This window comes from Brassica napus, chromosome C3, assembly GCF_020379485.1.
Source record: "Brassica napus cultivar Da-Ae chromosome C3, Da-Ae, whole genome shotgun sequence".
In the NCBI taxonomy this organism is placed as follows: Eukaryota; Viridiplantae; Streptophyta; class Magnoliopsida; order Brassicales; family Brassicaceae; genus Brassica; species Brassica napus.
Window position 1 is genome coordinate 15,593,348 of NC_063446.1, and position 141,046 is coordinate 15,734,393.

The 141,046-nt window shown below is 36.1% G+C and overlaps 15 protein-coding genes, 3 long non-coding RNA genes, 1 other non-coding gene and 1 pseudogene across 25 annotated transcripts; 11 read left to right on the forward strand and 9 right to left on the reverse strand.

The window, feature by feature from the left end:
• Positions 1-10,948: 10,948 nt before the first annotated feature.
• On the forward strand, positions 10,949-13,649 carry LOC106429605. Its single transcript, XR_001285829.3, has 4 exons — positions 10,949-11,943; positions 12,054-12,195; positions 12,636-12,716; positions 12,802-13,649. It is a non-coding gene; the product is annotated as an uncharacterized LOC106429605 (long non-coding RNA).
• Positions 13,650-25,410: 11,761 nt separating this feature from the next.
• LOC106429615 (pentatricopeptide repeat-containing protein At1g10270) lies at positions 25,411-26,616 on the forward strand. The gene has a single exon (XM_013870365.2). It carries the CDS (start codon positions 25,411-25,413, stop codon positions 26,614-26,616), a length of 1,206 nt encoding a protein of 401 aa, XP_013725819.2.
• An 11,048-nt stretch (positions 26,617-37,664) lies between these two features.
• Positions 37,665-39,686, forward strand: LOC106429647 (cytochrome P450 704C1-like). The gene is made up of 5 exons (XM_013870396.3): positions 37,665-38,248; positions 38,323-38,607; positions 38,677-39,015; positions 39,095-39,295; positions 39,393-39,686. Exons 1-5 carry the CDS (start codon positions 37,724-37,726, stop codon positions 39,579-39,581), a joined length of 1,539 nt encoding a protein of 512 aa, XP_013725850.1. The 5' UTR covers positions 37,665-37,723; the 3' UTR covers positions 39,582-39,686.
• Positions 39,564-40,988, reverse strand: LOC106429639 (histone deacetylase complex subunit SAP18). Its single transcript, XM_013870386.3, has 4 exons — positions 40,598-40,988; positions 40,413-40,508; positions 39,959-40,033; positions 39,564-39,856 (listed from the first exon to the last, which is right to left on the reverse strand). Exons 1-4 carry the CDS (start codon positions 40,634-40,636, stop codon positions 39,824-39,826), a joined length of 243 nt encoding a protein of 80 aa, XP_013725840.1. The 5' UTR covers positions 40,637-40,988; the 3' UTR covers positions 39,564-39,823.
• Positions 40,989-51,701: 10,713 nt separating this feature from the next.
• LOC106429612 lies at positions 51,702-56,149 on the reverse strand. Its single transcript, XR_001285833.3, has 5 exons — positions 55,930-56,149; positions 55,719-55,794; positions 55,384-55,541; positions 55,197-55,270; positions 51,702-53,723 (listed from the first exon to the last, which is right to left on the reverse strand). It is a non-coding gene; the product is annotated as an uncharacterized LOC106429612 (long non-coding RNA).
• Positions 56,150-57,790: 1,641 nt separating this feature from the next.
• LOC125584342 lies at positions 57,791-58,804 on the forward strand. The gene is made up of 2 exons (XR_007321300.1): positions 57,791-58,144; positions 58,273-58,804. It is a non-coding gene; the product is annotated as an uncharacterized LOC125584342 (long non-coding RNA).
• An 8,577-nt stretch (positions 58,805-67,381) lies between these two features.
• Positions 67,382-74,266, reverse strand: LOC106429598 (MADS-box protein SOC1-like). Of its 3 annotated transcripts, XM_013870346.3 has the most exons (9): positions 73,917-74,266; positions 70,204-70,849; positions 69,892-70,096; positions 68,750-68,831; positions 68,501-68,562; positions 68,296-68,395; positions 68,161-68,202; positions 68,047-68,088; positions 67,382-67,778 (listed from the first exon to the last, which is right to left on the reverse strand). In XM_013870346.3, the coding sequence occupies exons 2-9, from the start codon at positions 70,205-70,207 to the stop codon at positions 67,647-67,649; spliced, it is 669 nt and encodes a 222-aa protein (XP_013725800.1). In that variant the 5' UTR covers positions 70,208-70,849; positions 73,917-74,266; the 3' UTR covers positions 67,382-67,646.
• Positions 74,267-88,183: 13,917 nt separating this feature from the next.
• Positions 88,184-90,975, forward strand: LOC106429625. The gene is made up of 2 exons (XR_007321301.1): positions 88,184-90,460; positions 90,574-90,975. It is a non-coding gene; the product is annotated as an uncharacterized LOC106429625 (transcript).
• Positions 90,976-92,773: 1,798 nt separating this feature from the next.
• On the reverse strand, positions 92,774-96,475 carry LOC106429651 (lysophospholipid acyltransferase LPEAT2). 3 transcript variants are annotated; one of them, XM_048752699.1, is made up of 14 exons: positions 95,958-96,475; positions 95,476-95,656; positions 95,333-95,392; positions 94,990-95,153; positions 94,852-94,915; positions 94,694-94,762; positions 94,503-94,598; positions 94,294-94,338; positions 93,994-94,064; positions 93,818-93,884; positions 93,673-93,723; positions 93,440-93,550; positions 93,308-93,355; positions 92,774-93,237 (listed from the first exon to the last, which is right to left on the reverse strand). In XM_048752699.1, exons 1-14 carry the CDS (start codon positions 96,359-96,361, stop codon positions 93,109-93,111), a joined length of 1,560 nt encoding a protein of 519 aa, XP_048608656.1. In that variant the 5' UTR covers positions 96,362-96,475; the 3' UTR covers positions 92,774-93,108. The 3 variants fall into 3 exon arrangements, with proteins under 3 accessions (XP_048608656.1, XP_013725855.1, XP_013725857.1); XM_013870401.3 differs by having other exon boundaries at positions 95,913-96,469; XM_013870403.3 differs by lacking the exon at positions 94,503-94,598 and having other exon boundaries at positions 95,913-96,471.
• A 3,085-nt stretch (positions 96,476-99,560) lies between these two features.
• Positions 99,561-101,007, reverse strand: LOC106429609 (transcription factor TCP9). Its single transcript, XM_013870360.3, has one exon. The coding sequence runs from the start codon at positions 100,821-100,823 to the stop codon at positions 99,942-99,944; it is 882 nt and encodes a 293-aa protein (XP_013725814.1). The 5' UTR covers positions 100,824-101,007; the 3' UTR covers positions 99,561-99,941.
• Positions 101,008-102,024: 1,017 nt separating this feature from the next.
• LOC106429603 (peroxisome biogenesis protein 16) lies at positions 102,025-104,105 on the reverse strand. Its single transcript, XM_013870355.3, has 7 exons — positions 103,895-104,105; positions 103,679-103,736; positions 103,312-103,534; positions 102,659-103,226; positions 102,514-102,581; positions 102,383-102,444; positions 102,025-102,282 (listed from the first exon to the last, which is right to left on the reverse strand). The coding sequence occupies exons 1-7, from the start codon at positions 103,961-103,963 to the stop codon at positions 102,221-102,223; spliced, it is 1,110 nt and encodes a 369-aa protein (XP_013725809.2). The 5' UTR covers positions 103,964-104,105; the 3' UTR covers positions 102,025-102,220.
• A 112-nt stretch (positions 104,106-104,217) lies between these two features.
• Positions 104,218-105,109, forward strand: LOC106429640 (ubiquitin-related modifier 1 homolog 1). The gene is made up of 4 exons (XM_013870387.3): positions 104,218-104,364; positions 104,490-104,565; positions 104,662-104,744; positions 104,821-105,109. The coding sequence occupies exons 1-4, from the start codon at positions 104,342-104,344 to the stop codon at positions 104,936-104,938; spliced, it is 300 nt and encodes a 99-aa protein (XP_013725841.1). The 5' UTR covers positions 104,218-104,341; the 3' UTR covers positions 104,939-105,109.
• A 225-nt stretch (positions 105,110-105,334) lies between these two features.
• LOC106429643 (40S ribosomal protein S27-2) lies at positions 105,335-106,746 on the forward strand. Its single transcript, XM_013870393.3, has 4 exons — positions 105,335-105,835; positions 106,029-106,130; positions 106,327-106,355; positions 106,442-106,746. Exons 1-4 carry the CDS (start codon positions 105,833-105,835, stop codon positions 106,560-106,562), a joined length of 255 nt encoding a protein of 84 aa, XP_013725847.1. The 5' UTR covers positions 105,335-105,832; the 3' UTR covers positions 106,563-106,746.
• A 155-nt stretch (positions 106,747-106,901) lies between these two features.
• On the forward strand, positions 106,902-108,779 carry LOC106429617 (annotated as a pseudogene).
• Positions 108,751-111,252, reverse strand: LOC106429641 (tRNA (adenine(58)-N(1))-methyltransferase non-catalytic subunit trm6-like). Of its 2 annotated transcripts, none has more exons than XM_013870389.3 (11): positions 111,010-111,252; positions 110,783-110,910; positions 110,560-110,668; positions 110,400-110,481; positions 110,213-110,283; positions 110,090-110,131; positions 109,769-109,987; positions 109,617-109,686; positions 109,348-109,508; positions 109,157-109,262; positions 108,751-109,072 (listed from the first exon to the last, which is right to left on the reverse strand). In XM_013870389.3, the coding sequence occupies exons 1-11, from the start codon at positions 111,144-111,146 to the stop codon at positions 108,899-108,901; spliced, it is 1,299 nt and encodes a 432-aa protein (XP_013725843.1). In that variant the 5' UTR covers positions 111,147-111,252; the 3' UTR covers positions 108,751-108,898. The 2 variants fall into 2 exon arrangements, with proteins under 2 accessions (XP_013725843.1, XP_013725842.1); XM_013870388.3 differs by having other exon boundaries at positions 109,348-109,511.
• Positions 111,253-111,443: 191 nt separating this feature from the next.
• LOC106429642 (peroxisomal membrane protein 11D) lies at positions 111,444-113,182 on the forward strand. 2 transcript variants are annotated; one of them, XM_013870391.3, is made up of 8 exons: positions 111,444-111,601; positions 111,721-111,928; positions 112,020-112,094; positions 112,217-112,291; positions 112,359-112,439; positions 112,520-112,594; positions 112,670-112,843; positions 112,934-113,182. In XM_013870391.3, exons 2-8 carry the CDS (start codon positions 111,728-111,730, stop codon positions 112,967-112,969), a joined length of 717 nt encoding a protein of 238 aa, XP_013725845.1. In that variant the 5' UTR covers positions 111,444-111,601; positions 111,721-111,727; the 3' UTR covers positions 112,970-113,182. The 2 variants fall into 2 exon arrangements, with proteins under 2 accessions (XP_013725845.1, XP_048608657.1); XM_048752700.1 differs by lacking the exon at positions 111,444-111,601 and having other exon boundaries at positions 111,625-111,928.
• A 322-nt stretch (positions 113,183-113,504) lies between these two features.
• LOC106429632 (BON1-associated protein 2) lies at positions 113,505-114,437 on the reverse strand. The gene has a single exon (XM_013870380.3). The coding sequence runs from the start codon at positions 114,271-114,273 to the stop codon at positions 113,662-113,664; it is 612 nt and encodes a 203-aa protein (XP_013725834.1). The 5' UTR covers positions 114,274-114,437; the 3' UTR covers positions 113,505-113,661.
• A 15,036-nt stretch (positions 114,438-129,473) lies between these two features.
• LOC111203619 lies at positions 129,474-130,304 on the forward strand. The gene has a single exon (XM_022697531.2). It carries the CDS (start codon positions 129,474-129,476, stop codon positions 130,302-130,304), a length of 831 nt encoding a protein of 276 aa, XP_022553252.2.
• A 6,410-nt stretch (positions 130,305-136,714) lies between these two features.
• Positions 136,715-139,175, forward strand: LOC106429590 (phosphomannomutase-like). The gene is made up of 10 exons (XM_013870336.2): positions 136,715-137,089; positions 137,168-137,234; positions 137,671-137,747; positions 137,838-137,873; positions 138,022-138,077; positions 138,179-138,278; positions 138,379-138,474; positions 138,562-138,651; positions 138,749-138,800; positions 138,889-139,175. Exons 1-10 carry the CDS (start codon positions 136,730-136,732, stop codon positions 138,939-138,941), a joined length of 987 nt encoding a protein of 328 aa, XP_013725790.1. The 5' UTR covers positions 136,715-136,729; the 3' UTR covers positions 138,942-139,175.
• Positions 139,149-140,342, reverse strand: LOC106429591 (LIM domain-containing protein PLIM2a-like). The gene is made up of 4 exons (XM_013870337.2): positions 140,109-140,342; positions 139,934-140,024; positions 139,820-139,851; positions 139,149-139,742 (listed from the first exon to the last, which is right to left on the reverse strand). The coding sequence occupies exons 1-4, from the start codon at positions 140,325-140,327 to the stop codon at positions 139,314-139,316; spliced, it is 771 nt and encodes a 256-aa protein (XP_013725791.1). The 5' UTR covers positions 140,328-140,342; the 3' UTR covers positions 139,149-139,313.
• Positions 140,343-141,046: the final 704 nt, after the last annotated feature.

The following is a 141,046-nucleotide window of genomic DNA, read 5'->3' on the forward strand; positions in this document are numbered from 1 at the left end:
ACCGGCGATCTTTGTTTTTTCAAGTTTTGTCTGAATTGTGTGATCAATAATACACATGCTTGGATTTTGGTCATTGAAATTATCAAAACCATCGTTGTAATTTAACCAACATAAAACGCTAATGCAAACAGAGTAATTAAGTCCACTGATACGCAAATAGAAACAATAGTCTTTGTTGAAGACTTTCAAGTCACTCGCCAGAAGAGTGCACAGAATGCTGGCAGTTGTAAACTCGATGCAAAAAAAAAAACTCAAAATCATAAACATATTAAAAGACTAAGAAATAACATCAACTTTGTGTATAAAATGAACGTGTTTCTCGTGAGAAGACTCAAATATTCCAGTTTTGAGGTCGAGTGTACTACTACCAACACTCTTTTAGCTTAGAGCATGGAGTGAAGTGAAAGGCTTCAAGAACACTACATTTTCTATATATATAGTGCATATCTCGTGGACCTATTTTCTTTGTTTCAAGTTTGTTTTTGTTGGTTAAGTTATAATGATGGTTTTGATCATTTCAAGAAACAAACTTTATAAATATATTGTCAGAATTGCTCATATTTATTCTTTCTCCATTATTAAAAAGGTTTTTCATCAGTTTCTTCATATATGTAACATAACACAATCTTTGAAATTCAAATTGTCATGTGCCACAACTGATATATAAGTCATTATCAAATCAGAAAAGTATTGGTTGCCGACTAAGCCAAGACTCAATCTTCTGTAAGTAATTAATATCAATCAAAATCACTTTGCTTCTGAGATGTAGAATTCAATTTCATATACAGAAATATCAAAGTGAAACTAAAGTATTAGAACCTATGGAGGACATAGAAATATTGTTGATACAAAGAATTTTGAGTTATAGTACTAACCTTCCAGATATTTCTTGATGTCAGGATCAAGACATTAACATCCCTTCTCATGCTTTAGCCAAAATCATGTCAAATTGGAATCAAGTAAATGTTCATATGCAACTATACAAGAACGACAATAAGATCAATGTTTTACCACCTATCACTTCACTATCCGTTGGCAAGCCACAAGAAAAGGGAATACGTAGTCTATTTACACGCTTTAAGCCATATGCTAAAACAGATACCAAACTCTTCCTATAAGTTCCATGTACACACTGCCATTACAACAAATCAAATGAACATGAGAGATTATTAGATAGAAGTCATAAGAATGTAGAGATTCTTCAGGTGACAATATTGGTTTAAGTAACCTTTGCGATTTCAAATCGCTCTAAATCGTACATATCTAGGCTATCAGACATCTTATATCCTGGAAGCAAGCACTTGCAGGCATTAATGGAGTTACACTGAAGTGCCTTCAAGCTTGATGTTTTCTTTCTAAGCTTGAGTATTGTAAGCTATCAGACATCTTCGATCCTTGGAAGCGACTAGCGAGCTCCTTTTTTAATTTCTTATTTTGTCTCATGCACACTTTAATTTCAAGAGAAAATCAAACGTATTTTGTTGCATACTATCAGTTTGTTACATGTTTAGAATAATAAACTTGCATTTCTTACATGTCGAATTCCCCTTCTGTCAAATATTTTTATCTATTTGTGATCAAATTTATAACTATAAATTGTATCCAAGGAGGAAGAGGAGGACACCGGTGACCCCCCATGTACTTGTCGTAGCTTCAACCCCTCTTGGTACACCAAACCTCGACATGCCAAATTGATGCCTTTTGGGTTAATCATGGTCTTGTTGGTGGACTAGGGTGGATACATAGGGACCACATGGGTGTTGAACGTTTTGGACTCCAAAACTGTCGTAGAAGCCCCCAGCCCTTCATGCTGAAATGGAATGTCTCCTTCGAGCATTGTCATGCCTGAAAGATCTACATATTCCTTTGATTCATATCGCTACGGACTGCTCTTATTTGTTAGACATGATTGAAAATCCTATGGACTGGCCAGCCTTTAGTCCAGACCTAGTCTCTCACCGCCTTTTACAAGACGATTTTGCGGGCTTTACCATCTCTCATATTCCTAGATCAGGAAGTGTGCGCGCAGATTCTCTTGCCAATAAGGCAAGAAGAAGAGGAATCATTTTTACCTATGTAGCTAGATTAGACCGGGTCGGAGCGAGTAGTTTCTCGAAACTACTTAACTCTGGCTATAAATTGATTTGCATTTTATGGGCTGTCAACAAAAAGAAAAACACTATAAATTGTACTTTTACCTCCATATTTTCATCGGTAGGCTTATATATATTCAACTCTCTCTCTCTCTCTCTCTCTCTCTCTCTCTCTCTCTCTCTCTCTCTCTCTCTCTCTCTCTCTCTCTCTCTCTCTCTCTCTCTATACTAAAATAACAAATTCTTTTGTTTTTGTCCCAAAAATAACAAATTCTTATAATTATTGTGACTATGATATGTTTTTCACCGTTGTTGTGATAGTAGTTGATAACCACTGGTTCTATCAACTCTTATTAAAATTTCTAATATATAATTATGACAATTGTAGTCATAGAAATAAAATTTTATGTCAACAATAGATAAGTATTTGAAGACAGTCGGATTTGCTCCACCAGTGTTCAATATGAGTAGGAAATCTCTGTCTTTTTCCCATGTCCAGATCCTCTTTAGTTGTAACAAGGACCGGCTTAACATTGTTATGGGTCCTAGGGCAAAAAGAAAATTTTTATCCTCTAAAATTTATATTCAGATAATGTTTAAAATATTTCTAAAATTTAATCAGTAATATTTTGTATATTTAGTGATGAAAATAAAACTATATGCATATCAAATATTTTTGGGTCGTTTTCAGTTTTATTTATTATTTCTATAACTTTTTTAATATAAAAATATAGGCTTTTAAAAAAAATTGGGCCTCTTAACTATTAATATACGGGGGACACAGGCTTGGGCCCGGGGCGATCGCACCGCTCATCCCCCCTCCTCAGCCGGCCATGTTTGTAACCTACTTAAATTTTTGCTCTGTTTAAACCATGTAACCTAGCTATGTCGTCGTTTTCTGGCACGCCGGCGGCGAATGGTTTCCGATCCCCTTCGGAATTGGTTTAATTTATTAATGAAAAAAATATTTGAAGACATTTACATATTTTCTATAGCTAATACAATAGAAAGTCTATAAATTAATACTCGATAATTAATAAACAAAATAAATTAATAAATTTTAACAATTTTCAATTGGGTTAGCTCAAAATATGACACAAATCGATAAAATAATAAGATAATAACTTTCTTAGAAGATCACACATAATATTTTATTAAACATTTTTTATCGTAGTTTCACATTTGTGTAGCTAACTATATAAGAAGAAAAAACAGATACTTTCACAAAAAATTGAACATTAAAGACCGAAATTGAAAATGAAAATGAAAATGATGTTGATAACGATCATTAATGCCAAATTATGATATCACTAAAATAATAATCACACTGCAAGATATTTATTTATAACTCCATGAACAAAAACTAAAATTTCAAATGAAAATTAAGAAAAAAATAAAATAACATTATATCACATATAGGAAGTCGAAATCTGATCAACTATTCGGGGGGGGGGGGGGAACTTATGTGGAATTTTGATAATTCTTAAGGTTGAGGAAATTTTAAAAGTCAAATAGATTGAACAAATTTGATCATGTATTTTTATATAGATTTCCATCGGTTATTATTCATTTGTATAGAATTCTATTGATTGTTATTATTTTAAAAATATAAGAAAGTAATGTAATAATTTCAATTTTGCTCCTACAAATTTGGCAAAAGATCCAATATAGTGCAATGTTTCAAGATTTTTATGTATTTTTTTTTTATTTTTTGAATACTAATAAACACATGTTGATGATATGTTTTTTTGTTAACATTTCTCATATAGTTTTGTAGCTTTTGTTAATATCACCAAAAATATATTATGCTAATAGTGTTAGACTAGCAAAAATATATTACGCTGATATTTTATGTTATATAAGTTTACATACAGATTTTCAATAAAAAAATAGCTTAGGAGACGTACTAGTAAGATAACTGAAAAGAAATGTGTGATTTGTGTTATTTCATTATTCAATTATGTGTGTTTGTATTTGTGTGTTTTTATTACACAGATTTTAAAAATCGTATGCTTACACATGACATTCTCAAAGTTGAGTCCTAGAAAATACAACCACCAAATATCAAACAAACACATCTTTTATTAGAAGAGTATTACGATAATGTCATCATCACATCTTGTTATCATGTGCCTCATCATGATTTCTCTTGTTCCTCTACATCAATGTATGTATAAATGCAAAATGTAAATATGAAAATATATGGAGAAATTTTATGTTTACCATTTTCAAGGTACCACTTTTCATCTTTACCATCACTAAAGTGACATTATCAAAAGTACATTCTTCATTAAGTGGCAAAAGACTCTTATACCATTGTTATCTATATATATAATAAATTATTATTTAAATAAAATAATAAAAAAATAAAGTAATAAAAAAATAATAATAAAATATTTTTTTGTGTTTTCGAATTATACTTTTTCAAATTTGAACTTTTTATAATTTTTTTTTGAATTTTGTTTTTTCAAAAAAAAAATTTTGTATTTGTTTTCAAATTTCATTTTTAAAATCGAAAATTATGTTTGAAACTATTTTTAAAAATTTTTTAAGTATTTATTTATATATTTATTAGAATCCTAAATTTCACATTCCAAAAACCGTACCCCACCCCTCAACTCTAAATCCTAAGTCTCGATTAGTTAACCCTAGGGGTATAAGTGTCTTTTACCCTTCATTAAAAGTGAGGGTAAAAATGATTAGTGTAAACATGAAAAGTGGTGGTACTATGAATGTGCTATTTGTGGCTATTTCCCAAAATATATTCCATTTTCCATCATGTTTTCATGATAGGCATTACAACTATGCACATACTATTATATAATCATTTAATGTTTTTTTCTTATATAGTGGGAAACGCAGATGATTTAGAATTCGACAAAAAGTGTGTCCGTCCCTTTCATTGTACCGGAAGACGTTGTTATTGCTGTAACAATGCACCAGAAATATTAAAATATTATGATACGCAAGCAGCATGCATGGCTCATTGCACGAACTCATCTACTTTAGTGGCTTAAGAAACTATTAAGAAAGTAGAATATAAGTATGTGGAATATCTCAATAAAGATAATATATATTATAAAATAGAGATATTTATAAACGATTGGTTTAGCTATCACTATATATATATCTAGCATCTAATTTATAATATACATATTATTAAGAATAATACAAATTTATGTAAGAGAAAAGTTAAAATGATTTTGTCATTGTGTTTAATAGCATTGACAAGATTCGACGTTCACCCTTTCTCTTTTTATCTTTGAAATTTATCTTCTTGATATGTTTTTTTATGGATATTTATCTTGCTTTCTTTTGATAGATCGAAAAGTAAATACCAAACCATAGCATATCAATGGGATAGTTATGGTTTTCACCTTCTCAATCAAAAACAAATTATTTTTAGATTTTTTCTTTCTTTCTAAAGCTTCCCCCACTATATACTATCATGTTCCTCGTCACTCATCATCGTAATTCCAAACATACACGTAGAATTAAAGATCAAAGTGGTTAATCATTACTGATGATGGAAACTAAATAATAAGCTTTATCCATCAAATTTATATGCCAACACGTTCTCACAAGTTTTGCTTTTCTATGTATACTAAAATTTCAATTTTCACCCTTAAATTCATGATTTTTGAAAGGGAGAAATCATTACTAAAATCCTGAATGATTTAGAAAAAACGATTATCAAAGCACATAGCTGAATCAGAAATAATTGAAAAATTTGTTCAAGCGCAGCCTTATTGGTCCGCTCATTGTGGAGTTATCTCAACATTCGGCCTGTTTACCACTAGGTCGTCTCCTGCGACTCCACCTTATCCTCCGTTGCATCTCGATTCCGCAGAGCCCCACAATGTCTGATCAAACTATTTGCTTGGAAAATTATTCATTGTGGTCATACCAGGCCTGATATATGTTGGCCCTAAAGCATAAGTTTTTTTTGGGCTCATTTCTCTTTAAAAGAACGTAAATATTATATACAAAAAATAGTTGTGGTACGTTGACCCGGATCATCATAGTCTAAAGCTAATGATATAACCAGTAAAACTACATACATATCTGTAGTTATTTGCACTTAAAATGTTTTATCTTCTCTGGCTCTGAAGCACATTTTTCTCAGTCTTAATGAATATCTCATAATATCTTAAGTAAAAAAAAATGTCTCTCTTTTCATTTTGTCTCTTTTTATTTAGATATCCTTTTAATTTTATGGATGAAATTTATCTTATTAGTTATGCATTCAGTTAATGGTTTACTTATTTGAGTTTTTTCATATTCCTAACTAATAAGTAAAATAAAAATAATATTTTAATAGAAAAAAATTATCTTTTTTTTGGAATATTTTAAAGGATTATGTATCTTATGAAGGCAAAGAATGATCAATATTTTCTCTGTAGCAGTGGTTTCACTATCATTTCTTTAGCTAAATTATTTTTGGGCAAGATGTTAAGATTTTCAAGCTAATCTTTTGTTGAAGGTTTTTTCGTCTGTTAATAAGATTTTTGGTTTAAAATAAGTGATTAACGATAACAGATACGTACTTGCATAGAATATTTTTATAACGGTTTTTAGTAATTAAACCCCTTAACTAAAGATGAATCATAAAAAAAACCCTCAACTAAAATTTCTGTGAAATAAACCCTTAACTTTAATTCTGTTAACAGATGTTACCCTCCGTCTAAAAAATCGTGACGGAGGGTGACATATGTTAACGGTTTTAAGTTGAGGGTTTATAATGTTGAAAACTTAGTTGAGAGTTTTTTTACAATTCAAAAATAGTTAAGGGGTTTTATCGCTAAAAGTCATTAAATGTTTTATAAAAAGATATTATTTTTATAAGAAATTATTATTTTTATTAATTATTACTTAGGAATAGAAAAAACAAACTAAACTAAAGAAACCATACATTGAATGAATAACCAATTGAGCAATATCATCAATGAAATTTAATGAATATCTGAGTATTGAAAGAAAAAATAGATGGGAGACAAAACAAATATTTTATTTAAGATATTATGAGATATTCATTAAGAATTTTAATTATTTTGTTAATGTATAGATGACTTACTCTATTTTAAATATTTAATTTTAATTAATTAATTATTTTTTCTAAAAAAATAATTTTATTAGATTTAGAACCCATTTTAGATACTAAAGTAATAAAATTGGTGTAAAATATTTTTTTTTTATATATAGTCTCTATTGTACATTCCTAGAAAATACAACCATCAAATATCAAACCAACGCATCTTTTATTAGAAGAGTATAATGATAATGTCGTCATCATCACATCTTGCTATCATGTGCCTCATCATGATTTTTTTTGTTCCTCTACATCAATGTATGTATAAATGCAATATGCAAATATGAAAATATATTCCATTTTCAATCATGTTTTCATGATAGGCATTACAACTATGCATATACTATTATATACTCATTTAATCATTTTTTTTATATAGTGGGAAACGCAGATGGTTTAGAATTCGATAAAAAGTGCGTCTGTCCCCTTCATTGTACTGGAAGACGTTGTTATTGCTGTAACAATGCACCAGAAATATTAAAATGTTATGATACGCAAGCAGCGTGCATGGCTCATTGCACGAACCCAACTATCTAAGTGGTTTAAGAAACTTTAAGAAAGTATAATATAATTATGTGGAATATCTCAATAAAGATAATATATATTATAAAATAAATATATTAATAAGCTATTGCTTTAGCTATCACTATATATATTTATATATCTAGCATCTAATTTATAATATACATATTATTAAGAATAGTACAAATTTATGTAAGATAAAAGTTGAAATGATTTTGTCATTGTGTTCAATACCATTGACAAGATTCGACATTCACCTTTTCTCTTTTTATCTTTGAAATTTAACTTCTTGATATGTTCTTTTTATGGATACTTATCTTGCTTTCTTTTGATAGATCGAAGAGAAAATACCAAACCATAACATATCAATGGGATAGTTATGATTTTAACCTTCTCAATCAAAAAACAAATTATTTTAAGATTTTTTCTTTCTTTCTAAAGCTTCCCCTACTATATAATATCATGTTCCTCATCACTCATCCTTGTACTTCTACACATACATGTAGAATTAAAAGATCAAAATAGTTAATCAATTGTGAAGATGGCAACTAAATAAGAAGCTTTATCCATCAAATGTATATCTCAACACCTTCTCCAAGTTTTTCTTTTCTATGCATACTAAAATTTCAATTTTTACCCTTAAATTCACGATTCTTGAAAGGGAGAAATCATTACTAAAATCATGAATAATTTATAAAAAAACGATAATCAAAGCACATAGCTGAATCACAAATAATTGGAAATTTTGTTCAAGCGCAGCCTTATCGGTCCGCTCTTTGGGGAGTTTGCTCAACATCCGGTATGTTTACCACCAGGTCGTCTCCTACAACTCCACTTTATCCTTCGTCGCATCTCGATTCCGCAGAGCCCCACAGTGTCAGATAAAACCATATGCTTGGAAAATTATTCATTGTGGTCATACCAGACCTGCTATATGTTGGCCCTGAAGCAGAAGTTTTTTAGACTCATTTCTCTTTAGAAAACCATAAATATTTTATACAAAAACTGGTTGTGGTGTGTCGACCCGGATCAGCATAGTCTAAAGCTAATGATACAACCAGTAAAACTACATACATATATGTAGTTATTTGCACTTTAAAATTTTTATCCTCTTCGGCTATGAAGCACATTTTTTCTCAGGCTTAATGAATAATTCATAATATCTTAAGTAAAAAAAAATTGTCTCTCTTTTCATTTTGTCTCGTATTAATTAGATATCTGTTTAATTTTTTGGATGAAATTTCTCTTATTAGTTATGCATTCATTTAATGGTTTACTTATTTGAGTTTTTTTCATATTCCTAAGTAATTAGTAAAATAAAAATAATATTTTAATAGAAATAATTTATCTTTTTTTGGAATATTTAAAAGAAGTATGTATCTCATAAAGGCAAAGAATGATCAATATTTTCTTCAGTGTCATTAAGATTATTATTTAATTTATATAGTGTCGAACCATTTAACGGTAGCAGTGATTTAGCTATCGTTTCTTTAGCTAAATTGTTTTTGGGCAAGATGTTAAGATATTCTAGCTAATTTTTGTTGAAGGTTTTTTTCTTCTGTTAATAAGATTTTTGGTTTAAAATCTGTGATTAATGATAACAGATACGTACTTGCATAGAATATTTTTATAAAAAGATATTATTTTTATAAGAAATTATTTATTTTTTTTATTAATTATTACTTAGGAATAGAAAAAAAAAACTAAAATAAAGAAACCATACAATGAATAAATAACCAATTGAACAATATCATCCATAAAATACAATGAATATTTAAGTAATGAAAGAAAAAATGAGATGAGAGAGAAAACAAATATTTTATTTAAGATAAAAAATTTAATTTTATTTGTTAATGTATAGATGACTTAATTTATTTTAAATATTTAATTTTAGTTAATTAATTATTTTTTCTATACTAATAATCTTGTTAGATTTAGAACCCATTTTAGATACTAAAGTAATAAAGTTGGTCTAACATATTTTTTTATATATATTATTTATTGTACATTCCTAGAAAATACAACCATCAAATCTCAAACAAACGCATCTTTTATTAGAAGAGTATTACGATAATGTCATCATCACATCTTGCTATCATGTGCCTCATCATGATTTCTCTTGTTCCTCTACATCAATGTATGTATAAATGCAATATGCAAATATGAAAATATTCCATTTTCAATCATGTTTTGCATTACAACTATGCATATACTATTATATACTCATTTAATGATTTTTTTCTTATATAGTGGGAAACAGAGATGGTTTAGAATACGATAGAAAGTGCGTCTGTCCCCTTCATTGTCCCGGAAAACGTTGGTATTGCTCTAACAATGCACCAAAAATATTAAAATGTTATGATACGTAAGCAACATGCATGGCTCATTGCACGAACCCAACTATCTAAGTGGCTTAAGAAACTTTAAGAAAGTACTAGATCTCGACCTGCGCAACCGCGCGGGTTTTTGTTTTCATTTTTTATATAAATATTTTGTTTTCAATTCTAAATTTGTATATATTATAATATATATGTGTCTATCAATTTTTAAAACATAATAAGTTTGCTGTATATTTTTTCATTGAATAGATTGTTTCAAAGTTTCACATGTATTTGTATCTTCTTCTATATATATATTTTCGGATTATTATTTCATTAATAAAATCGTATCTATATATATAAAGATTAGTAAGATATTTTTTTATTGTCATATTCAAAGATATTGTAACATTTCACAAATTTATAAAGTTTTTAAAAAATTAAACTTTTCGATTCATAGATGTATATTATCGAGTAAATAATTAAACATTTATTTTTTGTTTAATTTTTTATATAAACTATATAGTTTAAAATTTGATTTCATTGGTTTAAGGTAATAAAGATTAATCATTGTTAGATAATATGATTTTTGTTATTAAAAAAATCTTTATAATTTTAAATGGTAACATAGACAAATATTTAAATATTTAGCATATAGAGGTATAATATTACAACATTAAATTATATCTATTTAATTTATACTATCTATAAATCCAATGTATGATCTATTGTTTAAATCTAATTATTGATAGCCCAATAAAAATTTATAGTAGATCCAAAATTTAAATGATAATATTAGATATTAAATGTAACATGAGTTTGTAGGAATATGTCCATAAGGTCTATTTTAAAAAAAAAAAACCACACATGAATCAAGGTTGTGACTTCTGTTTTAATATATAAAATAATATAATAACATGGAATATCTCAATAAAGATAATATCTTATTATATAAAAGAGTGTTTTGCTCTCTAAAGCCACGCAGGATTCCACCTCTGGGAAAATCGAATCCTAGCATCGCGACACATGTACCACAAGGATGCAACTCATCGTTTCATTTATTCGCGAGAGCTATGGACTTTGATCGTTGTTTGGGCTCTAGAGATTGATGGTTTCTGCAGCCCGAGGACATGGAATCGTCTCTACGCGAAGAAATGGCGATGGAGTTCGTCGGATGTCCGAGTTCGTCTCTCCTCTTCGTTCTTCAATATCAAAACTCAAATCTGTTTCTCCGACCTTTCATCCTCATTAATAGTTTCTCCGTTGAAGTCTCATGGGCTCCTCGATCTCGAGTGCTGCTTCTCACACCGTCTAGGACCTGTCTTGATGCTGCTGCTTCTCTGTCTCCGCCACTGCGCCTCCGACTACTCCGCCTGTGTCTCCTCCTTTGTGAGCGGCTCCATATCTCCTCCTCTGCCTCATTATACTGATTATAGATGTTTTGAGAAGCCTGTTATGAGAGAAAGGTGGTGACATCATGGGCGTCGACATTCTCCTCCTCGACCAGAAGGTATTTCCGGCGACCAATAGCCCTTCTGAGTACTTTATATGGTTGATTACATATTCCGGCATCCCAGCTCCTTTTTGTCTGAGTTGAAGCAGAAGACCGACAAGATTTAATTAGGTCTCTACCGTTGACGGTAGCTGAAATCAATCCAGACTCTGTCTTGATCCTTTAAGCTCAAAAAGGTCTCCTTGATTCAGCCAGCCATTAACCCATATTGTCAAAGAGAGAGAAACAAAGAAAGTTTGATACTTTCACAAGAGAAGACGAACCTAATGAAGTGGAAGGTGACGTTTAGTAAGAAGAGGAAGAGATACGAAACTGTGGATTGCAAAGTAGTTGAATAAGGCACTAAGGCTAATGAATACAACGAGAAGACAATGTTAAAGCATAAGATGTTCAAGCTGATACATACATGTAAGTTTGTTTAAGCTATGATATTGTGTGTTTATGTTTCAATCATGTAAATTAATTATGTCCTTAAAAATGTTTGGTTTCGGTAACACAAAAGTTGGGATTGTTCCTAGGAAGTTATATGTTGGGGAGATTCCTTATCAGAGCACAAAAGATGAAATTCATAGCTACTCCAGAAGCTCAGGGTCATTACAAAAGTTGACTATAAAATGCGTAAGATGGGTCATTCAGTGGAATTGCTTTATCACATTCTAAGTGAGTTTAGCATGGAACATTGTTGTTTCTTTTGAGTTATGTTTATTTGGAGAGTCCTGTTGAGATGTGTAGGACATTGAAATGTTGCAGTATTTGTATTCAAGAACACAGGTCTCTCTTTGTTTGAGGTGTAGGATAATTTCAATTTCATAGAAATCATCATGACATTAGTTAAGTTCATGTATATATGATTTGAGTTACAAAACGTTAATAGTGTTTATACATAGTACTGTTAGACAATAAATGTTTTGAAATCTTTCCCTTCTCTTTTACGTACTAAAGATGAAGCTTAATAGTGTTCTACCTTTTGATAAAGCTTATATGTAAGTGATATATAGTCGTAATTAAAATATATAGAACTTTTAGTTCACAAGTGATATTGTATTAATCGTTCTGATTCTGAAACCCAAAAGACTAATTTCAGGATTCTGAATAAGCAGGTGTGACACAAGAGAGCATTGATTTCTCTGACAAGGTTGGGATTGAATGTGAGTCAAAACCAGAAAAGAGAATTCAATTGGGTAAGGAGTTATTGAATCTCTGAACCGAAGTTGTAGGTGCTTTCCGTAGAGATATAATCATCTGACGAATACAAACTGACGACAGGAGGCGCATCAGAATTGAGTTATTTTTGACCATCAGGGGCTCTAAAAGACACGAGAGCAGAGTCTCGACGGAGTCGCTGAGATTGACATCACAACAAAATCAGATAAAGGATAATAAGCTTAATACATTCCTCTTATTCACTTTCATTGAAAATCTTACAGTGATTATATAATGGCAAACTCATGTTTACAACTAGGCGATTTGAAGACCGACCGTTGTAGCTCTACTATCAAAGTGGGTCTCTTGAAAACAGTAAAACGTAAAATAACATACAGCTACTTCTACCACTACGCACTTATGGACATTGAAGATGGTGTAAGAAGTTTCAGTTGTTGAATTGCCATTGCAAAGAGTAAAAGTTTCTATGGGAGCAATTGCAATTGCAAGAGGTAAGGAGGCCTTTTGTTGTTGGGTTTTCAGCAGAAAATGACGGGCATGGTAAGATCCGCTGTTGCGTGCAAGTTTATGTGGAAGTGTTGACTGTTGAGATGGCCAAAACGTCAGCATGAAGAAGACTGATGTTGTGAAGATTGTTTACGTTAGAACATCGTTGACGACCGGATGTGTTGGAGTTGAGTGCACGATTTAGAAACTATTTTGGTGAGAAGATTATTTCCCCGTCTAACAGTCTCCAGTCTCCCTCTTGCTCACTGTCTCACTGCAATTCAAATTCGTTAGCAAATTTTAAATCCCGTGTCTAGAAATCGTTATCAAAGTAAAAGGATATTAAAATGGTTTTTTGAAAAAGTAGAACCTAAACCAAAAGAAGTAAACCGGAAATTGGTCCTACAAAGTGCTCTGTTCCACTCTTGCGTAAATATATATTAATCTATCTAAGTGATTATGTTTTTGTTGATCTCCACTATGAATTTTGTGTAACAGAACAGATCCTTAAACACTTTCGACGGATAATAGTGTAACTATATATCTATTTATATATTATATCTTTATAATAAATTATACTATTATACTAGATTAAGATGGAATAAATATTATATATATAAATTATTTTATTTATTATATGTTCTTACATATTATGAAATAATAAATATATGTTGAATAATTAAAAGTCAGTAACTATTACATATATAATTAAATTGATGCGAACGTATAAATCAATTTTATTAATCCAAATATTTTTTTTTAAAAAAATTGATAGGATATGTAATTAAATTTAAATGATATTAACATACATAGTATATTTTTAATATTAATGTCTATTTTTTTTAAAAATGATGTTTTCTACTCATATTTTTTTTTATCATGTGTATTTTTAATAGCAAAAACTTTAAATTACTGATAACAAAATTTTCATTGTGGGTTTAATAATTTTAGTAATTAATAATTTTAAAAAATTTATCAATGTTAGTTCAAAACTTTTATCAAAAAAAATTATTCAAAGTAAATTTTGAAACTAAAATATTTATTTATTCAATATGGTTTATAGTTTAATTTAGAATGATATATATACATATATATTTTAAATCTTAATGATTAATTAAATTAGACTTTTATTTATATGATTTTGTAATCATTTGTATTTTTTCATAACAAAAATTTTAAACCATGGATTGCAAAATTTGAATGTGAGACTTTTAACAGTTTTAGTAATTTATAGTCATTTTTTTAAATTCAAAATATAAAATATATAGAAAAATCTAAATTTTTATAATATGGTTATTGTGTTTTTTAAAAAATTATTTTAATTGTTTTAATAAACAAATTTGATAGAAGATACATTTTTTTATCAGATCTTTATTATTCAAAATCATTAATTGTCATATATACTTTACCCACATTAGGAAATTCCGTAATCTTTATTTAAGGAAATAATAAATGACATTAATAATGAATTTATGGTTAGTTTAATAAAAAGCTTATTATATAATTAGATGGACCAACTTATTTCTCTAATAATTCTAAGAATCATCCTAGTGATGACATGTGACTACAAAAAGAAGTTGTAATGTTTCACAAATAATATATAGGGGATATTAAATAAACATACAAAATATATAATCAAAACTAAAATTTAAACAAAAACCGGGCGTAGCCCGGACCGACCCTAATATTTTATAAAATAAAGATATTAATAAGCTATTGGTTTAGCTATCACTATATATATATCTAGCATCTACTTTATAATATACATATTATTAAGAATAATACAAATTTATGTAAGAGAAAAGTTAAAATGATTTTGTCATTGTGTTCAATACCATTGAGAAGATTCAACATTCACCCTTTCTCTTTTTATCTTTGCAATTTAACTTCTTGATATGTTCTCTTTATGGATATTTATCTTACTTTCTTTTGATAGATCGAAGAAAAAATACCAAACCATAATATATCAATGGGATAGTTATGGTTTTAACCTTCTCAATCAAAAAACAAATTATTTTAAAAAAATTTCTTTCTTTCTAAAGCTTCCCCTACTATATACTATCATCTTCCTCGTCACTCATCCTCGTACTTCTACACATACACGTAGAATTGAAAGATCAAAATGGTTAATCAAGAGTGAAGATGGCAACTAAATAAGAAGCTTTATCCATCAAATTTATATGTCAACACCTTCTCACAAGTTTTGCTTTTCTATGCATACTAAAATTTCAATTTTCACCCTTAAATTCACGATTCTTGAAAGAGAGAAATCATTACTAAAATCCTGAATGATTAGGAAAAAGAAGATAATCAAAGCACATAGCAGAATCAGAAATAATTGGAAAATTTGTTCAAGCGCAGCCTTATCAGTCCGCTCGTTGGGGAGTTTTCTCAACATCCGGTTTGTTTACCATCAGGTTGTCTCCTACGACTCCACCTTATCCTCCGTCGCATATCGATTCCGCAGAGCACCACAGTATCAGATCGAACCATTTGCTTGGAAAATTATTCATTGTGGTCATACAAGGCCTGCTATATGTTGGCCCTGAAGCAGAAGTTTTTTGGATTCATTTCTCTTTTGAAAACCGTAAATATTATATACAAAAAATGTTTGTGGTGCGTCGACCCGGATCAGCATAGTCTAAAGCTAATGATACAACCAGTAAAACTACATACATATATGTAGTTATTTGCACTTTAATTTTTTATCTCATCCGGCCCTGAAGAACATTTTTTCTCAGTCTTAATGAATAATTCATAATATCTTAAGTAAAAAATTTTTGTCTCTCTTTTCATTTTGTCTTGTATTATTTAGATATCAATTTAATTTTATGGATGAAATTTCTCTTATTAGTTATGCATTCATATAATGGTTTACTTATTTGAGTTTTTTCATATTCCTAAGTCATAAGTAAAATAAAAATAATATTTTAATAGAAAAAATTTATCTTTTTTTTTAGGAATATTTTAAAGTATTATGTTTCTCATGAAGGCAAAGAATGATCAATATTTTCTTCAGTGTCATTAAGATTATTATTTATTTTATACAGTGTCGAACCATTTAACTGTAGCTGTGGTTTAGCTATCGTTTCTTTAGCTAAATTATTTTTGGGCAAGATGTTAAGATATTCTAGCTAATTATTTGTTGAAGGTTTTTTCTTCAGTTAATAAGATTTTTGGTTTAAAATCAGTGATTAATGTAAAAGATACGTACTTGCATAGAATATTTTTATAAATAGATATTATTTTTGTAAGAAATTATTATTTTATATAAATTATTACTTAGGAATAGGAAAAAAACCTAAAATAAAGAAACCATACAATGAATGAATAACCAATTGAGCAAATATCATCCATAAAATTCAATGAATATCAAAGTAATGAAAGAAAAAAAAATGAGATGAGAGACAAAACAAATATTATATTTAAGATATTATGAGATATTCATTAATAATTTTAATTTTATTTGTTAATGTATAGATGACTTACTCTATGTTAAATATTTAATTCTAATTAATTAATTATTTTTTCTAAACTAATAATTTTATTTGATTTAGAACCCATTTTAAATACTAAAGTAATAAAGTTGGTCTAACATATATATATATATATTCTCTATTGTACGTCCCTAGGAAATACAACAATCAAATATCAAAAAATGCATCTTTTATTAGAAGAATATTACGATAATGTCATCATCACATCTTGCTATCATGTGCCTCATCATGATTTCTCTCGTTCCTCTACATCAATGTATGTATAAATTCAAAATGCATATATAAAAAAGATATTCCATTTTCCATCCTTTTTTCATGACATGCATTTTCTCATTTAATGTTATTTTTCTTATATAGTGGGAAATGCATATGGTCTAGAATTCGATCGAAAGTGTGTATGTCCCCTTCATTGCACCGGAAGACGTTGTTATTGCTGTAACAATGCACCGGAAACATTAAAATGTTATGGTATGCAAGCAGAATGCATGACTCATTGCACGAACTCAGCTATCAGAGTGGCTTAGGAAACTTTAAGAAAGTATAATATAATCATGTGGAATATCTCAATAAAGATAATATATACTATAAAATAAAAATATTAATAAACTATTGGTTTAGCTATCACTACATATATCTAGCATCTACTTTATAATATACATATTATTAAGAAATATTTTTATGTAAGAGAAAGGTTAAAATATTTTTTTCATTGTGTTGAATACCATTGACAAGATTCAATGTGTGATTTTTGTAATTTCATTATTCAATTATGTTTGTTTGTATTTATGAGTCTTATGCGTAAAAACAATGAAAATTTATATCCCAATAACAATAGATTTTAATAGAATTGGTAAATCAATGATAAGTAAACTTTTCCAATAACAAAAGACTTGAATGGAATTTAAAAGTCTTCACTCCAATAACAAAAGATTTTACAGAGATTTTAAGAATTCATAAACCAATAAAAATAGAATTTTCAAATTTTTAATTCCTCAAAAATTCTTCTACCAATAACCCTCCCCCTTTTAGAAAGAAGAAAAATTATAACTAAGACGAGATACTATTTATTACTCTTTTTTTTTTGAACAACTGATACTATTTATTACTAATTAAAAGTAAATTCCACTCAAACTAGTTGCAATGAGGTTGTTGAATGAAAACTTCAACTGCTTAATCCTCGCTATGAATGTTGAATTCTAATAAAATCCAACATGAATTAATACATGTTGAAAAGTTTCAACTGGTTGAATACAAGTGAGTGAGTCCAGCAGAGACATATGTTGAAATGTGACGGGAGAAGCTGATGAGAGAGTTAGTTCACACGCTAAATACAAAGTGAGTGGCCCCCAAGACACAATTTGATTGGTAGATAGTCTTATTGAGAACTTGGTCAAAGTTTGTTTCTATAAGAGCCAAGAAACCAATGAATTATATATATATATATATATATATATATGTCAAAGTTTGTTTCTATAGGAGCCAAGAAACCAATATATTGTATATATATATATACAGAACTCGGTCAAAGTTTGTTTCTATAGGAGCCAAGAAACCAATGAATTATATATATACTACAGTATAAAATCTCAAGTATAAACAGGTTTAAGAATCATTGATTATTCAAAGTAATGAATCTCCCGTTTAGTATTTCATTTCTTATATTTGCTTTATGTTTTGCGTCTAAATGAAATTGACCATCTCCAATGTATTCTCCTATTTTGACCTCTAAAATATAAGAACTCTATAATAGAGATGTGTTTTGCTTCAATGTATTTCTCTAAAATAGAGATCTCAAAATATAGAACAAAATATAGAGAAATGTTATTTCTTCCTCTATAAATAAAAGAGAAAATAACAATCTCTATTTTAGAGGTAGAAATAGAGGTGGATTGGAGTGACTTTGTCTTTAAATGCTATTATAGAGATAAAAATAGGGGAGTGTTGGAGATGCTCTAGCCATAAAAACACTTTGGTTTTCCAAAATAGCCTAACTCTCACTCAAAATACTCTCAAAGTCCATTGCAAATCCAAAGACGATGATCTAGGCGATCACTTTGTGAAATTTAAAGATCCTCCATATAATTTTAGTTTTCATGATAATGTTCTTTTAACTACAAAATTCGACTGTTACTTGTCCTGGATGAGAGCAAATATGGCATATCATCAAAAGTTTGCAGCATATATAGGTGCTGACTTTTTCAGATGTGGTGCGCTATATACGCATGGAACGCACGAGAAGATGCTATCTACTTATCAAAAAATCGTACGCTTGAAAAATTCATGTATCATTGGATTATAGAATAATGTTGATGACGCTATAAGTTCTTATTTCATCTTATGAATAAAAGAATAAGCTGTGTTGTCTATTTTTCTTTGGTGTTAGGGATATGCATATTTTGGTGTTACACGGAAAAAATATCACCTCGTCTTCGTTTCTTAACTTGGTCTAAACACAGCACTCAAAATCTGTAATCAAATTGTACAAATAAATACGAATGTAATCCTAACTAATAAAGTAGAATAAAACGTCACTTTGCTACAATATTAGAGTGCTAGCTCATATTTTGTTCTAAGCTATTTGGTTATAATATTTATTTGTTGTCAGTTGTGTAATTCGTGGGTTTTTTTGTTTTAGCTCCCCACGTTCATAGATAACAAAGTTGAACCATTAAGCCCAGAACATAACCTAGACACTTTGTCGGCCAACCTTTGACGTCTTATCTTTTTACACAAAAAAAAACAGTCTTCAATGTCGCTTCCCTTCCTCAAAGTTTCTACTGAGAAATGGTGGCCGTTATGGCTTTCAATCAATACCATGAACTTCAATGCTTCTTTACTCCCCTCTCAAAGACGAATGTAGATTATATTTTATATATGTGTACGGTCTGAGACCCCTCGCATGAATTCGCTTCATTCTTCGTTCACATTGAAATTAAAACCTAAATCAGTTTCAGCAATCTCCGACGATATAGAATTACGAGCTCCACTTCTCTGAGCTCAAGGCTGGCCGCTGCAGGCAGAGTGTTGTGAGAAGGCTAACCCAGTGGTTGGGGAAGACCGATGAATTCCGAGGAAATATTATAGCCGTTGGAGAGCCGTTGGGGGATTTTACAAAATTCCGAGGAAATTCCGACGAACTAGCCGTTGGCGTCGGAATTCCGTCGGAATTTCCTCGGTCTGTCGGCAGGATTTAAACTATAAATACAAGCAATCCTCTTCCTCTTCATTCACTCCATATCTTCATCCTCCCTCTTACTTTATTTACACACGAATTTGATTCATAAAAAATATGTCTTCTTCAAATTATTTTCGTTCTTGGATCGATTGACCTCATTTGGATCCGAACACGAGATTGCTTACGGAAGAATACCAACGAGGGGATGAGAGTTCTGAGGTTTTGATCCAAAAAGTTCGGGTTTTGCCTTATAATTCTGTTTCACGCACACGCATCGATCGATGCGTTTTTGTACAAACACGGATCGATCGATGCGTTTAAAAAAAGGCTCCCGAGATTTTGTTCGATCCATCGATGGGATATTCTAATCGATCGATCACATTGTTACGCTTTGGTCCATCTTAGTGATCGATCGATGCGTTTTCGGACATATATCCATCGATCGATCCGTTTATAAAAAAACTTACAAGATTTTCCGATGACATTCCGAGGAATGCTTGAGATTCTCGATCGATCGATGGGATAATCTAATCGATCGATCACATTGTTATGCTTTGGTCCATCTTAGTGATCGATCGATGCGTTTTTGGATATATATACATCGATCGATCCGTTTATAAAAAAACGTACGAGATTTTGTTTTCGATCGATCACATTGTTACCCCAAATCCTGTTTCCTCGGAAAAGCCTCGGAATATTCCGAGGAAATTCCGAGGAACACCTGATATACTCCATCGATCGATGCGTTTTGGTACATATATCCATCGATCGATCCGTTTAAAAAAAAAATTGACGTATTGAAACCCCAAACACTAGTTCCTCGGAATATTCCGACGGAATTCCGAGGAAGAAAAGAGTTTCCTCGGAATTCCCTCGGAATAATCCGAGGAAATTCCGAGGAAATATGGTTTTTAAACCGAAAACAACGTTTTGCGGTTTGAATAACACCTATATAACCCTTATTAAGTATCTTACGTTCATTATGAAGTCAAAAATTTGTTCCTTACCGTATAATTAACACTTTTCCGATTGTATGAACGAAATCCCACAACATAGAGAAACACTTATACCTTTTAATGAACGGTAAAGGGAATACTTTCAATTAGTTTTGAAATTTGTTATTTCATGGTTTATGCTCATCTATACAAAGAATCCTCAATGGTATGCATTACAATTGTATAAGAAATGAAATACGGCAAAAAAATTTGATGTTTTGAAACCCCAAACACTAGTTCCTCGGTATTTCCACGGAATATTCCGAGGAAATTTCGACGGATATTTTACTATCCGTCGGAATTTCCTCGGAATATTTTCATTTTACCGGGCAAATATTTTGCGAAAATTGAAATTAGAATTCCGACGGAATTCCGACGGATAATGTCCGTCGGACCCTAGGTTTTATAACCACGAGCCCCTTCTTCTTCTCCATTTCTCTCTTCTTCCTCTGCGCGGCTCCTCACTTCTCTCCGGCGATTTCCCCCTGAAATCCGACGATATCTCCGGCGACCTCCCCCTTCTCTTACACAAATCATGTAAGGACCCTATCCCACTCTCTTAGGTTCTATTTGTTAGGTTTTTGTTTAGTTTTGATAGATTTTTGTTAGGGTGATTGGTTAGGATTGTGATTTGGTTGTATAATAGGTTTAGAATTGTGATTTGGTTGAATAATTTGTTTTGTTGAATTGATTTAGAATTTTTTTATAATTTTTTTATTTTTCTTGTATTTATAAAATCGATTTTGGTATATAAAATCGATTTTTGTATTTTACAAAAACGATTTTTCTATATAAATTCGATTTTTTGGATTTTACAAAATCTTTTTTGTATATAAATTCGATTTTTTGGATTTTACAAAACATTTTTAATATCTATAAAACTTTTTTTGTGATTAAAAACTATTATTTGGGATTTAAAAATATTTTTAATATATATATATTATTAAAACTATTTTTTGTAATTATTAAACAATTTTTTGTTTATTAGAACTATTTTTATATGTTTATTAAATATTTTTAATAGCTATAAATCTTTTTTGTGATTAAATTATTTGAGATTTAAAAAAAAAAATTAATTTATATATTTCTATATTTATTAAATATTTTTTTTTAATTTACAGGTCTCATGATGATCAGACCCGGCCTCGACAGCATTCTTGAAGGACAAAGATGATCGCATATCTTTGTTGGAGACCCAGATGGCGGCTCAACAGGCGGGCTATGAGGCACAGAGGAGGCTGAACCAGCAAATGATGGAGATGATGCAGAGGATGTATCCGAACGAGGTGTTCCCGGACGTGCCAGACCCGTAGTTTTTTTTTTTCCAAAACCTCGGAATGTTTTATTTTTATTTGTGAAACTTTGAATATTAATTAATATGATTTCAATTTTAATTTTAATTTTATATTTTCGAATTTAAATTTCAAAAATTTTATTTTTTAAAAAAAGTTAATATTTTTTACATTCCGAGGAAATTAATTATAATTTTTACTCGATCGATCGATGCGTTTTTGGACATATATCCATCGATCGATCTGTTTATAAAAAACGTTCGGAATATACCGAGGGACATCTTCCTCGGAATATACCGAGGGACACCTTTCCTCGGAATATACCGAGGGAAATGTTCCTCGGAATATACCGAGGGACATGTTCCTCGGAATATTCCGAGGAAGATGTCCCTCGGTATATTCCGAACGTTTTTTATAAACGGATCGATCGATGGATATATGTCTAAAAACGCATCGATCGATGAACTTCCGAGGAAATATCCCGACGAAGTTCTCCCTCGGTATATTCCGAGGAGATTTCCGACAAACTAGTGATCTTCGGAATTTCCTCGGAAATTTGTTACCTCGGAATTCCGTCGGAAAATTCCGAGGGATTTCCGAGGAAAGAAGAAATTCCGAGGAATTATTTCCGAGGACTTGTTTCGTCGGTATGTCGTCGGAATAACGTTATTCCGATGAAATTCAGACGATTTTTTCCCTCAGTATCCTTGATGTTTTCTTGTAGTGTGCCACATGTTTGATATTTATTGGTTTAAAAAATATGTTGTTTTTTTATTTTATTTTCCTTTGACGTAAAAAAATGGATTTTTTCTCTCTCAAGATCGACGCTCTAGACAGTATTCTCTGTAAATTTGGGTTTGATTTTCGCAGTTGCAGACTTTTGTGGTGTTTTCAATCTGAACGAGAGTTGTTCTTCAAGTGTTTTCTTTCATCTCTGTTTCAGATTGATTGAATAAAGCTTATGGTCGTTTTGATCAGATTTTGTTTTCTGATTTGTTAAAATCAGAGTTTAAAGGAGTTCGCGGTGAAGATTGAAGTTTGTGAAAGGATGGTGATCGAGGAAGGAGTGCTCGAATTGGTACAAGATGTTTGAAGCTCAAAGTCACGATGAAGATGAAGGAGATGTGGTTAAGAGACCCCTATAGGATTGTACCAATATAGGATAGAAAATTAAAGGTTTCCAATTACGTCAATTAAGTTAAGTTAATTGATAATATTGGTTAAGAGACCCCAATGGGGTTGTACCAGTAAACATGCCCTAACATTACCAGTTTAAGCCTTTTCACCTTTTTGCAATTTTAGATAGACTGAAAATTATTTTATTCATGTAAGCTCGAATTGTGGTTATTTCCTAATACTCTCGCCACCTTGATGAGAATATCCCAACGTAATGAGAGAATTTATACGTATTTCAATCTAGGGGACAAAACTTGGCAATACACTTGAGATTCGCATCAACGGTAAGGTTCGCGATCCGTTCAGCATCATCGAATCTTGATCCATTAGCATAGGCATCGAGCAATATCCTATAAGTGGGGATGTCTGGGATGATGAACTGCTTGGAACACATGTCTTCAAAGAAAGCACCTGCTTCAGACAACATCCCTTGCTCACAGAATCTACTAATGATGTTTCCAACTCGCTTAAAAGTATTGACTGCCTCCTTAAACCTCGAGTTCGCGAAACATTCCTTGACCATGATGTTACATGTCTCTGCATTAAACTGATTGTCCAGCATCCGTTCAAACAATGCCCAAGCTTCTGTTTTCTTGTCGTAGTCAAGAAGAATCCGCAGAAGAATGTTCCCAGTAACTGGGTTCATTACGAATCTCTTGCCTAACAAAGACGTGTACCACTTGATAGCTTCTTCATCGTTACGTTGTTTGAACCAATACTCAATGAAAGTATCAGTCACCATCGCGATTCCATTGTAATCCTCGTCGATGATAAGATGAACCAAGTCGGCAATTTCATCGTCAGCAGACGAGACAACCCTTTGTTTCAGATGTCTGAAAACGTCCATGGCGGTTTCGAGTTTGCCCTGATCCAAAAGCCCGAGGATCAATGACTCACAGCTTTGTTACAGGAACATCATTAGTAGATTTTGTGAGCAAGGAATAATGTCTGAAGCAGTTGCTTTGTTTGAAGTCATCATTGGATTTGTAGTATTATTGTTTCTTTTATTTTTTTTCGTCAGATAATTATAGTGCCTCAAGCTATTTATCAAAAAAAAAAAAAAAATAAACAAAAGGGTAAACTTTTAAATTCAAATGCCACATAAATTAATAATAAAATATGTTATTTTTAAAAAATAATCTAAAATAATTGAAAAAATAACGTCACTAACTAAACTCTAAATCTTAAATTATAAACCCTAAACCTTAAATCTAAACCCTAAACCCTAAATTCTAAACCCAAACTCTAAATCCTAAACCCAAACCTTATATCTTAAACCCAAATCCTAAAACTTATACACAAACCGTAAACTCTAAACCCAAACCCTAGATCTTAAACTCAAACCCTAGATCATAAACTCAAACCTACACTTTAAACCCAAATCTTAAACCGTAAAGAAACAACATCAACATTAATCCAAACCTTTAGGATATAGGATTTGGGTTCAGGGTTTACGATTTGGGTTTAGGGCGTAGGGATTAGGTTTGCATATATGGTTTGAGTTTAGAGTCTATGATTTGTGTTTACGATATAGGATTTGAGTTTAAGGTTTACGATTTGGGTTTATGGTTTAGGATTTGGGTTTAGGTTTACGGTTTGAGTTAAGGGTTTACGATTTGGGTTAGGATTTAGGGTATAAATTTAAAGTTTAGGGTTTAGTTAGTGGCGTTAGCATCATTAAAATTGATGTTATTTTTTTTTAATTATTTCAGATTTTTTAAAATAAAATTAATCTATTTTATTATTAATCTATATAGTATTTTGATTAAGAGGGGGAGGTGAGAACCTAAGGCCACCATTAATTGGGATGTTTATCCCGATGCTTAACTTTAAAAAAAAAAAAAATGGAAGCAGCACCGGTTGTTCTCACTATTCGCGGATCCCACTGACACGTGGTGATCCGCGATTGGTTCATTTTTAATTTTTTTTTTTAATCAGACAAAAATCAAAAAAAAAAATTAAAACAATAGGGTTAATCATGCCCTAAGTCTTGTTGGGAAAAAAAATATTATTATAAGCCTTCGATCTCGAGTTCGGTTTTTAGAATCTACAGAGCAGCTAACTAGTTTTGTTTTGTTGTCTCCGCCACCATGTTTTTCAATCGCCTCTTTGCTGTTCCGATCCACAACCATCGCCGTTTTGTTAACACATCATCCCTCTCCTACCTTAAACGCCTTTCTTCGAACCCATCATCGCCTCCCATGTCCAAAACTGAATCGGATCCCTCTTCGATTCACAATAGAGTCATGATGCTTATCAAATTGTCCAACCTCGACGCGGCCGCAGAGCAAGCACGTTTGGCCGTCTTTTCCAGAGGTGATCCCTTCTTGACTGCCGAGACCGGCGTGGCTATCATCGACGCTATGCGCAGTGACCGACGTTACAGTGACGCGTACGCTTTGTTCCATTACTATGCTGCTAACTCTAAATGGGATCTGATAACCAACCGCTGCTCCGGTCCAATCATCATTGCCTTGTGTGATGAAGGGAAACTCGACGAGGCTCTTGAATTGTACAAACATTTTTTGTTGCGTGACCGGCCGAGTTATCGTGCCCAACTAGCCCTGGCTCAAGGGTTGGTCGACGCAGGTAGGATTGATGAAGCTATAGATAAGTTCTACTGCGTGGATAGGTCCGTGTATTGCATTTTCATACGTGGGTTCTTGGATTTGGGGAATCTTGAAAGGGCTAACCAGCTTTTCCAAGAGCTAAAGTTGAGTGACGACTCGGACTCTGTGGTGCAGGCGAGTGCGATGTTTATGGAGCATTGGTTTAAACAAGAGATGGATGAGAAAGCTATGGAGTGTTACTTGTCGTCCAAGGAAGAGTTCAGCAAGATCTATGCGACTGCGGCAAATGCCCTTTTGAAAGTGTTGCTAAGGTACGGTAAGAAAACAGAAGCTTGCTTATTGTTCGGTCAGATGATGGAGAAAGACTGGAAACCGAGAATGTTTGATTCTGAGTCGTGTAATATTATGGTGAATGAGTGTTTCAAGCTCGGGAAGATTAGCGAGGCAGTTGAGATATTTCACAAGTCTGTTGGCACAGTTAGTTATCCACAGTTGTGTTACAGGAACCTGATCACCAAGTTTTGCGAACAAGATCTCTTGTCCGAAGCAGAGCAATTTTTCGCTGAAATGTGCTCTAAGAAGTTTTTTCGCCCTGATGTTCCAACGTATCGAACGATGATGGATGCATATGTGAAGAAGGGTAGAGTCAGCGATGCTGTCAAAACTGTGAACCAAACTTTGGATGCCTCTCTAACCTATATTGCTAAGAAGGTCTTAGTAATGTAACTTCCGTTTATGTGCATCACTATGCAATTCAGATTCTTAGTTGCATACCAACTGTTGTTTATCCACAAATCTGGTGGAACTTTATTAGTAGTGCTTAATCTTGATTGTTTATCTTTTAAGTCTAGTTAACAAGATCGTTAATACTCCTTTATTTCGTTTCTTAAAGCTAGCAATAAAACAAAAACAATAATCTGACGCACATATTTGAACTTATCAAACTATGAAGCGGGCTTCCAGACTTTTAATTGGGGCTATCAATCTGAGACTCCGTTTGGTCATAATCTGCCCACCATTAATTGGGCGTATAATGGCTCTTGAGGGAGAGTATAGTTTATATTATAAGCAGTCACAATGAACCTTCTGCATATTGAGTCAAGCTATAATGTGGTTTCATGTGTTCATAACGCAGAAGGAGCTCGAAATGGGTCTATCCGAAAGCAACTGTTGTACCTAACTTCCATCTCCCAGTGCGCAGCTTTGGGATTAATGTAGAATATTTTGTTTTCAACGACGCGCGTGTTTGGTTCTACTATATGAAACGGCGCACATGTTTGATTATGTTGGTAGAAACGGCATGGCCTTGTTGCCGTCTTCGAACGGTCACGGCATGGCCATGTGAAAATCATTAACTATGTTGGATACTCCAATTTAATATACCGTGATTGTTTAAGTCGTTGAGGGGGTACCCACGTCACGTGAGATGTTCATGCCAGCTATGTAAATTTCTCGTCGATTTAGCTTAATATTTTTGTTTTTAATAAGACAGATTAGCCATTAAACAAAAGAACACACATACAGAGATTATTACACGATAAATGGAAAAAAAAAGATGTATACCCAGTAATACTAAACCCTTGATTGTAAATTATAAGACCACTTAGATAATTAGATCCATTTAGATATTTATTATTAAATCACTAAAGAAGTAGAAGACTATGATCTTGGTGATGGTAAGGTTTTTAAGGAACATGAGAACTTGTTTTGGTCTGAAGCAGAGAGAAGAGAGCTTTGTTTTCTTGGTGAAGAAGATGAGCTTTCTTCTTAAGTTTCTCGTTCTCCTGTATGATGTGTTGATTCTCCATGTAAAGCTTTATATTGTTCATCTCCATCTCCTTTTCTTCCCGCCACATCCTTCTCCTCCTGAAAATGTTAAGAAACAGAGATTAAAATGTTATCGTGACTAAGAACGTAATTAAAGCGTCGATTATAGATAGTTTCAGAAAGGTGTGTGAGGTTAAAACCTTGAGAGGCGAGGGATACGAACGTGGGTATGTGTTTTGAGGTACAAAACTAATCTCGTGGGTGTGTGTGAGAATGGTTCTGAAGAACTTAAACACATCTTTAGAGATTATAGAGAGAGATAAAAGAAGTGAGGCGTGTTTGATTAGTGGGTAAGAGATAAATAGAGGTGTTATATAGATGAAAATTTGTGTAAGTTTGTGTCTTGCATTTTCTTGAGAGAGCGAGAGAGGAAAGAGAGAGGCTCCTTTAGAAGGTAATGATGGCAAAGAAGAATCATGATTACAAAGGGACAGGGAAAGAGGTTATGAGGGAGAAGAAGAAGTTGAATGAAAAAGAACAAGTACAACATAAACAGTCTTATCTTTACTGTATTTTTATGGGTTTTTGTTTTGTTTTTTTTGGCGACTGATTGAGTTAGTTAAAAGTTGAACAAAACTTAGGTTCACCCCTAGGGTGAAACTTTAAATTCACCAATCAAAGTGACACATAGATTATTAATTTAAAAATATTAAATTAAATAAAAAATAGCTAAAAAAAATAAAAACGCTAATTTTAGCGACGTTAACGCTTCCAGCGAAACCCTAAACCCTAAATATTAAATTCTAAACCCTATACCCTAAATTCTAAACCCAAATTCAAACCCCTAAACCCAAACCCTATACCCTAAACCCTAATCCTAGACCCTAAACCCAAATTATATACCTTAAACCCAAAAAATAGACTATAAACCTAAATCCTATACCCTAAACCCAAGTCTTAGACTCTAAACCTTAACCCAAACCCTATATATAGCATCTAAGTTTAGAGTTTGGGTTTAGGGTTTACCGTTTGGGTTTTAGGTCTAGGATTTGGGTTTAGGGTATCGGTTTTGGGTTTAGGATTTACGGTTTGGGTTTAGGATTTATCGTTTGGACTTATGGTTAAGGTTTTGGGTTTAGGGTATATAATTTGGGTTTAAGATTTACGGTTTGGGTTTAGGGTCTACGACTTTGGTTTAGGGTATAGAGTTTAGGTTTATAGTCTAGTTTTTGGGTTTAGGGTATATAATTTGGGTTTAGAGTCTAGGATTAGGGTTTAGGGTATAGGATTAGGGTTTAGGGGTTTGGATTTGGATTTAGAATTTAGGGTATAGAGTTTAGAATTTAAGATTTAGGGTTTAGGGTTTAGCTGGAAGCGTTAGCGTCGTTAAAATTAGCGTTTTTATTTTTTGTAGCTATTTTTTATTTAATTTAATGTTTTTTAATTAATAATCTATGTGTCAATTTGATTGGTTCTAAAGAGTGTGGTGAACTTAAGTTCTGTCCTTAAAAGTACTACTATTTAGAATAATTTAGGAAGTTTCCCTAAAAAGCTCAGACTCACCGTTAAAGAGGTACACAGGATGAAACAAACTATCCAATATTATTATAACTTATGATCATTTTGTTTGTTTGTCAACTAAATCACATGGTTTTTGATGTTCAAAGTGACAGTTAGTCAAATCTTCGTAACAGCTATTCATACATCAAAAACTATTCTTTTCAAATATATTTACAAATTATAATACGTTCCGACCTAATAAAGCAGTAGTACAAGCTTTTTAGATGTATAAACGGAATCAATGGATCTTTAACCAAATGATTGCAATTAACTATTCTTTTACTTTTACGTTGCAACTCAGATTCGGAAACTAGGCTCGTCTCTTGCTCCAACAAAATGAGTTCATACATTAGGTTGAACCTTGTACACATTTTATTTTTACTTCAGTACCGTAATACTATTACATTACAATGGTTAAACTTTTCTTGAAAGAAAAGAATTTATAAAGTGAATTTTACATTATATTGGCTGTTTTATATACTATATGCATTTAACCTCTGCTTGTTTTTGTGAGATTAATAATCGTATTGCGTTTTATGAAACGATTTGGCAGATTCTTTTGACTGGCAAAAGGTCAAATCATGATTACTTGTGAACCAAAGCAAGTCAAAAGGTAAGAGTACGTGAAAACCTCGATCTTCATCACAAGTACAATTGTTTCCTCTTATTAACTTTTAAAACATCAAACCCTTTTTTTTCTCTGTGTTTTCTATTTAATATGACTTTTATGAAACCTAATCCTGATTCTGCCTTTTGTCACGAAAGAAAAAAAGATTACGTACCCGAGCCTCCAAGATAGAAGAGTGTAAATCGAGAATTTTCAACTCATTGAAAGTCATATCTCATGATGGTTAATCAATTCCGTTACATACACACAACAAGACTTACGTTCTAAAGTTTACTTACACCATTTGTTCTCGTCGTTCCCCGTCCAATAGTTTATACAGGCTGTATGTAGAATATTAAGATTCTTGACTAATAAGTACTTTGTATTAATTACTTTTAAAACGATAAACCATAAAGTTTTCTTACGACATGTGTTCTTAAGCAATATGTGTACTTATCTGTTCTTATTTACATACTGATACCGTTCGTTGTCTTACATTTGGAATATTAATCAACACTCTAGTGTGTTTCATTGTCCAGCCCGTTAATCAAATGAGTAATTTTGTAATCAAAATCCTAATCAACTGACTTTGTGTGTTAAGGGGGGTCATGGCTCACCATGGGTCACGTAGCGAGCTTGGGTTTAAGGGATGGTTCTTAAGGGGGGTCATGGCTCACCATTTTGTTACTACCTTGTTTTTATCTTTTTTTTGCCAAGGTGTAGCATAAATTAGATTTACTATGTTTGTAAATCTGAACTTTCATTAATATGATATTTACTTTTTAGCAAAAAAAAAAAAAAAAAAAAACTTGGAAGGAAGAGGAAAAAGTGTGAAATCGATGCTACCAAACCTGGTGCAGCGACTTTAAATTTAGCACATATACAATAATAATATATACTTACATTTATGTGTTGTAGTGGAAAAAGTCATGGAGTACTCGAGTAGGAGTAGAAGCAAAAGCCAGAGCACATTTACTTTGGAAAAAAATGAAACCACCGATTTGGCTTCTTCCTCCCATAATCATCATACCCATTTGCCATAATAACCCCATTCACTAGTCCCCACTGTGTACGACAAAGATAGATTCATCAACCATCATCACCATTCATCGTTATCTTGCATACTGAATTTTGTGGGCTATTTTCTCTTCAATGTTCAAACCCAATTTCCACTTACTCATAATTCCCCTTCTTCCCATGGCCCAATCGATACTCATTATTTACAAACTATAATATATTATTTTTTGCTAACGGTTTACAACACATTCATAACTACAAACGAGAACATCAAGTACAGAACAAACAAATTTCATGTGAAAACATCTTACTACATAAAGATTAATTTCATTACTATTCAATGAAACATCAAGATACTCATGGACTAAAAATATACCCATTACATTTATTGATGATATTCATGAAAAAAAGGAAAGAAGAATTTTAGAATAAATTGATGAGGCGAAGGACTAGGGCCACTATAAAAGATCTACTCATTTCTTGTATTGATATTTCAATTGAAACCCAAAAATGCAAAGAGAAACTATGTAGCAAGAGGCATCAATGGAATTGGAGGAGATAGTCAACACCGAAATGAAACCCCATCCATCCATGCTTCTCTACAAAAGTGTTCAAAACTTGTTATCATTATACTCTATTATTATATCTCTACCATACAATTACAAAATTGGATCAGACCTAAAAGACATTTACCACTAAAAACAAAGATATAAGAGTTCATAGATGCCAAGAAGTTTACCAGAGTTAGGAGAGGGTAAGAATCTTGGAGTTGTTACTGCTTTCATAGTGATGAGATTGTTGTCAAAGGAGATTCTACTCCTCTTCTCACCATCAGAAAACCTCTCATATTAATTTCAGATTATCCATTGATGATTCCTATGACTTACTCTTTCCGCTGTCTGTTTTTAAGCCCCATCTCTAGCCAGTTAGCCCTCTCCTTACCCTTCATTATATCGTTTCTATCATTGCATCACATTATGGATATGCTTTTTTTCCTGAACTATAGACATCACAAAATTTCAAATATAAGATTTTTTTAATAAACTCATTAAGCTTCGCATTTCCACGTAAAATTACAGCTTCCCATGTTACAACCGTACCATTTGCCCTGCCTTATCTATATATCTTACTTCTAACGTGTTTTTGTAATGAAAAAAATGACTTGGAATATGTTACCGATCCAGAGAAAGATCTTGCTAAGTAGCTTTAACCGTTGTGACCACCTGTTTCTGATTCACATCAGCTTCATGGTTTCCTTCACTATCGGGATCCAAAGAATTTGATCCGTTGTCACCATTCATATCAAAACCCTCTCTGTCGGAGTCTGAGAGAGAGGACTGATTGTCACCATCTGTATCAATCAGAACAACTCTACCATACCATGATCTATTTTTCCTTTGTCAATGATCCCCATTGCCTCGTTAACAACTCCATGCTAGCATCATCTTTCCTTGTAGTGACGAAGACCTCATGAACTGCCGGTTTAGTTTGGCTTTGGCGTAATTGAGCGGCAGAGTCATGTACTATATATAGAATATGATACTTAAGTTGGTTCCTTCGATTCTATCCAACGTTGGGAGAATGTTGTTTTCTCTTTGCCATGTTATGTCCCAGTACTTGTTTCCTTAATACACCCCCGCAAGATGGAGGGGCTTGAGTCACTCCAATCTTGGAACAAGCATGATTGAACTTGGAGCGAGCTAATGGTTTTGTCAAGGCGTCGGCTAGTTGGTCGTGTGTGGAGACATGCATGTGAGACTCTTAGCGCACCTAGTTGAATGAGCTGGCGTATGAAGTGGTAGTCAAGTGCAATGTGCTTCATCCTGGAGTGGAAAACAGGGTTAGCACAGAGATAGGTTGCTCCTATGTTATCACAATAGATCACAGGGACTATCGGAATGCGGATGCCAAGTTCATGGAGAAGAGAGCAGAGCCACCGTATTTCTGAAGCTGTGTTCGCAACAACCCTGTATTCTGCTTCTGTTGAGGATCTCGCAACACCATTTTGCTTCTTCGAAGACCAAGAAACCGGATTTGATCCAAGGTAGATGATGTATGCATTTGTGGAGATGTAGTCATCAGTGTCACCAGCCCAATCTGCGTCGGAGAACCCATGAAGTGTGAGAGGTGACCGTCGAGAGAGAAGGATGCCATGAGTTGTTGTGCCTGCTAGATATCGTAAGACGCGCTTCGCTGCTTGCCAATGTTCTGTCGTGGGGGCGGTGCATGAACTGAGAGAGTCTACTGACAACATAAGAGATGTCTGGGCGTGTGAACGCTAGGTACTGAAGACTCCCGACAACTGACCGGTATTCTGTCAAGTCTTTGAGAAGAGTGCCACCATGAAGAGTGAGTTTCGGTGAAGTAGGTAATGGGGTAGTCACGGGTTTAACATCGTGCATCTTCGTCTTGATGAGCAGATCAATGATGTATTTACGCTGACATAAGTGGAGACCCCCTGTTGTTCTTGTTGCTTCGACGCCAGGAAAGTAGTGAAGATCAACCGGATCCTTGATGGAGAAGCGATCCGCAAACGTGTGAAGGACTTGATCGATGACCTGCTTGTCGTTTCCAGTTACAATAATGTCATCGACATAGATCAATATGTAAGTGTAGCTGACATTTACAATCCTCGTGAACAGAGACGCATCCGCTAGAGAGTTGGTGAAGCCAGTGGAAGTGAGATGTTGTTTCAATGCCAAGTACCAAGCACGCAAAGCTTGCTTGAGTCCATAGATTGCTTTTCTTAGCTTACACACATGTGATGGTCTGTCTCGATCAATGAAACCAGGGGGCTGGATCATGTAGACTTCTTCTTGAAGCTCACCCTGCAAAAACGCATTGTTAACATCTAACTGTTTGATGGTCCAGTTCCCATGGACCGCAATGTCAAGGACAAGTCGTATGGTTGTAGTTTTGATGACCGGACTGAACGTCTATGCGTAATCAACACCATAGCGTTGATTGTAGCCTTTGGCGACGAGACGTCCTTTCTTGCGTTCTTCCTTTCCATTCGGTAGATATTTTGTTGTAAAGATCCATCTGCATCCAACTAAATTTTGATTTGGTGTGGCAGGTACGAGATCCCAAGTATGGTTTCTCATGTGTGCATCATACTCAGTAGATGCTGCCTTTCTCCATTGTTCATCTTTCAAGGCCTGGAGAATTGTTGTGGGTTCTGATGTTAATGGTTTGGATGTGGTGGCAAGAAGGGTAAATTTTTGGTTTGGTTTAGAGATGCGGTTCTTGCCTCTTGTCTGCATTGGATGTTGATTTTGTGATGTGATAGGCGGGACTGGCTGTGGTTGATTTTCTGTATTTTGTGCTGAGGTTGTTTGTTGAGTTTGTGAAGAAGAAGAAGTCGGGTTCGTGTTTGGTGGAGTAGGTTGTGTCGGAGGTTGAGTAGTAGCCTCTTGGGCCATTTGAGTTGGGTTGAGTGTTTGGATTGTGGCTTGGTTTTGTTGGGCTGGAGACTGGGCTTGGGAATTTAGCCCATTATTGTGCTGGACAGAGGGTCCAGAGTGAGAAGAATCAGACGGAGAAGAAGGAGTTGGAAGAGACGGAGTACATACCTGAGGGTTTGTCGTTTGCGGCGGAGCCGGCGGAGGTGCTGCTGGCGGTTGGTGAAGAATCGAGCACGGGGCCGTTACTGGTATAACCTGATGAGGTGGAGAGCTCGTAGTAGCCTGTGTAGTTTCCGGAATGATATGAGGCACTGGTTGCGGACCAGAGTACGGGAACTGATCTTCGACAAAGTTGACATGCCGTGAAGTAAACACTCTGCCCGTTGGTCTATGTAGACAATAGTAGGCACTTTGTGATGTAGAGTAGCCGACGAAGACACAAGGCTGCTATCGATCGTCAAGCTTGTGGTGAGTGTAGGGTCTCAACCATGGGAAGCATAGGCAGCCAAACACTTTCAGTTTCGCATAGTTTGGATCTGTCTGGAACAATTTCTGATATGGAGATTGATTGTGTAGAGCCGGCGTGGGCATCCTGTTGATCAAGTAAACAGCTGTGGCGAATGCATAGTGCCACAATGATTTCGGAACAGACGCAGTGGAGAGTAATGTCAAGCCTGTTTCGACAATATGTCTGTGCTTGCGCTCAGACATGCCGTTATGTTCCGGCGTATGCGGCGGAGATGTGAGATGTGTGATCCCTTGCTCAGCTAAGTAGGATCTCATGGCAATATATTGGCCACCGTTATCAGAGTAAAGCGTTCCAATTTTGGTTTTGAATTTGTTCTCTACCAAGGGCTTGAAGGTTTTGAAGATATCCTTGACTTCAGATTTTCTTTTAAGTGGGTACAACCATGAGTAGCGGGTGTAGTGATCAATGAGAAGGAGATAGTATTTATGGTTGTCTTTAGAGAGAATTGGGGATGACCAGAGGTCTGAGAAAATGTATTCGAGTGGTTTTGTTGAGACAATAGTGGAGTTTGAGAAAGGTTGTTTATGGCTTTTATTAGAAAGGCAATCAGAACAAGAGAAATCTTTTTGGTTTGAATGCAACAAAGGTAAAGAAAATTTCTAAAGAGTAGTGTTTAGGACAGAGGTATGCGGATGTCCGAGTCTCAAGTGCCATTTAGATATAGTCGCCTTAGGTTGAGAGGAGGTGAGCATCGCAACTGCTTGGAGCTTTGAGATCGGCCATTCGTACAGACCCTGCTTAGTGCTGCCTTGGAGTAACGGCACCCCCGTGCTGAGATCCTTCACCTGAAAAGCAGCCGGGAAGAATTCCACGGAGACATTGTTAGTGTTGCACAGTCTATATACTGATATCAAGTTGCGATGAACATTTGGAACACAAAGGATTTTATTTAGCAGTAAGTTTCTAGAGTTTGAGGGAAGAGTATGGGAACCGGTGTGGGTGATTTGAAGGCTGCTGCCGTCAGCAATGGTGACATCATCTCCTCCGTGATACTGCTGGTGAAGAGAGAGGTTGTTCAGGTCAGATGTGAGATGGTGTGTAGCTCCACTGTCTAGGAGCCAGCTCTCAGCATTGTAGGGAGCATTGACAGCCAGGTTGGCTCGTGGCTGCCACGGTGTGAAGGGTGAGTTCGGCTGAAGTTGTTGACCAGCTTGGAACGTCTGAAGTTGAGGACAACGCTTCGCACCATGTCCTTGAGTGCCACAGATTTGGCAGCGTCCAAGATAGGGCCGAGGTTCTTTGCTTGTGTTCCGGTTATTGTTGTTGTAGGACTGAGCCTGCCAATTGTTGGTGACTCCACGATAGTTGTTGCTGCTTGTGTTGTTGCTGCTTGTGTTGTTGCGAGGGTTGCGGTTGTTGTTGGAGCGTTGTTGTGCTATGTTTGCAGTAACAGGAAAGGTGGAGCCAGGTTGCGGTGAGAGAGATGACAGGCGTAGTTCATGATTGATCAATCGCTCATGAATCTCAGTGATGGAAGGAGGTACGTCACGTCCTTCAATCTGATCCTTAACAGTCTTGTATTCATCAGGAAGACCCCCTAAGATCGCATCAATCTGATCTTCATGATCAAACGGCTTGCCTAGGAGTGCAAGTTGATCGAATCTTGTCGTCAAGCCTTGAATGTATGTGTCATTTTTCTTGTCTTCCTTCTTCCAGGCCCGTACCTGATCTCGCAGCTGTTTGATGTGACCACGGCTAGGTTTAGCATACGTGTTTGCTAGTGTCGTCCAGATCTCGATGGCTGTGACTGCTCTGGAGACAAGCGGTTGAAGGTTGGTGGTGAGAGCTCCGATGAGTGCACTGAAGATTAGGCGATCTTGGCGTTTCCATAAGACATAGTCTTGGTTTTCAGTAGTCACTTCATTGACCGTGAGTTGTGGTGGTGGTATGGGACGGGATCCGTCGATATGGCCTGCAAGTCCATAGCCATCAAGAAGCGCCTGTATTTGGATGCTCTACATCAAGTAGTTATCAGAGGTGAGTTTAGTGACATTAGCCATGTTGATGGTAAGGAGGCCTGGGGTGTTGGGGATGTTGTGTTCAGTGAATAACACTGAGTTGTTGTTAGCCGCCATTGAAAGAGATGAATAGGGAAAAAAAAAATTAGGTTTTGTGTAGATCGAAGCTGCTGATACCATATAGAATATGATTCTTAAGTTGGTTCCTTCGATTCTATCCAACGTTGGGAGAATGTTGTTTTCTCTTTGCCATGTTATGTCCCAGTACTTGTTTCCTTAATACTATAACCACTTCCTTGATTCTTTAAATCTGACTAACTTCATTCTCTCTACTTCTTTTGGTTTTGGTTTCTCCATGTACCGAGGGAGCTGTGCTACATCTCATAGGTTCTTAATACAAAGTATGATGAAGAGTGGTTTCATATTCTGACGATGTAAGTCTGAATAGCTAGGAATGATAGAAATTCAAGAATATAGTGAACTTCTAGTCAAAAAGCATATGTTAAACGATTTTTACACAAATTGATTTTTAAACCGGGTGACAGGAGATGACACTATTACTATTCTCATGGTTGTAAAGAGAACCGTACCCTTATATGCAAAAGTGATTTTTAAACGTGAATGCATAGATTAGAAGTAAACCATTGTCCTACAAAAACACAAGACAAAAGTAAGGAAAACACTACAAGAAGAAGCCGATTGTCTCATGTATTGATTTTTTTTTTTTTTTTTTGAAAAACTAAAAAGTATATCAAAACCAAAAACTAAAAGCAAAAATCTGAAAATCAAAAAACCAAAACTTAAAAATTCTAAACGTGGGTTCGAATTCGTTTCAGAAGGCCGACCCTTTATTATGGGCTTAACTATGGGCCCAACTAGATCATCTTCTTCGTCGCGCGGTGAAATCTGTTTACCTCTCCAACTCGACTTCACAAACGGAAAAGTTTGAAATAAGAAGCCAAAAAAGAAAAGTCTACCAAGTAAGAAAAGAATGGAGGAGATTTTAGCGACCATAGCCATCGCACTAGCAGCCACGATCTTCATCGTTCTGTCATTCTCAATCTACCTAACGATCAGAATCTTCACCGGAAAGTCTATACGCAACAAGGCCTACTCTCCAGTGCACGCCACGGTCTTTGACCTCTTATTCCACAGCCAAGAGTTATACGATTACCAGACGGAGCTCGCTACGAAGAAGCCAACCTTCAGGTTCTTGAGTCCCGGACAGAGCGAGATATTCACTGCAGATGCTCGCAACGTGGAGCATATTCTCAAGACAAGATTCGATAACTACAGCAAAGGACACAGCAGTCGTGAGAATCTTGCGGATCTTTTGGGACATGGAATCTTCGCTGTTGATGGAGATAAATGGAGACAGCAGAGAAAGCTCGCTAGCTTTGAGTTCTCTACTAGAGTTTTGAGAGACTTTAGCTGCTCTGTTTTTAGGACAAATGCATGTAAACTTGTTGGTTTTGTCTCTGAATTTGCTCTCTCTGGAAAATCATTTGATGCTCAAGTAAGTCTAAATATGGAAACTTGCAACGTTTTATTTAAGGAAACTCAAAAGGGTACTTTTGTTTTGGGTGTTAGGATATGTTGATGAGATATACACTGGAGTCTATCTTCAAAGTAGGGTTTGGTGTGGAGTTAAAATGTTTGGATGAATTTAGCAAAGAAGGGGAAGAGTTCATGGAAGGTTTTGATGAAGGTAACGTTGCAACTAGTTTAAGATTCATCGATCCTCTCTGGAAGCTGAAACGGTTTCTCAACATCGGATCACAAGCTAGACTCAAGAAGAGTATTGCTACTATAGACAAGTTTGTCTATAGACTAATTACCACTAAGAGAAAAGAACTTGGCAGGGAACAGAACACTGTGAGTTCGCTCTTGAAATTTTACACTCTCTTTTTGATTGGATTCTTACCCCTTTTGGCCTGTCCTTAGGCTGTTAGAGAGGATATACTATCAAGATTTCTAGTGGAGAGTGAGAAAGATCCGGAGAACATGAATGATAAGTACCTAAGGGACATAATCTTGAACTTTATGATTGCTGGAAAGGATACAACCGCTGCATCTCTCTCTTGGTTCTTGTACATGATGTGCAAGAACCCACTTGTTCAGGAGAAGATCTTACAAGAGATTAGAGATGTGACATCAAGTCACGAGAGAACAACCGATGTAAACGGTTTCGTTCAGAGTATAAATGAAGAGGCTCTTGATCAGATGCAGTATCTCCATGCAGCCTTGTCTGAGACCTTGAGGCTTTACCCTCCTGTGCCTGTGGTAAAATGACCGCTTCTTTAAAGATTATTATCTGATTGAACAACAGATGCAATATCTATTTTTTTGGTCCCTTCTCTAGGACATGAGGTGTGCAGAGAATGATGACATACTCGCAGATGGACATAGAGTGAAGAGAGGGGATAATGTCTACTACTTGGCCTATGCAATGGGAAGGATGACTTATGTATGGGGACAAGATGCTGAGGAGTTCAAGCCAGAGAGATGGCTCAAGGATGGCGGGTTCCAACCAGAATCACCATTCAAATTCATAAGCTTTCATGTTTGTACATCTCTCTCTTGGACAAGTTATGTATGAGGTTAAGAAACTAAAGACATTATCTTCTAACATGTTTTCTTTCTTTGACTGTGTATGTAAGGCTGGTCCAAGAATCTGTCTTGGCAAGGATTTCGCATACCGGCAAATGAAGATAGTATCGATGGTACTTCTTCACTTCTTTCGCTTCAAAATGGCTGATGAGAAGAGTAACGTGCGTTACAAGAGAATGCTTACGCTTCATATTGAAGGAGGACTCCATCTCCATGCAATCCCAAGGACAAGCACTTGATTTCCACTTTTATAGTCTATGTTTCATCATGTAACCCAACATTTGGTTACCCATTCAGACAAAACATCATTTAAATTGGTCAAATCTTGTTTAAACTGAGTAAAATCATTACACCACATATTAGACATAAAATGTTGTCTGAATGAAGTTTTGAAATGGGAACAACCATGAAGGTGCTCTTTGCCTTGTGCACAAACACAGACACACCTAAATCTCACTTGACGAGAAACAGAAACCTCCTCCTAGTAGATTGCTACATCCAGATAATCTCCAATCTGCAAAAGGATGATTAATTACAGTTATAGCTATTCTACTCGGCATACTATTTTGACTATAAAGATTACCATTATCTTCTGTGTGTGTGTTTAACTCTTTACCTCAAAATGAAGGTCAGCGAGTGTTTTACTGTCGTCTGGTTGTTTTCGGTTTGGATAAGACATCGTCTGACCAACCTTTTTATCAATCAACAATCACAAGATCAGTATCTTCCCGTGAGTTCTAGCAAACATCGCAAAGAACAAGTAAAATGATAACAAGTGAATCTGAAATCACCCCTGCCAAACAAACTAATGCATTCTTATATATAATGTTCTGTTCTCTCAACTCTCAAATCATAAGCATGGGAAGATGACTAGTCGATGCTACTATATGATCTGAGCATGCTTCATAAGTATAACAAAATACATGTTCGATATAGAGGCTCTAAATCAACTATGACTTAAAGAAAGTGGCAAAAAACACAGAAGAAACTCTAGAACGCCTCAACAATCTTGTGGTGGTCATGGTTATATCCTATCTTATCAAGAATGTGAAGAAAGAAGGTAACTTTACCTGTCTGACAATAAACCGGCCATTCTTGTCAGGATAAACAAACGCAAAAGATAATCTCGCGTCTCTTCTCCTAGCCGCTACAGAAACTTCTTTGACCTGAAACAACAACATGGTTCCACTTTGTGTGCTAAGGAACGAGGAGAAAACACAGGCACATCCATTGTGTACCAAATCTGTTAACTCACGAAGATTGGCATCTTTCCAAGTGTAGATTTGAACTTCATCCTTTGGTTATTTGCCTCTCACAGCATAATCTTCCTTAGTATGATGACCACCACTCTGCACAAGTAGACTCGACACAATGCATAGAACTAACTGCCTTTCATGAGCATAACTTGCTAACCATTATCACAGACTACAAAGGAACAGTTTGTTAAATTATTCACATATGAGTTATACTATATTTGTCTTTTATCTTCATGTATAAAGAAATGTAAAAAATATTTTTTCTTCAATTTCTGTAAGGAATAAACTAACAAAATTTTCAACTTTTATTTATTTAATTATTTAAATGAAGTTTTCACCTTTTTTCATTTTCAATTCATCAAATCAAATGATCACATTTATTTATATTTTCATAAAGGGTGTAATTCATATATATACTTTATACTTCTTTATTTATTTATTTTCTTAATTATGCTATAGCATTGCCGATCAAATTTTTTTTTTTGAAACATATCTAATAGTTAGTTAACAATACGAAGAAAACATAGATACCACAATACATATTCAAGGTATAGATGAATAGTGACTTCACGGGCTCTCCTAGGATCCCAATTAGAGCAACCTTATTGATAACAGTTACATAAGAGGTTCTCCTCAACTTGTCTTGTAATACATTGATTAGATAAATTTCGTTCAAATCAAGTTTGTAATCGTTTCACAATTCCTGTCTATCGGGTGGATTTTAATATATATAATATTAAAAAAAAAGGTTCACCTCCCTCTTTTTATCAATATTGTAATGTAATTTTATTATCTAATTAAATTTGTTTTCTTTTAGAAAATATCAAACGAATAAAAAAACACCATTTGAAAAAGTGATATCTACAAACATCCTAAATTCCTAATCACATCTCTGAACCCATCTTGAATCTCTCTCTTTCCACTCACTTTTTATTGTTTATAATTAATTTGTTTGGAGAATCCACTTTCATCCTCCTAATGGAGGTGCTCTCTATGCTGTTTTTACCAATTCTTGATGCTTCGTTCTTTTATTTTTTGTTCACACTGTTGCTTCATTCTTATTATAGTAAGATGTGTGAAAATTATATGTTTTGATTTGTCGAGAGCGTCGTATTCAAAACGACAAGGCGCAATGACCCTACACTCAGTGCTAGTTCGTAGTTCCACGAGAACGTGAGGATATTATATTATTTTCTTACAAATAAACTGGTGCGGACAATGTGAAGGTAAAGATATTACTATAAACTGAAAAGTATGAAATTATGAAGACTACCCTGTCTTATTTGCTTCAGTTTCTGAATATGAAGACTACCATGTCTTAAATAAGGATTTTAAGAACCGGTTCTTAACTTTTTTAGTTAAAAGTTAAAAACAGTTTTTTAACTTCCGCTAAAAAACCCACTCTAAAAACTCTGGGTTAATCATGGTCTAAGCCCCTAATCACCACCAACTTCTTTCCCTCGCATCCTCATAAATATGCTACTATTCAATATTTGCTTTTGTTTCCAATTGAACTGATCTGTCTCTAAATTAATTTACTTCTATGATGTTTCATTTACATGGCTTGCTTTTCTAAAACGAAGTACTAAATAGTCGAGTACTATAAGTTTGTCTACCATGTTATATGAAACTCGTCCCAACATATATGGTTTTATGTGCATCGACTTGCGACTTTTTCCTTTTTCTTTATTTTCTTGGATAGGATACAACGAGGATGGTTTGGTCAGTGTTCGGTCTAGTTCTTTATTTTTCTTTTCTTTTGCATGTCTGGTAGTGATAACGTTGGAAACATAGACACGAGCTTTCATTTTCTTTAACAATTTCTGATTTCTTAAAAAGATATGTTAGTGCCGTTATGGGTCCTTTATTTTGCTGATGTTAAGTAAATAATATATAGATAAGGGATCTCTATGTAATTAGTTTAGAATACAGTAGCCCTACTTGTATACTTGTATAAATACTTTTCTTACGGTTAATAAAAGTATCTAAGCCTCCAACTCTATATGGTATCAGAGCCTAGAATCTGACCTAATCTTTTCTTCAAAATCTTTCTTCTTTTTCACGGTTTCTCATCATGTCATCGAGCTCTAATGAAACCATCTTGCTCACCGGCACCCCTAATGCCATCCTTAACATCAACATGTCCAATGTGACTAAGCTTACCGCCACAAACTTCTTGATGTGGAGCCGTCAGATCCAAGCACTCCTCGATGGATATGATCTTGTTGGTCATATTGATGGTTCTCGTGTTGTTCCACCGCCCACGACCACAACCGAGAATGCTGTTACTACCAACCCTGCATACACGGCTTGGAAACGACAGGATAGGCTCATCTACAGTGCTCTTTTGGGTGCTATCACACCAACGATCCAGCCGATCCTCTCCACCACCACGACTGCAACTGAGATCTGGAGTACTCTCAACGCTACATATGCGAAGCCAAGCCGAGGCCACTTCAAGCAACTCAAACAACAACTCAAAGCTACTACAAAGGGTACTAAGTCCATTAATGAATATGTTCAAGGACTAACCGCTATCTTTGATCAGCTTGCTCTACTTGGCAAACCGGAGGATCCTGAAGACCAGATTGATGCTATCCTCGAAGGTCTTCCAGAGGATTACAAAACCTTAATTGATCAGGTTGAAAGCAGTGATACCCCTCCCTTCAGTCAAAGCAACCAACTCCTCTCTCTGCTCCAGTCACTGCGAACTTTACCAACTACAAAGGCAACAATTACAACAATCGCCAGCAAGGGAACAAGCGTGGTGGCTATCAAGGCAACAACCGCAGTAACCAAACTTGGCAACAACAGCAACAATTTCAAACAACTCCTCACAGCTCTGCTTCCCGCGGCGGTTACCAAGGTAAATGCCAGCTTTGTGGAGTCTTTGGTCATAGTGCTCGGCGATGTACACAATTGCAGAGTGCATGCACGATGTCTGCTGCTTCAAGCCTGATGCCGTGGCAGCCAAGAGCTAATCTCGCAGCCTCTTATCCTTACAACGCGGTGCCATGGTTGTTGGACAGCGGCGCTACACACCATCTGACATCAGACCTCAACAATCTCGCATTGCATCAACCGTACCAGGGCGGTGATGAGGTTGCAATAGCAGATGGCTCAGGCTTGCAGATCACGCACATTGGTTCTTCTTCTATCCCTACTCGATCAAAATCTTTGCATCTTAAGGATATACTCTGTGTCCCTAATGTTCATAAGAACTTGATTTCGGTTTACCGTCTTTGTAATGCTAATCAAGTCTCTGTGGAATTCTTTCCTGCCTCGTTTCAGGTGAAGGATCTCAACACGGGGGTCAAGCTGCTTCAAGGTCAAACGAAGGGTGAATTGTATGAGTGGCCTATGTCTGCTTCCACATCTCCTGCTTCCTATGCTGCATACCCAGACACAAAGGCCACCCTAGACCAATGGCATCATCACCTAGGACACCCCTCCCCTGCTACCCTTAAAACCATTGTTTCTCAATTTTCTTTACCATGTTTTTCAAGTTCTATTACTACTCCTTGCAATGATTGCCTACTCAATAAGATTCATAAGCTTCCCTTTCAAACAAGTTCAATTCGCTCTTCAAAACCTCTCCAATATATTTTCTCAGATGTTTGGCAATCACCAGTCTTATCCTCTCAAAACTTCAAATATTATCTCATCTTTGTAGACCACTACACACGATATACATGGCTATACCATCTTCAAACCAAGTCCCAAGTCAAAGATATTTTTATCCTCTTTAAACCCCTTGTTGAAAACCGATTTGACACCAAGATCAAACATCTCTACTCTGATAATGGTGGTGAATACTTAGCTCTGCGATCTTACCTTGCTACCCACGGTATCACCCACCTTACAAGTCCTCCTCACACCCCAGAACACAATGGTATATCTGAACGCAAGCATCGACATATTGTCGAAACAGGCTTAAGCCTTCTCTCAACCGCTCATATGCCACTACACATGTGGCCTCTTACGTCCGCTGCAGCGGTCTTCCTCATAAACCGCCTTCCCACACCAAACCTTTCTAACCAGTCCCCCTATCAGATACTCTTCAACCAACATCCAAATTACTCTAAACTGTGAACTTTTGGCTGCCTTGCTTACCCGTGGTTAAGACCTTATGCTCCAAATAAGCTTGAAACAAGGTCCCTTCCCTGCATCTTTATTGGCTATTCCCTTACTCAGAGTGCCTATCAGTGCTTAGACCCAGCTACTGGCCGTGTCTACACTACCCGACATGTCCGTTTTAATGAGAAACAATTCGCATAATCTACCCTCATCCACCCAAAGCCCACGACCTCCCCTGAATCTCCGTAAAATCCAACACCAGCTCCACCATTCACCACTGTCCCTGCAGCATTACCACTCATACAATCTGCTCCGTTAGCTTCGAACGCTCAACCCCCGGGCACAGAGACTCCACCTGCGACGGTGTTGCACACTCCAAGTTCTGCGAGCTCTGAGAACTCCGTGGACACAGCTAACACTGATCAGGAACCAACATCGCCTGTGCCTCAACCTTCTGCGTCCTCAGCACCATCGCCTCCTGCACCACTGGAACAGGAAACTGCAGCTGCTCCACTGGAACCTGTTCAACCTGCTCAGCCGAGTCATCCTATGACCACAAGATCAAAGAACAACATCACCAAACCAGCTACTAAGTACAATCTTGCTGCAACTGTTCAGTGTGATCCTCATTGGATCCCATCAACTTGGCAACAGGCGATGAAGCATGCTCACTGGCGTAAAGCAATGAGTGGAGAGTTCACCTCCACAACTGATAATTACACTTGGGATTTAGTGGAAGTGACGCAGAGGATGAATGTAGTAGGATGTCGTTGGGTCTTCACTATTAAGTACAATCCGGATGGTACCATTTACAAATACAAAGCCCGAATAGTTGCTAAAGGATATCACCAGCAGCAAGGAGTCGATTACACGGACACATTCAGTCCTGTAATTAAAGCTACCACGATCAGGCTTATACTGGGGTTGGCGGTTAACCGTGACTGGCATGTGCGTCAAATAGATGTCAACACTGCGTTCTTACAAGGTCACTTAAAAGAAGAAGTGTTCATGTCTCAGCCACCTGGTTTTCAAGATCCAAGTAAACCTACCCATGTATGTCGCCTTCGGAAAGCGATCTCCGGCTTGAAACAAGCTCCCAGAGCTTGGTACTCTGAACTCAAACAGTATCTTCTCTCTATTGGCTTCCGAAACTCCTTGTCTGATACATCGCTATTCATCCTCAAACATAATGGCATCTATGTTTATCTTCTAGTCTATGTTGATGATATCCTTGTTACAGGAAGTTGCTCGAAGCTGGTTCAACGTATCATTGATACCATCGCTCAAAAGTTCTCCATTAAGGACATGGGCACGCTTGGCTACTTCCTGGGCATTGAGGCTATCCGAACGCCACAAGGGCTGCATCTGATGCAGCGCAAGTACATTACTGACCTTCTCACCAAAGTCAACATGTTGCATGCCAAACCAGTTCCTACGCCTCTGCCATCTTCACCCAAGTTAACTCTCAACTCGGGCACGCCACATTCTGATCCCTATGAATATCGGAAGATCGTGGGTAGTCTTCAGTATCTAGCTCTTACACATCCTGACATCTCCTATGCAGTTAAAAAGCTCTCTCAGTACATGCATCGTCCTACTACGGATCACTGGCAAGCTGCTAAGAGAGTCCTCCGTTACCTATCTGGTACTCTTACTCATGGCATCTTTCTCCGGAAACAGAGGGATCCTGTACTCCATGCCTTCTCTGATGCTGACTGGGCGGGGGATTCTGATGACTATGTCTCGACCAATGCGTATATTATCTACTTTGGAAGTCAGCCTATCTCCTGGACGTCAAAGAAGCAAAAGGGGTTGCTCGCTCCTCCACTGAAGCGGAATATCGTTATGTTGCGAATACTGCGGCTGAAGTCCGATGGGTGTTCTCTCTCTTACACGAACTTGACCTTCCGATTCTCACTGCTCCTACTGTCTACTGTGACAACATAGGTGCTACTTACCTCTGCGCTAATCCGGTGTTTCACTCTCGTATGAAACATATTGCTCTTGACTATCACTTTGTTCGTGGGCAAATTCAGAATGGGCGTCTTCGAGTGTCTCATGTTTCCACACATGATCAACTTGCTGATGGCCTCACAAAACCATTATCACGAACTAGGTTTCAAGACCTGCGAAGCAAGATTGGTGTTCGTCAACTCCCACCATCTTGAGGGGGCGTGTTAAGTAAATAATATATAGATAAGGGATCTCTATGTAATTAGTTTAGAATACAGTAGTCCTACTTGTATACTTGTATAAATACCTTTCTTACGGTTAATAAAAGTATCTAAGCCTCCAACTCTATAGCTGAGGTGGATAAGCCACAAGTGTAATTGAACCCTGGATTAGTGGGAAGTAGTTGAGCAACACAAGAAATAGCGATGTCAATGCATGATTAATTATTGAATAGATAATGTTACATTGTTAAACTCATGATAGGTTAAAGTGTCTCACATTAACATGTCTAATTGTGTAACAACTTCCACAAAAATGTTCTAAAAACATCCAAAAAATGTTCTTATTATGTAATCGTCTCTTATATATAATACACACATAATATGTACGCTTTAATCGTTGTATTTTATGACATCATATAGATATGTAATAAGTTGTCAATAAAAGTTACCTTTGTTTGTTGTACCATACATTACCAATGATGTGTGACATTATCTGTTCACTTGCTAACTTATATGTTTTCCTTCTAACAGATAGAAGATAATTTAAACATTCGTTAGTTAACATAGGGCATCTCCAACCACTAACACTATTTTAGTGTCAAAACCACGCTATTTTAATGTAATTTCAACACTAAAGTCAAGGTTTTCTCCAACCATAACACTAAACTTTACACTAAAATTATTTTATAATATTATATGTATTAAGTTTTTTATTTATCATTTATTTAATTATATGTTTTAGTAATAAAATAAGTAAATAGTATTTTAGTGAGATAAATAGTGTTTTAGTGTGGTAAATAGTAACACACCAAATTTAGTGTTAAATTTTAGTGTTGCACTAAAATAGTGTGATTTTTGCAGTTCCATTGGAGAAAATTTGGTGTAAAAATCACACTAAAATAGTGTTTTGCAGTTGGGTTGGAGATGACCTAGTAATAGAATTCAGTCAAAAGATAAACATTGTTAATAAAAGCGAAGAACGTAAGCGGAAGAAAACATAAGACTATCTACAATGGTTACTTTTGTTCAACACCTTATATTTTGTATTTTTAACATTACACATCATCGTTTTTTTTCTCCACCTATTAATTTGGAATTCATTTTAACTTTAGTTTTTACACTAGTTTATTTAAAAATTCAACACTCTATACATTATTTTCGTTTTATGCATGGTTCAATCCTTCCATATATTTTTTCTGAACAAAAAAAAATGGTTTTTCTAAAGAAAAATTTCAATAAATTTCATAAAATTAGTTAATAAATAAGTATTTTTATAGAATAATGATAATATTATTGTAATAAACGATTTTTTATTATGTCCAAATTTAATAAACCAAATCTCTTTTCGTAAAACACAAAAAACTATGAATTTTGGTATAATTTGTTTTTTTTTAATATAACATTTGGTATAAGATAATTGATTTGAAAGAATTTGAATGAAATAGAAAAACATAAAAATTTTAACAACCAATAGAACACTCATATTCTTCAATGTGGGTTCCATTTGTTTTTGATTCAACAGTTGAATTAATTCAGCACCAAAAACTCCACGTCCTTTTTTCCTGTGTTTTAACACCCTTGTTAAACAGTTGAATTATTTTTTTAACATGTCCATTGCACATAGTCTAAGTGAAGGGATCCCTTGATTTAAATATTTTAATTGTGAACCTGGGACGAAGTATAAAAATATTTTTTTTCCGTTAATTTTTTTCCTATAAAAGACTGACACGCAGACTGGCATATCAAAACGATTTTTTTTTTTTTTTTTTTAACAACTGCATATCAAAACGATTACATGTGACAAACCCTTATTCTTTTCGCTGAGCTTTGATTTTACTTTAGCTTATTTAGCTCTTTAAAAAATAATGCGATATTCTTTACTTGCGGCAGCGGGTATAATTGTTTTTTTTTTTTTGATAATCCAGGGGTTCCCCGCTTCGCGGATCATTCCCCTGGACCCGGTCAGACAGCGGTCAACTTCACCTGGGAGGGCTTTACCTGGGCTGGATCGAACCCAGTACCGCTTTGGTGTCCAGAAGAGTCTGGGTAGTTTATAATTGTTGAGCTGATGTATCTTTCATTTGTATTCCAAATGATAATCTCTTTCTTTCTTTTTTTTTTTTTTGATCAAAATGATAAGCTCTTTCTAAGGGATAAGAAGAATATGAATTGTTGAGCTGTTGTGGTAGAAAATTAGAGAAGTGACAATTACGTATTAACTTACAAATTAAAGTGAGGGTTCTTCAACAAAAGAAAATTTAATATAAAATCATCATAAATTAAAGTGAGGGTTCTTCAACAAAAGAAAACTTAATATTCTCTAAAATCATCATTCAGCCACAAAATAAAGAATGAAAATAAATATTTCACATAATTTATGGTGGAAAGAGCGTCAGTCTCGTTTATTGGACTCTTTTACCTAACATATTACTATATTTAACCAAGTATGTGAGGACCTCGAACAACAATGATGAATTTTCTGCTCTCCTTTTGACCAATTATTTTTAAATATTTGTAAAAAATGAATCAGCATTAGTTTCATACGTAATCAACTTCGTTCAACTTAGGTTAAATAGACATTTTAACTAAATATACTGAGACATGGCTATTAATATTTAATTAGTTTGTTTTTAACGACGATTATGACATATTAAAATGTAAGAGATCCATGCTTCACCTGAATTAACAACTATTTTTTTGTCAACTAGACAATTAGTAATCATTTAATAAAAAAAAAACAATTAGTAATCCTTTAGGCAAAAAAAAACATTTAGTGACCATTCATATGAATTATGAACCATAACATTTGAAAAAAAAATGAATCTTTTGGATTTGAGTATCTTTGAAAAGCAAGGAAAAAGAAGAAATTGAGTGATTTAAAGGGGAAATTAGTCGAATTTTTACTGGTCCTACTGTTACAAGCAGAGTTTCATTCTTAGGTATTTTAGCTAATACTACGAGAACAGAGTTATCATTTTGTTCCATCAAAAATTGACTCATCTTTATTTATTTAAAATTTCTATTTTTTACAATTAAAAAAGAAATCTCATTATTTGGTATCACATGCTACAGTTGGAAACACGGATATTAGATTTTTTTTTTCTAAATTGAAATTTCATTCATAATTAAAATACCAAATTCATACAAAGCTGCCGCAGAAACAAGAGCACATAGAAAGCGACAACTAAAACCCACACAGAGGCGACTTAAACCCACGCCGGGGTGACTCAAGGATAAAACAAAATCAACTCCACAACTAGAACCAAACAAGCGGTTAACAAATACGAAGCACGAACATATAACATAACGACTAGCAATCTTTAAAACTAAGCAAAGACCAAAGATCGGGAGTTACCGCTGCTGCCCATAGCCCGCCACCCGGTAACCTCCACTTCTGTATCCAAACCACGACCTATCGTTGCTGCCTCACCCGCCAAACGATAGGACCAAGAACCGAAAGCTTCAAAACTCAACAAGGGGAACCGTTGCTTGGTCCACGCGCCTTGGAAACTGATGTGACATTATAAAAAACGTCCAATTTCATACAAAGAAGCTCTCTCAACACACCAAGAACCAACTGATGAAGCTTTGCCAAATGAACCTCTCCGGTATCACACTCGGAGGAAGAAACCAATGGCAAGCAACCATTAGATACATTACCCTAGAAGAAAGACTGGTAATACAATTGTCATACTCCCGATGAAAAGACAACATACATATAATTGAACATGGCCAAAAAAAGAACGCAACAACCTTCACTAAATGAGTTCCAATTCCTAATTAGTCTATCAATCTCCAAAAGATAAGACTGCCTTCAAAACCAACATCATCAACCCGAAACTTAGCCATAAAACAGACAAACAGGCCCGACTAAACAAGCGGACTTTGGCTACAACCTCTAAAACGGAACAACTAAACCACACTTCCAGGGGTGCCGAGCTCGAGCTCTAACCACTAATCGGATCCAAAGCATCGTCGTTGGTAACGGGTTGTTGAGCTCTGCCACGTGATTCGAGCGGTCGCCGAGAAAGAATTTCCACAAATCTAAAAGGGAAAAACCAGATCTGACGAAGCCCTTCAGTCCTAAACGTCGACCCTCTTCACCGTCGTCACGCCGTGAGTCTCGCTGTTGCTCCATGGAAAGCCGTGACCTTCTCCGTCGAAACGAAAACACGTAACGTTTTGTCAGCCACAGAGCACCGAGCATCTAGACAAAGGATTGAGCAAAGGTGAAGAGAGCAAAAGAAAATAAGATCAGGAAAAGGAATAGAGCCTCCGGCACCGACAAAAAACGCCGGACCGGAGCTAGATTTGTTTTCAGAAGCGGTGGCGAGTTGAGAGAAAAGGGGCTAGGGTTTTTTTGACAAAGGATGGAGCGTCTCAAACACGGATATTAGATTATTCACCATATCTTTGACAAAAAAAGAAGAAGATTATTCACCATATTAATCTAACAACAAATATATTAACAAGGATTTAAATTTGATGTCAAAAAACCAGGGTTTACATAAATATAAAACATACATTTCGTGTACGATACACATTATTCCTTTGATCTACAAAAAAATAGCGATTCTTGAGGAGAGAGAAGCTCAGTATCAAGAAAAAGGAGAGAGAAATATGGGAAGAGGGAGAGTGGAGATGAAGCTAATAGAGAACAAAATCAATAGACAAGTAACCTTCTCAAAAGGAAGAAACGGTTTGATGAAGAACGCTTATGAGCTTTCTGTTCTATGCGATGTTGAAGTTGCTCTCATCGTCTTCTCTAGCTGCGGAAAGCTCTACGAGTTCGGCAGTGTCGGGTATCTTTGTGCTCCTTCGTAGCTCTTAATAATATTCAATAAAGTTAGGTTTCTTAGAGCATGTTTATTAGTGAAACCCATTAGTGTCTCTTAGGTAGGTTGTAATGATTTTTTAATTATTAAAATTATGATAAGAGACTTTGCTAAGAGACAGTTAATTATAGGAGTTTATTGGTGGTATCTTAATTAAGGTTCTTAACAATAAAAAAAGATTAAATTTATTTTTAAACATAATCACATTTTAGTTGTTCATGCGCTTGTCTATCACGAATTCTTGTTCGAACACCCATCTGGTTGGCGATATTAGTAGGGATATCTGTAGAATAGGTGAGAACAACATGTGAACTTCCGCTCCCTTCTCCTTGTTGGAAATCTGAGACATCATATTGAGTGTATTCATCTCGTTCGTCTTCTACTATCATATAATGGAGTATGATGCATGCTCTCATAATCTTCCCAATCTTGACTTTATCCCAACAAAGTGTCAGATTTTTAACAATGGCAAATCGAGCTTGCAAAACTCCGAAAGCCCGCTCGACATTTTTTTGGACAGCTTCTTGACATTGCGCAAATAAAACTGCTTTCGGCCCTTGTGGAATTGAAATGGATTGGATAAAAGTTGCCCATTTTGGATTAATACCATCGGTGAGATAGTAAGCCAAATGATACTCTCTTCCGTTGACCGAGAAATTCACTTGCGGGGCTCGACCATTTATTATGTCATCAAAAGCCGGTGAGCGATCAAGAACATTAATATCATTTAAGGTACCTGGAGGTCCAAAAAATGCATGTCATATCCAGATATCATATGAAGCAACCACCTCTAAAATGATTGTCTGTTTTCCCGAACCACGAGAATATTGGTCTTTCCAAGCCGTGGGACAATTCTTCCACTCCCAATGCATACAATCAATGCTTCCTATCATTCCGAAAAATCCACGAAGCTCTCCAATATGAAGAAGATGCTGAAGATCAGCCGGTGTTGGTCTTCTTAGGTACTCATCGCCGAACAAATTTATTATTGCTTCCACAAAGTTTTCCACACATAACCGAGCTGTGGTTGCACCGAGCCGGAGGTATTCATCGACCGCATCAAGCGCAGAACCATATGCCAACACACAAATAGCTGCTGTACACTTTTGAAGTGCAGATAGACCAAGTCTTCCGGTAACGTCTTGCTTTTGACGAAAGAATTGAACTTCATTGGAGAGGTGATCAACAATACGCTTGAACAATGGCTTGTTCATTCGAAATCGTCGTCTGAATAGATTTTCAGGATATGTGGGAGTGTCACTGAAATAATCATTCCATAACTGGAGATGTCCTTCTTCACGGTTTCGTTCGATAAAAACTCGTTTTTTTCTTGTCCTCCTTTCATCTTCTTGATCACCTTGATCATTGAACAGATTCTGAAATGTTTGATCAAAATGTTGATCAAAATATTGATCGAAATTTTCGTCAATTGACTCTTCGAAATTGTTTTGAGAAGAAGATACCATGAGATGATAATATATATATTTTTCTTCTGTGAAATAAGCGATGGAAAATTTTTGGGGTTACAAGATTGAATTTATTCAATCCCGGGAAAGAAGAGATGGACAACTTTTCTTATCAAAAAAGAGATTCTTGGTTACAAGATAAAATTGTTTTCTTATGAAAGAAGAGAATGGTGAGAATTGTTTTGGAGAGAAGAACATGAGATTATAGTAAAAAGCAAATGGAGAGAAGAGCATGAGATTATGGTGAGAATACAAACCAATTTATAAGTGTTCTTATACACAATCTTGTGACCTCGTGACACACACGGACAACAACAACAACAACAACAACAACTCAGACTCGTGACACACATAGACAACAACAACAACTCAAACTCGTGACACACACAAACAAGACTCCAAGGACAAAAACATTTAACGTGACACACACAGACATACATTTCTCGTGACTACACAGACAGCCCACTCCTCACCACTTCACCTCTCTCGCGTTTTCTTCTAAAATCACAGACCTCACACTTCCTCTTCTTCACCACTTCACCTCTCTCTCTTGCCTCCGACATACTCGGTCACCTGCATTACAAGAACGGTAAGGACAAAACGTTTTAGCTGAAACAAAAACGAGATCAATGTAAATATTTTAGAACAGCAAGGATAAGAACATTTGAGGACAATAAAACCAGTGACATTTTACCATTTTAAACAAACTTTGAACTACATTAACACCGTCAGAACTACATAAACATAACAAGAACTACATAAACATCAAACAGCAGAAGAACATCAGAACAATAAACATCACAAGTAACAGAATACAATGACACGACTAACTAATTAGAGAACAATTCATTTATCAGCTTCTTCTTGAGGGTTTCTTCATACTCAGCATGAGGTTCCTTTTTTTCCAATGAGACTCTCAAGCAGACTCAACCTACACAACCTATCTTTCGCGGCCAAATCTTGATGTTTGATTGTCCACATTATCTGAAACTTATTAAGCGTATTCTCATCTATCACCGTCTTCTTAGCACTCATCTTTGCGGCATTCACACCCGCAGGACGCTTGTTCTCAGTGGCTTGGGAGTTTGATGAATCTGCACCGTCCTCACACTTCCTCTTCTTTGAGCTCCCTTCGTTTTTAGCAGTAGCTAGGTCTCACCACTTCTGGTCGTGCCGGAGCTCTGTCGAAGCGTGTTCAAGCGTAAATCTCTTCTTGTAGTTGTTGTAGAATATTTGATGAGCTTGCTTCAGGACTTCATTCTCATTCTGGCCGCTTGTTCTCTCCCTAGTAGCCGCTTCATACGATCCACAGAACTTTGACACAAGGTCATTGATTCTGTGCCATCGTTGCTTGCAGTGCCCTGCCTCTCTCTCTTGGCATCCAGCCACCAGAGGACTTGCCGCAAAGTAGGTGGCAATCCTTTGCCAAAAACCAGAGGATTTTTGCTCGTTGCCCACCACTGGATCCTTGCTCGTGTTTAACCACGAGCTGATCAGCACCACATCATCCGTTGGTGTCCATTTTCGGCGTTCCGTACGCGCTGCTGCTGTGTCTCCATCAAGGTTTGAAGCTTCCGTCCCTACACTGCTGAGAAATGGAGATTGTGATGAAGATAGTTCGACACTATCTTCATACTGCCCAAAGGAAATATTTTGTTGTCTAGTAAGTAGATCAACAAATCTAGAAGGCTGGGTAGATGATGTTAAAGAATCCATATAGGAAGATAGAAAGAAAGAAAAAAGTTAAGACAGTGGGAATGAGGTTGAGCAAAGCTCGGAGAGATTGAGTAATGAGCTTTGAAATGAAATCAAGAAAGAGGAGAATGAAACTTTTAAATAGACGAGAAGGAAAAAGAGAGCATTGATCATAGGCATTCAAACCGAGTTGACATAAACCAACCACATTCATCACACATCACCATTATTTTCTATCTAACCATAAAATAAATTTATTACCTAAGCCAACCGTGAGCTAACTCTAAATTTAGTATCTAACCATAAAATCAATTTCTATCTAACCATAAATTTCAATTTATTACACCATACCTTTATGTACAATCGTGTAGCTTTCTTTGGTGTGGTCATAGAGCAGAGTCATGTGGTCTTCATTACCGTCCACTCTACATTACAAACAATATACTGCATTATCATCTAACTATCAATCGCAACTTAAATCACAAACAATGATATATCCAATTGAAGTGGGAAAATTCAACAGAGAGATAGCTTTTACCTCTATCAACAATCGGTATGTGTTTCGCCCACTATCACAAGACAATGCAACGGTAACCGAGAAACCATCACTCTCTGCTTTCTTCATCCTCCCTTAACCTTGAGCATGCCTCTTTGATCTTGCCATCTAAAGACACAAAGCCTCTTTGATCTTGCCATCTAAAGACACAAAGACATGAAAATATCAAAACAGAGCAAATAGAAAGGTTTTATCCAATTGAATTTCATTTCAAACAAGAATAAAAATCAAGAACAATCCCAACATAACTCACAAACCACCAACGAGTATAAAAAAATGGTTTATCCAATTCAAAAAATCAAAGACAAAGGTTTTACCTTTGTCAAAAATCTTGGGGTTTTCGTCTGACAAAGAGAAAGGTTTATCCTGGATCATGCCTCTTGATCAATCGATCTCAAGACACAAAGACAGAAAAAAAATTACACAAATCAGTAACAGAACTTCTTAAGATTATCGATGAAATAGCCACAATCTACGACATGCAAAGTTGAAATCTTCAAACATTAAAACATATTTTCGGACCTTTACCTTTCGATTCGCTTGAAACAGTCACCGTTCTCCTTCGTCTCCGACAGCCACCACGAGATAGATCTCGCCGTTTTCTTTGGTCGAGGAGAGAAACCGATAGAGGGGACGCCGATTTCCATCATCGACAAGAGCCACCATGAGGGGACGACGTTTCGTGGAGGAGAACCCCGAGAAGAAGAGAAATCGCCTTTTGGGTCGGCGAAGAAAGGAGCGAAGGAAGAGAGAAAGAAGGAAAAGAAGAGAAGAGACAAAACCTACAGACCCACTTTGGCTTGGTCGAATGAAGAATAGACACGTGGCTCGCAAGGGACGTGCCTTCGCTCCCTTAATTAAGGGACGGATCTTCGCTTAATTCATGTTTTCCTTTTATTTTTAATGCCATTAATCATAAGATCCAGCCTAAGAGCTGCGATAAATATGCCCTTATAAAACTGATTACGAAATGGGCTCTCTTATTACTAGCTATACCGTAAGATTCAAGAATATGATCAAGCTTTTGTCTTGTGGGTATTAATTCTTAAAGATTGTGTCTTTTATCCTACGGTAACTAGGGTTCATCGTTATACTATCTCTGTCTCTGTCTCTCTCTTGGATCCATTATTATTATTAAGCCAATGGGTTCGTACGTTCTACTTTATTGTTTGATATTTTATTTGGATCTGGATTCTTTAAACTTGAAGATGCCCAAATTCAGACGGGCTTAAAATACGAAGTTAGGGTTTCCTTTTGTAAGAAAAATCTTTATACATAATTAAACTAATTATCTCTCGTGTGTAATATTTTTTTTCTGCTGAATTTGCAGAGTTGAAAGAACAATTGAACGGTATCATCGTTGTTACATCCGTTCTCTGAGCAATAATAGGCCTGAGGAGTTTACACAGGCATGTGTATATACGTACTTTCGGTTTATACAATAAATGAACGTGTTTATATTTATAACTACTCTTACATCAAATTTTCTTGTTACTATATGCATTTCATTATATAGTCCTACATGGTGCAGAATTGGTGCCAGGAGGTGACAAAGCTCAAATCCCAATATGAATCTCTTGTTCGCACTAATAGGATTATTAATAGTTTTCTAAGCCCTTGAAATTATATAGGGATCATCATCACTTTCTGTTGTACACATTATATAAATAGCTGAATAGTTGATGTGTGTTGATATTCATGCTAATTATCAAGGCACTTGCTTGGAGAAAATCTTGGAAAAATGAGCCTGAAGGAACTGCAAGGGTTGGAGAGGCAGCTGGAAGCCGCTCTTACTGCGACTAGAAAACGCAAGGATGTATACATCCATTATCTAAATCGGTCTTGTTTTATATTCAGTCATATGTTATATATAATAAATTCCCCATATATTATGCAGACACAAGTTATGATGGAAGAAATGGAAGATCTTCGGAAAAGGGCAAGTTAAATAATTGTTATATACCAAACTGATACATGTATATACATATATTAACCAATCTATTATTGAAATGGTAGGAGAGGCAGCTCGGAGACATAAACAAACAACTCAAGATTAAGGTTTTCACGCTAGATCTCAAATTATGATTTTTAGAAATAAAACTAACTCGTTTATATTTTTAATAATATTGTTTGTCAATAGTTTGATCAGACCTAAGGCCTTGCTTTCAAATCGTTTCAATATTTATGGCCAAACACGGAAGCATCAGCGGCCGGTGATCCCAACAATTCTGAATTTCCGGTTCAGTCTAGTTCAGTGAATTGCAACACCGAACCTTTTTTTTTTTACAAATAGGGTACGTAACAAAGTACCATTTAACTTCGTTTGTGTGAAAAGGGATAGAAGTTATATATATATTGATTATTAGACTAGTTTGATACTTGGATATGTAAATAGGTTCCAACAACATTACTACGCGCAGGAAACCTCTCTCTAAACACTCTCTCCCAAAGGCGAAACCCTAGCTCCTCCTTCGTTCGGGTGGCCGACGGTGTTGCTCTTTTGCTTTCTTCATTTCTTCGTCTTCGCCTCTCTTTTCCCTCCTCCTCTCTGTTTCCTTTCTCGGAGCTCTGATTCTGGCGCCACCGCGCGGTGTAGATCTGGCGCGTCGGACCTGGATCTCCGGAGAAGCGAGGTGGAGGAGTGGATGTACGGTTCCTTTAGTCAAACGGAGTGGTGGTGGCTCAGATCTGGTTCTGTGGAGAGCTCTGCTTCTTCCTCTGCTTCCTCTGTTTGATTTTCTCGGTAAGGGCGAGATGGTTCGCTTGGCTGAAGGCGTTAGGGTCCCTCAAACGGTGGAGTTGCGGTGTTTCTTCCGACCGTTTTGTTGGTCTCAGGCGCGTCCTTTCTTAGGCCGGTTTGGTTTGTTGCAGGTTCTCTGTAGCAGAGGCGTGTGCGAAAAGGCGAGCAGCTGGGTTTGTCAACCACAACAACCCTTTTCGGGTGGCGGTGCGTGTGGAGTCAACATGACTGTGGACTGGTGTAGGGCTGTCCTGGTCCGCTCCGCTCTGACTTCTGGTGGAGTAGTTGGCTCTGCCTCTTTGGTATAGGTTCGATAGCGTGTGGCGGCTCATGGTCGTTCCTTCTCCAAATAAAGCTCGGCTTGGTGGGGCGTGTGGTCTTGGTCTCGAGTGTAGCTGTCTGTCCATAAAGTTTGCTGTGTGGGAGTGCTTAGCAAGCTGTTTTTGACAACCCGATCATTAAGAACAGGTCACCGGGTACGCCTAATTCTACCGGGCCCAGCTCTCGCTATAACTGCGGGTTGATTCCGCGGCAAGCGAATGTTCCTCTCCGTTGTATCTTTTGTGTACTGCAATTGTGCTTAATGTCATTTCATGTGTTTCTTTAGGTTTGAGTTTGTGTTAGTTTTCTTTATGTTGATCTGCTACTAGTATTCTCTGTCAATGTCTGTAAAAAATTTTAAACTGGTAATGAAATCTTAACATTTTTTACCAAAAAAAAAAAACATTACTACGTGCAAGGTGAAGGTTCGTCTGTATCAAAGAGTAACATGGCATGTAAGACCAATTTCGTCCAAGATTGGGTTCTTTGACATGTTGTTGACTACATCACAAGGCCACTAGTGGCTCGCCAATTTCAGCTCTAAAGCTCGATTTTTCAGTAAGACTTGTACTTAGCTCAAACTCGTGTGAATTTATTCGCATGTTTGGGTCTTTTAAATACTTTCTTTCCGTTTGTGTGTTTCTCCCTGATCTAAAACATTTGTTTTAATCATAATATGTCAGTGCGTCACTCATTTTCATACGAACTGAACCTGACATTCCATAACAATAAGGTAATCTGCAGGGCCGGGCCCCATCAAGCATGTGCTTGGGGCCCGAAAAAACATATATGTTTTAAGGGCCAATAATAAACAAAGAGATCATGTAGCTCTACTGGTAACTTTACTCTAAGTGGGGAAATGGACCCGGGATCAAATCTCCAAACCGTTCTTTCAATATTTTCACTGTTTTTATGAAATCAAAGGGCCAAAAATAATTTTTTGCTTGTGGGCCAATATTTTTCAGGCCCGGCCCTGGTAATCTGTATCCAAATATGAACGAATCATAATATGTGACGCAGTGCGTCACGTAGTATTCTTGGAGACGGACCTACTTTCTTGTTATATGATTTGAGTTTGTTCTCTTAGCGTTTTTAGTTAAAAGCTAAGGGACCCTACGCTTAAGGACTCAGCTTAAGGGACCACCTATAATGTTGCTCTTATGACTTATGAGCCCAGATCTGTGTCGATAAGAACATGCTGAATAGGGGTGGGCACTTTACCCAATATCCGAAGCCGCTTCCGAACACGATCCGAAAAACCCGAACCGAAATCCGAACCGAAGTAGCAAAATATCCGAACGGGTATTGAATTAGGATAGATTGGATATCCGAACCCGAACGGATAATATCCGAACCCGGATGGATATCCGAAGATAACCAAACATATATATAATTAACCTTATATTTCTAGTTTACATCTCTCATTTTATATAAAATATTTATATTGATACTACACATACTTTAAGTTCATATAATACACATACAATTACGGAGAAAATAATTTGCTACTCACTTAAAATGCATGTCAAAGTTTTTATTTCAAGAATTAACAAAAAGTTACATCCAAAATTTAAAAACAATAACCAAATTAATGTATTTTTAGTTTCAAAATGTTATGTCCAAATTTATTAACCATTCAATCTATTAAAAATAAAAAATTAGTTAAGTGAAAGTTATATTTTTAAATACAAGAAATTCGAGAAATGAAAAATTTAATATATTATTTTTCAAAATCTAAATATCCGAACCCGGTCCGAACTAACTGAATCCGAACTAAAAATATCTGATCCCGGTCCGAAGTTCAGAAATATCCGAACGGGTTCTACACCTCTATACCGAAATACCCGAAAATCCGAAATACCCGATCCGAACCCGAACGGGTACCCGAACGTCCATCCCTAGAATATCCTTACAGAGAATGTAATTTAAAAATTAGGGAGGTAATGTTACTTTTATAGTTTTATAATAGCGATTGTTACAAAAGGTATTAATGAAAATTAACATTTTCAAATATTATTATAATTGTGTCGAAAATAGCTTTTGCTAGTATTAATTTGATTCCTTTAGTCACAAACGAGAGCGATTTGCATACTAAATAGGGTAAGATGAAGAAATTAGCACATATGGAAAAACCGAAGGCCCAAGCGTGAAGCCTACCTCTAACCCTTGCGAAAATACGTCGATGCCTCTGTACCTTCTCTTTCTTCTACGTAAGATGCTCAAATGTTTCGATGTAATCATTAGCAAAACAATATATTAATGTTCCTTCTCCTTTCTTTCACCCTTTTTTCTTATCTGTTTTTTTTGTCTCCAATTCGCTCTCTTATCTGAATTTTCTCTGATTCTTCTATTCTCCCTTCTATATTTAATGTACACAAAACACGTAATCTCATCCTCAATAATATCTAGTGTCTTTATTTATTTTATTGTCATTCAATAATTAGATTTATTGTTTTCCAATTTGTTTGTGTGTTACTGCTTTGTTCTATCAGTGGAAAATTATTCATATAGCAGTGTGTAGGAGATTTGGTCCACACAACGGTGTTTAGGAGATTTTATTCAGACAGACCCCATCTCCGCCGTATCAGTGCGCTGCCGTGTCTGTGTCTTCCCTTCTCGCTGTCGTGTATGCGTCTTCTCTTCACGCCGCCGTCACATCTCATGTCGTTTGATTGTGGGTGCACGGGGTGAGGCTTACACCGGGATAATTAAATCGAGTAGAACGGTCTTCAGTAAGCGATCAATTGTACATCTCAAGCTGGATCGAGTGCTGCAGTTCGAGCATGATGAATCGCGCATTTGGGTCTTCTCAGTTCGATCGATGCAAGCTCAGGGCAACTGAGGATCCAATTTTTTTTTTTTTGCAAAACTGGCCCCCCTAAAATTAGCATTGTTGTATTCTGATTTATCCAGATACTTTATATTTTAGCTTGTATTTAATTTACATTTACCGGCTATTTTGATAGGTAGATGGTTGTTATTTTGTATCAATACGGATAAATAAAAGTTAACTCTCTAATAAATCACAAAATATATGTTTAGAGTTACATATTCGACTAAACATAAAATTAACTCATAAACAAATCACAATACAAATGATTAAAATGGTTGTTTAGCCGGTTAAGATTTTACTTGACTTTTATTTGTTATAGTTAGCCAGTAATACATACCAGTTATCTCGACATTGTTATAGTTAACCGGTTATATATATTAATTAATGATTTAATTTGTGGAATAATCGGTTAAGATTTTACTTGACTTTTGTTGGTTATATTTAGCCGGTAATATCACTAATTATCTCAATATTGTAACTTGAATTCTAACAATGAAAACCACTAAGACTCTAAGGACCATTCATGGGATTTTAAAGGGTTTGGAATGTAGAATCTGAAAGTCTGAGACCGATTCGTAAAGCTATTTGTACACTTGAAAATATTGGGACCAACTAGAAAATATCTGAAGGATGGAGGACTTGTGTTGCAAAACATAAGAAATCGACATTGTTGCCCAATCTGTAACGAGACAGAGACAGGAGGATGAGCACGACGGCGAGGCTTGAATTTGAGCATGAAGACTTCGGCGGAGAAAGACGACAGAGATGGTCTGGTTACTCGAGACAGATGCGTCGATTTACGGCGGAGAAAAGGAAGCTTGAGGCAGAGACGTTCGTGGTGGCTCCGTCTTCAGCCGACGGCAGAGATAAACAAGGAAAACAAACAGGTCCACGGCGTGGTTCGAGCTGGCCATGGACGATGGAGCAAGACAGCGCTGAAAGAGTGAAGCTTGAAGCGATCAAGTGTAGCAAATTATGAAGAGTGTTCGAAAGAGTGAAGCTTGAAGCGGAGAAGAGTATCGATCTGCTGAAGAGTGCTCCCATCATTTATGAAAGATTATAAATTAAGACCCGAAATTTATTAAAGAAATTATAACAAATTCTCAAAAATTGTTTAGTTGAATATGCATGACACGAGACCACTGACTCTGAGTATACCTGTTACTTAATTTGAGAAAATTAAGCTTGAATCAACTTGCTCATCATTTCTTTGTTGGCAGCAATTGCTTCAAGAAAAATAAAAGCTTCAGATCTTTGGGGGTGGTTATATTTTCGTCTTGGGAGGGCTATAATAAGAGTTCTTTCATCCAGTAAAAACATACTGGCTAACATAATTTTACATTGTGTTTGTTAACTTTAACCGGTAAGCTATATATAGGTATTCCTGATTGTTGTGACGGATGTGAGAAGATAGAGATTAACAGATGGATAAACAATAAAAAAAGACTAAAACCCAACAGATTCAATGCATTATTCAACAAATCTCTACCTTGACTTGAATCCTCCATAATCAGATGTACCAGAATGCACTTCTTCGTGCTCAGAATACAGTTATACCAGACTCTCTCTTTGCTCAGATGTTCCGTCGACCTCAGATGTCAGATGTCCCGTCGGACCAGATGCTACTCAGAGCCAGATGCCCTCACTTGGGCCAGATGCTCTCTTCGAGCCAGATGCCCCTCAGGGCCAAACGCCCATCAGAGCCAGATTTAACAGCTTGAGATGTTTAGCAAATCAAGACAATGCTTGAACTTGCTATGAGGAACCGGCTTAGTGAACATATCCGCAGGATTATCAGTTGTTCCTACCTTCTTCACTTTAATCCTCTTCTCATCTCTCAGAAAATGGTATCTTACATCGATATGCTTGGTTCTCTCATGATGAACCCGATCTTTGGCTAAGCAGATAGCACTTACGCTATCACAGAACACAGTAGTCTGATCATGATGAAGACCAAGATCACTGACCAATCCTCTCAACCATATTGCCTCCTTAGCAGCTTCTGTCAATGCCATATACTCTGCCTCAGTTGTAGACAAAGTCACTGTCGACTGCAAAGTCGCCTTCCAGCTCACAACAGAACCACCCAAAGTAAATACGTAACCAGTCATAGATCTCCTGTTATCCACATCTCCTGCATAATCCGAATCAGAATACCCAGTAACCAGTCTCAGATCCTTGTCTCCATAGACAAGACCAATATCAGATGTACCCTTAAGGTACCGGAAAATCCTCTTCACAGCGATCCAGTGCTCCTTTCGTGGCTGAACCATGAACTTACTCACAACACTGACTGCATGTGCAAGATCTGGTCTTGTACAAACCATAGCATACATCAAACTTCCTACAACACTAGCATAAGGAACACGTGACATATAATCGATTTCCCCTTCAGACATTTCATCACTCATGGTAGGATGAAAATTTGCAGCACATGGAGTATCGATAGGCTTAACATTAAGCATCCGAATCTTGTCAAGACCTTTTCAATGTAGGCTTTTTGTGACAAGAACAACTTCTTCTTCGTCCAATCCCTGAAGATCTCCATTCCTAGAATCTTCCTCGCAGCATCCAAATCTTTCATCTCAAACTCAGAATTTAGTAGTTCTTTCAGCTTCTGAACATAACACTTCTTCTTGGCAGCTATCAGCATGTCGTCTACATACAGCACCAGGTAGATATACGACTCATCCTCCACCTTGCTCATGTAGACACAACAGTCATAAGGACTCCTGTCATAGCCCAACTTGACCATATAGTTGTCAAACCTCTTGTACCACTGTCTAGGAGACTGCTTAAGTCCATACAGCGACTTCCTCAACTTGCACACATGATCTTCTTTACCAGGAAATAGAAAACCCTCAGGCTGAGTCATATAGATCTCCTCCTCAAGCTCTCCATGAAGAAAAGCAGTCTTCACATCAAGTTGCTCCAACTCCAGATCCTGACGTGCTACTATCGCCAATAGCACTCTGATAGAGGTGTGTCTGACCACAGGTGAGAATATCTCATTGTAGTCCACGCCTTCTCTTTGACTGAAACCTCTAGCAACAACTCGAGATTTATACTTGACTCCATCTTCTGGTGACTGACCTTCTTTTAGCTTATAAATCCACTTGCAAGTCACAACTTTTCTCCGAGGTGGTAGTGTGACCAGATCCCATGTGTGATTCTTTTCATGAGATTCCATCTCATCTCCCATTGAAACAAACCATTTCTCAGATGCATAACTTGAAATGGCTTCTCTATAAGTAGACGGCTCGTAAGTGTCCACTTCCTCTGCAACCTGTAGTGCATAACCCACCATATCTTCAAACCGATATCTCTCTGGTGGCCTAACATCAACTATCATTGGTCTGTCTTTAGCAATAATGCATTTTTCAAACCCAATACGTTGATTTCCAGAATTGGAAGATTGACGCTGCTCATCAGACATCGATCGCTCGCTCTCTTCCTGAGGATCGATCAATCTCGTGTTGTCGGACATCGATCGGAGATCTCTGCCATCGCCTAATCCTGTGTCTAGCGTAGATCGATCGCTCTCTGACACTGGATCGGTTGATCCTGGGTAATCTGACTGCACTTCCTGCAGCTCCACCTGCTTGTCAACATCCTCCTGCTCTGCTTCCGAAATGGACTCAGCTGAAACTTTGAACATAGAACTCTCATCAAACACAACGTTCCTGCTCATAACAACCCGTTTCTCAGATGGAGACCAAACTCTGTATCCCTTTACACCATCTCCATAGCCCATAAATACTCCCTTCTTCGCTCTTGGTTCCAGCTTTCCTTCATTAACATGATAGTAAACCGTGTAACCAAAGACTCTCAGAATAGAATAATCAGCATATCTGCCTGACCAGACCTCATTAGGTATTCGACACTCGATCCCTGTATGCGGTCCAAGATTGATCAAATAACAAGCCGTGTTCACTGCCTCAGCCCAAAACCTCTTCTCTAAACCAGCATTAGAAAGCATGCACCTCGCTCTCTCCAGCAATGTCTGGTTCATTCTCTCTGCTACACCATTCTGCTGTGGTGTATACCTGATTGTATGATGCCTAGTAATCCCTGCATCCTTACAAAACTGATTGAACTCTGTTGAACAGAATTCCAGACCATTATCAGTACGAAGCCTCTTAATCTTCTTCTCAGTTTGATTCTCCACCAGTATCTTCCACTCCTTGAAGCTGTTGAAAGCTTCACTTTTGTGCTTCATGAATGTTATCCAAGTCTTCCTCGAATAGTCATCAATCATGGACACAAAATACCTGTGACTCTTCAGCGACTCCACCTTGGAGGGATCCCAACAATCTGAATAGATGTAATCCAGCGTGCCTTTTGTTTTATGAACAACCTTAGGAAACTTCTTTCTGTGCAGCTTCCCAAACACACAGTGCTCACAGAACTCAAGGCTCTTGGTCTTATGACCACAAAGAAGATCCTGCTTCGATAGAATCTGCATCCCACGCTCGCCCATAAGTCCAAGCCTCATATGCCACAACTTGTCCATATCTTCCATGCGAACCTCTGGAGATGCAACATTTGCTGAACTTGAAACCGTAGAACCTTCTAGCAAATACAAAGTACCATGAATGAAACCTCTGAGAATCACATCTGAACCACTGTAGACACTCAGAACTCCATCCCCACCTGAATACTTGAAACCTCTGCTATCCAAAAGACTAACTGAGATCAAGTTCTTGGACATAGATGGAACATGTCTAACTCCAGTCAACGTGCAGACTCTATCATCATGTGTCCTGAGCTTAATAGAACTGATTCCTGCAATATCGTAAGCAAAGTCATTCGCCATCTTGATCTTGCCATCAGTCACTGCCTCATACTCTGAGAACCATTCTCTCCTTGGACACATATGATAATATGCGCCTGTGTCCAGGACCCACACATCTCTAGGATGTGTTTTTCCATGAGCAACCAACGCAATATCTTCATCAGATTTAGTCTACTTCTTCTTCTTAGGACAATCACATTTCCAATGTCTTTTCTCTTTGCAGTAATTGCAAATATCAGTTGGTTTAGGACCCTTTGAAAATGACCTTTTGTCTTTCGACTTCTTGCCTTTTCCAAAGTTCTTTCCACCACCTACAAACAACCCAGAAGTTTGGTCGTCTGTACCAGAACCAGATGCCTTGTGTCGCAACTCTCTGCTATGAAGTGCTGACCTGACTTCCTCCAAACTCACTGTATCCTTACGCCATATGAATGACTGAACAAAGTTCTCATAGGAGTTTGGTAGTGATACCAACAAAATCAGTGATGCATCCTCATCTTCCACCTTAACATCAATATTCCTCAGATCCAACAAGATGGAATTTAGACTGTCAAGATGATCTTGGAGTTGTGTACCTTCTTGCATCCTCAGAGCGAAAAGACGTTGTTTCAGAAGTAGCTTCTTAGTCAGAGACTTCGTCATGTATAGACTCTCTAACTTCGACCACAAATCAGCTGCAACATCAACACCGGAAACTTCGATGATGATCTCATCTGCCAGACACAACAAAATTGTTGAATACGCCTTTTCTTCAGTAACCTCCGTCTCAGTAGTAACAGGTTCAACCTTCTTCCCTGACAACGGTGCCAAAAGACCTTGTTGCTTCAGCAACGCCTTCATCTTGATTTGCTAGAGACTGAAACTTTTCCTTTCAATAAACTTGTCGATCTTCATATTCATCCCAGACATCTTCTCACCAGATTCAACCCGAAGCTCTGATACCAGTTTGTTGTGACGGATGTGAGAAGATATAGATTAACAGATGGATAAACAATAAAGAAAGACACAGAGATTTAACGTGGTTCACCCCTAACAGCTACTTCCACGGGCAAAAAGAGATTTTATTGATGGAGGAATTACAGAGATCTGTCTACAAGAAGATCAGATCTACTTTCTCTATGGTTGCTAGCTAGGTTTAGAGGAGCCACAAGATATATATAGTTGTGTCCCTAAAAACCCTAGCACTAGTGGGCCTAAAAAAGATTAAAGTCCAACAGATTCAAGGCATTATTCAACACTGATTTGGAGGAAAAAAACCTGAATTGATTTACAAAGAAATATAACTTTAAAGTGAACAATAAACATAATTAGATTCTAGAGAAGGCAAGCGTATGAGAACATAGATACATACCACAGGCAGTTCAGTTTTGAAGAAGAGAGTGAGAGAGAGAAAGAAGATAACAAGAGAAGCAGCTTAAGAGTTTTGTTACTTGTCCCTATACACTCACTGCTAACCCGTTTCTACATATAGTTTTTTTTTTGCTTTGTTTGTTTTGTTTTTTTTTTTTTTGATAGTTTGTTTGTTTGTTTTTGTTGTTCTTAGAATAGTAGCTGCTTCACTTTCTTGAATAACAAGGTAACCCAATGAACAATTGTGTCTCTACTTCAAAACTTGGGCTACTGTCCTCGCCACCTCGTCCACTTTCTTGGTTCTTATTCGACCAAAATTCGATTTCAAGAGATCCCCACTGCAATAATAAAATAATTATTAATAATTATGCATACAAAATTAATAGATGCAAAGAAAATAGAACAAACACAAACGATCTTGGGATTATAATGCTAATGTAGTGACTGAAAACTAACCAAGAAGAATTACTATAAGGAGTCTCCTAACCGAGTAACCCAAAAGAGAACCAGATTCTTACTATTATAAACGAACAACATAAAACGATATGTAAGTACAACCCTAACTTGAGAACCATATGAGATATTCGTGTATAGAATATATTGTACCTTTTCAGCGAGCTTCTCGTTTTCTGCAGCTAGAGCTTTCTCCTGCAAAGTTTTTTATAAAAGAAAGTACAAGAAGATTATTAAGTTGGAAAACTACACCACTACGCTCTTTACCTTCTGCTTGAGCTGCTCACTTTGTTCCTTAAACACTTGATTCTGAAAGAGATTAGTAATTAAGTTAGAGTTATTATTGCTTATATAAGAACAATAATGTGGGGATGATATATAAAAACACACACACATAAATACCTTTCTTGCTCGAACACATTTGACACTTTTCTCGAGTTGTTGCTCAATTTGCTGCAGCTCATCAATCGAGCATGTTCCTATGCCTTCTCCCAAGAGTTTACTAATTAAAGTAAGAAGAAACACTTACTGAATACGACTAACCTCTTACTACATGATATATATACAGTAATACAAGTGTACGATGTGACTGTAGTGGATCACAAACCGTTTGGACGCTTCAAGTTGTTCAATTTTCTTCATCATGTTTGCTGCTTCATGTTTGAAATGCTGATGGTTATATCACAAAAGGTTGCATGTCATTATTTTCAATATGTGGCTTGAAAAAATGACATTGAGATACTAATATGTGGCATTGAGATTAAATACAGGCAGTGAGACAGTGATTGTTTTCTCAGCCATTCTACTTTTGTATTGAAGTTGTTATATGAAACGGGTATGCAAGATCATAATTAACCTGCATATTTTCTTCAGAAACCGGTTTGCTGCTGACTCGATCCTTGGTGTGCCTTAGATAACGATCTACGGTATCTTGCATACTGTTAAAACGCATTGAAAATAACTCATCTGAGATTAAGTTAGCAAATTGTAAGAAACCAACTCAATATTTCTCCAACTAAAAAAAACAATATAAGAACAGAAAAGTCTTTCTTAGTTAATGTAATCACAGGTCTTCTTAAGGACATGCTTTGGTAAGTCATGTATTAATTGATTTATTCCCCACATTTTGGAAAATCAGAAATATATGCGTCTCTTTAGTTTTAATTAGGTTTGTTGAGAGAAAGAATTACTTTCCCAAATGGACAAATCTTCTGAAACATCTGATCAAAAGCTGTCCTTTTCTATTTACAGAAGTAATAATGATTCATCAAAAGTAAGTTTGGTTTCCCTTCTACCTAACACTACAAAATAACTTCTTTCTCATTCCTAAAACAATCTACAATTAGATTCTGGCTTTATAGTTTCAATGCAAAAAAAAATTCAGGTAGAAAAACAGTGGGAACAAAACATGTAATTTAACTGCACTATATAAGGCATGCGCATGAAATGAAACATGCCTGATTTATCAATCAAGATTGATAAAACAAGTTCCTAACTATCACTTAGAGCAATCTATGATTTTTTTTTCTAAAAGCAATAACAATATCATTACAAACCATGCAAAAGAATATGCTAATTGCAACATAATTATGACTTTTGATGAAACCTACATACAAAACTCAAGGAGTCCTATTGTGCATGATCATGATCTCTAATAAGATCTAAGATGATCAAACATTTATATAACAAGTGCAAGTACTTGTCAGAGAGTTCTTTGGCATTTTAACTTTTATCATTATTCAGAAACTATATATGAGAGAGACATATCTGAGAGGATTAAACAAGATGTACTTGGTTTACTTTAGTAATAGCCCTAAAATTGTAGAAACCAAGCAACTCTTTTAACCCTCCCTCTAAGCAAACGTCAAAGGGAGATGTGATTCCACAAACAGCCAAGAGATTCATATATAAACCAAGGGATATAAATAAAACTTCCTCTCTTTCTCTCTCAATCTTTCTCTGTAGATGATATATAAGTAAATAAAAAAGAGAACGTACTTGGAGCTGGCGAACTCATAAAGTTTTCCCTTAGGAGAGAAGATAATCAGAGAAACTTCAGCATCACAAAGCACTGAGAGCTCAAAGGCTTTCTTCAACAAACCATTCCTTCGTTTAGAGAAAGTGACTTGTCTGCTTGTTGCATTCTCTATTCGCTTCATCTGAGTTTTTCCCCTCACCATCTCTTTCTCCTTGTTTAATTTCCCTTTCACAGAAAAAAACATATTTATACAATCTTCCTTTGGTTTTATTGCAGAAAACATGAGATCTGTGGTGCAACTGCAACCACTTAGATAACAAGACTAGTCTTACACATAAGCCAACCCGTGATAGAAATAAGAATTTTTTCCTGGGATTTGATTTTTGATATATATACTTTGGTGGGAGGAGACTGATGAAGTCAACGAGAGATGAAGATGATTAAGTACACAAAAAGCAAATCATTGTAAAGTACAAACTTAGACCATCTTTCTCGCGGTATGCTATACCGCGTCTTTAGCTTTTTTTGGTTTAAAAAAAATAAAAATTAGGTAATTAAGTTAAAAACGTTGCTTAATCTAGAACGGAAGAGACGGGGTTTCAAGGGGAACGTGTCATTCATGCAAAATCTATCTCTCTCTCACTAGTGTCTCCTTTTCTCTCTTTCTCTCAAGGCGACACCGAAGGCGAAACGGAGATCTCTCCGCGACGATGAAATCTCCTCGTCGACGGCATCAACCGAAGTCTCTATCGGTGGAATCGTCGCCTCTCTCTCTCTCTGGTTGACGATTCCGCATCTCCCTAGACGAATCCGCCTCTCTCTCTCGATCTCGTCGACGATTCCGCGTCTCCGGCGCTCTCTTCGACGATTCCGCCTCCCTCTTGATCTCCTCGACGCCTCCGCATATCTCTCGCTCTCCACGATGGCTCACGTAGATCAAGCTGATCAATCCACCTCTCTCTCCGGCCCGTGGCTATCCTGGACGAAATCAAACCGAAAGAAAAAGCTAAGTTGTTTTCCTTTTATGTCTGAATCATTCGTTGTTATATTGATTCGTTTGTTGTCTTGCATGCGTCTCTTGGGTTTGTTTATGTCTCCTGATTCAACTTGGTTATGTCTCTGTCTTTGTTTGTTAATCATTCTTGCGATAGAAAAAAGTCTGTCTTTGTTTATATCGATTAGTATTTGTTTCTTCATGCGTCTCATGCGTTGCTTGTGCTTGTTTGTGTCTCGTGATTCAACAGATGATGTCTCTGTGTCTCAATATATCAATCGGGTGTGCTGGATAGCTTACGTCTCTGTCTTTGTTTAAGTCGATCAGTTCTTGTGTTTGTTTATGTATACTGATTGAAGAGATGACGTCTTAGTATTTGTTTCTTAGTCTTTCTTGTGTCGGAATCGTTCTAATGTTGATTATGTTTCTTGCGTTTCCTTTTCAGATGGACGGATAAAGAGACTTGAAGTTTCTTCAAAGAAGAGGTCTGTCGTTTGGACGGATGAAAAAGCAATGAGCATTTCAGGTTAGTAGCCTTTGAACCGTGAATTGATTGTGAATCTGGTTAGATAGAAATTAGATAGATAGTAGTTAGTTAGAATTGAAATGAGTTAGATAAATGTCAAACCGATAGTCAAAAGTTGAAGTGTGATTAATGAGTTAGATAGCAATGAATGTTAGATAAATGAGTTAGCTAAATGTCAAATCCATGTGGTTGTGGGTGTGATCAAAGCGTTAAACGCTTTCTCTCTTCTATTAAACAGACTCCTTCTCTCTTTCTCTTTCAAACTCGTTTTCCTTTCTATTAAACACACCCCTTATTCCATCTCTCTTCTTAGATAAGTTCAGATATGGATTCCAATCCATATAGGAGTTTTAATTTTGTTGATCTTCTTCAAAGTAAACAAGAAACTGACATCGGTTCAGAATCCTTTACTATTCCTTTATTTGGGACGCAAGTAACTGAAGGTTCAAACTTCGAACCAGACAGTCCTGTGGAGAGTAGATGACGACGCACGTGGACTCCAACAGATGGCAATGTCCTCATCAGCTCTTGGTTAAATACCAGTAAAGACCCTGTGGTAGGGAATGAGCAACGGTCGGTTGCTTTCTGGAAAAGGATAGCAGCCTACTACTCGTCTAGTCCTAAGATCGCTGAGTGTGACAGAAGAGAGGCATCACAGTGTAAGCAAAGGTGGCACAAGATCAACGACATGGTGGGCAAGTTTTGTAGACCTTTTGAAGCAGCAACTCGTGAGAAAACCAGTGGGCAAAACGACACTGATGTTCTCAAACATGCCCACGAGATCTTCTTCAACAACTACAAAAAGAAGTTCACATTAGAACATGCTTGGAAAGAGCTTAGACATGACCAGAAGTGGTCTGATCTTTCTTCTGCTTGCTCTCAAGGAGATTCCAAAAGGAAGAAGTTAGATAACGGCTCGCACTTAGCCTGCCCTCTGGCTGACGATGGAGCGACTCGACCCCCTGATGTTAAGGCTGCAAAAGCCCGTGGAAAGAAACAAGTCAGTGATGGGAAAGACCTTGATGAGTTTCAGAAAATGTGGAGAATCAAGCAAGAGGATTTGGTTATCAAGGAGAAGCTGTCGAAGATGAAGCTTCTGGACAGGCTAATGGCAAAACAAGAAACTCTAGATGATGGTGAAGAAGCTCTGAAGAAGAAGTTATTTACGAGTTGTTGCTGTCTAATTAGGTCTTGTGATTGTTCTTGTTCCCCGTTTGGTTCTTAAGTTTTAACTTTAGATTTTATTGTTCTTGTTCCTGTTCTATTTCTTAAGTTCAGTTTCGGTCTAGTTCTTATAATGGTGTGGTTATTGATGATATAAAATGTTTTAAGTTATCATGTTCTTGTTGAGTTATCTTTAAAGTTAATGTTCTTGTCTCTTTACAGGATGCTTGCATGACAGATTGCAGCCTTGGACTGAAGCGAGTCACGGATGCTTGGGTGACAGAGCGCAGCCTTGGACTGAAGCGACAAAGAGATGTTTTGTAGTGTCAAGTTGAGTGTATGTATGTGTCAAGTTGAGTGTATGTGTCTTGTAATGTCAACTTGAAGCTGGATTTGTCTGTCACAGACTGCTGGCATTGTATGTCACGGAGCATGTATCTATATGCATTGTATCAAGAGAGATGTGTTTGATGCATCCTCTTTATTATAACAACAACAACAACAAGCTCTTCTTCTCTCTATATCCATCGCAACACAAACGCATCTTCTCTCTTCAAACATAACAACAACAAACTCATCTTGTGTCCATCAAACAACAATTTGGACATGACGAAGACGACAACTGATCTCCTATGCTTCTTTCAAATAATTTTCGTTTATTGTAATAATCTTTGTTTTCATGTTTTAATTTTAAAGTCTATGTTTAAAATGCTATCTTTTATTATGTTTTATGTAATAAAAAATGTTTAATAATTTTTTTTAAGAAACATGCTATCTTTTATTATGTTTTATGTAATAAAAAATTAAAATTAATAAAAAATGTTTAATAATTTTTTTAATAAAACCCTAAAATAAGATACTTGCAATGGAAGCGGAAAATCTCAAGGTTCTTAATCAACTCTCTTACCAAAATTAACTTTTTAAATACTATTAAAAATAAGTTAAGAGACCCATTAGGGTATTAAGGATAAAGAGTTGATTTACGAGCAATACCGGTCCTGAAATGAAAAAGACCACAAACAATTTTAAAAAAATTGGCCACTTTTATAAATTTTGTAGATAATTTTTTTCAAAAAAGATTGATTTATGCAAATATTTTTTGTGGGCCGGAAGCGGGTGCTTGTAATGATTCCCCTCGGGACCGACCGCCACTATCTGCAAGTTTGTGCTTAAAAACGAATGAAAGATGCAACCTTTTAAAAAAACAATTGTTTTTTTTTGGGGGGGGGGGGGGGGTGTTAATTGAAATGAGATTTAGCCGAAACAAAACATCAAATCCAACAAAATGAAAGCAGATTCATCACACTAGTCCAAGACTACAAAGCAAAAAGTAAAGAAAGATCAAGACGAAGAGATCTAACCGGTGGTCGATGGGGTTGATAAATAAAAAGCCTAATCACGAAGATTAATAGAAGTATAAACTGAGAAGCACGGTTGTGTATAGATAAAGAGATATAGGAGACTTTATAAGCATTAATGGAGGAGCTGCGAGAAAAAGAAGAAGATGATCAAACTTGATTCTCTGCGAAAGGAAAGATCTGTTTATGGATGTAACAAAGGAAGTACTAGCTTTCCTCGTTTCATCTATTTGGTGTAATAAAAGAAACAAGAGACAACACACACACACTACTCTCGTCTCTCTCTCTCTGCTTTCTCCTTAAAATGATTCTCTTCTCGTTGTAGTTATGGACCTTACGGTAATGGTGTGGAACAATTATTTTCGTTTTATTTTTTCTTTCTTTGAAAAGTATTAAAGAATATTAAAATAATAGCAAAAAGGATGAGCAGATAGTAATATGTGTCGAAAATATGATGGTCGCTTGAAACCTCATCATTTACTTATTTGGAAAAAAAGTCTTAAGAAATACCAAAAATAGCATAGTTTGATATATATGGAAATATTTACATACCCATCTTTTTCCCTTCGTAAATATAAAATAGTTTGATAAGGTTATAAAGACAAATCTTTTTGATTTAAGTGTGGACACAAAAACTCTCTCGTACTTATATGCCCTACATCTAATTAATCTGAAAATAAGTATATCCAACACCTAATTCTAATAATAACAGGTAAAATTTATTGAACTTCTCTCACCATATTTTAATATTAACCATCGAGAATTTGATAAATATCAAAATGTTTTAAAAAATTCATATAGTCTTTCAAACAATTTTTTTTTACATTTTTTGTTTATTTATTTAATTGATGATAAACTCATCAAATTAAAAGACTCATGATGCTCTTATGCATTCATAGACCATATGTAGTGTATTAATTAAACCCAACATTTGCTTTATTTTACAATGTTTTGTGATAGAAAGCTCTAGTGTACTAGTATTCTAACGTCAAACATGACTATTTTGTTTTCCAGTGTTTTGTGGAATTATGTGTGTTTTAGGTTTATGGCACATAATTTTATAGCTCTACTTGACTCAAAACTCAAAGTCAAACCTAAAACTAACTCATGCTTTTTTTGGATTTTTCTTTTGTCCTATTCACCCCACAAGTTTATGATATTCACGAAAATGCCATTAAATTTTTTTTATTTTTTTTTTCCGAAAATGATATTTTTACTCTCTCACCCTCATCATCTTCAAGTAATTACAAGATTGCCATTGTGATCAATACCCCAACCACCATGAACAACCAATTTGAAGCTCTTAATGCACCTAAAATCGATTTACACTCTCTCTTTCTCACTTGTTACGAACTAAAAACAACATCTCTTTCACTTTGCCTCCATATTTATCCAAAAAACTCAATCTTTTGATTCAAATTTTTTTATGGTTTATAGAGTCATTCAAGCATACTATTCTTGGTGGGTTACTTTCGTTTGAGATTGTGGGTGGTTGGAGAAGACTCTGTGTGCTAAGGAAGTCATTTCACTAGTTTAAGGTATGAAACTGAAATTTTTTCCAGATCTGTTTGTGTAGAAGACTTACCCGTAAGTCCGTAAGTAGTCTGGCTGTAGAAGACTTACGGGTAAGTCTTCTGGTCAAACGGACGACTTACTTTTAAGTCGTCATCTTTGTTTGTTAAAAAAAGAACTAGAGAATACCCTAGACGACTTACTGATAAGTCGTCTAGGATAAATAGGTTAGTTTTGCATTTGAACGAATTGTGTCAGATATTTGACTATTCCTGGACGACTTACCAGTAAGTCTTCTCCGGGAAAACAAAAATTTCAATATTTTATTAAATCTGGACGACTTATCTGTAAGTCGTCTCAGGTTACTTTTGCAATTGGAAAATAAAACTTAAATTTAACTTTTCCCAGACGACTTACGCGGAAGTCGTCCAGTAAGACGACTTACTTGAAAGTCGTCCAGGATAAGCAAAGTCGTCCATATTTAATTCCTAGATTATGGTCAAACCTTGCTTATCTCGGACGACTTTCTTGTTTGTCGTCTGCCTGGACGACTTTCAAGTAAGTCGTCTGGGTAAAGTTAAATATATAAGTTTCTTTTTCGAATTGCAAACTAACCTGAGAAGACTTACAAATAAGTCGTCTAGCTTTAATAAAATATTGAAATTTTTGTTTTCCCTGAGATGACTTACTGGTAAGTCGTCCAGGAAAGTCAAATATCTGATACAATTCGGTCAAATGCAAAACTAACCCATTTATCCTAGACGACTTACTGGTAAGTCGTCTAGGTTTTTTTTTTTAACAAACAAAGCTGGACGACTTACAAGTAAGTCGTCCTATTTAAAATTCAATTGCAAAAATGACCTGTTTGGACGACTTACTGATAAGTCTTCCAGAAGACTTACTGGTATGTCGTCTGCGTCAATGTTTAGTAAACTTTCATTTTCTCTATGTTTACTAATGTGTTTTATTTTGAATTTTTGTAGATGATGCGTCAGTTACATGCAGTGTATGGAGAATGGTTGTTGAATGATTGTCGTTGGGATTTTGTGGTTGATAATGTCAAAGGAGCGAGAATCATTTTTTTGGGGGAAGGTTCGACACATGCTGAACTTCTTGCAATGGCTCAAGAAGATTATAACCTGGACATGGGCACAGAATTTGTGGAGATAACCTACTCATTACCAGCAGAAATGATGCAGGCTCCAGACACCCCTCCTATTCATGTTACAAGTGATAGACAAGTTCGAAACTTGCTCGAGATAACCAAAACGCATGGAGTACGGCTTTGTGTATCAAGCCGTAGCAAGGTGGAAACGGTTTCAGAGTTCAGGGAAGATGATGAAGCTGATGAATGTTTTGAAGATGATGATGATGATTTGGTTGAAGATGAAAATCATGACGGGGAGGAGGACGATGGGGATGAGGACGATGGGGAGGAGGATGCTGGTATCTCTATTGTTGCTGAAGCGGACGAGAATGGTGAGGATTACAGTGTTTATGGAAAGGTTGAAGATGAGGATGAGGAAGATGATGATATGTGTTTTGAAGATATCGAAAAGATTGAAGGAGGAAGATCAAATGGTAACAGTATCTATGTCAACCAGAGTTTTGTTAGCAAGGATGCACTACTTTCAGAGCTGCGGTTGACAGCAGTGAGGTTTAAGTTCTCCTTCAGAATATACAAGTCAACGAAAACTCTCCTTGTGACAACATGTCCGGTTAGTGGTTGTCAATGGAAAGTCAGAGCGAGGGTGAAACATGGGACAAACACGTTTTGGGTAACAAAGTATGTGGAAAAACATACATGCTCAGCGGGAGACCGACTCGCTCAGCGGAGACACTGTACTCCGAAATATGTTGGTAGGCTTTTCATTGATCGTGTTGGAATCATTGATGGGTTGAATCCGCAGCATATCACTGATGCAATGAAGAACATGTTTGGCATGACGCTTAATTACACCACTTCATACAGAGCACTTTTATATGCACAAACATTGGTGAGAGGATCAGCAGAAGATGGGTATTCGCGTCTGTCATCATATCTCGAGCAAATCTCCTTAGCAAATCCCGATTCTATCACGGCTATAGAACTTGATTTTATCAATAGATTTAAGTATTTATTTCTCTCTTTTGGAGCTTCTATCAAAGGTTTTAAGTATCAGAGAAGGGTCATTGTGGTGGATGGGACTCACCTAAGTGGGAAATATGGAGGTGTTATGTTAGTTGCAGCTGCACAAGATGGGAATTTTCAGATATTTCCATTGGCTTTTGGGATCGTAGATGCTGAAGATGAACCTTCTTGGGAATGGTTTTTCACAAAATTGGCTAGTTGTGTATCTGATGAGCAGCCTCTGGTGATAGTCTCTGACCGGCACGCGGTCATTAAAAGTGCGTGTGATAAGGTGTTTCCTTGGGCAACCCGAGGAATATGTTATTATCACCTTCAAGATAACATTGTCAAAAAGTATAAAGGGAAACATCTCTTGTACTTGGTGAAAGGTGCTGCTTATGCTCATACGGTTTCAGATTTTGACCGGTACATGGCTGAGATACGGAGTGCAAACCCGGACCTTGCAACGTATTTGGAGAATGCCGACGTCAGCCTATGGTCAAGGGTTTATTGTCAGGGGGACATGTACAACATAAAGAAAGCAACATCGCTGAATCTATTAATTCCGCTCTGAAGCGAGCTAGAGGATTTCCGGTTCAGTTCCTGTTGGAGTTCATAAGGGAGAAGCTAGGAAAGTGGTTTTGGAAAAGGAGAGAAGATGCTTTGAGTCTCCCAACTCAACATAGTCGAGGTGTTGAATACTTGCTTGCTGTTCGATCGGAGATAGCGGATACGATGACGGTACAACCAATTGATGGATGGCGATTCTTTGTGAAAGGTGGGAAAATGGACTGTGTCGTTGATTTGGAACATGGAAAGTGTGATTGTGGTGTCTATGCAGTGGAGAAAATACCTTGCTCTCATGCTATAGCTGCTGGAACATCTGTTGGTTTGCATATCTCCACACTTGTATGTCCAGTGTACTCAAAGGATTTTCTGTTTGCAAGATACTCAGAGAATATATATCCTTGTGTTGGACAACAAGTTGAGGAACACACATGCTTTCCTCCGGAAGTAAAACGTGGTCCGGGAAGACAGAAGAAATCAAGATGGCAATCTTGGTTGGAGCTATCCAGGATGAGAGGACGCAAACCCCGGAAGCAACACAGGGCTTATAGATGCTCAAAATGCAAGGAAACTGGCCATCCAAAACCACAATGTAAGTCGTTCAGTGTTTAGTCTTCCAGAAGACCTTCAGTTAAGTCGTCCAGAAGGTCGTCCAGGGTTTTTTCTTCCAGAAGACCTTCAAGTTAGTCGTCCAGTGTTTAGTCTTCCAGAAGACCTTCAATTAAGTCATCCAGAAGGCCGTCCAGTTAGTCGTCCAGTGTTTAGTCTTCCAGAAGACCTTCAATTAAGTCGTCCAGAAGGTCGTCCAGTTAGTCGTCCAGTGTTTAGTCTTCCAGAAGACCTTCAATTAAGTCGTCCAGAAGGTCGTCCAGTTAAGTCGTCCAGATGGGGAGTAGGATGCAGGTATCTCTATTGTTGCTGAAGCGGACGAGAATGGTGAGGATTACAGTGTTTATGGAAAGGTTGAAGATGAGGATGAGGAAGATGATGATATGTGTTTTGAAGATATCGAAAAGATTGAAGGAGGAAGATCGAATGGTAACAGTATCTATGTCAACCAGAGTTTTGTTAGCAAGGATGCACTGCTTTCAGAGCTGCGGTTGACAGCAGTGAGGTTTAAGTTCTCCTTCAGAATATACAAGTCAACGAAAACTCTCCTTGTGACAACATGTCCGGTTAGTGGTTGTCAATGGAAGGTCAGAGCGAGTGTGAAACATGGGACAAACACGTTTTGGGTAACAAAGTATGTGGAAAAACATACAGGCTCAGCGGGAGACCGACTCGCTCAGCGGAGACACTGTACTCCGAAGTATGTTGGTAGGCTTTTCATTGATCGTGTTGGAATCATTGATGGGTTGAATCCGCAGCATATCACTGATGCAATGAAGAACATGTTTGGCATGACGCTTGATTACACCACTTCATACAGAGCACTTTTATATGCACAAACATTGGTGAGAGGATCAGCAGAAGATGGGTATTCGCGTCTGCCATCATATCTCGAGCAAATCTCCTTAGCAAATCCCGATTCTATCACGGCTATAGAACTTGATTCTATCAATAGATTTAAGTATCTATTTCTCTCTTTTGGAGCTTCTATCAAAGGTTTTAAGTATCAGAGAAGGGTCATTGTGGTGGATGAGACTCACCTAAGTGGGAAATATGGAGGTGTTATGTTAGTTGCAGCCGCACAAGATGGGAATTTTCAGATATTTCCATTGGCTTTTGGGATCGTAGATGCTGAAGATGAACCTTCTTGGGAATGGTTTTTCACAAAATTGGCTAGTTGTGTATCTGATGAGCAGCCTCTGGTGATAGTTTCTGACCGGCACGCGGCCATTAAAAGTGCGTGTGATAAGGTGTTTCCTTGGGCAACCCGAGGAATATGTTATTATCACCTTCAAGATAACATTGTCAAAAAGTATAAAGGGAAACATCTCTTGTACTTGGTGAAAGGTGCTGCTTATGCTCATACGGTTTCAGATTTTGACCGGTACATGGCTGAGATACGGAGTGCAAACCCGGACCTTGCAACGTATTTGGAGAATGCCGACGTCAGCCTATGGTCAAGGGTTTATTGTCAGGGGGACAGGTTCAACATAAAGACAAGCAACATCGCTGAATCTATTAATTCCGCTCTGAAGCGAGCTAGAGGATTTCCGGTTCAGTTCCTGTTGGAGTTCATAAGGGAGAAGCTAGGAAAGTGGTTTTGGAAAAGGAGAGAAGATGCTTTGAGTCTCCCAACTCAACATATTCGAGGTGTTGAATACTTGCTTGCTGTTCGATCGGAGATAGCGGATACGATGACGGTACAACCAATTGATGGATGGCGATTCTTTGTGAAAGGTGGGAAAATGGACTGTGTGGTTGATTTGGAACTTGGAAAGTGTGATTGTGGTGTCTATGCAGTGGAGAAAATACCTTGCTCTCATGCTATAGCTGCTGGAACATCTGTTGGTTTGCATATCTCCACACTTGTATGTCCAGTGTACTCAAAGGATTTTCTGTTTGCAGGATACTCAGAGAATATATATCCTTGTGTTGGACAACAAGTTGAGGAACGCACATGCTTTCCTCCGGAAGTAAAACGTGGTCCGGGAAGACAGAAGAAATCAAGATGGAAATCTTGGTTGGAGCTATCCAGGATGAGAGGACGCAAACCCCGGAAGCAACACAGGGCTTATAGATGCTCAAAATGCAAGGAAACTGGCCACACAAAACCACAATGTAAGTCGTCCAGTGTTTAGTCTTCCAGAAGACCTTCAGTTAAGTCGTCCAGAAGGTCGTCCAGTTAGTCGTCCAGGGTTTTTTCTTCCAGAAGACCTTCAAGTTAGTCGTCCAGTGTTTAGTCTTCCAGAAGACCTTCAATTAAGTCGTCCAGAAGGTCGTCCAGTTAGTCGTCCAGTGTTTAGTCTTCCAGAAGACCTTCAATTAAGTCGTCCAGAAGGTCGTCCAGTTAGTCGTCCAGTGTTTAGTCTTCCAGAAGACCTTCAATTAAGTCGTCCAGAAGGTCGTCCAGTTAAGTCGTCCAGATGGGGAGGAGGATGCTGGTATCTCTATTGTTGCTGAAGCGGACGAGAATGGTGAGGATTACAGTGTTTATGGAAAGGTTGAAGATGAGGATGAGGAAGATGATGATATGTGTTTTGAAGATATCGAAAAGATTGAAGGAGGAAGATCGAATGGTAACAGTATCTATGTCAACCAGAGTTTTGTTAGCAAGGATGCACTGCTTTCAGAGCTGCGGTTGACAGCAGTGAGGTTTAAGTTCTCCTTCAGAATATACAAGTCAACGAAAACTCTCCTTGTGACAACATGTCCGGTTAGTGGTTGTCAATGGAAGGTCAGAGCGAGTGTGAAACATGGGACAAACACGTTTTGGGTAACAAAGTATGTGGAAAAACATACACAGTTAGTCGTCCAATGTTTAGTCTTCCAGAAGACCTTCAATTAAGTCGTCCAGTTAGTCGTCCAGTGTTTAGTCTTCCAGAAGACCTTCAATTAAGTCGTCCAGAAGGTCGTCCAGTTAGTCGTCCAGAGTTTTTTCTTCCAGAAGACCTTTAAGTTAGTCGTCCAGTGTTCAGTCTATGTACTAAAAATTTGTGTTATGAACTTATCTGTGTCAACTTCTTTGTCAAATTGCACTACCAAACAAATTTGAGATGGTCTTGCCCTTTATATTATCCGAAATATAGTTACAAAAGGTCACTGCTCGGAAGACTTTCCAGACTACTTATAGTTAAGTCGTCCAGACGACTTAACTGTAAGTCTTCTGCGCAGAATATAGTTACAAAATAGGGATCAAGTTCAAATACAAAATAGGGATCAAGTTCAAATACACACATCAGCCTAATCTATCATACAAAATCATCTAAAGTGGCCTGTTTATCACCCGTCATACGTACCCAGGATGTCATCTATGTCCTTGTTTTCGAACTCATGCGCGTTAGGAAGCTCTTGAAATATATCCACCGCCATCTTATCCCTCATACTCTTCCCGTTGGCCTTAGCAAAGTCTTTTTTACTAAACTCTATCCCAAGAGCATGACATTCAATGTACTTTAGAGTGTACACGCCACAATCACCAGCTCGGGCCGGAGGTATATTGGTCGGTCTCTCATATGTGAATGGCTCCAGGCTGTATTGGGCACGTAGTTCGTCTGAGGAAGCGCGCTCAACAAGCATATAAGGGACCATGTAGAGAAAAGACTCCATTACCACATCGAGTTCTGCTGGGGAGATACTGGAACAAATGCTGTCAAAGACGACTATGTGCCTCTTAGGGATCGATATCCAAATAGCAATCCAATGACTGTCGGCGAAGTTTACTGGCGCATAGATATCATCAATATCCGTCCCCCAAACCTTGTTCGATTGGCAAAATGATGGTATAGTGCCTGCATAATAATTCCACGCCCCACCAGGGAGTCTTCTTCCCAAACCGTTTTGATCGGGCTTCGAGTCCTTAAAATCCTTGAAGTTGAATCTCCATTGCTGAGCAAAGAGATGATCAAGGAAGAACATTCTCTCGCTCCTGAAATGTTGTGGGTTAGCGTTGTACCTCTTCCTCAGCACATTAATCCAAGCATCAATATGCTGCATATAAAATAAAGTACAAGTCAGAAGATATCAGACGACTTAGTGGTAAGTCTTCTACGTCGATGACTTACCAGACGACATACTTGTAAGTCGTCTACGTCATAGCAGAAGACTTACACAGTCCTCCAGCCACTCTAGGGAGGTTCGGAGGATTTGATACCACCGAGTTCTACTTTTACGTGGTTTTTTATCGAGAGTTGTTCTATAATAACTGCAAACACAAAATGTTGAAAAGCAATCAGGTTTTATGGGAAAAGCAAGCTATTATGTAAAAAGCAAGCTATTATGTGAAAAGCAAACACTTACGGACAAGATTTCAACCACTCAGCGAGCTCCCTCAACTTATTCTTCTCAATTGGTGCAAAAGGATTATAGCCTGGATAAAGCTTTCTGTTTGAAATGATCACTCTGGCCGTCATGTTTGCCGTATAAGGAGATTTCTTTGATCGGGCAAGTTTCCTTGTTCGATCACTCTTGGCACGGCAAAGTGCCAAAGCAGAATCCTTCTTTTCTAGATATCTAGCATCCTCCTTCTGCAAATCTGAAACAGTGGATTGATTTTTGTCCAATAGAACAAGGCTCGGTTCAGGAGCTTTATCTTCCGAGGAACTAGCATCTGCGGGCACAGCTGCGGGCACATCTGGACCTTTATCCTCCGCCAAGCTCTTCCTTCCCGCGTTCGTCCCATTGACACTTTCACTCTGCAATATACAATAATAACCAATGAGTGTCTTCAAACATGAAACAAAATACATATATAAAATCCAAGGATTTGTTACTAACCCCGGGTTCGAGCGTCGGTTTAGGTGGAGAGGTAGTGTTTTGAGATGATGTCCCTTTCCGTTTTGTGGTGATACCAACCTTCTTCTCCACAGCTTCCACCCTTTCCGACAGATACTTGATCTCCTTAAGGCACGTCCCAAACCCTTCCCTCATGGCATCAGCTATGTCCTTGAACATAGTTTTAATATCCTCTTTGGTCAAACCACCAACAGTCGTAGTCACCTCTTCACTAGCCTCTGCAGCTGCCTCTTCGCTAGCCTCTGCAGCTGCCTCTTCACTAGCTTCAGCAGGTGCCTCTTTACGAGCTTTCTTCCGAGGTCTTGGACTGTCTTCCTTCACTACCTTTTTCTTCGCTGGACTCACAACCGCCGACTTTGTATTGACCCAAGTACCGGTTACTTCCCAGCAATCCATGGTCCACTTCCACGGTTTCTTCACAAACATGAGTTTAATTATGTTCTCCGCGAGCGGGTCCTCAACATCAAACTCCCATTTTTGAAACATTTCACCAGTGTCCTTTTGAATAAAGTTGATCACCCTAGTCTGCAGTAAATAGAAGATATGAACTTAGATATTTGACGGATTAAGAAAGATGGAAAGAAAAGACTTCACAGACGACTTATAATTAAGTCGTCTGGAAAGTCTTCCAGCTGGACGACTTAGTAGACGACTTATAATTAAGTCGTCTGTAAAGTCTTCCAGCTGGAAGACTTAGTAGAAGACTTATAATTAAGTAGTCTGGATAGTCTTCCCAGACGACTTAATTATAAGGCTTCTACTAAGTCATCCAGCTGGAAGACTTAGTAGACGACTTATAATTAAGTCGTCTGTAAAGTCTTCCAGCTGGAAGACTTAGTAGAAGACTTATAATTAAGTGGTCTGGATAGTCTTCCCAGACGACTTAATTATAAGGCTTCTACTAAGTCATCCAGCTGGAAGACTTTCCAGACGACTTAATTATAAGTCTTCTACTAAGTCGTCTAATTGGAAGACTTATCAGACGACTTAATTATAAGTTTTCTGTGAAGTCGTCTAGATTAAAGTAAATACCTGACTGAGGATAACCTCTTTAAACTGTCTGCGTCCTTTGCGACCCTTGTAAGCCAGTATCGGGGGAGACAGATTGTTTGGGAGAGGATTACCAAAAGTAGCACCCAATTCCGGAAGAGCTGTGTACACCCAGACCTGGAGAGCTTGCGCAAACCCATTAATAGTGTAACAACCCGAAATATCTCTGCCCTTCACAGAGTCCATCAGCACCTTAAACGCGACTCTCCCCCATGGATAATTCTCAAACCGTTCTAGCTCCATCACTAGCCTTGCCAGACTAACCCGTGTAGGGGTGGAGTACTTTCTCCTTTCAATGTATCCAGTGAAGATGGCAAGGTACGCGAGCCGCTTGCGATCATCCCGAGACCACCCTTCGTATCTCTCAAGTGCTGCTATTATCTCCTGAGTAGATGGCCCAGCTTCGACATGAACTTCCAGCATCTCCTAAAAAGAAGTCAACTCCTTTGTAACAACAGAGTGAGGTCTCTCAAGGTCCTCGATGTACTCCCAGTTTAGACCAGTGAGGTGTTCAAACTCTAACAGTGAAAACCTCACAGGTTCTGGACCAACGAGACTCCACAGCTCATACTTCTTCTTTATGTCCAGCTGGAAACCGAGCATGTAGTGAACCAGCCTTGAAGCCCAATCAAATCCCAGCTCTTGGAACTTGATGAAAATTCCCAACTTCGACTCCTTCAGCTCTTCATATTCGTCATCATGAAGAGCTTTCTTTAAAGCAGCATGCAACGTCCAACAAGTATGATACGAAATGCTATGCACTGCGGGGGGCTCTTCCCCTAATGTATATATCCTACGGGGGAGTTCTGGCTTCTCCATTTTTTTGTCTGCCTGCAAAACAATCAAAGACAACCATCTCAAACAATCAAAGACTTATAATTAAGTCGTCTGACAAGTTTTCCAGCTGAAAGACTTATAATTAAGTCGTCTGGGAAGTCTTCCAGCTGGAAGACTTCCCAGACGACTTAATTATAAGTCTTCCAAGACTTCCAGTTTTATGTTCATCTTTTCCTCAATCAATCACTCGACAGTAAGAGATATAACTTACCGGCGGCGGAGTTCAACGAAACGCCTCTGAGAGAATGCGCGCTAGGGTTTCCTCTCGGATCTTAAATAGAGGAAGCGGCTGTGAGAACGGTGGTGAGAACGACGGTGATAACGGCGGAGAGATAACCGGCGGTGAGAACGATGAGAACGATGGATTAGAGAGAATCGACGGAAATCGCCTTCGAAATCGTCTTTGAGAGAAACGGCTTCTGATTTTCGATAAACAGTGAAAAAAAAAAAACCTTATATATGGCCGGTAAATAATCCGGTTAGGTTTAAAAGTACATTGTAAAATTAAAGGTTTGGTCCGGTTTGGACGACTTACTAGTAAGTCGTCTGTTGAATACTGTACATCAGACGACTTACTAGTAAGTCGTCCCAGACCCTAAATTTAACCCCTAAACTAAATTGACTAAATTAACTAACTAACCACGTTATAAACCCGTAGTTATACTTAAATAGTGTTTACTATACACAGAATTAAAACACTTAGGTAAATTTTAAAGTTTTCAAAAAAACATTTATGCATTCCAAAATCTAACCCTAAGAACACATACAATACTACAACATATGTTGGCAAAACCCAAACCAAAGAATATCATGACTCACTACTTTCACTCATCTATGTTGAAAACAATTAACTTTTGTTATATCTTAATTTATATCTCTTAAAACATATGTTAATTACATGATTTCAATTTTTTCGCTTATCAAAATATTTTTTACAAAATTTTTAAATTATTTCTAAGTAAAACTAGTCCAGATAAGTCGTCTGGACGACTTTCTGGTAAGTCGTCTGGACGACTTACTGGAAAATCGTCTGGAAGACTTCCTGGAAAGTCGTCTGGACGACTTACTGGAAAGTCGTCTGGGCAGACGACTTACGGGGGTTAGAAACGTAAAAAAATTTCGGTTTTTTTGTTTGTTCACAAGGGGTTGGTTATAATTTCATTAGCCTTTTAGGTTATTTTTGCATTTGTTTCAAGTTTGGGTTAACCTTTCTGTTTGAAATCAAATTGTGAATCATATTTGACAATTTTCTCTTGATAATTTGCTATTGCAGTTCTATAGATTGACATGTTTGGTATTTATGCACAATATCGCATTAAAAATAGTAAAATACAATTCCAATCAAATACTGCAAAGACAATGAGGCAGTGGCGTGTATGTGTCTAATTCGAAGGCACTTGCAAAGTTTCGTACCTCTGACGACTATAACTTTTCTGCAGTCATAAAAGAAAACGTAACTTGCAAAACCAATAATGATTCAGCTCATTGAACGTCTTGTCTAGCTAGTGGCACCAAAATATATCCGTTTTCTCGCAGACTATTTATTTATTTTGAGAAATCGAGCAACTTTTTCGCTGGTGGCTTAATGTTAACCGACTTATACTACCATCATGTCTGAAAAAAAATTTGGATATATTTTTGAGTTAATTGTATGTCTTTATTATATCAATGATTTTTTGTGTTAGCATTAGTTTACACGTGTTTGGAGTTCATGGTTACACAATTATTTTTTCAAACCAATTCAGATTACAGAGAGAGTCGTGCTTACCGTGGTTTTGATAAGGCTTCTGCCTTAAACCCCCGACAAAATGTGCAATATTTAGGGCTCCTAATTTTGTAAAATTATTCTGTAGAGCTAAATGTATAGTTTTAGGTAGATTTTCACATGATTCTGAATTTGACTTTTGTTTTTGATGAATATTTTTATTCTAATAAATTTCAAGATGTGTTATAACTAAAATGCAAAGAATTAATCGAAAAATTGACATGGTATAACTCACAGTTCTGATTTTAATTTTGTTTTTGTTACTTATTATAATCCAATTTTTTTCTTACCAAAAGTTAGCTATTTGTATTTTTATTTATACATCATGATAGTTTGGTGAAATAGTTTATAGAAAAAATAAATAATACGTTTTAACATACATATTTTTTTATCTATCATCATTTTTTTAAACGACAAAATGTTCTATACTTTATCTACCATTATTTTTATTCAATATTTTTTATTATTACTTTTATTTTTATTATTTTATTATTGTATTTAAATGATTATTTTTATCTTTCTAAATACCAAATCATTATTTTAACTTTCTCTAAAAATACCAGTTTTCTACTTATCATTTTAGCTTTTACTTTTAAATTACAAATTAAAAAAAAAAATTATATTATATTTTTTATTATATATTGTAAAAATTTATTTTTAAAATTTGACTCGAACCCCCAAAAATCCTCGGCCGGCACTGATTACAGAAACATTTTTTTTTCGATCAAACGATTACAGAAACATTAAGAAGATGAAGAAAATAGGGCGTAGAATATTAGAAATACATCAATGTCGTCCGTACAGTCACGTACAAAGGTTGGCCAATGATAATGCGAACACACATTTCCTGCTTTTTCTCATGCTCCAATCGAAAACTCCCGAGACAAAAATATATTCGTTATTTATTAACGTCAAAGATAATCGTGCTCCACACTTTGGTCTGAACGAGGACCCACCAAAAAATATAATATAGCAACTACTATATGCTCGTATTACTACTTTTCTTCACCCCTTTTAACCTCTTTCTTCCTCTTTTAGGTTAAATCTATTTCTCGTTCCTTTATATTCACTTTCTTTTTATGTATCTATTTACCTAGTTAGGTGTTGAAATTATGATAATCTTAGGCTCTCCTAGAAAAAAGACAGATTCCCTATCTTGTCCAGAAACCTACTCCATTCGTTTGCTACTGTTTCTAACAATCTTGTGATTTCAGTTTGGTTTCTTTTTATTAGGTTCCGTGAAAGGTCCCATATGTTGTTTTTCAATAACTGTTCATACTAGTGGTGATTCCTTGAAGAAACTTGATTGGATATTCGTGTAAGACCAGTTTCAAATATATATTGAATGGATACAGCTTTCAAGCAAAGCTTAACTGATCACGGATCTTATGAGGATGAATATTCATTTTTTCATCTAGACAACCTCAAATGCATATACAAGTTTCAGTTGAATTAATTTAGTAATTAGTAATAAAAACAACGGGCAAAAAAGATGTCTAAACTAATTAATCATTATGAATCTTTAAAGTGAATTAGATCGACGTTCCGTGGAGATGTTTGGTTAATATCGACATAGTCTGTGATTTTTATTTTGTTATAGAATATATGTTTGGTTAGTGTAACCATGCATATGGACTCATGAAACTAGTCAGTGTAACTTCACTAATAGGTACAACTTATTAGAGCATTTTTAACTTCATTCTATAATTTATTCTAAAATAGAATTTATAAGTAAGGAATACTCTTATTTCACTCTATTTTTCATTTCATAATGAAAATTTACTCCACAATGGAGTACTCATTTTTGTTCACTATTCTTTTTATTTTCATTCTATTCTAATTTTTAGAATAGTGTTAGAGTAACACTCAATTCTACTAATAGTGTTAGAGTAACACTCAATTCTATTTTTATTAATATTTTACCCTAAAAAAATACTCAATTCTATTATGGAATTATTTTATTTCGAAATAAAAAATATAATTTTACATTTGGAAATGTCTTACGCGTAGTTATGAATTAAACAATCATCATTAGTTTTTTTATTGACCAAACAAAACACAAATTACAATATAAAGAAATCATATTAGTTGCTTAACTTCTGTAAACGCATGGTTTGGATAAATCATGTCGATTGGCTCAATGCATTTGCACATGTATTGATTATCGTTTCATTTGAAACCGATGGTCTCTCTCTATCCATTTGAAACCACACTCATCAAGCAATTCTAATGTAAAGTGGATTAATGTGATTTAATATTTAAATGTCGGATAAAGAGGGTTAATCAAAATAAGCTAATTGGCCATTGGGGAGAGAGTTCGCACTTCCCAGCTGAGACCGACACATGTAGGGCACATGGGGTAAGGGACACTCACGTCATCTGTGGACGGGACCACAGAGCGTGCTGTGCACCCCCTATCTGTTTCATCGAACGGTTGTCATTCCAACTTCTGATTCTCATTGTCTTTTTTTTTTCTATTCGTGTATTCCTCTGTAAAGTAGTAAGCCACGCTTGCGTCAGCTTTTCCCACCTTGGCTTTTTATTCTTAACACTACACGATGAGTATAATTAATTGGATTTCAGATGTCAAAAAAGTAATTTAATGACTTATCAGATCTTAGATTTTTTTTTTCTCCGTCAATAGATTATATCAAACATTCGATGGAATACAACTTCAGCCGGCGGAACACGATGAAATCCTCGGAAACATATCCCATAACAGGGAAACTAAAACCCAAACATGGACATCAAGAAGACATTGAAACATAATTTTAAACTAAAGCAAATTTCTACAACTAGACCTTCTTACAACCCTTAAGAGAACAAAAAGAGAGGGCTGGGGTAGTGACGGCGGATCGTGAGACGGTGAGGAATCGAGGGGAGGGGAGATCGGATTGGGATTCGATCGGGGTTAGGGTTTTGCAGGGTTATTGAGAGGGAATAAGAGGAGATGAGGATGCGACGTGTTCCTTGTACAGCCTACATGCCCACCTGCTAATGAAATCCTTATGGAACTGCTCGTTATGATTGACACCTGTCGTAGAGCATCTCCCAAGACCATCACGGCTGTGATTCCTTTGGCTATGCTCGAGCTGATAGAAAGGCAAGTCCTTTATGCTTGTACTATTAGAATTTGCCTTGGAATCAATCTTCTTCCTACATTGGTAGCTTAGTTCTCTGCTTGAAGCTGATTTGAGTTTGTCTATTAGTTTCTAGTTGATGGCTAACAAAGTTTTTCATATGACCCTTCTGTTCTGCATATTCTTGGTGGAGTCGCAAGGGCTTGCGCATTTGCCATTCTCTAAAGTGAGCATTTCGTCTCTTATCTCAACAATATTGTATTCTCTTGATTCCTCTATGCTGCATAGTATTTGTTCTCTTGCTGTTTGTTTTCTTAGTGAGCCTGTTTCTTTGTATAGGTTCTTGTTGGTCATCCTGATTATGAAGTGACGGGAGGGAGTATTGTATTTTAAGGACATGTTGGTTTCTTTTCTTCTGCTTTCTTTCACTTGTTATGTCTTGCACACAAAAAAAAAAACAAAGAAAGAGGTAAAGAGTAAGAGAGCACAGAAGGAAGTTTGCAACTCGAGCTCGAGGATGGGTGCGGTTTATACTTTGATTGTGAGGGAAGAGGAGATTCTGATGGAGCAGAGGAAGGGGGAGTGTGGTGAGGAAGGAGAGAGATGAAGATATTGAGCTCGTTGTGCCTCTTGTTTTCAGCTTATGTACAAAGGTATTATGTTTCATCACTTCATGTCATGATCCTTTTATTGCTATGTCTAGGATTTTATAGTTCTTTAGTTGAGCAGCTTTCATGAAAATGATAAATCCATAAAGAACTTGATCACCAAAGAAAAATATACTCGAGGACTTAGTTGAGCTTTAGAGTATTAATTTTTTTTGTTTTTAAAACCCTTAATTAAGAGTCTTGCAATGGGATAATCACTCGAATCTCAAGTCCGGCTTCTAAATAAACCCAACCCGACGTTAAAAATAAAGATGTCTCTAGACATTTCATTTGTCTTCACGTGTCTTCTGCTGAGCAAAGATGGGGGATTATGTGATACGCAAAGGGCGGTGCTGCTTTTTCACCGGAGCCACCGTAAGCAAGAACATTCGATGAACCTGAAACTTGAATTATCAGCCCAACTTTGATTTCATCTGTAAGCTTCAATCTCCCATATCACCTATTTTTCCCTTGAAAAATTCATACTCCTCGTCAGATGTTAAATCACTAAGTTGCTTTGATCGATTCAACACCAGCCTTTGTCAAAACACTTGTTTATTATAGAATAAGCTCTGACATTTCTTACAGTGGAATAAATCGTTAAGCAACCAAATAAGCTCTAATCTTCACTTCTTGCGAAAACTTTGCAAAGATTATTAAATGCAAAGATTGGTATCTTAAGATAATGAAGATCGAGAATGACTAACAAACAGACAAATTTCTAAGAAAACATTCGGGATATACGTTTAAGAAGGGGAGATGAAGCTTTTAGAAACTCAACCAAAAAACAAAGATAAAATAAAATTATGAAGAAAAGTTCTGTTTTGGTTGAAAAAGAACTACACATCAAAAATCGTCAAAGGGAAGAATAATCCGCTAACCCGGAAAATAAAACCGCCCAAGCAAACAAAACAGATTGATCGTATATAGATATCTATATTATTAACATGTATATTATTAACAAGTACATTTTTATACTGTTTGAAAACATGGATAACAATTAAAACAGAAACATGAATAGCAGATTAACTACTTTTTTTAATTTACATATTTAGTCATTGCATTTACAATAATTAAATACTTTTTTTTGTATTTTTTTTATTTACAGATTTTGCCACTGCATTTAAAATCAATTTAAATTAATTAATTATAATAGTTGTTGTTTCTTTATGTGAAAATAAAAATACAAACTGAAATATATAGTATATAACTATATATTGTATAAAACACTTTTTAAACTCTATTTAATTTAGTCAATATAAAAATTTCGAGAGTTCAATTTTCAAGAAAAAAATCATAAAATTAATAATAATTCTTAGAAAACTAATGCAAAAATTAAAAAATTTAGTATGTAGTTTCATTTTAAAATAAATTAACAAATTAACAATAAATTAATATATAAATAGTACAATTACATCAAATTGTATCAAATTATAAAAATTTTAATATAACATTATGCACAAATAAAAAACATTATCATCAAACATCTATATTATAAAATAATATATTTTACTCTGTATGTAAATTACAAAACATAAAAAAATATATATGAGATATTTTTATAAAACCAACGGTTTATGAATTTTCGTTGAACATAAGTTAAATCAACCGGATGGCCAAGTTCTAGTTTTACGTTAAAACATAAAGCTAGTCTCTTTTAAAGAGAAGAGAGATAGTCTCTTTTAAAGAGAAGAGAGAGAGCCCCCTCACCATATCTTGCAAGGAAATTTCTTTTGAAAAAAAGAAGTTAATCTAATAAAATTTCAAGATGTTTAAGATTTTTTAATGAATGATTAATAAATATTAATTAAAAATACTTGAATTCATTAAATATTATTAATTAACCGTTATTGAAAATTATATAGTAAAATTAAATAATTATTCATAAGTACTATACAAAATCTTTCTTTAGAGGAAGTAATAATCACTGATACTGATACAATCGAAATTCGAATAATATATGTATAACCCCAATTTTTTAAACAAAAAGGTAGCAAATACAGAGAGTGTACTCAAGAGGTATAAGAGTAAACACTATAGCGTTTTTTGGGGTAGAGAACGTCACGCAGTTATAGTCCAAACTCATTGGATGGATAATGGATCCATGGAGGAGGGGATAGGCCTAAAACTCAGCAGCCCCTTCTGTTGACATTCTTTTTTTACAATATAGTTACAAAGACGAGATAAACTCATAAAATGTTAGCCACAGCTGTTTGTTCTGTCTGTGTTATGTTGTAGCCAAGATAGGCGAGAAGATAGCTATGAGCAGAGGGTTTCTTCGTAAGCAGGACAAGAAGTCACTCTTGCTGATTCTTTGATCTTTGTCGTCGTCAAGAAACATGAACATCCCTTGAATCTGAAACATAAGATGAGCGCAACAGTTTAGCTATGCATCTTTATGGATGAGTGAATCTATTTACACCTACCTCGTCCTTGTTCAAGTTTGGGATTGTGGGTTTCAGCGCGTCTCCAAGCTGAGAGCCAAAGATTAGGAAAAGAGTAGTAAGTCATAAGGACCCAAAAATAAATATGACAAAGAGGTGAAGAATCGAATATACTTCTTGAATGGAGATATAGCCATCTCCATCTGCGTCACAATGTGAAAAGGATAGCTCGCATGTTTGCTGAAAAAGTGGCTGTGTTGATACATGAGCCGAGGCAAACAAGAACTGCAGAACAATCAACAGAGGAAGGAAGAGATCAAAGGGATTAGATACAAAAAGAATGTTTTTCTCCACGAGGATCACAGAGTCATATAAAATATTATGTTGCAGGGGATTTCTAAAATTACCTGTCTGAAATTGATTGATCCAACCTTCTCCACATCAATGAACTCGAATATCTACAGCAGTATGCTTGTGTAAGTGAGGGTAAAAGATGATAAGAGCATAGTCATACTGATACACAAAGAAGGCGGGGCAAAGATCATAACTGACCTCAGTAGAAAGAGTGCAAGGCTTCAGTTTGAGAACCCGAAGAAAGTCATGTAGCGCAACACGTCCACTGCAAAAAGGATAAACCTTCTCGAGGTTGTAGGGAAATCTGATCTTTCGAGAACTAAAGAGATATCTTTATTTTAATAGTTACTTAGAGGACAAAGGTTATTTATTACCTTGAATCCGGATTCATGGAAGAAAATGTCTCCAAATACCGGACTGCTTCTGAGTTGCTTACATGGAATACCTGGAAGGAACAAAGACAAGTCAACACTATCACCAGAGACACAAAAAAACATCCATATATAATGAACACTTTTTTCTTGATGGAGCATGTGTACAGGACATTATCAAAATAATGAGGTTCTAGATATTTATATATGGACATAATAAAAAATAACACAATCAAAGATATGTGACTCCTTGATGTAAATAAATGTGAAGCATCAGATTGTAGCACTAGATGATGAACTTACCGACTCAACCTTTGCCATTTCAACCATGTAATTTGAAGGATTTTCCTGCAACAGAAAATTAAATAAGAAATAAATGACTAAAAGATGAATTGCTTTCTGACATGGGGAGTTATTTTCAAGCTTTACATGACCTGTGGCTCAACTATGAGCAGAGATAAGTAAAAACATATGAAGCTATTCAAAATAAAATAAAAAACACACACACATACAAGCTTTAACTCAGATGCTTTATTGAGTAGCATCAAGTCCCCATAAGAATGAGATGTTTGGACGACATTCAAAGATGCTGCAATTGCATGACTTGTCTGTATTCACAAGTATACCATGAGGACTAATATTCGCCATAAAAAAAAGAATAACAAATGCAGGAAAATAATGTATATCTCCACCAAGCACACACCTTCTGCGAGAGACGCGCAGCATTCTGTTTATGATTGTCATTAGGATAAATAACTGGAAGGTACTCCACCTGTACAAATTCAAAAAACATAAAAGAGTACAACCTTTTATGTACAACCAATTAAACTAAGCTTTTACACGATATGAAACACTGCCTACCTCCATGAAATTGTGAAACTGAGTGAACATTCTGAACATGAGCATCACCAAAGAAATATTTCCCCTGAAAGACTCATAAACATCAGTACTTTTTAAAGAAAATGTGTAAAACAAAACACATACACGAAAGAGTCTCACCAAGATTGATCAAAATGTACATGTGGATACCGAACCACGAGAGGTTGAATGGGGTAACCTGGGATGAAAGCGCCGAGTTGGAAGGAAATAACAGCTTTCCCATTAGTAGTGGTTCCTTCCGGGAATAGCAGCAGACGGGGAAAGCTATCGCAGGAAGCTTTTCTCTGTATTTACATCCTTGAAACCACATTACATATCAAATACAAAAAAAAAAAAAAACAGTTGACTCCTTTCAACAACAAATGATTCAACTGGTTGTGTGAAACAGTCTCTTTGATAAAGTTTTTTTTTTAATTCAAAATCATACTATAGACATCAATAACATGCCACAGAAAGTAAATACCTTTATTTCATCCACAGCGTCCTTCCTTGATGCCTGTGAGAATCTATTAACATATATCACCTAGGAAAAAGAAATGAAATCTTTAGTATAAACTACCCAACAACAACTTAAACCAATAGAAGAATACTAATATGGATACGTACCTGCATAGCCCTGATAATAGTTCCAACAATAGGAAGTGAATCATGCGACTCCGATGCAACAATGGTGGGTGATAGCTCATAGAAGTAGAAGATTGGTTCAATATACGAGACATGGTTTGACACAATGATGGGAGCAATCTCTCTCCGAGCAGGTTTCCCTTTCCGTCTTATCCACTGATAACTACAAGAGCAAGAAAGATCACTCAACACACTAGAGCCTATAAACAACACCATGGAACAAAACTACCTAACACCTTTGAAACCATTCCTCAATTCTATCTACTAAAAACACTAATCAAGTTCGCTTTTTTAAAACTAACGGATAATCAGCAAACAGTATCTAGTAAAAACACTAAGTAACAAGACCACGGAACAAACTTTGAAACACGAACACGAAGTTAACTAATAGGGTCTACATAGATATGAGTAAAACTGACCCAAAAGAGAAGAGGATGCATCTGGTACAGAAGCGAGTAACCCACATGATTCTGCATCTCCATCGAGGCATAGGGTTGTGTCTATCGCTCCACCCAGCAAGTGCTAGCTTCGTTGCCAAGTAACCAACAGCTAAGCTAACACCAAACAGGACTAGCCGAACCAAAGCAATCGGGAGGCAAATCACGATCTTGACCGCTTCGTAGAGTCCGCAAACTCCAGGAGTATCGTTCCGGAACGGATCCGCCGCCGTTGGACTCTGAACCGGAGGCTCGGCGTCGGTGAGAAACCCGAAAGGGTTAACCGGATTAAGATGGTCGAATTCGAAACCACGAGGGCGGTGGTCTTGATTATCGAGAACCGAGTCATCTCCGTCGTCGTCATCGATAGAGATGAAGACCTCTGGTTGATCGGATGTGATCAGAGGAGACGACAAATCAGGATTCGCCATAGTCGGTGGTCTTGTAAGAACACAGAGGAGCGGAGAGCGGGAGAGATTGGTACACGCTTGCTTGTGGTCGAATGTTATTTGTTTCTTTCTAATTTCTTCTTTTTTTTTTTTTAATATTTTTGGTTATATGTTTGATTTGCTCACTAGTGTTTAGTTAAGCTTAAATTAGCGAACAAATGTTTGTTTATACCACAGTCTGCAGCTGAAGTCTTAAATGACTTGAGATTATGATTGCATATGGACTCGGGCATGGACTGTCATAAAAAGAACAAATACCTCTAATCGGAAGGATTATATATTAACTATTATTTAACGCTTAACAATTGTCACGAAATGCTTTCCGGAATTCAAGATTAACCATGTTCCACGAGCGCAAAATCGGATCTCCGACTTCCTAGCTAGGACGGCGACATATTTCCATAAAGATTTTTATTTTGTTGGTTGTTCTATTCCGGTTAACCAAACCACTTCAAGTTTGAATAATATAATAATAGTTTTTTAGTGTCAAAAATAATAATAATAATAAATGTCGGGAAATGCTATTTTATTCAAATATTTTTCCTTTTCTAAATTTTCATGCTGAACATATCCCTTTCTTATTAAAGGAGGAGCATTGCTAGAAATAAACCTTGGCCTCATGTGTTTATTACATGAGTGCCATTTCCTAGGTGTCATCACTACATGCACTCTCACTTACTTTTTAGAAAAACCCTTCATGAACTAGAAAAATTACATACAAATGCCACTGGTCATTACATTATACTATATGATTTCGGATTTCAAAAATCACTTTCGGATTACATTTCGATTTCCAAAAAAAAAATCGGGATCTAAATAAGGCAGCATATTAACTCATTTCTAAGGTAGACTTTATGATATGTTCAAAAATTTGGAAATGTTTTATTTAAATAAGGCAACACAATAAGTGTCTCATCGATCGTTATGTATGCTTTAGTACAATTTTTGATTCTTTAAACGTGGTACAACTAAGTTCTTTAACCTGTATCAGTACTTGGTACATCTAAAGTTCATATCAAAATTCATAAAACTAATCTTGCAACAAGCAAACTATGTTTATCATAAAACTAATCTACAATCGTTTATCATAATATTTATATCATAACCTATACGAATGTTCATATCAAATCGTTTTATGATATTTTTGATTCAATTCATCGAAAATAACCAATTAAACCCAAGACTTAATGCTTCAAAATATTAAGGAAACACAATTTAATTGTTAATGTAATCAAGGAAACTAAATTCAAAGAATTGAAAAACTTACTTTAATCGATAGGGGAATGATTCTGATATATTTTTGTCGTGACCATCACTGATACATCTAAAGTTCATATCAAAATTCATAAAACTAATCTTGCAACAAGCAAACTATGTTTATAGGAGTAGGATTTCTTGAAGAATATATGATGGAACCTACGAACGGAAATAATGGTATCATCGACCACAAAATCTGTTTTTTTGTACTACACATCCCGTAAGTATTCAACATCTGTAAAAAGAAAGATATACATTTGTATAGTATCACATGGTTTGAACCCCTTTTTTTTTTACAGTAACGTCGTCATTAAGTGTGTCGCTTATGGTGCATTTGCTCATGTTTTCAATGATTTATGGAATTCTATAGATGCAGACATAATATTATGTGTTTTGTAGTGTTGGCAAATTAAATGGGGACAAGGTAATCTATTGTATTTATTGTATATACAATAAATTAATCGGAGCTGATATTATATGTATATTTTACTAATATTTTTTCATATTTCATAATAAGGCCGACTTAAGAGGGTTACTAACATTGATGGGTTTTCCAAAGTTGTCTTCGACCCCATTGGTGTTCCAGAAATTGATGCTTTACGATTGAGGTAATACATGCATTCACATATTTTGTTAAATAATGTTTTTAAATTCTCTAGATGATCTATTTGCTATATTTCTCATAATAGGATTGCAAACGAAGACTTATGAAAACATTATTGACATCAGTTATTTTGTCTCCATTTTTATTTTTGTTTTGTTTTTTTATATATTGTTCATTTTATATTTTATTAGACTGTTGCTTATGTTTCATTTAATATTGTATTTATAATTTACCCGCATGCAAACAAATATACAATTTAATTTTAATGGCCATCGCATATAAATTTATATTGACATACTAAAATTCTTAGCTATAATCCGTACTTTCTTACATATATTGTTTTTACTATGACTTTAATTTTTATTATGTCTACATATTAAAAGTTATAATATTTTAATAATCTTCTCGCCCCGTGCAGGGCGCGGGTTATCACCTAGTACACAGTATTATCCAAAATATTTTAGAAATTCTGTGAAATTTTTAAAGCCTAAAATAGCTAATATCCGGAATATTCAAATTAATATATTCGACCGACACAAACGTGAGTTGAAAATTTTATAACTAATTCAGTAATTCCTTATGATTGACTAGAAATGTGTACAGATAATACGCTAAGCTTCGTGGTGCTATTAAATGTAGCTTGGGCCTGTAAGGCCTTAAATATTTGCACCCTCAATTTTAGTTTTCTTGGTTTTTATTGTACCTAAAATGTTTATTTGTTATTTTGCTTTATCTGTGCTTAATCTTTTATGATTTAGGTCGATTTTAGTTTCGTATCCAACTCTTTTGGGCCTCCAATAGTTCATTTACTCTTTGTTTCTTCAAAAATAACCTACTTTCTTTATAACTAAAACACATTTCAGACAGAAATATTCAACGGTGAGGAATTGTGAGAATCATTGTTTAAGTAAACAACCAGGCTTCTTATCGGACATTAAAAAATTATCTTATCGTGTCTGGCGGGGCGTGAACAGAATAAAATATCAACCAATTAAGTAAAGGTAATAGAATCAAAGGTTAGGTCAAGATGAGAGGATGTGTAATGAACGGTAAATATCTGATGGACAGAAATTGAACTCACGCCATGCTGTTCTTTTATTTCCTTAACGTATTAACTCTGGTGGTGGTGACCAACCTGCGTCCCTGAGTGCGAAGGTTTATGGCCCACGAGATGAGGCCGTATTGGTGGTAGTGCAAGCAAAGCTACTTGGCCCCGCCAATATCATACACGGACGAGACTTTATGGAAAAATCAAAAGGGATGATAAAGTTGAAGCTTTTTAACACTTCTAAGAAATCGAATTATCGAGAAAAGTAATGCTTTGACAATTTTAGGAAAAATCATTAGAATTAGATGAAGTATTTATTTTCTTACAGAAATTGTTGTTGGGTGGACCATGAATTGAGATTATTACAGGGATTTGTAAGCGAAAAACAAAGTCCAAATCGTCAAGACAGAGTGGTGGTGACTGGTGAGGCTCACTAGAACGGACCACGTAGCCCTACCGAAGTGGGCGCCACACCAAACCTGGCCCACTCCCTCCTTCTCCCACTTGCGGGGCCCTTCCCTCACTCTCTGCTTTTCAGTTTTTGTGCGTGTTTCTTAACACGTGAGCGTCTTTACTCCCTCCCTCACGTGCCCACGTGCCCTTTCTTTCCTCCGGTGATCAGATCACCAATACGCCGTCGTTTCTTTCTGCCTTCAGTGGTTCGATGACCGTGGTGCTGTTGTGGTCGTCATGAACTGGTGAAGCTCCTTTTTATTGTAACTCTCTACTGAGAAGTCTCTGAGCATATTCTTCGTTGCTATGCCGGAGCTTGAGCTTGGAGCCATAACTGACCCGGTAAAGTTTGGAACAACTTGAGGAGGAGGAGGTGGTCTAGCCATAGAAGAAGCCTGCTGAAGGGCGGCGACGTACGTCGACGGTAAAGCAGCAGCGGCGGCCGGATAAGCTAATATCTGAGGCTGGTTCGACGGGCCAGCTACGTTTTGAACCAAGAAGAAAGCTCCAACCGTCGGAACCACTGCGTTTGATGGAAACGCCCACATCGGAATCATCCCTGGCGGCAGCGTTTGTTGAGCCGCGGTGGATGCCGGAGCTAAACCGGAGGAAACGGAGACCGGTTCGTTTATGTCTATATACTCACTGTTAGAAGGTCCCTTACGTCTCTTCTTCGCCGGATTTTCCGCCACGTCAGCATCAGCGTTCGTCGTGGTCGGGATTTTTAGCGTTCCGTTGACGGACATAGCGATGGCGGGAACCGTTCCCGTACCCGTGGCGGCGATTATCGCCGGCTCGGCGTTCTCCAACAACCACCGAATCGTCTCGCCGTCGGATTTGTGACCAAGCTCTCGAGTCAACTGGAAAATCCTAGCCGCACACGTGGCAGGCATCCGTATCCTCCTCCCTCTTCCTTCGACCTTGGTATGACGGTCTTTAGTCGAAGCTCTCTTCAGTTGCGGTCCTATTGACGACGACGGTGGAGCTAAAGACATTGAAATCGACGGGACCTCTAACGACGGCTCCGCCTTGGGCTCGAGGCTCACTGTGTTGGCTACTTCGTGCTTCTTAATCGTCGCCATTTAAATTATACTACTTGAATGAAAACAGCCGGTGAAAGGAATCACTTTTAACGGTGTTTCACGTCGAGAGAGACTAGTATGTGAGTTGTCTATATATATATATATAGCAGGAAAGACGGTGAATTCTTTTATTTTGATCCAGGGAAAAATCAACGGTTCTTATAATATTGGATTGAGCTTTTGAGAGCCATTAGGATACTACCACGTGGATCGATCCCGTTCCATTGTTCCATCTTCTATCAGTTTTTACAGGGACCATTCAGTCCAGTGGGGTCTTATTTTATTTAGCAGAGATGCTATAGTATTTGCAATTTTGCATCATATTGTGCAAATTCATTTGATCCATTTTGCTTATCATGATAGTTCCCATCAACATTTTTAATTATAAGCCGTCAGACTTAACTTTTTCTAACCGTTGAAATTTTTATTAGAGATTTCTTTATGGAAAAAGCTAAACGCCCATACATGGGGTTGGACCCCATTGATGACTTGATGTAGGTCAAAAGGCTGCGCCACACAAAAAATGCTAATTAATGTCTTTGGAATAATCCTCTCCTGGGCTCCAACATCCTATCGTCCTTGGTCTAAACCGGTTAATCCCTTTTACAATCATACTTGGAACACTGTTCAATCCAAAATTCAACACAAAAGATAACAATACAAAACCAGAGCTAGAAACAGTAACATGTTTAACCAAATCAAGAGTAATTTCACTTTCAATTTGATTCAAATTTATAATTTTGATTGAAACATTTAACCGGTTTGAACCATTACCAAACACATGAACAGAAAACGGGGCCTACCACAAGAAAAGGAAAGGCTACAAAACCAAAACGAGTTAAAGAGGGCCTGGACTGGACCCTACTCTCCAGTGCTGGTGACACCACTCAATGTCGAGGGGGAAAAGGCCCAATTATTGGACCTCACCACTCTCTCTCTCTCTCTCTCTCTGCCCAATTTTATGAACGGATCGGATCAGAAGTAAACCGGACTCGAATAAAGACAAAATACCGGTTTAGTCACTACACTTTTTCATCATGCTTAAACTCAGTGGGCTCACTCACCAGTGTAGGGATATCGTAAATTTGGCCTGCCCACCAGCTTTTGCCTACCCATTGATAAGCATAGCTCACGTCAGCAGCATAAATCAATTTGGTTTACAAAAGTGAATGAGAAGGTTCATGTTGTCTTCCACTCGCAGTGATGAAAACGTTGATGCTTTGTTTCATTTATTTGTATGGGGTCCATTGTTTAAATATCAACAGCTCATCATCAAAACTACATCTTTGTGTGGTTGTATGTCCTAACTGAAATAAACGCAACTTCTTACAAAGCTGTAACAATTCCCTAAGGCAATCCAACAATGCGGATCTGTTCTGTTGCACAAGTGTTTTAACTCAAGATCCCGATATGTAAGTGTAACGTGACTGAGCTCCCACCAGAAGCTCCACAATTTTCTCTGAGAAGATACAAAGAGACAATGCAAGAAAGTGAGCAAATGAATTGATGTCAGTGATCATAGGTATCTTTGTGAATGTAATGAAATCTTTAAAGCAAACCTGTGAGGAAGCCTATCAATGGAACTGGTTCCACCTTCTTCTGAGAGCTTTCCAGCTTCTCCCTGAAAGCATAACGGTTTATGACTGAAACTGAAGCAAGAAAAGAGATGCATATTAACTTCACCCCTCACCTTGTGAACTTGGTGAAGAATGGATCTCTCATAAGGTACAACGCCCATAGCAGCTTTCGTCTCCTAAGCTGAACATCAAAACAAGGAATTTAAGTTAAACCGGTTGGACATATAATGTAACTTAGGTTCAATATATATACTTAACCTCGTCCCTTTCAGGTTGAGAGAAATGGATTTGCTTGCTGCTCTTATCTCCCCACAACTTTAGATTTGAAAGAATCCCCATCCCCAGTGTGTCCACAGAAAGAGATATAGCCCAAGGAATCCAAGACCTGACTCCATATCTTCTGATGAAGAGAACGTAGATGAGCGGTCTCGTTATGAACAGAACCTCACCCATCACAAACAATGCTCCGTTAACACCCTTCTCAGATAATAGCTCGGAGAGAGTTGTTCGCTTCTCATTGATCACTGCAGGCTCTATAACTGCTTGCTGGTTGTGTTGAATCCTTCGAGACCAACCTGAGGGAGGAGATGTTGTTGTTGTTGTTCTTGCATTCTGACCAAAGGAGCTTAAAGCTGACATCGCCCGTCCTTCCATGTTCCATGGATTATAAAGATTTTGGTTTCCAGAACGATGATTCCTATCCAAATGACGAGGTCTGTTTTGCAGCTCGGGTTGGTTAGGATCTTTGTCATCATTAGGAGTTTCCCCTCCATGAAGAAGCATCTTATATCCGGTGTTCCGAAACAAGGCTAACCTAACGAGCGCCCTGAAAAATTCACATTTGCTCAGATATCAAAACGTCAACAAAGTATGCTCTAAGTTTGTATATACACAGACACATCCAAACTTACTTGATAGCTTCAGTTGCAATAATGAAGTTCCATTTTCTGTCTCCATAGAAATGTTCAGCAGCCACTTCCACAACGGTTTCCAAGTCCTTAAGGATGGAGATAAGTAGGGGATAAGAAAGGAGGGACGAATCAGTCCCGGAAGGTCCAACATGGGCACGAGTGGTTGGAACAGTTTCAATGATGTGTTGATTGATGGTTGTAAATATGCCCAAGAAAGCAGTAACTGTAAACAAGATTACCAAAAACTTTTTTTAAAAAATTTATCAAAGAATTAGAGACACTAAGCACGTGAGAGGAGGTACAAGTAAAGCATGCAACTTGAGAAGCAAGTAAACAAAAGGTGTTACCAAAAGAATCACAAAAACACCTGCTTCGGGTCCAATCTCTGAAGCTGAAAACTTCTCAGGAAGCAGCCATGTTAATCCCTGCCAATCCCAAATCAATCAAGACACTGAGAACAAGCGATCAAGATCACTTGAGAAACGGTTCCTTCTCAAATTGCACTCTATATGTAACACTTGTCCTCAAGCAAAGAGATTTAGAAATTAGAGAGATTACTAAGCAGAAGAGAAAAGGATCTTACGTTGGCAAGAGATCCCAAAGAGTGTACATACTCTCTGTTCCTCCATACCCATTGCTTATACGCTTCCATAGGAACAAGAAAATGTTGATAGGGTTTTTTTGTTTGGAATCGAACGGAATCTCTATTTCGATGAAGAGATCATCCCATTCTCGTTAAAAGAATCTCTGTTTCTGGGTTGCTGGAGATGGTGAAGACTAGGACCCAATCTTGTCCGTCGATATCTACAGTGAGTTAAATCGACGGTTACGCTGCGATGACTCGTTTTTAATAACATTCATTCATCGGGAAAAGTAATCCAGGCCCAGTAAAGAGAGCCCAAGATGTCTTTAACCGGAAACGATGTCGTTTACTAGATTTGTGATTCATCATCATCTTTCTCTTTGTTGCTGCAAGTAAGCCGAAAGACAGAAAAACCCTAGAAAGAGCTAGGGTGGATCATCGACGAAGATGCAACTAACTCTCGAATTCGGGTGAGATTCTCCCTCTTTCTCTGTGAATTTTACTTTCGAAACCTCTCAACTCCCAGCGAGTTTTGCTTCTTAGATTAGTGTGAACCCATTGGATATAAAGATTAAAACTTTGATTTGATCTATAGGGGTGGTTTAGAGTTGCTCTGTGATTCTGAAAAGATCCATAAAGTAAACGTCGATTTGCCCAATGGAGTAGAAGAGGTTAAAAGCTTCAATCTTTATGTGTGTTTTTTTTTTCTTTAATCATATTATTATTTTTATTTATCTAAAAAGCTTACTGTTTTCTCTTGAAATTAGTTAACAATGAAGGATTTGCTTTCGTGGGTTCGCACAAATGTGATCAAAGAGAGGCCTGAGATGTTCATCAAGGGAGATACTGTGTATGTCTGCTTCTCTTCTTTCAAGGTTAATGATATAAATGTCTATTAACATGGGAAAAAGTCGATTCTTGTGCAGGAGACCTGGTGTTCTTGTGCTAGTGAATGACTGTGATTGGGAGCTTAGCGGTCAGCTTGAGACCACTATCGAAGATAAAGATGTTATCGTTTTCATCTCGACCTTGCACGGTGGATAAAAGAACATATAGCTGAGGAGTTCATCATTGAAACCTTTTCAACTATCTTTGTTCTTCACTTCTGTTATGTAATCTCAGCAACTGCAGACAGAATCTAATGCGTTTGTTTACTTGAAGACTGATTGTAGACTTGTCTTGTCAAGAAGAATACACCTCTAAACCTTTTAACTATCTATCTTCTTCACTTACTCTTTTTTTTGGATCAACCATCTTCACTTTTATTATGTAATATCTGCAAATGCATAACCTCATGTGTTGTTGTTTTTTGCTTGTCTTGGTGTTCTGACTTTTTTTTTTCTTTTTAGTTCTTCTTGTGAAAGATACCTGATAAATGTGTCAATCTTTGTAATTTTACCTAGGTAAATTCATCTTTTTTTTTTGTTCTCCTGAGGAAATAGACACAGGAAACTGTTATGAGAAAAGCATTTCATGACACTGGTTAGAGTTGGCGAGGAAAACAATACATAATCGCTAGGTTACGCATTGCTAGATTTAATTAGAAAACATTATAATATCTACTTCCTTGGTCGATCTTTGGCGCTCTCTGCTCAAGCGGTAGCCAAAGAGTCTTGCCATCTGTGAGGAAAACAAATATACATATTGCAAATGATGGGCCATGTAGATCAAGTATAATTGGCCGTAACTAATATATTTCGAGCCCATTATTAATATTATTCAACAAAATAAATTGTTTGGAGTGATATTCGAACCCACGCCTTAACGGAAATTCTGGTGGCGCTTAGGTCGGTTCCTCGTTAAAGTGTTAAGAGTGTTGTTTGTTTATAAAGGTGTTTTTTGTTTGCCCAAATTAAGGTTTACGACTTTCAAAAGGCATTTTGTCGGCTGATTCTACTTTCTCTGAGGCTTGTCATCGATCCCTAGAAGCTAACGAAGATGGTTAGTTTTCTATTTTCAATCTCTTCGAATCCATTTGCGCGTAGTATTTAAGTTCTCTCTTGTTTAATCGTGTCTTGTCTGAATGCAATTCTTAGGTTGTGATTGACTTTGAATTAGTGCCTCATGATTTGATTAGTAGAGGATTAAAATTGTTCTGATTATTTAAAAGACTGTAACTTTGAATAATTGACAGGTTCTTCAAAACGATATTGATCTGCTAAACCCACCAGCTGAGCTTGAGAAGAGGAAGCACAAGCTCAAGCGTCTTGTTCAGTCCCCTAATTCATTTTTCATGGTACTTCTTTCTTTTCTTCAAAGTTGAAACTTCTTCTTTTTTTTTTTTGTTGTTTCTCATCACTCTCTGTATCTGTTTGATGTATTAGAACTGTTGTGAATGTATTTTTGAGTTTTGTTCTCATTGCTTTAATCAATAGAAAATTTTTATTTGGTGCTGATTAGATTTTTTTTTATGTGATATCCTGTGATTGTAGGATGTGAAGTGCCAAGGCTGCTTTAACATGTAAGCTTTGAAACTATTTTATTTTTGAATCTGTCCATGTTTTACTCTGTGATTTATGATGAATGATGGGTTGTTTGTTATTGCAGTACGACGGTGTTCAGCCACTCGCAGACGGTTGTGGTATGTGGAAACTGCCAGACTGTGTTGTGCCAACCCACAGGAGGAAAGGCTAGGCTCACTGAAGGTTGCTCTTTCAGGAAAAAGTGAACAAGATTGCTCTCCACTCCCTCTTAGCCAGCCACATCTTTTTGTTTTAGTTTCTTCTTCCTTTGTAGTTCTCCTTTATTGATTTTTGGATGATTTTTTTTGAGCTAGTAAAACCTTATGTGTTCATGACTTGAGTTTAAAAGCATTTGATCTTGGAGTTGAATAAAGTTTGCTCATTCCTCAATGTGTTCTTTCACACGCCCTGCAATAGGAAACTTCTGTTATCCCGTTTTTTACTTAGCTGTCATCTAAGCTCCACACAAGCAGCTTCCAGCTCTCGTCTCCTCTGAATAATATCCAAGGTTTCTTGTTTTCTTGCAGTAAAGACAAGTTGTCACCATGACCAACCTTACGTGTAAAATATTAGTGGAGTTTGGTTCATAGTCTTTATGAAACTGTTGACCACACAATATGTTGAAAGAGACTCACATCTTCTCTTTGAAACAAAGTCGTTCTCTTTTTTTTTTATAGCTTAAGCTTCAATCTTGTTTAGTTTGATCCTGTACGGTTCTTCAGAAGGGTATTCGTGTCTTTTTCCTTCATAAGCAAGAACTATTACATGTTTCTCCAGCAGGTGGAGAGTGATCATTTCAAGGTTAGAGAAGATACCGACATGTTTATCAGATTTCTCTAGCCATTCTTGCTTCTCCAAAAACACTCTCTGCAAAGAACAGCTTCAAGCGGTCTTACAAGCCTTGAAAGAAGCCATCGAGCTCGCAAATGTATGCTTGCAAGAGAAGCAAGAAGGGAAACTGAAGATGCAGAGTGATCTCGATTCTCTCTCTGCGAAAATCGATCTTAGCCTGAAAGATTGTGGATTGCTAATGAAAACAGACGTTCTCGGAGAAGTTACACAATCAATTCAAGTCAGAGAGTTGCTTGCTCGTCTTCAAATAGGTCACTTGGAGTCAAAACGCAAGGCCCTTGAGCAGCTCGTTGAGGTAATGAGAGACGACGAAAAAGCGGTTATAACCGCTTTGGTTCGGACCAATGTCGCGTCTTTGGTGCAGCTTATGACAGCCACTTCGCAGAGCGTTAGGGAGAACGCTGTGACTGTGATCTGCTCTTTAGCTGAATCAGAAAAATGCGAGAATTGGCTTGTCTCCGAGAACGCATTGCCTCCATTGGTAAGGCTGCTTGAATCCGGAAGTCACGTTGCTAAGGAGAGAGCTGTTACGACGTTGCAGAGATTGTCGTTTTCATCGGAGACATCGCGTTTGATTGTTGGAAACGGAGGGGTTAGTCCGTTGATCAAGATTTGCAAAACAGGGGACTCTGTTTCTCAAGCTGCCTCCGCTTGTACTTTGAAGAACATCGCCTCTGTTCCTGAGGTAAGACAGAAACTTGCGGAACAAGGAATCGTTAAAGCGATGATTAACTTGCTTAACTGCGGAGTTCTGATGGGATCTAAAGAGTACGCAGCGGAGTGTCTTCAGAATCTCACTAACAGCAACGAAGCTCTACGAAGATTGGTTATATCAGAGAATGGGGTTCAAACTCTGCTCGCTTACTTAGATGGACCTCTCCCTCAAGAACCTGGAGTTGCTGCGATTCGTAACCTCGTTGGCTCTGTTTCTGTCGAGATTTACTTCAAGATCATCCCAAGTTTAGTCCATGTTCTTGAATCAGGATCAACAGGAGCTAAGCAAGCGGCTGCATCGACTCTTTGCAGGACAGGATGGCTACATCGAATGAGACTAAGAGAATGATCGGTGAATCGGGTTGTATCCCTTTATTGATAAGGATGTTTGAGGCGAAAGAGAATGGAGCTAGAGAGGTTGCTGCTCAAGCTATAGCGAGCCTTGTGACGGTTCCAAGGAACTGCAGAGAAGTGAAGAGAGATGAGAAGGGTGTGATGAGTCTTGTGATGCTGCTTGAGCCTAGTCCGAGCAATTCGGCCAAGAAGTATGCGGTTTCGGTTTTGGCGGCTCTGTGTTCGAGCAAGAAGTGTAAAAAGCAGATGGTTTCTGGTGGAGCTGTTGGTTATCTGAACAAGTTGGAAGAGTTGGAGGTTCCTGGTTCAAAGAAGCTTCTTGAGAGGATTGAGAAAGGGAAACTGAAAAGTTTATTTAGTAGGAAGTAGATGAAGAAAATGAGGCAAATCTTATTGTGTATGTTGTAATGTTTCATAATCTTATATGAAACATAGCCAATGGTATTGATAAGAAGAATATTGTACACACTTCAATGAAGCAAAACAAAACAGTGTTTTATTAATTTTATAAGAGTCACAAGATGAATGTTTTCCTATATATCTAAACAACAAACAAAATACAAAAAACCAAACCTCAGTTCTTGAAAATGATAAAGAGAAGAATGGGGTTTGGAGATGAGAATCAAGTGGTGGAGATTCTGATGCCGCTAAGGACATAGCCTCCAAAAGAGCTCATCTGCATGTGAGGGTGAGTTCTTGATGGAAGCACCTGATATTCGCGTAGCCATGGTTCGGTTATTTGCAGATTGATGGCCATCTTCCCTTGCTGAAGGTTGTGCATACATGTCGCCAGAGGCTGTAAATGTTCATCATATCATGAGATTCTATTCTTATGCAAAACCAAAATACAATGAGAAGCTTTCTTCTTATGGCACATTACCTGTAAATACTGATGATATATTGCAAAGGGAGCAGAGTAGGAGAGCAGTGGCAATACATCTTTAGCTAAAGTCCATGGGTCTTGGTCTTGTGCTGCCATGATCAAGCTGCAAAATCACACGACACAAGTGAGGACATTGTATGAACCGAAACCAAATTTCAGTAATAGAGGAACTGTTTCATAGTAGTCACCTAGAGAAACCGTTTTCTTTCCACATTTCTACTGCTTCTTTAGAAGCTTTGACTCCAGGTTGTGGGGCCTTGATAATTTTGCTCTCTCGGACAGCAATATCATCTACTCTAGCCTCAGCTGTCACAGATACATCTTCTACCATATCACATGTAGATGATTCCTGCTTTTTTCAATTACAACCTTTTGTTAAAACCAGAAGATTTATAAGAAAACTAAGACTCAAGAGAAACGGTAAAGGTTGGCAACTTGCATAGTTATAAACACCTACTTGTTGATTGTTTTCTTCAGGGGGTGCAGTTTTGGCTGATGAGAGCTCGTTTATAGATGAATGCACGATCCTATACACGTCCAGCAATGTCAACTATAGATGGTTTTTAAATAGAAACTACACAGAGAGAAAGAGAGAAAAGGTGAACATACCTCTCTTTAACCTTGTCCGTAAAGTTGAACATCTTAACCATATCCACAGAGGAAGGAGAATCCCCTTTATATGTATTACAAACATAACCAGTGCCTCCTAATCGTTCAGCCACTGCACCAGTGACAAGGCCACCAACCATATCCACCACTAGCACATCCGAGTATGCGGTGACGTTAGCCATCGTTAACAAAAGAGATAACGCATCTACACGTATGAATCTACAACAAAAAGAAACACAATAGCAATCAGTACCAAATATATGGGTTGTTAACTTAGGATCTTCCCAATACAGTTAATGAAGGAAACAAAGTAATACATACCCGATTCTGGCTGGATATTTCTTGAAATAAGCTTCACAGATACTGGCCAAAACATAAACAGATCCAAGAATAAGAAAAATGAAAGAAGTCAAAAACAAAAGGAGACAGAAAAAAAAAACAAACCTTCGAGCAAAAGGGCGTCTTAGAAGCACCTTTGGTGCATATTTCTTCTGCTTCTTAAGCTTATATTTTTCCTACAAAAAAAAAAAAGCAAAAAGAAAAAGATTAAACAAGAAAATCAATCATCTGTCTCCCAAACTTTTAAAGATTCAAAGTAGAAGCAGAGAGAAGAAACTGCAATGGCATGTACCTGAGACAACTGAAACTTGTTGTCAAATGTTTTGCTGTTTGCTATCAGGGCTTCAATAATCTCATCTCCTTTTGCACCCTCTCTACACATTAACAAAAGTTAGCAGATTCTTCTATATATAAAACACACAGAGATCAGACAAGTTAAGCCTTGTTCAAACCTCCGCATAGCTTCAATCTCTTCACAGGTGAGGCTTTGAGATTCATTATCGTCGATAAGTTCTCTATTATCTCTAGCATCATCGTCTATAACATTAACGCTGGTGCTTTCTGCCATTATTAGCAAACATCAAATTCAATCAATCTATAACCAAGAAATCAAAAGCTGAACATTATAATATACAAATAAAAAAAAAAAAGTGAATTTGGGGAGAAAGACGAAACCTTTTTTGACGGGAAGAATGCGAGAGAGGAAAGAACCATCTTCTCCGGTTTCAACTTGGAACAGAGATCCAAACGGAGCTCCAATCAATGGCTTCAACGAGTAATTCGTATTCCCGATTTTAAATATACTGTCAAAAAAAAAAAAAAAAATCGATAAACTAAATCCAATCAATCAAATACAATAGAGGATTGAGAATCAAATCTGGAAGAAGAAGAAGAAGACTCACGCGCCACCAGATAGACGAGCGAAGACGAGACGGTCTCCATCGTTCACGTCCAGCAACACGCTGCAACCTTCGCTCGCAAATCTCGGATTTGGATCTTGTGCCTTATTGATTTTCTGATCCTCCTTACTGTGCTCCATCGAGACAGAAAGAGAAAATAAACTGCAGTTTTGTTTTTTGTTTGGGGTTTAAGTCGGGTTAGGACAAGTGAACAAGGGGGATTAGTGTTTAAAACCCTAACGACATGGTTTTGCCGGTTAAGAAGAAGAAGAGCGGGGTTTTATGTTGAATCGGGCCTAAATAAAAGCCCATTGGGCCTTTCATAGGTAACTTCATTGATGTCCCAATGTCTACAAACAAATCCACGTGGAATTTTCTCCTAGAGCTACGTCGTTACTCGGAGACGCGGGATATTAACAGAGTGAGAGAGAGATATGATCGAGCGTGGAGAAGTCTTTGGTGGACACACAACGGCGACATTTTGTTTGTTTATTGAGAAACGAAGATGACCAAACAAGCCCTATCTCCCCCACAAAACAGTCTCTCTCTCTTCACGTATCTCTCGGAGCCTCAACAGAGACCACCATCTTCAAAGGTGTTTCGAATCGAATTTTATGATTATGAGTCTGATTTTGAGTTTAAATTGTGCGGATTAAATCTATCACTCTCAGAGACTTCACTGAAGGGCTCTTTGTGTGTGTTTTCACTTTTCAGAGAGAAGATGGGGAGTACTACGTTATTAGATGTATCGAGAGCAGAGCTTGGTCTAGTGGTTATGTATCTGAACAAAGCAGAGGCAAGGGATAAGCTATGCAGAGCTATACAGTATGGTTCCAAGTTCTTGAGCGGTGGGCAACCTGGTACTGCTCAAAACGTTGATAAATCCACTAGCTTAGCTAGAAAAGTCTTTCGTCTTTTCAAGGTTTATAATCCTTTTCTTGATTTCTTTGTTTTCTCTTTTGATTTTTGTAACTTGCTCTGTTTTATTTTTGTTTTATAATTATTGTTTGCAGTTTGTTAATGATCTGCATGGTCTTATCAGTCCTGTCCCTAAAGGAACTCCACTTCCTCTCGTTTTACTTGGAAAGGTGCTTCATAGTTCTTCTTTTCGTTTTTTTATACAGCGTGAACTGTTCAGACATAACTGGATCTCGAGAACCAAAGAGTTCTTAGTCCTCTGTTCTTGATGGGTGTGTTTGTTATTTTGCAGTCCAAGAACGCACTTTTGTCTACATTCTTGTTCTTGGATCAAATTGTCTGGCTTGGCAGATCAGGAATCTATAAGGTGAGAGAGAAACCAGACCTGTCCACCATTAGTTTAGTTCACGTTTCTTATTTGGTCTACCTCACAGAACAAAGAGCGAGCTGAGTTACTTGGACGTATATCACTTTTCTGCTGGATGGGATCATCTGTCTGTACTACTTTAGTTGAGGTCCGTCTTTTTTAATTGCTTCGCAAAATGATTCCTTATTATACATTATTCCGCAGCTAATTATATATTTTTTTTATTAGATTGGTGAGATTGGAAGGCTGTCTTCATCGATGAAGAAGATCGAAAAGGGGCTTAAGAATGGCAACAAGTATCAAGTAATGTGTTGTCAATCTTTCTGTTTCTAGGGAGTCTCTATGTTATAAACTCGATTATTATTTTGTAAAATGCAGGATGAGGAGTATCGTGCTAAGATTAAACAATCGAACGAGAGGAGTCTTGCTTTGATCAAAGCAGCAATGGACATTGTTGTAGCTGCTGGTCTTCTTCAGTTATATCCAAAGAAGATCACTCCTCGTGTCACCGGAGCTTTTGGGTTCATCACCTCCCTCATTTCTTGCTACCAGGTAACCACAACACTTGTTATTTTCGTGTACTTTCTAAGTTTGTGTCTTTGTTCTTCTGATATTTACGTGTCTCTTACTTAACAAACACAGTTGCTTCCGTCACGACCCAAGATCAAGGCGCCTTGAAAAGCTTGTGGAAGAAAGCTGGCCTTCTGGAGAAAGGCATTTCAGAATGTTTCTGTTGGTTCTTTTGAGTAATGTGCTGCTGTTATAAGCCCTTGTATAAAAATATACTTATCTGCAGGCAAAAATCAAACTTAGTTGTGCACGTTTCCATGTATCTCAAATCATCATTGGTCTGATTCTAAAATTTAATTCGTTGACATGGCTTTCAGTCAATGATCCCACGTCTTGTCATGTGAGCGCGAAGTTGTCTTTGTAATTGCATGTAATTACAACGTATTATATATATCCCTTTGTAATTGCATGTCACTAACAGTTTTCATTTTACATCAATATTCTATAGAATATAATAACTAGAATATAATAAGAAATCTAAATAAAGAAACTATTATAAATTAATATCTCTATAAATTAATAAAATTTTAAACTCCTAATATTATTAATTTATAGAAGTTCTACGATGTCAATAGCTTTTGATATTGTGGTTCAGATAGCAGGATTCCTGATAAATATAATTAATGTCGAAAGACTTCAGAGATAAAATGTACCTTATTTTTATTTCATAATACTTATTTATATACCAATCATGATTATCCAAACGCGTTTTTCACCCTGAATCCCTATTTGAGGAATACATATATGGCAAACAAAAACATTAAGAAAATCTGTTCAGACAAACATGTACAAACAAGAACTTAGGACGACCGTGGATACGCACCCCAAACAGGAACTCCTGTTACTACTACACGACCTCTGTAACCAGTCGTCAACGCCATTGATGAAGATGTCCTTGGTGGTCTCCACATTTGACCATTCGCCGCCGCAGCCGCCTGTGAAGAACACGCCGCATAATCCGCTGGAGCCGCCATAGAAGGCGATGAGTATTTTAAACCGTTACCGTCAGGCTTCACCATTATTGACACATTAACGATCCCACTCTTGTCGCCATACTCGTCTCTCAACCTGTAACTCAAGAAGTTTAAATGCCCTTGAGGAGCAAAACCTCCCATGAAATCCGTCACTGGAATCTTAGCGAGCCCAACACTCTTCTCAGCTCCACCACTTGTTTTATATAACACCTCGATGGATATAAACCTTACACTACCGTTCATCGCCATGTCCATCTCGATCTTATCTTTCCAAACCGGATAACTCCCACCCAGTTCATCCGGTTTACAAGCCTGACTCTTCTGGTCTATTCTGACGATGCAGAATGTCTTTCTCTTCACCGGTTTTCGATCTACCTTGAGTCCCTCCGCTGATATTAACTCAATCTCCAGTGACCGTTTCATTGTTGAATACGTCATGGTGTTCGATGTTATGTGTGTTTATGTTTATAAGTCCAATCCTGTGCAGAGGAGATTGATTCCTTATTGTTTTGTTTCGTGAAGTGACGGAGAACATGAATGTTACGTTAATATATATAGGTGTTGTTACAAATTGACCGACGAACTCTCGCGGATTTTTCTATGTGGTTGCAACTCATATTATAAGCAACTCACATTATACGAAGTTTTATAATTCTTTCTGGGAAATTCTCGGTGTGTTTTTTTTTCTAGCAATCCAACTGTTGGGGACAAGACAACTGTAAATTACATTTAATTAATATATTTTTTTCTGAAATATATACGTTTTTAAAAAAGATTCTGAAATATATTTATATATAAAAATAGTAATCTTTAGCTTTATTTTTTTGTTTCAAAAAAATGTCATTCAACAATTCCAATATTTTTTTTTACATTAAGTTTATCTTTTACCCTTTTGAATAACTAATAGATTTTTATTTAATTCATTTCGTATAATTATAATAATATCTTAGTTTATTATACAATTATTAATCTCTGTGAAAAATGTTAAAGTGATATTTATTAAGAAAAGGAAAGAGTAGTAAATATTACTCTATGCTTTGTATTGGATCGGCTTTACATGGTGGGGTGAAAAGTAAATAAATAAACAACTTTTGATGAGTTATATATTTTTCAAATATAGATAGGGATAAAGACGTTGTTGATCGGATGGTTCCAGGATACCTGATCGGATAGTAGTAAATATTACTCCAAACTCTGTGTTGATCATGACATGTATACGTTTTAAATAATGCAAACTAGTAAATTGCTTTATCCACTTTGTTATTCCCTTAAGTTTGATACAAATATTTTCAAAGAGTGGGCGCGTATCCACCTCAAAGAGACCTAAACAATGTTTTTGTGTGTGTGTGTGATTTCTGCTAAGGAAAAATCTCAAGCGTCATATTTTCCATGAATCTCTTTTTGTATTTTTTTTTTTTTGCTGGGAATCTCCTTTTGTACAGTAAATTAGTTTTGTCAACAAGTGCAATTTTAGAAATTATTCCTATACGAAATTAGAAACTTACTTGAAGAAAACGTACTGAAAGTAGTCGTTGTTAATTCCTTACGACGACAAAAAGATTGCGAGGAACCTAAACCATGACGAAGTCTTGGGCGCTACAAGTCGCTGTTGATTCTTCACGTGTCCTGCACTGAACAATAAATAAACTTGACTTTATTAAAAACTTGACTTTTTAAAAGGAAGTTTGGGATGAGATTCCGAACGAAATTTCACATATTCCTGGGTTCGTTCTGTCCAACACGTTTTTGTTTTCTGCACCCAAAGTCGATTTTAAAAGTATGAGAGACTATTCTATGGAGTGAAATATGAAGTATACTATCATTTAATTTGCCAGGACTGCGCATCATTACTGGAAACTCATTTTATGTCTATTATTTGACTCATACCCGTCTTGAAAATTTAAATACTCGGTGTTGTCAAGTCGAATAACAAATCAACAAATTTCATTATTCGCAAAGACAAATTAAAGCAAGTATCAAATATCATTTCATTTTCCAGTACTTGCCTCTAGTTCTATAAAATATTAGTTACTTCCTAAATAATACTTGTTACTTACAAAAATAGTACTTGTCTTGTTTTTGATATTAAACTATTTGCCTCGTTACTTGCTACTCATTACTCGGTCTATAACTAGTTCTATAAACAAGACGATCCATTACTAAATAAGATATTAAACTCGTTATTCATTACTTGGTATAAACTTACTTCTTTATAACATGCACAAATATTTTCTTTTAAAGTATTTCTCATGTTCTTTTTAGTAGAATAAATAAATAAAATTTCATGTTTGTTTCTAATAGAGTATTATTTAATAAGTACTTTTTAAGTACTTGTAAATAATTCACAAATACTCATAAGTAACAAATAATAAAACAAGACAAGTAATTTGCAAATAATTCATTTTTGATCAAGTACTCGAGATAACAAGTACTCATTTTTAACAAGTCAAATATAAATCAAATTTTTTATTACTTACAAGGCAAATCAGGTATCAAGTACATGTAAAATAGCGAGTGGTTTGCGCCCAGCCCCACTGGCAGTTAGTAAATTTAAAAATAAACAGTCTGTAAATAGAAATCTCCTATTTGGTGAGATAATGATTTGGAACGTTTATAGCTAATTTAAACCCTCTCCTAACACGAAGAATTGCAATGGCTGTTGGATTTGGAGGAAAAACAACATGCCGTCCGATAACACTCGTACATTTGCATGCGCATGCGCATGCGTTTATATGAATGATGGTTTATTTCGACGGACAAGTAAATACTTGTTGATTGTATTTTCTCGCAAGAATAACAAATTGTTATAATAATCGTAGTTATGAGATTCATCCATATTCCAACTGCCCCTGTATGTACGTAATATCTGGGAAATTTAGAAACAGGTCCTCCAAATCTTTGCCAACAAATACATACACAATTAACTTTCGTGCATGCTTTCGTAGCGACGCACTGAAGCGCGTCAGCATAGTGACGTAGCTGACAAAACTGTGAAAAGAATATATACGCCCATGTTTGAAAAGTTAAAAACTACCACGATGCAGTCGACCACTTTTTAGTTTATATCGCTAGATATGACCGGATTGATATATTATATACTCTGTGACCAAATTGATATGACCGTTGGGCTTAGCTTGAAGTGATGAATAATCTACAGATTTGTTCAAAAAATAAAATAATAATCATTAGAGATTGTTTCTGGGAAATTATCGGGGATTGCCTCGTTATTTCATTGGATATGGATTAGGCACAGAGTCAATTACGTTGTACTTGTTTTCTTCATTGTTGTCGTGTTGACTTGATCAAACATAGTCGATGTCTAGAAATTTTATTTCTAAACTGTTTTGGCGATTGCGGGGAAAAGACGAGTTAATCATAATTTACAAGTAACGACTAATTTACGAATGTTAGTGTTGTTTCTTAAAATGTCAAAAAATGTTTGGAATAAATAAGTCAAAAATTGTTTGGAATAAATAAATAATCCAAGTCTCACATCATATATTAGCCCGGGTATATTAGACTAAAAGAGTCAAATATATAAATATGGATCAATTCCATACAGTATGAATTTTTTTGGGATTTTTTTTTAACAAAACAGTTTAAGTCCAAAGCAGGTAATAATATCATACTAGAGTTTAACATTTGCCAAGCACGGATATTTTTTTAAAATTTTATATATAACTTACTGTTTGTATTTTCATTATCAAAACATTAAATTTTTATTTTATTTTAACAAATTATACACTTTAAAAAAATTGGTATTTTATTAATGTATATGATAAGTAGATTACACTCTACTTTATTTTGCAAAAAGTTTTGATTTGTATATTAAAATTTAAATTCATTATTATTTAACACACTATGTAATTATATATGCTTGGCCATGGTTATTTTTCTATTTACAAATGCAATCTTATATTTTGGAAGTTCTAAACTTTACAATTTTTGCAAAAGGCATATATATTTATACATTATTAGTCTTGTTATTTCTTATGTTAGTATGCTCAATGAAATCAGATTTTAGTTGTCAAGATTTTATTTTTATCGTGCATATTATCAAATATTAGTACTTTAACAAACTTCAGCAAGTATAGGATAGTCAAATAAATATAAAACAATCAATAAATTGTTAACAAATTTTTTTGTGGATATTTATTTCTAATGAAATGTGAGTAGGTCAAAAACTTAAATCTATACTATTAAAGCAAAATATCTCCTAAGATTTTGCCCTTGGTTTTCTTTCTTAATTACAATGTCATGCCAGTCAATAATTTTAGTTAACCGCTATTAATTAAAACCATCCAGCAAAATAAACGTATTTAAAGAATATTCCAAAACATTATTTTTGTGCCATTCATGTTACATAGCTTTTATACCTTTTAAGTTACATAGCATTATGTGTAGTGTATTAATATAGATAGTACATTTTCTGTTTTTGTCTTTCGTCAATTGATTCAGTTTAATTATTTTCTTTTTATTACAACACCTAATGACATGAATATTAACTATATAACTAACAGACCATAATATACTAATTTTCATTATTTACATGTGCATCATAGTACATGATAATGTATTAATTTTATAGTTTACATATAAAAATTCAACTATAATCTACAAACGATATATTTAATCATCATCATATATCAAAACAACTAATTAAATTCAAATATAATGTAATTCAAATTTTGAGACACTATAAATAACCAACTTTAATTATTTTGTCATATATAAAATAATGGTTGTAATCTTGGGTTACCAAAATCACAAAAAAAAATATTAAAAGAAGTTTAATATACATATATGGGTAAAAAATACCTTTTCTATATATACGGATCAAAATGTTGTTTATTATATAGACATAAATACATTAAACTTTCTTCAATGAGGTTGTTTGCCATAAAGGAATTTCCTTTGTTGTCTATACAGGTTACAATTTAAAAAATTTAAGATAATATTATGAAAAATGTAAAATAAAATAAATTATACTAGAATAATTTTTATTTAATATATATATTTTTTAATTAAATAAAATTATTTCTAAATTGATATCATACAAATCTCATAAATATATGCGCTAATAGAACTACAAAATCCTAATTAATAAATTATAATTAATCTTTAAATTAATATTTAAAACTTAAAATAAAGCCGACTTTTCTTGACTAGCCTACGATTCATATGTAGAATTTTTTACAATTACCGTTTTACGGATTTTTCCATCAGATACACAAAAATATTTATTAAGTATAAATGAGTTGAACAAATATATTCTATTTTATTTTTCAAAAATATATTTTATTTTTCAAAAATAGATTTTATTTTATTTCTATTATGAACTAACAAACGGGATGCTAAGTTTACAAAAAAATAATAATGTGATTTGATTTGTACTTGTCTCTTGAAACTTGTGCAGACCTTGTGGTAGGGTAGTACATACATGAAGTTGAAGTATTCATTTAAAGCTTTTTAAATTACAATCTCAAATAAAGAGAATTGACTAGCAAATAAGTAGCAAGTCCTTTTCTACTAATCTATACTATAGTTTTATTTTCAAGTGGCAACTATAATAAATATAGAAAGTAGGATCTATTTCTTGCGTAGGTTAAATCTGCAATGATTCAAATAAGGCTGCATAGGAGCAAATGCATATTTCATGTCTAAGCATACGGATGATTGTTGCATATAATGGTTTTCTGTTAAGATTGAAATTTTACATGTCCAAAACAAAAACTAAATGATACTGTAGACAACAAGTGGTCCACATAAGCATTTGTCTTCAGAGTTCCAAGTCCTTTTCTACTAATCTATACTATAGTTTTATTTTCAAGTGGCAACTATAATAAATTCAGAAAGTAGGATCTATTTCTTGCGTAGGTTAAATCTGCAATGATTCAAATAAGGCTGCATAGGAGCAAATGCATATTTCATGCTAAGCATAAGGATGATTGTTGCATATAATGGTTTTCTGTTAAGATTGAAATTTTACATGTCCAAAACAAAAACTAAATGATACTGTAGACAATAAGTGGTCCACATAAGCATTTGTCTTCAGAGTTCCAAAAGTAGGATCCACTGCCTTGTGTAAGCTTAAGCCTGCAATGATTCAAAATATGTCTTAGACAAACAACATAATTTATTTACTATTATGAAATCAAATCTATTGACTTTTCAATAATAGCTGTTTGTGTAAGAAAATAATTAGTTTATATATGGAGAAGTAACTTACTCTTTGGTCAGCCAAGAGTGCACTCAAGTGTCTCCCCTCTGTAACTCATGTTTTGCTTCCACAAGCGAAGCAGCTTCACATATATTCACTTACCGGTTTTACATCTTTAAGGAGTGTAACATCTTTTTGGGTCACCATTTTTATGGGGAAGAAGAAGAAGCCAGAAACACGTATCTTTACCTTGGTGAATTTGTAATTCAAAGATATCTTCAATCCACAAATTTTTAACATTTCACTGTTTTAATTATTTTATCATTATTTTAAATAATGCGTATATATTTATTTTAATATATAGCACAGGGTCTATAAAAGTCTTGAGCCGGGCCTGGTTCCTTCATCACCACTATATGGAAAAATGGAGGTTTGCAAATTTTTTCTTCTGTCTTGACATAATTAATATAACTTTTCCGAATTAGACTTTTAAATCCTCAATGTTTTTTTTATTGGCTAGCATGCATTTCATTCTCATTGATTTTTTTTTTGCTTATCTGCAGTAGGGTTATAATTAATAGTTATTGCAAACAAGCAAAAAAAAAATATAATACTACTGCAGATAAGCAAAAAATGTTATTGCTTCTTAGAAAAAAAAAGAATGTCTATGTGATTCTAAACATTTTTTTTGTTTGAATAAAAATGTTCATGCTGGAAAAAAAATCAATGCTTGGAGGTCACAGAGATCAATTCATGTGGTATATACTACACGACCAAAAACTGGTTAGTAATATCATACTTCCTGAATTCAGAAAGTAGGATCTATTTCTTGCGTAGGTTAAATCTGCAATGATTCAAATAAGGCTGCATAGGAGCAAATGCCATATTTCATGTCTAAGCATACGGATGATTGAAATTTTACATGTCCAAAACAAAAACTAAATGTTACTGTAGACAATAAGTGGTCCACTTAAAGCATCTGTCTTCAGAGTTCCAAAAGTAGGATCCATTGCGTTGTGTAAGATTAAGCTTGCAATGATTCAAAATATGTCTTAGACAAACAACATAATTTATTTACTATTATGAAATCGAACTATTGACTTTTCAATAATAGCTGTTTGTGTAAGAAAATAATTAGTTTATATATGGAGAAGTAACTTACTCTTTGGTCAGCCAAGAGTGCACTCAAGTGTCTCCCCTCTGTAACTCATGTTTTGCTTCCACAAGTGAAGCAGCTTCAAATATATTCACTTACCGGTTTTACATCTATCTTTAAGGAGTGTAACATCTTTTTGGGTCACCATTTTTATGGGTGTTTTGAAAATGTGTGTAATTGGGAATTGAGTAGATAGGAAGAGATGTATATATATATATATATATATATATGCAAGTACGATGACCCCTAAATAGGAAATTTATTTAATATCGTACTTAATTAGGGTAGATTTATGCGAGATTATAGGGCATATAAATTAGAATATTCCCTTAAAAAATATGCGAGATTTTGTATCAAGCAATAGATATTTTATAACAATTAGTGGTTATCTAAATTTTAGGAAGTTTTCAGGAATCTGTTCATAAACGAAAATCAAACTTTATTTTGATTTCCAAATTTACGATAGAGATTTTTTTTTTCATTTGGTTGAATATATATCCGCATATAATTTATTCAATATTTGATTGTGCTACTTATATATGACGTAAATATTGTTTACATATTTGCAAGATATTTGGCTGAATTTGTAATATTAAGTTTTACTATATAGGTAATGGGCTTCAAGAATAATAAACGAAAATAATATTTCTAATAAACATATACAAGTCGATATGTTTATATGGTCTAAGAATTTGAAATCTGTTTTGAATTCTAAGATACGACTCAAAGAATGGTTGATGTTATTATATAGGTAATGGGCTTCGAGAATACCTAAGAGTGAAGGCCAACCCAGAGTAATGATACTTTCCGGTAGGTGCGAAATATTTAGGAAAACCTCGAGTTAAGCGTGTCAATTTAATTAATGGTGTTTAACTAAGGTATAAAATGACTGCGTTTTGTGTTTAGCTCAATGACATAGATATGTAATTATTGAGGAAAACTCGTGTTATATTTTTTTGTACTCCTATTTTAATAGATTAGATATGTTAATCCTAATCGTTTTGACCACTATACCAATTTGGAGGTTTGCATTTGTAGGTGATCTTAGAGTGTTAATATGTTGTACGTAATCCTAATCGTTTTTTCTGATGTATCAGAAATGATGCAATCTTAACACTTTTATTTTTGTATTGATTGTTGAAGAAGTAAAACTTATTTTGAAGGTGTGGGGTATTATATTTGATAACACTAAACTATCAAATAGATTTTTTTTGTTGACCGAACTATCAAATAGATTTGAAAGCTGAACAATTCCGAGCTAGTGATATAGTGACTCGAAAAACTATCCATCTTGTTTGTTCTACGCTTATCTCTCTGTCGAGTTGAGCATTACATTAGCTGCTTATGTCATATAGGTGACGTCAACAAATATATGTTAGAGGAGAGATTTGAATGTTAAAAAAAAAAGACTATTTATCGTGACTTTTCGCTTTCGGTCGTTCTTAACAAAAGAAAAGTGTGTAGTGTGTATATCATAGTCAACTTATCCGTCAACAATACAAAAATATTTTATGTAATGTTCGACATCTAAGTATAACTAGAGACCGATCCGCCCATCTGCGCGTATATTGGTTCTTATATTTATACATTAATATTTGTTTTTCATAATTAATGTTATACTAGATTCAAAGCGCGGAATTATTTGTTTCAATTCGGTTGTGTTTTTAAGTTTTTAGTTTAAAGATATATAAAATTCGTCTGATTATATATGAATTCGAGCTTAGATGCTTTGATCTGGTTAATTTTGGATATTTTGTATGCTATATTGGTTTTCGGTTAAGTTTCAATGTAGTTATAGTTTGTCATGTTATACAAAATATGAATATATATATGTTCATGCACTACAAGAAAACATGCCTATAACGAGGAAATTTACGAGGAAATATATTTCTCGTAAATTTATGAGAAAAGTATTACGAATTTACAACAAAACTGAATTTCGTCGTAAAGTCGTAGTAAAGTTACAAGGAAAATGTTTCGTAGTAATTTACATGTAAATTTAAGTCGATTTTACGAGTAAAGAGAAAATTTGTTGTAAAGTCCTTGTAACTTTACAAGGTTTTTACGACGAAACATGTTACCATTAATTTGTGTGAAAACGTGTTTTAAGCATGCTTTACCAAACTGATACCCTCGGTTTAGAGATTTTGGAATAACTTGATTAGCTGCTATCAAAGTTACACCTCTTGAACGAATAGTTGCTAGAGAAGAATCATCTTTGCAAGAAGAAGTGTGTATCACTGAAGTGGAAGTATCTGAACAACAAACTGATGACATCCTTCTAATTGATGTGGATAACCGTCAATATGAACATCTTTTCGACGATATGACGGATGAAAAAGGTGAAGAAGAGTTTGATGCAAGCGATGATGATCATTGTACTGATATTGATGAAAACTCGAATTATTCAGAATGATGTAATATATGTTTTAAATATTTTTTTAAAAAATATAAAAATCAGTTTAAGACTTAATGAAAGTGTATATTGTTTGGTTATAATAATTATTTGTTGGCTTTTAAGGATTTAATTGGAGTTTAGGGTTTAAGAGAAAATAGGATAAATGGGAGAATGAGGGGGGGGGGGGGGGGGATGGGGTAAAAGGGATATGATGTTATAGGTAAGAGACTTTGGGGTTTAAGGATTTGATTTTCAGGGATTCAGATATATTCGTAGTAAATTCGTCGTAATGGAAAACACGGGCCTGGTATATTCCTTGTAACACACGTGTCCTTGCAAATTCGTTGTAATCATTTCCTTGCAAATTCGTTGTAAAGATTTCCTTGTAAATTCGTTGTAATGCTTCCTTGCAAATTCGTTGTAACTCTAAGAACGCGGCCCTGATAGATTCGTCGTAAACATGTGTCCTTGTAAATTTGTTGTAATGCTTTCCTTATGAATTCGCTGTAACTTTACAAGAATTTTTTTGACGAAACATGTTACCATTATTTTTGGTGAAAACGTGTTTAAGCTGTTTTACCAAACTGATTTTGTTGTAAGCATTCTCAATCCAAGCAAGTTAACTTCATTTCATACCCTCGGTTTAGAGATTACGGAATAATTTGATTATTTGCTATCAAGTGGTTGTTTGATTATAATACTTATAACTTGCGTTTTAAGGATTCAATTGGAGTTTAGGGTTTAAGAAAAAATAGGATAAAGGGGATGATGTGGTAAAAGGGGATGATGTGGTAACAGATAAGTGATTTTGGGGTTTAGGGATTTGATTTTCGGGGTTTCAGATATAGTCCTAGTAAATTCGTCATAATAGAAAACACACGGGCCTGGTAGATTCCTCGTAATACATGTGTCCTTGTAAATTCGTTGTAATGCTTTCCTTGTAATTTCATTGTAAAGCTTTCCTTGTAAAGTCGTCGTAAATTTTTCCTTGTAAGTTCGTCGTAAATATTCCTTGTAAATTCGTTGTAATTCTAAAAACGCGGATCTGGTAGATTCCTCGTAACACTAAAAACGCGGGACTGGTAGATTCCTCGTAAAATTACGACGACTTTACGAGGAATGTTGTTTTTTTATATAAAGTCGAAACATGAATGAGGAATGCCTCGTTCATTCCTCTCAAACCACTCCTCTCCTTCTCTCAAAGGTATGTTGTTTTTAATATTAATTTAGGTTTAGGTGGTTAGTTTAGGTGGTTAGTTTAGGTAATTAGATTAGGTGGTTAGTTTAGGTGGTTAGTTTAGGTGACAAAACTATATTCAAATATTAGGTTGAGGTATTTAAACGACTGATTAGATATTTTTTTAAAAAAATTAAATATATTTTATTTTCTTATAATTTTATGTAATTAATTATATTAATATGTTTCTTTTTTCAAGGTGGCTCCTAAAAAGATGGAACTGACGGTATGAATAAGCTTCATCAATGAAGCTACAAGGACGACTTCATCCTACTCTTCGAGGCGGAACCCATAGATGAAGTACGAGACTCTCCAGGAAGAAACACTTCCAACAACTACTTCGACGGCGTCGTCCTTTAGCTTTTTATTTTTCAATTTTTTTGTTTTCTATTATTAATTTAAATATTATTTTATGACATTTATATATTTAAAAAAAAATATTTTAATTTTCAATATTTTATTTTATAATTTAAATATTTTTATTTTGAATATTTCATAATAATATAATAATATGACAATGAGATGTAAATTTCTTATAATGTTTACAAGGAGTTTACAAGGAAGTACTTGTAAAATTCACGTAATCTTTATGATAAATTTACTAGGAAATACTTGTAAATTTCTCGTAAATATTACAAGGACTTTACATTAAAAGACTTGTCATAAATTGTACAAGTACTTAAAGACGACTTTACAAGGAAACTATACGAGTCTTTTACGATGAAACTACGACGAAATACTCTCTTTCGCTTTTACAACGAATTTATTTCGTCGTAAATGTTACATGGAAGTTACGACGAATCTTGCATTACGACGGGCGTTTTACAACGAAACGCTATTCCTTGTTAATTCGTTGTAACCCTTCTATTACAACGAATTAACAAGGAATATGACCCTTGTTATAAATATGTTTTCTTGTAGTGATGGCTGGATGGTTATTTTTATATTTGATGTTTGGTTATTTTGGTTTGTTTATTACTGCACTCTTTCAAAATTAAAATTTGTTAAAAGAATTTTATACATGTGTTTTTAATTTGGAACAATAACTAAATGCAAATAATAATTAAAAAATTTGAATCATACTCAGCATTACAATTTATTTTATTAAGTTTCCTATCATTTTAAATTTTATTATAGACTTTTTATAAATGGATTCAAAAAGAAAAGTCAATCTCATTAATTTATATTGGGCTTATAATTCATATAAGTTAAGACTTTTTGACCATGGTTTAATTTCATTTGTAAAACATTAAATGGGCTCAAATCATATTTTAGGCCTGTAGCTTTGTGCCCGAATAAATTAAAAAAAAAAATTGTGATCTAATAATCAAAGTTATTGAGAAAAAAAAAACAGACGGAAAGTAATGTCTTTAGTAAAAAAAACAAACGAAAGATAGCAGTTCTCTTCGTCCAAATCGACGATTCTGGAAAAACTGAAGAAAACTATCCTTCTTCAGTTCGTAGAAAGGAAAACAATCGGTTAAGGATGAATTGAGAAGATAAAAGATCAAATCTTTCCAGAAAGAGATCTTTCAAACATGCATCCTCTTGACAATCGGTAAGTTTTTTGTTTGATTTAAGAGTTCTAATATCGTCAGTTATTTTTTTGCTCTTACTCTGATTATATATGTACTTTTGGGATGCAGGACAACAAATGTAGTTTTGAGATGCATGACATAATATAATTAATTGTATTCAAAAAAATCTGGACCGAATCATGTAATATTGTTATTTTTGGTACAAATATTCGAACTTGTTTCAGAACATTTGTTATTTAGATATTCTTAGGTTCTTATACATCAGAACCGAACTTATCAAGACCCAAAATGACCAACTCAAAACCCACACGTAAATTTATAATATTCAAGTAGAGCCTTATTTCAAAAAGAGAAAAACGATACCCGAAAAGAACAACTCATACCCGAAAAGAACAACTCATACCTAAATGAAGCCAATGTTCATACCTAACTGATTTTATAAACTAATAAAAAAGATTTTTTCTATGTGTTTGATTAAATTAAATGAAATAGAAAGAGTTTTTTAAATAGTAAAATAATTTTATTGAGTGTAAATTAAGTGACAATAAATGTAATACATTTTTATTATTTTGATTTAAGTTATTATTTTATTAACAAAAACAAGTTTTTGTGATGGGAATATCTTGAGTAATTTTTCACCGATTGAAACTAAAATAAATAAAAAAGTTTTAGTAAAACAATTTAAACCAAACATTTAACCATAAGCAAAATCCAGTTATTTTACATTTTTGATTTTATAATTGTTACGAAGTTTATGTTAATTTACTAATAAATCAAAATCTGCACTTAATTATTATCATTATTTTTTTCGAATGAATGTTAAATTCTTATTAAAGAAAACATTGTTACATTTACAATGCATCCTTAATCAGAAAGTTTTTTAAAGTTACTCCATAAAGACTTATATACTTTAACTTCTATACTCAAAGTACTGGCCTTGTTGAGAACCAGTATTGTAATCCCCCTTCCATCCTATTATCTCATGCCCTCAATATTGACGAAAATATGTTCCGAATGCTTCTATCTACCATTCTGATCATCTTGTTTGGTGGTAAGGATGCCTCACCATGTCTTCTATCATCACTTTCCAACCACAACCCGTGGATAGTTGCCTGGAACACATACTTCAAAGCAAAGATCTTGATAGTATTTTGACCCGTAGAGATCATTGATTGTTGTGTAATCATCTTCCATGAGACCTCTTGCGAGATTCTCCCAGACTTCTGCTGAATATCTACACTAAAAAGATGATTCCTTGTTTCTAAAGGTTCATCACAGAGAGAACATGCCGCATTCACATTTCCACCTGAATTCTGCACTTTATTATTATGGTAATATAATTAATGATATGATATATTGTTAAGGTAATATAATTATTAAAATTGTTAAACTAAGTGAAATATGAAAATATAATTAATGAAATCATATTAATGAAATTACTAAAATAAAACTATACTTTTTTTATACTGCTATTTATGTTTCCAAACAATTTTCATTTATACTATTATCCATATATATTTTCAAACAGTACCAAAAGTACTTTCAATAATATAGATACGTGATTGTAAATTTACAATGTGTTATAAATCATTAAGTGGATGACCCATAACCAAGACCAAGACAAGGCCCAGTCGTGGCCAATGGAGGAGAGAGAGAGAGTCGGCGGCCAAGATCCTAGTTGGCCAAGACTTCAAGTTTTCATTTTCTCTGTTTTTGATGTTTTCCTATTTCCTGTTGGATTAGGTTTTGGATAATTTCCTATTTACTTAAACTTTGTAATCCTTATAAAAGGAACCTCTGTTGTTCATTAATAATACAGATCGAATTCCCCATTCTTTTGCAACACGTTATCAGCACGATAGACTCTAAAACCCTGAGACAAAAAATCGAAACCTAAAAGCCTAAAATCGGCGACCACTCTTAAACCCTAGACACGTTATTCGTCTGATCAAGAACCCAGACGATCCATCTCAAATCCCTGACGTCCTCAGCTCACGTCCCAGCTCAGACGTGACCCGTCCAGCTTGCGATCGCATCCGAGACGCCGCGCACCCGAGACAAGCCCGCGCCCGTCCTCAGCTCGCGTCCGCCCCCGGTCTGCGATCCGATTGGAGACTACAAGCGTCCGTTCGTCTCAGCTCAAAGTTTCATCCGTTCCTGTTCTCTCTTTCTTTGGTGGTCCGGTTCTAAATCTCTACAAAGCAAAGGTATAACTTAATCTGAGAACCTAGAAAGATCAAAACCCTAATCCATTATTATGGAAACTTCGTCTTTGATGAAACCCTAGAAAATTACAAATTTAAAATCTACAAATCTCATAACTAGTAACCTGAATTGATTCCTTAGAACTTGTTGATTGATAGTTCCTGATCAGAATTTAAGAAACCCTAATTCTGGAATCGAAACCCTAAACCTAAAGGATTGAATCCGATTTTAATCTTCCTTGATTGAGTGTTTAATGATCTGAGGTTTTAGGTTGATAGATTGCTTGAATAATCTAAATCGAATTTAAACCCTAAAGGCCTTGAAACCTTGAAATCATATTGATTAAAACCGGCAGCCTTATTGTTTAAATTGAAATCCTAAATTCATAACTTGAATCCAATAGAAATCGAATTTCTAAGGTTGTTTGCATTACATCTAAATCTAAATTGAATTACATTCGTATTGTTTAAAATCGACCAGCATATAGAATATACGAATCTGAATCTGATTACATTGATAAATACATATGGCCGTGTGGCCTTAATCTCTCTGGTACATGTAGAATCATAAATTAGTATTGATTCGCACCATGGTCAAATAGATTTACATAGCCGATCCTATTGTTTAATAACATGGCCGAATAGGGCATGCTTGTAGCCGATTTGTTTTGAATGTCTAAAGGTCGAATGATCACATTGTGAATCTGAATTTTAAATGACAATGTGATCCAGATGTCGAAAATCTCAAATCTAGACTACGCAGCCCTTAATCTCTCTGGAGATAACTATTTACAGTGGGCGCTAGATACAAAGATCAACCTGAGGTCAAAGGGATTCGGTGATACGATCATCGAGGGAAAAAATGATAGTGATAAAAACAGATACAGGGCGATTAGTATTATACGCCATCACCTCATTGAAGGTTTAAAGGATCAGTACTTAACAATGGAAAATCCACTAGACCTTTGGACCGCTTTACAGCGTAGATATGATCACCAGAAAACGGTGCTACTTCCAAAGGCTAGATATGAGTGGAAGAATCTCAGATTCATGGACTATAAATCCGTGGATGAATACAATTCTGTATTGTTCAGAATAGTTTCAATGATGAGATTGTGTGGTGAAGAAGTAACCGAAAAGGAGTTACTTGATAAGACCTTCTCTACATTCCATTCAACGAATGTGTTGCTGCAGCAGCAGTACATAGAGAGAGGATTCGCCACATATACTGATCTGATCTCGTGCCTACTTCTAGCCGAGGCTAATAATGAACTCCTGATGAAGAACAGTGAGATGAGACCTTCAGGTTCAACACCATTACCAGAAGCTCACAAAGCTGAACATGAAAAGAAAGATCCCAAAGAAAGCAACCACGTCTATAATGAGAGAAGAATACACGGTAGAAACCGTGGTGGGTACAAGGGACGTGGTGGCCGTGACAATTATGCTTATGGCCGTGGATATGGAAACCACAATAACCGTGGTCGTGGTTCCAACCATGACCGTGGAAGAGCCAATTTTGGCCACGGTCGAGGCGGTATATCTAAGCCGTCTTACTCGACCAAATCCGTTTGTCACAGGTGTGGGATGAGTAACCATTGGGCCAAGAATTGTAGAACCCCTAAACATTTATGTGAACTCTATCAAGAGAGTCTTAAGAACAAGAACCCAGAAGCTCATATGGTTCACGACAATGGGTATGATGCTGATGATTATTTCGACCATGAAAAGGATGATCCAATGGATCACGAGACATCAGATTGTCTTAAAGACTAAATTTGACTCATATTTTTGTTCTTTGACTGTTTTGGTGTTTTTATTTTTATTGTTTGAATTTATAATATGAAAGTTTTAAAGATTATAAAGTCTCTGAGATTAGAAATCTTCTTATATATAATGAATGAGATGAGTATACTCGTGGTGGATAGTGGCTCAAGGCACACAATTCTTAGAGACAAAAGATACTTCGTCAATCTCATAATACAAAGTGCAAAAATACACACTATTGCGGGTGTGGCCGGCCTGATTGAGGGTCACGGCCATGCTTATATATTGATGCCTAAAGGCACTCGTCTAGAGATTAAAAATGCCTTGTATTCCCCTAGCTCTAAACGGAGCCTATTGAGTTTCAAGGATATAAGATTGAGCGGTTTCCACCTTGAAACATGGGAAGAAGGAAATAAAAAATTCCTTAACATAATCACCAAAGGCAATAAAAGGATCCTAGAAACCTTACCTGCAATGTCTACTGGCCTATACTATGCAAAGGTTAGTATGATCGAGGCTAATGCCTGCGAAATTTTCACTCTATGGCATAACCGGTTTGGCCATCCCGGTAATAACATGATGCGAAAGTTGATAATGAATTCACAAGGGCACACGATTAAAGGAGTTGTCCCATACAATCTCACATGTGCAGCATGTGCACAAGGGAAACTCATAACTAGGCCATCACCAGCCAAAGTTAATAAAGAGATCATAAATTTTCTGGAAAGGATTCAGGGAGACATATGTGGACCAATACACCCACCTAGTGGGACGTTCCGGTATTTCATGGTCCTGATTGATGCATCGACCAGATGGTCGCATGTTTGTCTACTATCCACATGGAACTTGGCATTTGCACGCCTACTTGCACAGATAATAAGACTTAGAGCACACTTTCCAAATTTCCCTCTAAAGACTATACGTCTAGACAATGCTGGTGAGTTTACGTCCCAGACCTTTAATGAATATTGTATGTCCATGGGGGTAAGTGTAGAACACTCCGTGGCATATGTACATACACAGAACGGCTTGGCCGAATCCTTCATTAAACGTATCCAACTGATAGCCAGACCATTGCTCATGAGGTCTCAGCTCCCGGTATCAGTGTGGGGACATGCCGTATTACATGCAGCAGAACTGATTCGCATCAGGCCATCTAGTGAGCATAGATATTCGCCATCCCAGTTACTCACGGGTCATGAGCCAGACGTGTCCCACATCAAAACATTTGGATGTGCCGTTTACGTTCTAATTGCTCCACCACAGAGAACGAAAATGGGACCACAGAGAAGGATGGGAATATACATTAGATATGACTCCCCAACCATTATAAAGTATCTTGAGCCAACAACCGGTGATTTGTTTAAGGCCAGATACGCAGACTCACAGTTTGATGAGTCCACATATCCGACCTTAGGGGGAGATAACAGCCGGTTGAGCAAAGAAATAGAATGGTCTCGACCATATCTTGGCAAGATCCTCGGACTAAAGAATGTGATATGGAAGTCCAAAAGATTATACATCTTCAAAAGCTAGCTAATCAACTGCCAGATTCATTTGCTGACCCGAATAGAGTGACAAAGTCATATATACCGGCTTGTAACGCACCAATAAGAATAGTCGTCCAGAAGGGACAAGGTCAAGTGGCTACAGAGTCTAAACAACGTCTCAAACGTGGTAGACCTATTGGTTCCAAAGATAAACAGCCTCGGAAGTCCAAGAGAGGTGCTGGATCTGAGAGCATCAAGGAAACCGTCCAGAACATTAATGGACCGGCCGAGCCGACCAGAACGGTTGAGCCAAGTGGGCCGGCCACACCAACTGATCCGACCGTTCCAAATGATGGGGTTCAGGACGCCGAACTTCATGGGACAACAGGGCCGGACAATCAAGAAATCTCTATAAACTATATAATGTCTGGAACGAAATGGAACAGAAATGATATCGACGTCGATGATATATTTGCTTATAAAGTAGCACTTGAGATCATGGAAAAAGATGAGGATCTAGAACCCACGTCCATATATGAATGCATACAAAGATCAGATTGGATCAAATGAAAAGAAGCTATAAACGTGGAGTTAGAATCATTAAAGAAAAGAGGCGTTTTTGGCCCTATAACCGTGACACCTAGAGATGTCAAACCAGTGGGATACAAATGGGTCTTTGTGAGAAAGAGAAATGAGAAAGGAGAAGTAGTGAGATACAAAGCACGGCTTGTAGCACAAGGATTCTCACAGAGACCAGGAATAGATTATGAGGAAACTTATTCCCCTGTGGTGGACGCAACTACATTACGATATTTGATCAGTCTGGCCGTGAAAGAGAAACTTGATCTGCGCCTAATGGATGTAGTAACAGCGTATCTATATGGCTCATTGGATAATGAAATTCATATGAAAGTTCCAGAGGGTATTGAGCTCAAAGATAAGAAAGGTTCTCGAGAACAACATTGCATTAAGCTGAATAAAGCCTTGTACGGTTTAAAACAATCAGGTCGAATGTGGTACAACAGATTATCAGAGTACCTAATGAAAGAGGGTTATAAAAACGATCCAATAAGTCCATGTATTTTTATAAAGAGATTCGACAGCAAAGGCTTCGTGATTATGTCTGTCTATGTGGACGACCTGAATGTAATAGGAATCTCTGGAGAGATTTCCCAAACGGTCGAATGTCTAAAGAAAGAATTCGAAATGAAAGACTTAGGGAAAACTAAGTTCTGTTTGGGACTGCAATTTGAGTATGTAGACAAAGGAATCCTTGTGCATCAAAAGACATATACAGAAAAGATACTAAAGCAGTTTAATATGGACAAGGCTCATTCCTTGTCGAGTCCTATGGTCGTGAGGTCCTTAGACCTGGAGAAGAACCCATTCGGACCAAAGAAGCCGAACGAGGAAACACTCGGACTGGAAGTGCCTTACCTAAGTGCCATTGGAGCCTTAATGTATTTAGCTAGTCATACAAGTCCGGACATTAGTTTTGCCGTGAGTTTACTGTCCAGATTCAGTTCATGTCCGACACTTAGGCACTGGAACGGAATAAAACATCTGTTCAGATATCTGCAAGGAACAACGGACCTCGGATTGTTCTATACCGACCAGCCAGGAAATAGTTTGGTCGGATATGCAGATGCTGGGTACTTATCTGGCCCACACAATGCTAGATCTGAGACAGGTTATGTGTTTATACACGGTGGGGCTGCAGTATGTTGGCGGTCCACAAAACAAACCTTAGTGGCAACATCCTCTAATCATGCCGAGATCATAGCCATGTATGAAGCAAGCCGAGAGCTTGTATGGTTGAGGAACATGACCGGCCATATTCTTAAAGAGAGTGGCCTGGCCGTGTGAAAGGAAAAAGGAGAGCCTACGATCATCTATGAGGACAATGCAGCCTGCATTGCTCAGCTCGAAGATGGATACATTAAGGGAGATAGAGCGAACACACATCTTGCCCAAGTTCTTCTTCACCCACGACCTACAGAAAGCTAAAGAAGTTGAAGTGGTTCAAGTTCGGTCCAGTGACAATTCAGCCGATCTCTTCACCAAGTCTCTGCCAACCTCAACGTTCAGGAAGCTGGTTCATCAGATATGTATGCGCCAGTTGAAAGATCTTCAGTGATGCCTTCATCAGGGGGAGTGTCATGCGTTGTACTATTTTTCCTATCTACGGTTTCCATTTTTTCCATGTTGGGTTTTTGGTTTTCCTAGAAAGTTTTAACGAGGCAACATCGTGCATGATACAAACCCATATGGTTATGGCATCCAAAGGAGAGTGTTATAAATCATTAAGTGGATGACCCATAACCAAGACCAAGACAAGGCCCAGCCGTGACCTATGGAGGAGAGAGAGTCGGCGGCCAAGATCCTAGTTTGGCCAAGACTTCAAGTTTTCTTTTTCTCTGTTTTAGATGTTTTCCTATTTCCTGTTGGATTAAGTTTTGGATAATTTCTTTTTTACTTAAACTTTGTGATCCTTATAAAAGGAACCTCTGTTGTTCATTAATAATACAGATCGAATTCCCCATTCTTTTACAACACAATGTTTGGTTGTCCAAATAATTAAATTTCTGTTGCAAATCTTGGCTATCTTAATAGACTTCTGAACCAAATGAAAACGATATTGTTCGCTTTTCACCACCATACTTGATAGATTTTTTTTTTTTGGGAGATTTTTATGTCTTATAGACTTTTGCTCTTACAGCCATTTGATGATGCGATCTATGGGGCTCTGTGAACGCAATAATATTCCTCCTGAGGCGTAAAGCTGGTCTTATTTCCCAAAAATTGTCATCTTCCAAACAAGCGAGAGGCGTCGTTTTCTCTAGGCATGGATACTATCTGAACAAAAATTGATCCAAAATAAAATAGTTTGAATCAGTTTTGCCTTTAAATTATTTATCCATATCAGTTCTTAATGTTAAGAACCTGGGTTCCGTTGTTCGGTAGCTGATCTAAAAATTATTTGTATCCAAAGGAAAAATTTAATATTAAAATTTAATTTAATAAGTAAACAAATGCATTAATTATTGAAAATTGGTAAACAATGACACCAAACTTATAAATGTCATAGGGGGCAACAACTTATAAATGTCATAGGGGGCAACTGCACACCCAAGTTGCACATAAGGACTATGTGTCCAAATTCTCTTCATTTGATAGACATGAAGTCAATTGGTTCTTATCCGAACCGATCCGAATACCTGAGTTCCTAAATCTAATTTCCTTAGGAATGAAAATGAAACAATTTCTTCCATGGTGACGGAGATCTTACGTGAGATCTCCAGTTTCAACAATGGATATGCAAGCTTTTGTAAACGAGAGTGATCACTTGCTCAAGAATGTAAAAAAACTGCTTGCATTACAAATTTACAACACTGTTACGTACGTTACCAATAGATGATGTATTGATCTTGAAAGAATGAGAAAAGATATATAACAACATCGTGGGAAAAAAAATTGAATGGGACACATGCCCGGGCTTGACCCCATACACGTGAAACAATCATGTGGGCCCATAATTCATGAAAACAAAAAAAGAGGTATATTTTTTTCTATTGTTGTTACTTAAATAGATCAATGTGTATTGTAATTGTGTTTCACGCTAAATTATTCTTTTTCACAGTGTATTTCACTCTTTTCCTACTACACACGAGTTACAAGACCAAAATATAAAAAGAGTTATCAAAATATATAGATTGTCTATAATATAATGTTTACAATCCCGGTTTCAGATGCTCCAGCCGAAAAAATCTTCTCAAAACTACAATTGTAAAAATATTACTTACGAGTTGCTATCAACTATTTACAAGAAATATTTAATGGTTTGGCTATGTTATTACTTATTAACTAAGAAAAATATGATCAGAAAACCTTAATTCTAAAAATTTGATAGATAATTTTCAAAAAAAAAATTAAGAAGTGTTATTTTACAAAAAAAATAATCAAATTTTAATAGTTTTGAAGATGTAAATTTTTTTATTATAAATTGATTTTTTTATCGAGAATTATTTATATATATAGTTAAGGTCTTCAGTTTTGTATTTTGTATTAGAGGTGGGCGTTCGGGTATCCATTCGGGTTCGGTTCGGATCTAATCGGGTTTCGGGTTTTCAGCCCCATTCGGGTATTTCTAAATTTCGGTTCGGGTTCGGATAACCCATTTAAATTATTTTTAAAGTTTTAATATTCATTATATGCTTAAAATTTCTCAAAATCTATAAAACAAAATAATATATTACATATAAATTTGTATAATATATGTCAAAATACCTAAAATTAACATATAAATTGGTTTAATTTGAATAGTTGGATAGAAAATCAATAGATATTTCAAGCATTTTGGTGTTTTGAATATATTTTAGCTATTTTAGTCATTTACTTTTGACTATTTATGTATATTTTTAAGCATTTTAGACAACTTAAAAGTATCTTATATACTTTGGATGTTTTTAATATATATTAAATCTAAAAATAAGTAATATATTTAGGTATATAAATCTACTTCGGTTACATTCGGGTACCCGAGATACTTTGGTTCGGGTCGGGTTCGGTTTCGGTTCTTTAGATACTAAAATTTTGAATCCATTCGGATATTTAATCAATTTTGGTTCGGGTTTGGTACTACTTTTTCGGATCGGGTTCGGTTTGGTTCTTCGGATCCGGGTGTTTTGCGCAGCCCTATTTTGTATTATCTCAGGACCGGCACTGATGGGAACATGAACTGGACTTGAAGTGGCGCCGGTATCACTTCTTCTCAAGATCAAGATGGTTAGTTACCAAAACTCTATAAAAAATAAGTAATTCTTCTCGGACCCCTATATTTCCCCTACATATCATCATATCATAACAGATCCAAGTATTTTTTTTGTTTTTCAGTCGAACATTTTTCCAAATGAACACTTTATTTGAACCGCAAGAAATGTTGTAATGCTTCCGTTTAAATTCAACCATACTATAAGAGTATTAGTATATAGAGAAATAATGATATTAACGCGTCACGATTATTTAATCAACCAATCACATATCTCTAGGACAAAAAGAGAGGACCATATATTAAGCGACACACTTTCGTTAAAGATTAGATCGGTCCACTCTCGTTTATATTGTTATTCACATCTTCTTCCGCCATTATCATCATCATCTTCTTCCACTTCCAAATCTCTTCATCCTTCAATGGCGGCCAAGAAGCCAGGAGTGATCGCTTTGTTCGACGTCGACGGTACTCTCACTGCTCCGAGGAAGGAAGCTACTCCTGAATTGCTCGAGTTCATCCGAGAATTGCGCAAGGTATGTCGTGTGGTTGATCCATCGTAGCTTCTTGTATGCCTGGTTAGTGTTCGATGAAATGTCTGTGAGAGTTTTCAGGTGGTTACTGTTGGAGTCGTCGGTGGATCTGATCTAAGCAAGATATCTGAGCAGCTTGGCAAAACAGGTACGTAATGTGATCAGATTGGGAAAAAGAAACTATACTCTGTTCTTAGAAAATTCGATTTTGTATCTAAAGGAAGGATCTTTTTCATGCACTGATGAGAAATGTCACTCTCTTTTTTTTTTTGTGTGTTTTCTGTTATATATGTGGGATCCTTTTAGAAGCTGTGACTAGCGAGACTTTCTCTGGTTTAGATCGTTGACTAAATCCATCAACAACAAAGATACATAAGAGCACAAGATCCCTTACGTCTGTATATTAGGATAGCTGCTGATCATCTCTGTAATTATATTCTGGAATGTGTTTGATTTCTCCAAGTCTCTCTCTTTATCTGATTATCTTAATAGGGAATCTTTTATCTGGCTCTAGTGCTCTACCTTGTTGTCTTGTGAGTCTCCATCTGTTTGGCTAATACTTTCGAGTTTGTATTTTTGTGCAGTCACCACCGACTATGATTATTGTTTCTCTGAGAATGGTCTTGCTGCCCATAAAGATGGGGAGCCCATTGGAATCCAGGTGCACATGAAACGATGGCTTTTACTTTTACCCACATTGTTGCTTTATCGTTTCTTTTGTTTCTTAATAGTTTGTATCTTTCTTTCTTAGAGCCTGAAGCTGTACCTTGGCGAAGACAAACTCAAGGTAATGCACAAATCATTGCCCCTCTCATGTGTAGTAGATAGCAGGAGTTCATTTAATGTTTCTTGACTGGTTTAATTGGTGGTGAAGCGATATTCAAGTACATGTGTTTGATGAATAGTTCGTTATAGCGTTAAATTTGATGATGCAGGAGCTGATAAATTTCACGCTGCACTACATTGCAGACTTGGATATTCCAATCAAAAGGTACATATGTAGTTCTACATCTAGTGTCCAGTTATGTTTTAATTATTTTAGAAGGTCTTCAAGTTGTTAAAGATTCTTATTTTTGTAATTTGTAAACACAGGGGAACATTTATAGAATTCCGAAATGGAATGCTCAATGTGTCACCGATTGGTCGCAACTGCAGCCAAGAAGAAAGAGACGAGTTCGAGAGATATGATAAGGTAAGAGAAAACTTTTTTAGTTCGGTTCCTTATAGAAAACCAATCATGAGCATTGTTTGTTTAAGTGATGATATCATTCTAACATGTTTGTCTTAAAAAGGTTCAAAACATTAGACCAAAGATGGTGGCTGAACTTCGTGAGCGGTTTGCACATCTTAACCTTACTTTCTCAATTGGAGGACAGATCAGCTTCGATGTGAGTTGGAATGAAAATGTGGATTTTAACAAATTTCTTATAGCCAGTTTTTGTGTTACTGAGCCTAGTTCCATTGTTATGAACCAGGTCTTCCCTAAAGGTTGGGACAAGACTTACTGCTTGCAGTACCTTGAAGACTTCAATGAAATTCATTTCTTCGGTGACAAAACCTATGAGGTAACACAACTTAACTTTTGTAAATTCTGGAGTGATTCTTGCATGATTTTCCATTGAGCTTGTTGTGTAAAAAAACACGGCTTTAACTTCCTTTCAGGGTGGAAATGATTATGAAATTTATGAATCACCAAAAACAATTGGCCATTCAGGTCAGTTTGTTGGATATATCATCTGTTTATCTCTGTATGTGTTAGTGACATTTTCATGACCAGTAAGATTGTTTCTTCTGCGTTGCAGTTACTAGTCCAGATGATACAATGGCTAAATGCAAAGCTCTGTTCATGTCTTGAAAAACAACTATCCATCTCAGGAACACAATGCGAGAGATTGACTATTCTTGGCGAATTTTCACAACTTTTGATTATTTGCATTACAAGAAATAGAGACAAGTATGTTTGCATACCGATTCCGTATGTTTTGAATTTTGGTTCAGAAAAATAAAACATTTGGTTATAATCTTTGTTTCAGAACAAGAACTGGTTTTCTCATAGCTAAGATTAAAGAAAGTATACTCTTTTTAAAAATGGATGTTAAAGGTTTGTTTTTACAACAGATTCTCTCCAAGCTTTACAATAATTTACAAAAAGAATGATTGTATACATATATTAATTTGTAAAGATAAAAAGCATATAAAACTTCAAACTTGAGAACTGGTAGGATAGTTACTCAGCCTTAGGCTCAGGCTCTTCTCCTGCAGCTTCAGGGGCTGCTTCTTCTTCTTTTTTTCCTTCTCCTTCTTCTCCCTCGGGAACCACGGCCTCATCTTCAGGTTTGTGGTCATCATGAGGAGGAGAAGAGGCACCAGAAGAGGCGGATCGGCGGTGGTTAGCAGCAGCTTGATGGACGTTATTGTAACTTCCTTTCTCGAGAAAGAGCTGGTTGAAATGAACTTTACAGTAGAGGACGCCGTTGAGAGAAGCGTACGAAGAGTGAGTCAAAGGACAACCACTGTGTGCACACTTGAAGCAAGTCTTGTGGAAACATTCTCCTTCCATTGTTACTTTCTCAAGTGGATAAACGGTTTTCTGACAAGTCGCACACTTGTCTTGTGTTCCACTGAAGAATGAAGATAACTTGCTTGGAGCTCGAGTCTTGCAGATTCAAATGAAATAATTAGATTAAAGATTAAAGAAACATGCAAAATAAAAAATAGTTATAAGTTCATTACTAGCTGATCATTCGTCTTGTCTGTCTTTCCTCCTGTTGTATATTAAATAACGTTAGCACAGACAAATGAAAAAACATTCGAAAACAGAACAAGGAAGAGATAAACTAAAGAGACCTGTGTGAAGACTCTTGACAGATTCTTTAAAAAGCTGCTCAAAGTGACGCTTGCAGTAAAGAACTCCATCCATTGATGAGTAGTTACTTATCTGTTGAGAAAAGAGTTTCAAAGCATTCTCGAAATAGGGTAACAATGAAGAAATAAAGAAGAAGAAGAAGAAGAAGACATATACCACGAGAGAGCCATTGCAATGGCTGCATCTGAAGCAGTTTTTGTGATAAGTGTTTCCTTCCAACGTCAACAAATCCATCACGTAGACGGTTTTGTCACAGGCCTTGCATTTATCCAATGTTCCTGTAAACGACATTTTTTCTATCTTCTGTGTTGTTTCTGGAGTTAAACAACGAGGAGAATACAAAAACAAAATGAGTTTTTGTTTCTTTCTTTTCATCTATGAGTTGCATGTGTTATTTATTAGAAGTTCTTGATTGAGAATCTTGGTTCCAGTGGTGGAGATTCGAAAGAGGAGACACCATTTAATTCTAGGATTGTTTATTTTACCGATCATCATCATTTTCTTTTTTTTTTTTGTTTTTTTTTTCGGGCAAATGGATGAAGGGTTTCCCTTTCTTGAGCTCTATTTTTAAATTAGCGGAAAAGAATGACAATAGTCAAAGTTACGAGGAGGCTATTTCATAATTATTTAAATATTAAGGGGGATATTATAAAGTAAATGATGTGAATGTACATTGATGAAAATGAAATTGGATAACTGATATATTTATTTTGTATCAAATAAAATAAAGTTTCAATTTTAATGAAACAACCTACAAAACCTAGTTATACTTAATTCTGGATTAAGTGAACCAACAATTATTTTTCCAAAAAAACTTTATCTAACACATGTCTGTCTAATCTAGTTTTTTTTTTTTGCATAAACATATTATATCTAATAGACAAAATGTAATAACTAAGAAAATGTAACAGAACATACGTACGCTTTGTATGTTTTTTTAACCCCGGATAATTATGCTATTAAAACTATGAGAAATATTACAGACAATTATACAGCCGACAATTCTACATGCCGTATGAAAATTCACGCCTGACTGCATCACCTGAGCTGCTTTATCGGATCCACGCTAAGCGGTATCCTTGCGACATGTTGTA

What these genes read in the sequence shown, in the direction of transcription:
- LOC106429615 (XM_013870365.2), top strand. Translation starts at nt 25,411, where the DNA reads ATGTTTTTCAATCGCCTCTTTGCTGTTCCGATCCACAACCATCGCCGT.
- LOC106429647 (XM_013870396.3), top strand. Translation starts at nt 37,724, where the DNA reads ATGGAGGAGATTTTAGCGACCATAGCCATCGCACTAGCAGCCACGATC. An exon ending in TTGGCAGGGAACAGAACACT is followed by an intron (nt 38,608 to 38,676) that starts GTGAGTTCGCTC and finishes GCCTGTCCTTAG; the next exon opens with GCTGTTAGAGAGGATATACT. An exon ending in TTTACCCTCCTGTGCCTGTG is followed by an intron (nt 39,016 to 39,094) that starts GTAAAATGACCG and finishes TCCCTTCTCTAG; the next exon opens with GACATGAGGTGTGCAGAGAA.
- LOC106429639 (XM_013870386.3), bottom strand. Translation starts at nt 40,636, where the DNA reads ATGAAGTTCAAATCTACACTTGGAAAGATGCCAATCTTC. An exon ending in TTGGAAAGATGCCAATCTTC is followed by an intron (nt 40,509 to 40,597) that starts GTGAGTTAACAG and finishes TTGTTGTTTCAG; the next exon opens with GTCAAAGAAGTTTCTGTAGC. An exon ending in GCCGGTTTATTGTCAGACAG is followed by an intron (nt 40,034 to 40,412) that starts GTAAAGTTACCT and finishes ATTGATAAAAAG; the next exon opens with GTTGGTCAGACGATGTCTTA.
- LOC106429598 (XM_013870346.3), bottom strand. An exon ending in TTTCTGAAGAAAATATGCAG is followed by an intron (nt 68,563 to 68,749) that starts GTTAATTATGAT and finishes TATAACCATCAG; the next exon opens with CATTTCAAACATGAAGCAGC. An exon ending in CAACTTGAAGCGTCCAAACG is followed by an intron (nt 68,396 to 68,500) that starts GTTTGTGATCCA and finishes TACTTTAATTAG; the next exon opens with TAAACTCTTGGGAGAAGGCA.
- LOC106429651 (XM_013870401.3), bottom strand. Translation starts at nt 96,361, where the DNA reads ATGGCGAATCCTGATTTGTCGTCTCCTCTGATCACATCCGATCAACCA. An exon ending in AAGCATCTGAGTTAAAGCTT is followed by an intron (nt 94,339 to 94,502) that starts GTATGTGTGTGT and finishes TTTCTGTTGCAG; the next exon opens with GAAAATCCTTCAAATTACAT. An exon ending in GCTATATCTCCATTCAAGAA is followed by an intron (nt 93,356 to 93,439) that starts GTATATTCGATT and finishes TTTGGCTCTCAG; the next exon opens with CTTGGAGACGCGCTGAAACC.
- LOC106429609 (XM_013870360.3), bottom strand. Translation starts at nt 100,823, where the DNA reads ATGGCGACGATTAAGAAGCACGAAGTAGCCAACACAGTGAGCCTCGAG.
- LOC106429603 (XM_013870355.3), bottom strand. Translation starts at nt 103,963, where the DNA reads ATGGAAGCGTATAAGCAATGGGTATGGAGGAACAGAGAGTATGTACAC. An exon ending in CTTTGGGATCTCTTGCCAAC is followed by an intron (nt 103,737 to 103,894) that starts GTAAGATCCTTT and finishes TGGGATTGGCAG; the next exon opens with GGATTAACATGGCTGCTTCC. An exon ending in TTCTTCACCAAGTTCACAAG is followed by an intron (nt 102,445 to 102,513) that starts GTGAGGGGTGAA and finishes TTATGCTTTCAG; the next exon opens with GGAGAAGCTGGAAAGCTCTC.
- LOC106429640 (XM_013870387.3), top strand. Translation starts at nt 104,342, where the DNA reads ATGCAACTAACTCTCGAATTCGG. An exon ending in TGCCCAATGGAGTAGAAGAG is followed by an intron (nt 104,566 to 104,661) that starts GTTAAAAGCTTC and finishes TCTTGAAATTAG; the next exon opens with TTAACAATGAAGGATTTGCT. An exon ending in TTCATCAAGGGAGATACTGT is followed by an intron (nt 104,745 to 104,820) that starts GTATGTCTGCTT and finishes ATTCTTGTGCAG; the next exon opens with GAGACCTGGTGTTCTTGTGC.
- LOC106429643 (XM_013870393.3), top strand. An exon ending in CCCCTAATTCATTTTTCATG is followed by an intron (nt 106,131 to 106,326) that starts GTACTTCTTTCT and finishes CTGTGATTGTAG; the next exon opens with GATGTGAAGTGCCAAGGCTG. An exon ending in TGCCAAGGCTGCTTTAACAT is followed by an intron (nt 106,356 to 106,441) that starts GTAAGCTTTGAA and finishes TTGTTATTGCAG; the next exon opens with TACGACGGTGTTCAGCCACT.
- LOC106429641 (XM_013870388.3), bottom strand. Translation starts at nt 111,146, where the DNA reads ATGGAGCACAGTAAGGAGGATCAGAAAATCAATAAGGCACAAGATCCA. An exon ending in CATTCTTCCCGTCAAAAAAG is followed by an intron (nt 110,669 to 110,782) that starts GTTTCGTCTTTC and finishes TAATAATGGCAG; the next exon opens with AAAGCACCAGCGTTAATGTT. An exon ending in TATATCATCAGTATTTACAG is followed by an intron (nt 109,073 to 109,156) that starts GTAATGTGCCAT and finishes GAACATTTACAG; the next exon opens with CCTCTGGCGACATGTATGCA.
- LOC106429642 (XM_013870391.3), top strand. Translation starts at nt 111,728, where the DNA reads ATGGGGAGTACTACGTTATTAGATGTATCGAGAGCAGAGCTTGGTCTA. An exon ending in CTCTCGTTTTACTTGGAAAG is followed by an intron (nt 112,095 to 112,216) that starts GTGCTTCATAGT and finishes GTTATTTTGCAG; the next exon opens with TCCAAGAACGCACTTTTGTC. An exon ending in CCCTCATTTCTTGCTACCAG is followed by an intron (nt 112,844 to 112,933) that starts GTAACCACAACA and finishes TAACAAACACAG; the next exon opens with TTGCTTCCGTCACGACCCAA.
- LOC106429632 (XM_013870380.3), bottom strand. Translation starts at nt 114,273, where the DNA reads ATGACGTATTCAACAATGAAACGGTCACTGGAGATTGAGTTAATATCA.
- LOC111203619 (XM_022697531.2), top strand. Translation starts at nt 129,474, where the DNA reads ATGGAAAATCCACTAGACCTTTGGACCGCTTTACAGCGTAGATATGAT.
- LOC106429590 (XM_013870336.2), top strand. Translation starts at nt 136,730, where the DNA reads ATGCTTCCGTTTAAATTCAACCATACTATAAGAGTATTAGTATATAGA. An exon ending in TCATCCGAGAATTGCGCAAG is followed by an intron (nt 137,090 to 137,167) that starts GTATGTCGTGTG and finishes GAGAGTTTTCAG; the next exon opens with GTGGTTACTGTTGGAGTCGT. An exon ending in TCGGTGACAAAACCTATGAG is followed by an intron (nt 138,652 to 138,748) that starts GTAACACAACTT and finishes ACTTCCTTTCAG; the next exon opens with GGTGGAAATGATTATGAAAT.
- LOC106429591 (XM_013870337.2), bottom strand. Translation starts at nt 140,327, where the DNA reads ATGAAAAGAAAGAAACAAAAACTCATTTTGTTTTTGTATTCTCCTCGT. An exon ending in TGTCAAGAGTCTTCACACAG is followed by an intron (nt 139,852 to 139,933) that starts GTCTCTTTAGTT and finishes AATATACAACAG; the next exon opens with GAGGAAAGACAGACAAGACG. An exon ending in ACAAGACGAATGATCAGCTA is followed by an intron (nt 139,743 to 139,819) that starts GTAATGAACTTA and finishes TGAATCTGCAAG; the next exon opens with ACTCGAGCTCCAAGCAAGTT.